Source organism: Oncorhynchus kisutch, linkage group LG30, assembly GCF_002021735.2.
Source record: "Oncorhynchus kisutch isolate 150728-3 linkage group LG30, Okis_V2, whole genome shotgun sequence".
Classification (NCBI taxonomy): Eukaryota; Metazoa; Chordata; class Actinopteri; order Salmoniformes; family Salmonidae; genus Oncorhynchus; species Oncorhynchus kisutch.
In genome coordinates, this window is record NC_034203.2 from 22,656,354 (window position 1) to 22,777,574 (window position 121,221).

The 121,221-nt window shown below is 40.6% G+C and overlaps 6 protein-coding genes across 7 annotated transcripts; 5 read left to right on the forward strand and 1 right to left on the reverse strand.

Annotated features, from left to right (window-relative positions):
* Positions 1–7,105: 7,105 nt before the first annotated feature.
* On the forward strand, positions 7,106–33,173 carry LOC109874703 (potassium voltage-gated channel subfamily B member 2-like). Of its 2 annotated transcripts, none has more exons than XM_020466728.2 (3): positions 7,106–7,664; positions 8,698–9,407; positions 29,025–33,173. In XM_020466728.2, the coding sequence occupies exons 2-3, from the start codon at positions 8,829–8,831 to the stop codon at positions 30,906–30,908; spliced, it is 2,463 nt and encodes an 820-aa protein (XP_020322317.1). In that variant the 5' UTR covers positions 7,106–7,664; positions 8,698–8,828; the 3' UTR covers positions 30,909–33,173. The 2 variants fall into 2 exon arrangements, with proteins under 2 accessions (XP_020322317.1, XP_031665532.1); XM_031809672.1 differs by having other exon boundaries at positions 7,106–7,646.
* Positions 33,174–45,105: 11,932 nt separating this feature from the next.
* On the forward strand, positions 45,106–47,919 carry LOC109874965 (transmembrane protein 70, mitochondrial). Its single transcript, XM_020467046.2, has 3 exons — positions 45,106–45,405; positions 47,049–47,160; positions 47,275–47,919. Exons 1-3 carry the CDS (start codon positions 45,223–45,225, stop codon positions 47,721–47,723), a joined length of 744 nt encoding a protein of 247 aa, XP_020322635.1. The 5' UTR covers positions 45,106–45,222; the 3' UTR covers positions 47,724–47,919.
* Positions 47,920–55,542: 7,623 nt separating this feature from the next.
* Positions 55,543–81,916, reverse strand: LOC109874539 (junctophilin-1). The gene is made up of 6 exons (XM_020466491.2): positions 81,302–81,916; positions 73,224–73,986; positions 62,143–62,261; positions 60,138–60,826; positions 59,861–59,957; positions 55,543–59,663 (listed from the first exon to the last, which is right to left on the reverse strand). Exons 1-5 carry the CDS (start codon positions 81,678–81,680, stop codon positions 59,877–59,879), a joined length of 2,031 nt encoding a protein of 676 aa, XP_020322080.1. The 5' UTR covers positions 81,681–81,916; the 3' UTR covers positions 55,543–59,663; positions 59,861–59,876.
* Positions 81,917–96,100: 14,184 nt separating this feature from the next.
* On the forward strand, positions 96,101–99,347 carry pi15b (peptidase inhibitor 15b). Its single transcript, XM_020467561.2, has 6 exons — positions 96,101–96,527; positions 96,766–97,054; positions 97,523–97,641; positions 97,812–97,944; positions 98,155–98,270; positions 98,588–99,347. The coding sequence occupies exons 2-6, from the start codon at positions 96,788–96,790 to the stop codon at positions 98,721–98,723; spliced, it is 771 nt and encodes a 256-aa protein (XP_020323150.1). The 5' UTR covers positions 96,101–96,527; positions 96,766–96,787; the 3' UTR covers positions 98,724–99,347.
* A 1,459-nt stretch (positions 99,348–100,806) lies between these two features.
* On the forward strand, positions 100,807–110,904 carry LOC109875350 (cysteine-rich secretory protein LCCL domain-containing 1-like). Its single transcript, XM_031809676.1, has 15 exons — positions 100,807–101,038; positions 101,457–101,773; positions 103,732–103,850; positions 104,111–104,243; positions 104,343–104,458; positions 104,615–104,715; positions 104,812–104,982; positions 105,129–105,189; positions 105,981–106,047; positions 106,648–106,778; positions 107,583–107,626; positions 107,717–107,789; positions 107,880–107,949; positions 108,190–108,323; positions 108,773–110,904. The coding sequence occupies exons 2-15, from the start codon at positions 101,516–101,518 to the stop codon at positions 108,822–108,824; spliced, it is 1,530 nt and encodes a 509-aa protein (XP_031665536.1). The 5' UTR covers positions 100,807–101,038; positions 101,457–101,515; the 3' UTR covers positions 108,825–110,904.
* A 6,798-nt stretch (positions 110,905–117,702) lies between these two features.
* Positions 117,703–120,997, forward strand: LOC109875138 (suppressor of cytokine signaling 6). Its single transcript, XM_020467357.2, has 2 exons — positions 117,703–118,100; positions 118,408–120,997. Exon 2 carries the CDS (start codon positions 118,487–118,489, stop codon positions 120,026–120,028), a length of 1,542 nt encoding a protein of 513 aa, XP_020322946.1. The 5' UTR covers positions 117,703–118,100; positions 118,408–118,486; the 3' UTR covers positions 120,029–120,997.
* The last annotated feature ends 224 nt before the right edge of the window (positions 120,998–121,221 follow it).

Below are 121,221 nucleotides of genomic sequence, written 5' to 3' on the forward strand. Positions count from 1 at the left end.
GGAAACCTGGCACCATCCCTACGGTGGAGCATGGTGGTGGCAGTATCTTGCTGTGGGGATGTTTTTCAGCTGCAGGGACTGGGAGACTAGTCAGGATTGAGGGAAAGATTAACAGAGCAAAGTACAGAGAAATCCTTGATGAAAACAGCTCAGGACCTCAAATTGTGGCAAAGGTTCACCTTCCAACAGGACAACGACCCTAAACACACAGCCAAGACAACGTAGGAGTGGCTTCAGGACAAGTCTCTGAATGTCCTTGAGTGGCTCAGCCAGAGCCCCGGACTTGAACCCAATCGAACATCTCTGGAGAGACCTGAAAATAGTTGTGCAGCGACACTCCATCAAAGCTGACAGAGCTTGAGAAGATCTGCAGAGAAGAATGGGAGAAACTCCGCAAATACAGGTGTCCCAAGCTGGTAGAGTTATACCCAAGAAGACTCAAGGCTGTAATCGGTGCCAAAGGTGCTTCAGCAAAGTACTGAATAAAGGGTCTGAATACTTCTGTAAATGTAATGTCCATATACATTTTTTTGTAATACATTTGCAAAAATTTATGAAAATCAGTTTTTGCTCTGTCATTATGACGTATTGTGTGTAAATTGATGAGGAAGAAAACAATTTAATAAATATTAGAAAAGGCTGTTACATATCAAAATGTGGAAAAAGTCAAGTGGTCTGAATACTTTCCAAATGTACTGCAGTTAAGCTATAAAATGTCCCAACACATATAGAGATATTAGTAATAACTGTCATGAAATATTGCTTTTAAATTGATGAAATAATAACATACAGTATAAATAATAATGTAATGGCCTTTTTAATTGAGAGGAATTTTCCTCTCTCATTTAATATTTTACTGGTGCAATGCAAGAGTCAATGCTGTTTCAATGGATAACTGACTGATTTCTTTAGTCGTAATGTAAGTAGTCCACTGGATTCAATGTCAAACTTTGTCATTGCAAAATAATGTTCTTACAGAAAGCAGTATTATTTTATACTGTATGCTTTTGTGGAACACCTTTTATACTATGAATGAGCAACCTACCCCCTCTTGTGGTCACTTTTGATACAGAAATGTATTTTACCCATGATGAAGTCATATACTGTATGTCCCCATCTCGGGCAAACAAGATCTTTAAAAAGAACACATACAGTGCATTCGGAAAGCATGGGATCATGGCATCTGTGCTTTAAATGGTAGAACCTCAACAAAAGTATTTGGCAAATTAAAAAAAATCCAATGTCCCCAGAGTGTACGGCAAGTGACCGAAAGGTAGCTAGTTCAAATCCCTGAGCCAACTAAGTGAAAAATCTACTGATGTATCCTTGAGCAAGGCACCTAACCTTAATTGCTCCTGTAAGTTGCTCTGGATAAGAGTGTCTGCTAAATGACTAAAATGTACAAGTGTAAATCCCAGTGTGTTCCCAAAAACAGGCTTTCCCTTTGTAGCTTGGAATGTGTAGTGAATAATAATACAGCATAAATAACTACTTTCTCTGCCAGAGATGACCATTATCAGCAGTGGCAGCTAAATATCTCATGCTAGAGGTTTATTCTGTAGGCTATTTCTTGGTGAGCAGCCAGATGCTATCTGCTTCTGCCAACTCCAGCCAAGGGGAGAGGGTCCTTGCTGTGCTTATTCCTACAGTTCAGGAGCCCCCATGATGTACTCTTTGCCACCTGGCAGGGCTCTTGTCTTCAGGGAGGGGTCGAGGTGTGGATTTTTTCTTTGTTTTGTTTTAATTTTTTAAATGTTTTCTTAAGTTACCAAATTGGATATAGGGATCCAGTGTTATCTTGACTCTGTAGCAGGTTGCTGGCAAGTTAATCTAACAATTCCACAACTACCTAATACACACAAATCTAAAGGGATGGAATAAGAATATGCATATATAAATATATTGATGAGCGATGACCCAGCGGCACAGGCAAGATGCAATAGATGGTATAAAATACAGTGTATATATACAGTATGAGATGAGTAATGTAAGATATGTAAACATTATTAAAGTGGCATTATTTAAAGTGACTAGTGATCCATTTTTTAAAGTGGCCAATGATTAGAGTCTGTATGTAGGCAGCAGCCTCTCTGTTTTATTGATGGCTGTGTCATGACGTTTGCCTGGGGGTAGGTTTATGACCTGTCATAAATACCTCTTCCCCCCTTTTTCCTCTCTCTACCCTACTGATGTTACATTTGCAAACCCATTTGGTTAACATAGAGATTCTGGGAACATCAGGAGGTGGGGGGAAATGGACTATATTCTGGTAATCCGACCAATTGAACATATCCGGTGGTACTTAATGAATATGATGTCAGTTCGGTTGTCATCTGAGACATTCTCATCAATTATAAGATGACATAAACTCTACAGTGGAAAGTCTACACATCAGAGTCGGATTCACATGGAATTGTTGTTCAATTTAAATGTTTGAATATGAAATTATTCGTGATGGGAGTTATGATATCATTTAGGACCTTGAGCCCGGCTGATTTGTAGGGGTCCAGATGTCGCAGCTCTTTCAGAACATCGGCTATCTGGATTTGGGTGACGGAGAAATGGGGAGGCTTGGGCGAGTTGCTGTGGGAGGTGCAGGGCAGTTGACCAGGGTTGGGATAGCCAGGTGGAAAGCATGACCAGCCGTAGAAAAATGCTTTTTGAAATTCTCAGTTATCGTGGATTTATCGGTGGTGACAGTGTTTCCTAGCCTAAAGTGCAGTGGGCAGCTGGGAGGTGGGGCTCATTTTCTCCATGGACTTTACAGTGTCTGTCACGCCCTGACCTTAGATTGCTTTGTATGTTTCTATTTTTTTTTTAGGTTGGTCAGGGTGTGATGTGGGTGGGTATTCTATGTTTTGTTCTATGTTTGTATTTCTATGTGTTTGGCCTGGTATGCTTCCCAATCAGAGGCAGCTGTCAATCGTTGTCTCTGATTGAGAACCATACTTAGGTAGCCTGTTCTCACCTGGTGTTTGTGGGTAGTTACTTTTATCTCCCTCACCAACTTCAAACATCTGCTATCTGAGCAGCTAACCGATCGCTGCAGCTGTACATAGTCTATCGGTAATAGCCCACCCAATTTTACCTACCTCATCCCCATACTGTTTATATTTATTTACTTTTCTGCTTTTTTGCACACCAATATCTCTACCTGTACATGACCATCTGATCATTTATCACTCCAGTGTTAATCTGCAAAATTGTAATTATTTGCCTACCTCATGCCTTTTGCACACAATGTATATAGACTCTTTTTTTTCTACTGTGTTATTGACTTGTTAATTGTTTACTCCATGTGTAACTCTGTGTTGTCTGTTCACACTGCTATGCTTTATCTTGGCCAGGTCGGAGTTGCAAATGAGAACTTGTTCTCAACTAGCCTACCTGGTTAAATAAAGGTGAAATAAAAAATAAATACTGTGTCCCAGAACATTTTTTTTGTTTGTGCTACAGGATGCAAATTTCTGTATGGAAAAAGCTAGCCTTAGCTTTCCTAACTGCCTGTGTATATTGGTTCCTAACTTCCCTGAACAGTTATATCACGGGGGCTATATGATGCTAATGCAGTATGCCACAGGATGTTTTGGTGCTGGTCAAGGGCAGTCAGGTCTGGAGTGAACCAAAGGCTATATCTGTTCCTGGTTCTAAATTTGTTGAATGGGGCATCCTTATTTAAGATGGTGGGGAAGGCACTTTTAAAGAATAACCAGGTATCCTCTACTGACAGGATGAGGTCAATATCCTTCCAGGATACCCGGGCAAGGTCGATTGGAAAGGCCTGCTCGTTGAAGTGTTTTAGCGTTTGAGAGTGATGAGGGGTGGTCATTTGACCGCAGACCCATTACGGATGCAGGCAATGAGGCAGTGTTCAGAATGAAGACAGTGTATTTGGAGGGCAAGTTGGTTCAGATATCTGAGGGTGCCCGTGTTTACGGATTTGGGGTTGTACCTGGTAGGTTCATTGATAATTTGTGTGAGATTGAGGGCATCAAGCTTAGATTGATGGCCGGGGTGTTACGCATGTCCCCGTTTAGGTCACCTAGCAGCATGAGCTCTGAAGATAGATGGGGGCAATCAATTCACATATGGTGTCCATGGCACAGCTGGGGGCAGAGGGTGGTCCATAGCAAGCGGCAACGGTGAGAGACTTGTTTCTGGAAAGCAGGATTTTTAGAAGTAGAAGCTCAAATTGTTTGCAGGCTATCTCTGTGGTAGATTGCCACTCCGCCCCCTTTGGCAGTTCTATCTTGTCGAAAATGTTCATAGTTAGGGATGGAAATTTCAGGGGTTTTGGTGGTCTTCCTAAGCCAGGATTCAGACACAGCTAGGACATCCGGGTTGGCAGAGTGTGCTAAAGCAGTGAATAAAACAAACTTGGGGAGGAGGCTTCTAATGTTAATATGCATGAAACCAAGGCTTTTTAGGTTACAGAAGTCAACAAATGAAAGCGCCTGGGGAATGGGAGTGGAGCTAGGCACTGCAAGGCCTGGATTAACCTCTACATCACCAGAGGAGTAGGATAAGGGTATGGCTAAAGGCTATAAGAACTGGTCGTCTAGTACGTTCAGAACAGAGAGTAAAAGGAGCAGGTTTCTGGGCACGAAAGAATAGATTCAAGGCATAATGTACAGACAAAGTTATGGTAGGATGTGACTACAGTGGAGGTAAACCTAGGCATAGAGTGACGATGAGAGAGATAATTGTCCCACTAAGCACAAACTAGATGGGCTGGTGTATCGCTGCAGAATGCTGTGGTATCCATGCTGGTTAAGTGTGCCTTGAATACGAAATAGACAGTGTAACCAGCAAAGCACCCCCACACATTACACCTCCTTCTCCATGCTTCACGGTGGGAATTACACAGGCGGAGATCATCCGTTCACCTACTCTGCATCTCACAAAGACACTGTGGTTGGAACAAAAAATCTCTAATTTGGACTCATCAGACCAAAGGACAGATGTCCACCTATCTAATGTCCATTGCTCATGTTTCTTGGCCCAAACAAGAATCTTCTTCTTGTTGCTGTCCTTTAGTAGTGATTTATTTGCAGCAATTTGTGCATGAATGCCTGATTAACGCAGTCTCCTCTGAACAGTTGATGTTGAGATGTGTCTGTTATTTGAACTCTGTAAAACATTTATTTGGGCTGAATTCTGAGGTTAACTCTAATGCACTTATCCTCTGCTGCAGAGGTAACTCTGGGTCTTCCTTTCCTGTGGTGGTCCTCATGAGAGCCAGTTTCATCATAGCGCTTGATGGTTTTTGCGACTGCACTTGAAGAAACTTTCAAAGTTCTGGACATTTTCCGGATTGACTGATCTTCATGTCTTAAAGTAATGATGGACTGTTGTTTCTCTTTGCTTATTTGAGCTGTTCTTGCCATAATATGGACTTGGTCTTTTACCAAATAGCGCTATCTCTTGTATACCACCCCTACCTTGTCACAGCCTAACTGATTGGCTCAAACACATTAAGGAAAGATATTCCACATATTAACTTTTAACATGGCACACCTGTTAATTGAAATGCATTCCAGGTGACTACCTCATGAAGCTGGTTGAGAGAATGCCAAGAGTGTGCAAAGCTGTCAAGGCAAAGGGTGTGTACCACTTTTTTTGCTTACTACATGATTCCATTGTGTTATTTCATAGTTTTGATGTCTTCACTATTATCCTACAATGTAAAAAATAGTAAAAATAAAGAAACACCCTGGAATGAGTAGGTGTGTCCAAACTTTTGACTGGTACTGTATATTATTTCTGATTTATCAATAGCCTAATACTTGATACTTTATTTGTGTCTTGACCCCTGGTGGAGTCAGCGTGTACACTGCTAGATAAATAGTTTAAAACAATGGCGTAATGTACTTAAGTAGAAATACTTTAAAGTACTACTTAAGTAGTTTTTTGGGGTATCTGTACTTTACTATACTATTTATATTTCGGACAACTTTTACTTCACTACATTTTCAAAAAAAAGAATGTACTTTTTACTCCCTACATTTTCCTTGACACCCAAAAGTACTCGCTCGTTACATTTCGAAGGCTTTGCAGGACAGGAAAATGGTTCCGATTCACGCACTTATCAAGAGAATACGTGGTCATCTCTACTGCCTCTGATCTGGCGGACTCGCTAAACACGAATGCATCGTTTGTAAAATTAGATCTAAGTGTTGGAGTGTGCCCCATTGTCACGTTCTGACCTTAGTTCTTTTATTTATGTCTTTGTTTTAGTATGGTCAGGGCGTGAGTTGGGTGGGTTGTCTATGTTCGTTTTTCTATGTTGTGTTTTGAGTTTGGCCTGGTATGGTTCTCAATTAGAGGCAGGTGTCGTTAGTTATCTGATTGAGAATCATACTTAGGTAGCCTTTTTCCACCTGTGTTTCGTTGGTGTTTTTTTGGGTCATTCACCATACGGGACTGTTCGTTGGTCGTTTATTGTTTTGTTCAAGTGTTCTATTACTTAATTAAAAGATATGAACATTTACCGCGCTGCGCATTTGTCCTCCGATCCTTCTTACTACTCCTCCTCCTCCTCAGAAGAGGAGGACGAGAATCGTTACACCCATGCTATCCATACATTTTAAAAACAAGAAAATCGTGCCGTCTGCTTTGCTTAATATAAGAACTTTGAAATGATTTATACTTTTACTTTTGATACTTAAGTATATTTATAAGCAACTACTTTTACTCAAGTATTTTACTGGGTAACTTTTACTTTTGTAACTTTCTATTAAAGTATCTATACTTTTACTGAAGTATGGCAATTGGGTACGTTTTCCACCACTGGTTTAAAATAGCAATAAGGCACCTCGGGGGTTTGTGGTATATTGCCAATATACCAAGGCTAAGGGCTGTATCTAGGCACGAAACACCAGGCACTCCCAAGTTGCGTCGTCGTAGTGCATAAGAACAGCCGTTAGCCTTGGTGTTGTATTATTGGCCCTATACCAGACCTCGACCCTTATTGCTTAATTAACTACATGGGGAACGGAAAGATATTAGTTTCTGTTGAATTATATTCAAAAAGTCGACATTTCTAACACAGACACATATTTTCATTCAATCACAAGTGTTTATTCTTTCTTATCGAAGTCTTTCCAGAAAAACGTTGCATGCTTGACTAGCAGATGTGACTTGACACTAGACTAGAGCATTACAACATGCAGTCTACCTCGTTGACAAATGTCTCGCACTGAGTAGAGTTCGTAGAGGGCTTGTTCTCGTTGATCTGGAGCTGTCCTTGGTGATGTACAACTCAATCCAATTAGCTTTCACCTCTGGGCTGTGTTGCAGCCAGCGGGTGGAAAGAACGCTCAGCCCTTTTAGTCGATCATGTGTGTCTTGCTATGCAGATAGCCCATGGTGCGCTCATCCGTTTATTTCTACATGTTCGATATCCGAGGATAGGTTGCCTCTTTTACCATATCCCCATGGAGTGTGTGATCTGTAATTTTCCTACTGGTAGTAGTATTTCCTCTCCTCGAGGACGATATTTCTCTGTTTATTTCAAAAATTGATCAAGATATGTGGAAGACTCCAGTTACAGACGGCTTGCGGTACTAGTCTGATGGGAGGGTAGCCTAATCACGAATAACCTGCCTCTTCAATTATTTTCGGGGGAGAGGAGTTTGGTTTGAAAGGTAAAGTGATACAAAAAGGTAGGAGACGGATTGTTATTAGCCTATATTATACTGTTTGAAAAAAATCTGAAATGTTCACCTTTCACGTTTTTCTGAAATGTTTAAAAATAATATATCATATTTTAGCCTATCTACAGATCTATTATTTAATGATAGGTTGTGTAAAATCAAAAGAAAGCATGTTAATAATAGCCTAAATGTGAAATAGATTGCTTGATTACAGTGAAATACAGGATCAGTCAGGATGTGATTATTAATAAGATGCTTGAAAAGTTAAGCTTACTGAATTAATATGGTAAATTGTGTAATATAACCAATCATATATTGGTTCCATTTGATCTTCAAAGCAGTGTATTACATAAGTAACCTTGGGGTGATAAAGTACAATTATGTGACCTCTATCAGGATTTACCCTAGGCTATGATCATCAATCACAACCACAGCCTTATCAAGACCTACAGTATCACGATGAGGTTGGGTACCATTTGCCCTCCATGTGATACATCTACTGTAAGTTTGTGCAACTGAGTGCCCTAGAGCTTCCTGTATAAATAGCCTGGAGGCTATTATCAAGTCATGTACAGTAGCCTAGCTAAGTGTAATAGGCTAGCATACTTGCAGGATTTGTGGTTGACTTTAGCTTACACAATCACGTTAAAGTGTAGGCCTATTGCCTTCAATGCTGTAGTGCAACCGAATCGTTCTTTATTTTATAAAGAATAACTTTTTAGGGTAGTTCTGCAATACCTTGAGCTCACATCCCATTTATTTAATTGGATTGGCTATACTGTTCTTCAATCCTGGTCTTGGACCACAGGGTGTGTAGGATTCTTTCCCAGTAGCCCGATAAGGAGTTGAATTCAGTCTGGATTGTCTTGCTATACTAAGAGACCTGATAGAAATAGTCAAGGGTGTGATGATTAGTTGAGGCCAACTGGGCTGAAACAAGCCTGCACACCCTGTGGGTCCCCACGATCAGGATAATGCATCCAGGTGCACATTTGTCATCAACTAATGGGTAAATTAGTGTTCCTGTTTTTTTTTTTCTCAGTTGAAGCCATGGGGCAACCGGTTTGAAGTTGATCTCACATTCAAAGTTGGTGTGCCCATTCCTAACTGAGGGGTCAGTGGATTTGACCTGACCTCCTCCTGACCTATCAGAACACCTGAACTGTGACCATCATGGCGGAGAGAGCTGGCTTTGGGATCCCCAAAAGCAACTTACGTCCTGTAGGCTCACTCCCACCAGAGCCTATCGATATCATCCGTACCAAGGCCCGATCCAGAAGAGTCCGCATCAATGTTGGGGGTCTTGTCCACGAGGTCCTATGGAGGACACTGGACCGTCTCCCCAGGACCAGGCTGGGTAAACTCAGAGACTGCAATACCCACGAAACCTTAATGGAGATCTGCGATGATTACAGCTTGACTGATAACGAGTACTTCTTCGATAGGCACCCAGGAGCGTTCTCCTCCATTCTGAACTTTTACAGAACAGGGAAGCTGCACATGATGGAGGAGATGTGCGCCCTGTCCTTCGGCCAGGAGCTTGACTACTGGGGTATAGATGAGATCTACCTGGAGTCCTGCTGCCAGGCCAGGTACCACCAGAAGAAGGAGCAAATGAACGAGGAGTTGAGGAGGGAGGCTGAGTCGCTCAGAGAAAAGGATGGGGAGGAGCCGGAAGAAGGCTGCTGTCCAGACAAGAGACAGAAGCTGTGGGACCTCCTTGAGAAGCCTAGCTCTTCTCTTGCTGCTAAGGTAAGACCAAAGCATTGACCTGGGTTAAGTTTAGGCCTACTGACTGTGGGTCAGTCCAAATCCATCCCATCCCATGGTGTCATAGCTGATGCAGGAATTTCTCTAATTTATCGATTTAAACATAATTTATGATCTTGGATTTGCTTCATGGCAAACATCCTAAAGTGGCTACTGTGAAGTAGTTGAGTACTATAGAGCCTATGCTCTTAACCCCTTTTCAACTCCAGCTCAGCTGCTGGAAAAACTCTGAATGAAGTAGATCTCAATATATCAGGGATTTGATATATGGAATTTGATCAGTTAGTTTTATTCACAGATCTTGTGTTCCACATTGAGTTTTTCTTTAGATACCTCCTTCCTTCCAACTCAGGAGGAGAGTATTGGGCCCCCAGCAGCTTAATCCTCCTTTAACCTATGAAGTAATCAGATAAGAAAGAACCCAGAAGATTATGGTGCATGTGTGATTAGTGCATATTGCTCTGTGTATTGTACAGATGATATGATACACTTAAAAATATATATTAATAATATCACACATATTGATACACAGTATTTTTCATCCTTAAATACATTTAGTTCATTTCAGTATAGGGTGATCAGTTGCTTAATAAGGGGTGAATATGAACTAGGGCACTAAATGCCTAGTGTTAGGTTAGGTATTATGAATTGGTATTCATGTTCAAGTTAAATCAAATAACTATGTCTCCAGGACTAGGCTCTCATATGAATCTGTCTATAATGTGAAACATTATTTTGCAGACAGCAACTTAATTCCTTGTCTTGCGTACACACTCCCAATGGTATACCATGTGTACTGGGCTTCCCAGAATTCAGGCCAAGGAAAGTAGTCAACCCATTAGTAACAGCTTTAATGTGCATGCTTTTATCTATTTTTTTCTAGAGTGGGGAAGTGTAATGCATTGTATTCCCACAATTGCACATTTGTCCTCTCTATGGGCAGAATCTAAAACATCTAATGGTTCACACAGATGCTAACCTCAAATGGTATATACAGTACAGGAGGTTTTCTGAAGGACCATGCTGGAGTTTTATGGAGAGTAGTTGGGAGGGATAAGCAGAACATTTAGTTTTGCTAAAAAACACAAGTGATACCGTCAAGCGCAGTGTGCAAGTTTTTAATTTATTCAATAACATTTAGTCACCTAATTCTGGAGGAGGTACAGAGAGTGTCTTATAGGAGTAGGCCTGCTAGGAAAGCGTTTTAGGAGGAGGTAGTGAAGGTAAGAGGACAGATGGTCAAGGGAACCCACTGTTGGCTCACACACGTACTGGTCAGTCCCCATTATCCTGCCTCACTAAACAGGCAGGACACTCAACAGACTGCCAATTGGGCAATCCTTTTGATTTCACTCTGTCCCTGTGCAATATTTGAGCCACTATGAACATCATGTAATTCAAGCTGATGTGGGCTCCAAACCCTGAAACATGTCCTCCTTCACATACCTGTACTATATTTACATTGAAACCTGACTATCCAGAGATGGGTATAGTAGCACCAAACCAAATGTGTTTGTTAATTAGCTTGGTGATTTCTAATGATAGAGTGAACAGTGAAGTAAGAAAGGGCATCCCTTACCCCCCCCCCCTTGATGGGCACTTGGCTTGCAGAAGGAAGCATGGGGGTAGCATTAGCTAGCACATGGGGATTAGGGAGTGCTTAAAAGCACAGAGGTGATCCCAGGGTGTGCTGACCCCTTTGACCTGAGAAAGACATGGAAAAGCAAAAGGCACAGTGGCTGTGTGCACCGCCAACTCCTTCTAGGTGTGATATACTGGAGGAGCAGCAATGGGTTGTACCTGGCCTGTCACAACAGTGCAGTATGTTATGTTTGGCTCCCAGTCAATCATATTTTGTGAGTCAGCACAATGACACAGTATCCACTCAAGCGCTTGTCATTACATCACCCACAACTGCTGACAGGAATGGAAAGGGGGCTTGCATTGACCATATCAAATTACCTCACGGACTACTCTAGAAGTCATCATTTTGTGAGGCTTCAATGGATGTTCATTAGTGTAAAATGTTATTCCAGTTTATTACTTATAGTACAGTATTTGATTTGGTATATTTATCAAATCTACATTTGTATTATGAAATTATTGGAAACAACTTTACCACGGGTGTCAAAAATGTATTGTGTGATTTTCAATGATACAACCAAACATTCAAAACTTTTGTGAATATGAGTAACTTCTTGACACAGAACATGTGAAACTTCCATGTGAGTGCTTACAGCTTGCTGTGTCCTGGGCATACTGGTCATCAACTCCTTCATTCTACACACCGTTCTTAAATATCAGTTTTAACATACTTTTATATGCTATAAAAGCCATCAGGAAATCATACAGGTAGGCCTACTACATAATGGTATGTGTCCCTAGTTTTGCTGAGGCCTGGTTGTACGGCTCAGTACTGTAGGGAGTGATGGAAGTGAGACTTAATCTTCTTTGGGGGTTTTACCCTGGCTGCTTCTGCAAATAGACTGTTGCGAAGGCTGCACACCGTCTGGCTCACAGTGAGCTAGGTTTGCAATATGCCGGTCGGCCCAGGCAGAGGTCACGTGTGCGTGCGGTAGAGCTGTTAATCAATTACTGGAGTTGGGTTTGCTGCTGCTATAAGATTAACAAATGAAGTACAGGTAGTCTCCTTCTCGCTTCATGATGAGTTCCTTCAGTTGAGTAGATACAGGTTGAGGGTCCCCTGGTGAATTTGAGTTAATGACTGTGAGATTGTGCAGATGGCAGAAGCCTGTTTCCTTATCACACTCAATTTACTCTTGAAGAATGCTTAAAAAGCTTGAGTTAGTTAAATTTGTCCATTTGGCAGGTTAGACAGAATGCTTGAATAGCAGAATAGTTTTTCCCAATTGTGTTGTTGAATGCGTATCCTTTTTAAAATTATTTCACCCATTTACATCGATTGACCTTCAATTGGAGCTGATAATGTCATATGGGTCATAGGGCATTGTTCTCAAAGAAAATTACAGGTTTTTCACTAGCCCATGTGGCTCAATTGCTGTGGTCTGGAACATGCACTATAGTAGTACAGGGTTATCTTAGCCTTGGCTAGATTGGAATTTTGTGCATGGTAAAACTGTATTCCAACATTTTAGCTTTTTTGAGAGATGTCTTTCAATCCACCTCAATTTACCCACTGGATAGAAAGGTCACAATTTTGACATGGGGACCTGATCAACTCAGAGCATTTAATTAAGCGCTCTTTATATATTCAGCAGCCATGGGAGTATATTCACACAGGCAAAGTTTAATCATTATTATACCAAGGATGTTATCCTATTATTGATATATGGGATGAGGGATTTTGAGTCTTGGCAAGTAAACTGCACCTCTCAGCATAATCCATTTTGCCTTCAGTTCATATAAGCATGGCAGTTCAGTTCGTATAAGCATGGCAGTTTAGTTCATATAAGCATGGCAGTTCAGTTCGTATAAGCATGGCAGTTCAGTTTGTATAAGCATGGCAGTGCGAGGCGCAGGAAAATGTCAATTGCATCTGCGTGGTAATGTGCCACCCTTTATATAACTACTTGTCTCATCCCTCCTCCCCTCTCCTCTATCTGCAACTACCTCAATATTAAAAGCTATAAACAGGAAAAAATAAGCCCATCAATTCTCATCCTGTGTCACTTTATACAGGCACATGCACAGATCGGGCTCTACCTGTGCAGAGCACAGCACCTTTTCCCTTCCTGTCTCTGAAGTGTCCTTTTGTTGCTGTTGTTCTGATCCCACTAACTGCAAGTTGTCGTAAATATGTGTGTTAAATATGACATTTAATTAGCCATTAAGATATGGCCATCTATTGCTTTTATGTAACTTAATGATGAAAGTCATAACTGCTCAACAAGCCTTAAACATTATTAAACAAATGTTGCACCTGCCCCCCAAAAGATCTTTCCCCGGCCCTGACTACATATATGCATTGTGTTGCTAAGTCATTTAATTTAAAATGGCCTTCACATTCCACTATAGTAGCCAGTTGTTAAAATTCAAAGCATGAGCCGTCCTTTAACTTTTTAGAAACTGCTGGTTAAACCTTTCAAATAATTACTCCCATTTTTATCTTAGATTTATATCAACTTTGAGAGAATTTCATTCCATTATGGCAGAGGGTCCATCTGGACCTTTTTAGAGCTAGACTTAATCATCAGTGACACTGAGGTTGTTCAATATTACTCGGTTGCCAAACAGTGTCTTCTCTCTCAGGTTAGTCTGAAAGGTGAAATGTTTGTAGTTTTGTTTTTCCTCATTTTTGGAGGTGTACAGATTGAATGAGTCTGTTGATCCTCTTCAATAAACACTTGAAAGTCAAGATCATGTGATCGATAGACGTACTTTAAATGTAATCTTTTTTGCTTATTTGTCATTCTTATTTGAGAAATCATACAATTGATTGCGTGGCTTGAGGGTGGTGAGTGTGATATGATTTATTTGACTGCAGTTGGCAGGCTGTAGGCCTACAGCACAAAGGCACATGAAAGGAACTGGGCACTCTACTATAGTTGGAAATCATTGCCCTGAGTTGAGTAGTCTATTTATGGAGTGGGTGGCAATCGAATACGTAGTAATATGCAAATGAGTTCTGCATTAGCAGATGACATACGCATGTTGTTTTTTTGTTGTGATGTATAAGTATGCTGTGGCAGTCTGCTCTTCTCCAGTCAATGCAATACTGTGCGGTGAGCACGTGGCCATTGCAACATCCAATGTTTGTCCCTAAAACAGAATACCTTGGACATAAATATCAGTTCAGTTTACATGCTGTGTTGAAGTACAGGTTGCCACTCATCACGTCGTCTGAATCTATGTCACATGTTCATGTCACCTAAATAACCAAGCTTTTGGTTGGCCTGTATATCGTGAAGACCAATCAGGCACACGTATTTGACTAATTACTATAATCGTGGCCTTCTCCCTTCTCCCCTTACACAAAGAGACACCATCACACCCTCACCAACAAACTGAACTCAATCCAGTGGGTTTTGGTCTACATAGATCACAGCCAGGGACCATCGCCTGAGCCAACATGGTCTAAATAAAACCTATTTTGTGGGGTAATAGCATGGTGTCTTTGACCATAGTAATGAACTGTGAAATCTATGCAAATTCCCTTCATACTGCAATGTTATATTGTTACATTTTTGAGAGTCTATATGCATTTTCACTGTATATTGATAATTGAGTCATTGCATTGCTAAGAAACACTGATATATTTGGTTTCCAATCCAGTGGTACATCCCTCATCAATAGTGAATATGTACACACACATATATACAAAAACACACAAGGCTTGATATTGGTTAAGTTATGGTCTTATGTAGGCTATATAACCATTTTCCAGTTGCTATTGTTGTACTATGTCCTGAAATGCCACTCCTCCGCTGTGCCCCTTACTCAGCAGAATCTCCGTGACAAATGTGGTGGGTTGGCTCCAGCTACATCTCACCTATAAAAACACTGCTAATCCAATATATCCTACATCACTTTCCCATAAATACCCCCTGACATTGATCAATATGTTCTTGAGTTTCCGTGCTCAGTTTGTTTCCCCTCCGAGACATTTGTCAGAGGAAATCTAACCTTCAGTCCTTACATCCTATGCATTGAGATGGTATAGGAGGGGGGGGGGGGGGTGTCTTGTTTGTCTTGCTGCTTTTTGTCTTGTTGTCCATCAGATTTATAAACTGTGAGCTCTTTGCTGTATGACAAGTATACCCCAGAGGAAGAAGGCTCTGTATGTCAGCCATTTTGTTATTGGCTCAGAATATATATTTTATATACTGTAGGATTCATTTTTGCTGGCTGTATACTGGCATACATTTTACAGGCATACTTTCATATCAATTAATTATTTGAGTAAATTACATTTTGCCTTTGGCAGTTATGATCACAATATTGCTACTGGACTTGAGGTGAAGTCGGTTTGAGGTGAATGTGGAACTGTAATACCGTTTGACTGATGGATTTACTGTTATTTGCACATCATTTTTACATGAAATTTTACAAGTGGTGTTTCTCTTTTATGTCATAACCATAACACTTGTGATACAGTCATTATTTTGATGAAGATTCCCCTCTAACAGCTGTGTTAAGCCACAGTTCTCTGCCTTCCACACGTCTTAATTTCCTCTCCGATGTCGCTGTAAATCCAAACTCCTGTCGCAGATTATAGCTGGAACAAATCCCTGTGTTCTGCCAGATTGAACCTCTACAAACAATCTTCCTGGGACAATGTTTTGTGCATTTCCTGGGAGCCTTTGTTTTAAGTTTAGCAGCAACCCAAGAGCTAAACGTAACTGAGTGGGAGGAAGGCACTGGCCAGGGCTTAATGAGGGAAATCCAGATCTTTCAATTAATCTGCTTACCTCTCAGTAGCCAGATGTTCTCAAGGACTGCACCATGCCGGTCCAGGTCACACATGCATGCAGCCTGGTGGGGACAGAGAGAAACACAGCTGAGGCAGCTCAGCCAGCGTACTAGCCCCATTGTCCAGCAGTCCCACCTCTCACGTACTGTATTGGATATCTCCGCCACTCATAACCATAGAGCATCATGCTCAGGGTTATGTTTTGAGGGATTTCTGTGTATGAATAAAGGGCTTTATTGTCAAAGCATATTATAATGAAAATGTGGATTAGCAGGGTATAATACTCAAAGCTCTTAGACTGGGTCTCCCGAATGGATTCCCTTGTTGGATTTTAAAATCGCCAAAGGGCATTTTCTAAATACAGAACATACCTATATCTACAATACCAGTCAAAAGTTTGTACACCCCTACTCATTCAAGGGTTTTTCTTTATTTTTACTATTTTCGACATTGTAGAATAATAGTGAAGACATCAAAACTATGAAATAACACATATGGAATCATTTAGTAACCAAAAAAGTGTTATACAAATCAAAAAAATATGTTTGATTCTTCAAAGTAGCCACCCTTTGCCTTGATGACAACTTTGCACACTCTTGGCATTCTCTCAACCAGCTTCACCTGGAATGCTTTTCCAACAGTCTTGAAGGAGTTCCCACATATGCTGAGCACTTTTTGACTGCTTTTCCTTCACTCCACAGTCCAACTCATCCCAAACTAGCTCAGTTGGGTTGAGGTCGGGTGATTGTGGAGGCCAGGTCATCTGATGCAGCCCTCCATCACTCTCCTTCTTGGTCAAATAGCCCTTACACAGCCTGGAGGAGTGTTGGGTCATTTTCCTGTTGAAAAATAAATTATAGTCCCACTAAGCGCAAACCAGATGGGATGGTGTATCGCTGCAAAATGCTGTGGAGCCATGCTGGTTAAGTGTGCCTTGAATTCTAAATAAATCACAGTGTCACCAGCAAAGCACCCCCACGCCATCACACCTCCTCCATGCTTCACGGTGGGAACCACATATACAGAGATAATCCGTTCACTCTGTGTCTCACAAAGACACAGTGGTTGGAACCAAAAATCTCAAATTTGGACTCATCAGACTGCACAGGAAGAAACGGTCAAAGTTCTTGACATTTTCCGCATTGACTGACCATCATGTCTTAAAGTAAGGATGGACTATCCTTTCTCTTTGCTTATTTGAGCTGTTCTTGCCATAATATGGACTTTGTCTTTTACCAAATAGGTCTAGAGAGAACTTATTTTTTCAAATCTGTAGTTTATAGAAAAATATGTGATCTATATGGAAAATAGTCAATTGTTATTGCTGTGAAAAATATTTCCTGTAGACTACAGATGAATCCTGAAATACTCTACAGTAACTCTTGTAGATACCCATAGCGATATCCGTCTTGAGAAAGTAATGAAGGTGACATACTGTACATTGTCTATTGATTCACCTTATTATTTCCTTTTTACATATTCAATAAAAATACAACATATGTGCCTCAATGGTAATTGCTCCACTCCACTGAGAGCTCCATGGCCAAAGAGAAAGCTCTGTCATTTGCATTTATTTAATTAATGAGAGCTTTGTCAGACTGTGCTCTTTTAGTGGGTAAAGATTGTCTGTCAGGACTGTTGGGGGATAAAACCACCAAAAATGTTTTGCAGGAGAAGAACAATACTGGTGTTTTATGACTATTACACAGCGTATCAAAGAAGACTCTTACACCTTAGCCATGAAGGTGCATTCTTGTGGCTGAGTATCTGATGATCCGTTGGCTTTCCCTCCCTGTGTGTACACGCATGCCCTGCCCTGGAATGATCTCAAGACGTAGGCTAGCTATTTCTCTGTATCCAGATCACTGTTCATGTAATTAAGTTGGTGCAGATCTAAAGATAAGGTCAGGAGGAAGCTAATCCTGCTCATTCCACCCCCACACCCTCACCAGTGATGTCTGTCTACCTGGACTATATCTATATGCACCACACGCGCACAAGGCCCATGAGTGAATTACTCTGTATTAAGTGCTTGGGTAGTATATCACACAGCAATGTGAGGGTAGAATCTATAGAGCGTTTGCTGAACAAGGCACAGTGGTCTCAATGAATAGTGTAAATGCCATGTGGTGTCATAGACAAGATAAAGACACATGGTAGTGGCCCACTAGTGTGGTTTTCACAGAAAAGTTGTGTAAGTGTATAATGTTGAATACTGACTTCAGTGTACTGCCTGTGAACTTTTCAGCGTAGTCTTTGCCATTGTGTTGTTTCTTCATGTACAGAGCAACTCAAGTCACTCAAGGCTATCACTAATTTCCCTGTGAATTTTCTACGTGAAGCAGCATGAATTTAGATTAGACCAAAGTGGAAAGATGCTAAGGTCAACCATTTGGCAACTATTACGCCACTTTAGTGGATGTTGCACTTGCACTTTGATCCACCTGGTGGGTGATAATTCACCTCATAGTTGACCAATGAGACCTCAAGAAGCTCTGCCATCACACCCAATAGGCATAATGCTGGATGACCATTGACTTGACCTCAGCAACCATGACTGTAGCCTGATGGGTTGTTCATCCTGACATGCCTGAGACAATCCCTGCGTCACGCAATTCCTACAGCCAAGGCTTTTCAGAGGCTTTGTCTTATCCCTCCCTACACTCTTAGAATAAAAGGTGCTATATAGAACCGTGCCCTTTCCTGCAGTCAAATGACCAAATCTCCCTCTAGTGGCCTCATGGGTGGAATGTTATGAACCCTTGGATGCGTATGGTCACATATTTGTGTCTTCACAACTCTATTCCTCAATTTCACCATTTATTGTAAAAGATAAATGCAAACATCATCCAAGCATCATACGGAACACATCCACAGCCAAACTCATTCCATAAACCAATCTAAATAACAGGTTACGTTGACAAAAATACAAAACTTAAGTTAGCGACCTAACAGTTAGACTTGTTAACAATGTACCACATATCTGGTGAGCACAAGGGAGAAATTTAATATTGTTTAGAAAAGAGACACGTATCAGCGAAGCTAACAGCAGCTAAATTCTTTATGATGGCAGCCATGTTTGACAAGAGAAAACTCCCTAATCCCAGAATGTCATTCACTATAAGATGCAAATAAACTAAGTCAAAGTCAAAGATGGCTTCACCCATTGCCCGAAATATATGAACTTAGTTTGGCCACTTTTTGAACGGTCATCCAACTCAGAATTCCAACTCGGGAACTCTGGCCTCTTTCTAGACATTCCGACCTGAAGATCAGTGACGTCATGATTTGACCTCATATTCTTCAGAGTTCCCAGTTGTCTTGAAAGCACCATAAGTCAGTCAATTGAACCATCTCTTCCCCTTGTTGTGTTATAACATCTTTGGTCTGACAGACACGTTGTATGATGTCAAAAACATGGTTCTACACATAGCTATGTTTCGGGTAGCCTCTGACAATAACATTGACATACAGAATACGCTGACTCGGTGAGCGAGTTTATAAGGAAGTATATAGGAGATGTTGTATCCACTGTGACTATTAAAACCTTCCTTAACTAGAAACTGTGGATTGATGGCCGCATTCGCGCAAAACTGAAAGCACTTACCACCGATTTAATCATGCCAAGGCGACTGGAAACGCGCCCAAATACAAACAGTGTAGTTATTCCCTCCGTATGGCAATCAAACAAGCAAAGCGTCAGTATAAAGTGGAGTTGCAATTCAATGGCTCAAACACGAGACATATGTGGCAAGGTCTACAGACAAACATGGATTACAAAAAGAAAACCAGCCCCGTTGCGGACACTGACATCTTGCTCCTAGACAAATTAAACAACAGCTCTCCTTCTCCGTGGCCAACGTGAATAAAACATTAACGTGTTAACCCTCGCAAGGCTGATGGCCCAGACGGCATCCCTTGCCACGTCCTCAGAGCATGCGCAGACCAGCTGGCTAGTGTGTTTACGGACATATTCAATCAATCCCTTTCCCAGTCTGCTGTCCCCACATGCTTCAAGATGGCCACCATTGTTTCTGTTCCCAAGAAAGCTAAGGTAACTGACATAAATGACTATCGCCCTGTAGCACTCACTTCTGTCATCATGAAGTGCTTTGAGAGACTAGTCAAGGATCATATCACCTCCACCCTACCTGTCACCCTAGACCCACTACCAATTTGCTTACCGCCCCAATAGGTCCACAGACGATGCACCCTGTGCAAATGGTTCCTGGACTTCCTGACGGTCCGCCCCCAGGTGGTAGGCAACATCATCTCCACTCTGCTGATCCTCAACACTGGGGCCCTACAAGGGTGCGTTCTCAGCCCTCTCCTGTACTCCCTGTTCACACACGACTACGTGTTCATGCATGCCTCCAACTCAATCATCAAGTTTGCAAACGACACTACAGTGGTAGGCTTGATTACCAACAACGACGAGACAGCCTACAGGGAGGAGGTGAGGGCTCTCGGAGTGTGGTGTCAGGAAAATAACCACTCACTCAATGTCAACAAAACAAAAGAGATGATTGTAGACTTCAGGAAACAGCAAAGGAAGCTGTTGCACCCTATCGACATCGACGGGATAGCAGTGTAAAATGTGGAAAGTTTTAAGTTCCTCTATGTACATATCACCGACAAACTGAAATGGTCCATGCATACAAATAGTGTGTTGAAGAAGGTGCAACAGCGCCTCTTTTTTGTTTTGAGGGCGTTACCCGGAAGACGGTCAATGTTATTTCATCAGCCGACACAGTATGTAGCACCAACACTTTATATGAATACCTTTTTTAAGTGAATAAGGTGCAACAGCGCCTCTTCAATCTCAGGAGGCTAAAAAACGTTGGCTTGTCACCGAAAACCCTGCCCACAACCGCAGGGCTCTCCAGAGGGTGGTGCGGTCTGTACAACGCATCATCGGGGGCAAACTACCTGGCCTCCGGGACACCTACAACACCTGATGTCACAGGAAGGCAAAAAAGATCATCAAGGACATTAACCACCCAAGCCACTACCGGTTCACCCCGCTTCCATCCAGAAGGCGAGGTCAGTACACGTGCATCAAAGCTGGGACAGAGAGATTGAAAAACAGCTTCTATCTCAAGGCCTCAGATTGTTAAACAGCCATCACTAACACAGAGAGGCTGCTGCCTACATACATACTCAAATCATTGGCCACTTAAAAAAATTGATCACTAGTCACTTTAAATAATGCCACTATAATAATGTTTACATAGCTCGCATTACTCATCTTATATGTATATACTGTATACTGTAAACTTCACTATCTATTCTTTACCATCTATTGCATCTTAGCCACTCTGTCACTGCTCATCCATATATTTTATACTTATATATTCTCATTCCATACCTTTACTATATTGTGTGTATTAGGTTAGGTTGTGGAATTGTTAGATATTACCTGTTAGATACTGCTGCACTTTTAGATCTAGAAGCATAAGCATTTCGCAACACTCGCAATAACATCTGCTGTCCATGTGTATGTGACCAATAAAATTTTGATTTGAGCTGGCAAATAGCTTAGCAGTAGCTCATCATAATCAGTACAACTTTCATAAAAATATTTTACCCACACCATTACAATCTATGCAAGAATTGGAATACATGATCTGTCACCATTACTTGAAAACATGAGTAAACAGTAAATACATTATGCTCCATTCATACATGTGGTATGCTGCAGTAGAAACAACAAAACAATTTACAGAAAATAAGGCACTTACTTTGATAGGAACGCAAAGTCCAAAGTTATTATTTGTAAGGAAAACAAGAATGAAGGCAATGCGGGCACCAGACAGAAAATGTGACAGGGGGGAAAAGTTTGTGTAAGGCCTGTTCTGACTATAGATGCGCAAATGTCTGCATACTTGATCTCGGGAAACACGAGAGAAGTACTTGGGCACTCTTTGAAGAGAGAAGTTTGTCCGGCTCAGTAAAGCCTCAAACATAAATTGTCCGCAACAGTGACATGGGTGACTCCTCATTAATTCTTATGTGAATTAATGAGGAGGCTGAACACACCTCAATTCAAACTGTTGTTGCAAAATAAAACCTGTTAGAAAATCATTTGAAATTGACTAATTGAAACAGCCTATAGATAATTAGCAAGCAGCGTGCCTTGGTTAGAGGGCAGCGCGGGTTAACTGTCCTGTTGCTTAACGATCACATTTTGAAACAATGAGTGGATTCTGACATCACCTGCATTAAAAAAAATCTCATGCTAGGGCGACCATTACATGTTGACAACATCGGGCACGCGCGTATCCGAGTGGGCTTCTTGATTTTGTCCATCCACACCAGATGCGATCAGGACACGCAGGTTGAAATATCAAAAAGAACTCTGAGCCAACTGATTAATTTGGGGACAGGTCGAAACACATATGAAACATTCATGGACATTTAGCTCTACTCCGACAATTAATCCACAATTAAATCTAATAATCTTTCCTAGTTCAATCTTCTTCTGTGAATTTTATATGGCATTGGCAACCAACTTTAAGATGCATTACTGCAACCAACTGGAATGGAGTGTGGACCTCCATCTTTCAATCACCCACATGGGTATGTGCTCCTAAAAACCAATGAGCAGATGGGAGAGGCAGGACTTCCAGCGCGTCAAACATCTAGAATAGAACCAAGTTCTATTTTAATGCATGTCTATGCAGATGCTCGTGAGCAGTTTGGTTGAAATGATTGAATAACATGGATGTGTACATTCTATTTTTCAATGCTCGCGCACACAACACTGCCGGTGTGGTCAGCATGTTAGAGATATTTGGAATTCACACGTGAAAAGGTTAATATAGTATTTGTCATAAATTCGTAATTAATACACTTTTTTTTTATAAACGCTGAAAATTCAATGTTTCTATGTCAAACAGTTGTTATTTTTCAGTCTTCTGTGATACTTATATGTATATAAAGTGTAATATTGGGATGCAAACTCACAATTTAATACATTTAAACTCTATATCTGACATGTTACAGGTGCCTTCTTTTTCTTAAACCCAAAACCATGTGTGTGAGGTGTGTACTTTAGTTTCAAAGTAGATTTGTTTAAGACTACCAAGAAACACTCTGTGTGACCCTGATTTAGCCGACTGCAGTAAAATTGAAAGGTTATTTGCCTGTCCCCATAGGGCAACCCCTTGAAGAAGCCTTTTTGGTTACAGGTTTTGATTGCAGGGATCCATTTAGAACCGTCTCTACAGAGGGTTCTACCTGAAACCAAAAAGGGTTCTCCTATGGGGACAGCCGAAGAACCCTTATGGAACCTTTTTTTCTAAGAGTGTACCACTGCATCACATAATGACAGACTCTCTCTACGTCTCTCTCTGTAAAGCTCTATAGAAAGCCACCATTCTTTAATGTGTTCTCAGTTGAACATTTGTATATTTTTAAAAGGTTTTGAAATGTTCTTACATCTGATATCTTTCCAATGATTTGGGATTTACTTATGTAGTAACATAGTTGTTACATTGTTCTAGCATATTGACTTTTTCCACCTTATTAATATTAAAACCAAGTACAAATATCATTGATACTAATTGTAGGTAGCTACTGATTGTGTTGAATTATACATTATTTTCATTAAGTAAATAACAGGTAAACACCTGGAAGTACAGTAGGCCAACCCATTTCTACTTACCACATAATTTCGTAGTAATAATCTGTCAAATACCATCTAAAACAGCACTGTAAAATAAAAATAAACATTACCAATACTTGTATGGATCATGGAACTTTATAAGTGGAACCAACATATATATTATGTTTTACCACCAGTTGTGGCTCATTTATGTTTTGCCTCGTCTTGGCAGGAGGCTTTCTCAGAAGTAGCTGGCAGCAGATGCAGGCGGTTGTCAGCAACTCACGTGGCATCGACAGGCTGTCACAGCTATGGCCACTCTCCACTGTAAATCACCTTATGTGCTCTCCTGGACATTTTTTATTTTTATAATATATTTTTTATCACTTTATATGTAGATGCAGGTATAATAAGTCAATATAACACCCCCTGTCCTCCAGAGGGCCATAAGTATAGGAGCTTCTGCATGTGCTTGCGTTGTCTTGTCTCTGTGAGGAGGACATTTCAGGATAATTATAATAGGATTTGGTGGCTATCTATAGTAAGGATAGAGAGAGGTTAGAAATGGTTACTCATTCTTTCCTCAACAGGAAGAATCAACCAATAATCTGATACTACTTCTTCAGTCATCGTTGTAATTCTAAACACCCCCATGGAAACTGTCATTGAAAAATGCCAGCCAGACAGTATATTGTGTATAGAAAGGTGATTGTGTATAATAATTGATTAATGAAACTCATTGTGATCCATACAGTATGGTTGTATGGCTATGGGCTATGAGTAGAGACTCAAAGTTAGCATGTATTAGTCTATACATATAATATTTATGTTTCAAATGAGAAAGAATACATGACAGTTAATAAAGTCTATAATTGCATGTGCTTCATGGGATGAGGGAAACCCCTCCAGAAAGGGATTTTTCTGTGTAACCATCTCTCACAAGGCCAAGAGTCCCATCGTTAAGTCTCCAAGCCAGTCAATAGCTCTCCCCCCAAAATCTTTCAGTGCTAAATACTACAGTATGGCCTGGCCTGTTTGGGATATACCAATATACACTGACCATACAAAACATTAAGAACATTAATCTCTTTCCATGACATAGACTGACCAGGTGAATCCAGGTGAAAGCTATGATCCCTTATTGATGGCACTTGTTAAATCCACTTCAATCAGTGTAGATGAAGGGGAGGGGTCAGGTTAGAAATACATCTTTAAGCCTTGAGACAATTGAGACATGGATTGTGTATGTGTGCCATTCAGAGGGTGAATGGGCAAGACAGAAGATTGCCTTTGAACAGGGTATGGTAGTAGGTGTCAGGCTGGGTTTTTCACGCTCAACAGTTTCCCGTGTTCATCAACAATGGTCCACCACCCAAAGGACATTCAGCCAACTTGACACAACTGTGGGAAGCATTCGAGTCAACATGGGCCAGTATCCCTATAGAAATTATTTTGACACCTTGAGGGAAAAGGGGGTGTGTGTGTGTTCTGCTAGGAAATGTTACTGCTAATTCCTAACTGCATTATCTGCAATGTGGGATCTGTCTTTTTACGTCATTAGTTCTCCCATTCAAACACCTGTGCATCTTTTAGATGAGTTGAAATTAAATTGGCAACTGTCTGTGTGACTGAATCTCCAACAGACAATACTGTATTTAGGGTTGCAAAGCTCCTGTAATTTACCAAAGTTACTGGAATCTTCAGTATTTTTGGTAATTAACAGAAAATCTATGGCAATCTATCGTAATATTGGTAATTTATACTTGACTAACTTGTAAAAAGATGTAATCATATATAGTATATAAAAATATGTCTGTGTCCATGAGTTTCTAGTAGATAGACCATATGGTTTAAGAGAAAATAGCATCTAATCAATAATGGTATTATTTTCTATTAACTCTGCAACTATTGACTTTTCTTCTCAACTGCCACCAGTTTGACACCATAAATTGAGAACAAATACATATTGACATTGTGAAATATATACAGTGCCATTGTGAAAGTAGTCACACTCTTGAATTTTTCCACATTTTGTTGAGTTACAGCCTGAATTTAAAATGGATTAAATTAAGATTTTGTGTCACTGATCTACACACAATACTCCATAATGTCAAAGTAGAATTTTGTTTGTAGAACAAGGAATTAATAAAAAATTTAAAGCTGAAATGTCTTGAGTCAATAAGTATTCAACCCCTTTGTTATGTCATGCCTAAATACATTCAGGAGTAAAAATGTGCTTAATAAATCGTATAAATTGCATGGACTCATTCCATGTTATATAATAGTGGTTAAAATAATTTTGGAATGACTACCCCATATCTTTACCCCACACATACAATTATCTGTAAGGTCCTTCAATCGAGTAGTGAATTTCAAGCAGAGATTGAACCACAAAGACCAGGAAGGTTTTTCAATGCCTTGCAAAGAAGGGCAGCGATTGGTAGATGTGTTAAAAAAAAAAAAAAAAAAAGCAGACACAGAATATCCCTTTGAACATGGTGAAGTTATTCATTTGGCTTTGGATGGTGTATCAAAACACCCAGTCACTCCACAATGCTAACCTAAATTAAAAGAAGGAAGCCTCTACAGAATAAAAATACTCCAAAACATGCATACTGTTTGCATGAAGGCACTTAAGTATTACTGCACAAAATGTGTCCTGAATACAAAGCGTTATGTTTGGGCCAAATCCAACACAAAATATCAGTACCACTCTTCATATTTCAAGCATGCTGGTGGCTGCATCATGTTATGGGTATGCTTGTCATCGGCAAGGACTATGGAGTTTTTGGGGGGGATAAAAATAAACTGAATACAGCTATAAGCACAGGCAAAATCCTAGAGGAGAACCTGCTTCCGTCGGCTTTAAAACAGACACTGGAAGACGAATTCACCTTTCAGCAGGACAATAACCTAAAACACAGGGCCAAATCTACACTGGAGTTGCTTAACAAGAAAACATTGAATGCTCCTGAATGGCCTAGTTACATTTTTGACTTAAATCGGCCTGAAAATCTATGGCAAGACTTGAAAATGGATGAATAGTAATGGTCAATAACCAATGAGCTTGAAAAAAGTTTTACCACAAGAATAATGGGCAAATATTGTGCAATCCAGGTGTGCAAACTCTTAGAGACTTACCCAAAAAGACTCACAGCTGAAATCGCCGCCAAAGGTGTTTTTACAAAGTATTGACTCAGGGATGTGAATACATATGCAAATTAGGTATTTCTGTGTTTCATTTTCAGTAAATAAAAAATTCTACAAATAATTAAAAAGTATTGTGTGTAGATGGGTGAGAAAAAAATATATTTAATCCATTTTGAATTCAGGCTGTAAATGTGTAATAAATCAAGGGTTATAAATACTTTCTGAAGGCACTGTAAGTGTGTTAAAAGGATATTTCATGCAGAAACCCTGGTATTCACTAATTTGATGGCTTATATTTAGCATAATGTTTTAGAGCTTTGACATTCCGTTTTTCATTTAATTTAATATCATCTTATTTCATTATTTTATATATTTTACATTTGATAAATCCCCAGAGGGCTATAATCTGAAATACCCAAAAGGGCCACTAGATGTCTTGTCATAGATTACATAAAATCCTTGAAAGATACCAACATTCTGGTAGTTTACTGGTACACTTTGAAAGTTTCAAGTAATATCCGCTCCCTTTGCAGCCCTAACTATACTTTTATGCCATAGTTTTTTTTTGTCTCTGTCTGCTAATCACAATTAACTTTTTTCTACAGAGGCGTTGGAGATACAGATCTATTTCGGTGTCGGAGTCCTTTGTAACCTGGGGTTAATTCTCCTCTAAAGCCATGATTAAGAGAGTGTTTCAGGGAGGTAAAGCCCATGTGATGACAGTGTCACAGGCCTTGGGAACCCAAGCCAAGGGGGAGGGAGGGAGGCTGGACCGACCAGGTATAGCTAAGAGGGATATAATAAGCGTCTATTTCCACAGGGCACTAAACCTGTGCCCTTGTCTTGATGACAAAGTGAACATACACACACCTCACAGGTTTGACCTTTGTCAACCTTTGGTATGTGCTTATGTTAGTGCTTATTTAATCTGAGAAAGATAGCCATTGACAAAGACTTCTTAGAACCGTGACACAAAGTGCAGACAAAAATCTATATACTGTTAATTAGCGTTAACTGATGTGGTGATTTGTTTGTTTCCTCCATCAGTCAGATATCCCTGATTTAAGTGTTTCTTGGGGTAAGGAAAGAGTGGCCTATGGGCTGCAGAAAGTTGACAGGATATCTGCTTTAAGCATAGATTATCAATCCATAAGCGAGCCTCTGCTACCGGCCACTTTTAGCTGGATGGGAGGAAATATTGCCTTCTGCTCTGTCATCTGTGCCTTACACAACCATTTCTGGTATTGCTCACATCATCATACCCATTGGGTTATACAGTATATACAAGTTTAAGTGGCAGCTCCATCTAACCAAAGGATGTTGTGTAATAAATAAATAAAAATAGGTCGCTATACTGTCACTAAGTAACGTACCAGTAATATCATAGTAAAACTAAAAATTACTTTATAGTTAGATGGATGCACTAACAAATCTCTCCCTTAAGGTCAGGGCACCTTACGAGGCTGCTCTGCCTCTACCAGACCAATAGGAGTACCCCACTGTAGGGTTAAGGGTTTGCATTGGGAGAACAATTCTAGACCCTGTAAAGACAGTGATAGCTGAGGTGTGGTAGTTGATTTACTTATAGAAAATCATTAGACCTTAAGCAAAGTCAGCAGTCAACTTACTGGTTGATTTTTTAAAATGCTTATACCTGCTCTTATTGATCCTCCTGTCAAAGCTAAATGTAAACAAATATTGAAGTCACTCACTATCTGCTCACTATCTGCTGAAGGTCTTCCAGGTACCTCAGTAAGGAAGACTTAGTTCTGAGAAACAAGTTAACTAGAATTAGTAACCAGTATGGTCTTTTAGGCTTGCAAGACGATGTCAGGTGGAAATTATGCATTTGTATACATGTTGATACCAAATCAAGTCTTCAGAGATTTAGAGACAGGAAATCTCTAATCAGTTTGATTCACGGTCCTTGACATTTCGCAATGATTTGTTTTCAATGAATGGAGGATATTTTCTTTCATCAAGAGAGCACATTGAAACATGAAAGAGCCACTTGCAAAATGCTGAAGTTATTTGTTTACTTAATCAAAACTGTTAACCTCCAACAAATATGATATCACTTTGTGGATTGTCTATGTATGTAGAAGACATAATGTTATTGTTATTGTAGCTTTACCTCCCAAAGTTGGTCATCCTTTATATCAAGCAATGCTAACGTGACATGCTGATATGAACCTTGTTTATTTCAAATTCTTATTCCATATGTTAACATTCATCTCTTCTATGTTCAGTGGACCTTTTGTGTAGCCCCTTGTTTAGTGGATGAAACACAAGAGATGATGAAATCAATCCAACCACATACTATGGCATTTTCTAGTCGCATGACACATACATGTGCACCACACACACACACACACACACGCACACACACGTAAAAGGAGTTGTTTCAACTCTCTCATCATGACTAATATTAAATTGTTTCTTTGTCTTTCAGTTCCTGGCCTTTGTCTCCGTATTCTTCATCGTTCTATCAACAATCTCATTATCACTCAATACCTTGCCGGAGCTACAAGTCGTTGATGAGTTTGGACAGTTCAATGACAATCCCAGCCTAGCGCATGTTGAAGCTGTGTGCATTGCCTGGTTCACGATGGAGTACCTCCTCCGCTTCCTCTCTTCTCCTGACAAGTGGCAGTTCAGCAAAGGCCCACTGAACGTCATTGATTTACTCGCTATCCTGCCCTACTATGTAACTCTCTTCCTGACCGAATCCAACAAGAGTGTTCTGCAGTTCCAGAATGTCAGACGAGTGGTCCAGATATTTCGTATCATGAGAATCTTGAGAATTCTAAAACTGGCCAGACATTCCACTGGACTGCAGTCCCTTGGGTTCACCCTTCGGCGCAGTTACAATGAATTGGGTCTGTTAATATTGTTTCTGGCTATGGGTATCATGATCTTCTCCAGCCTGGTATTCTTTGCCGAAAAAGATGAAGATGCCACAAAATTCACTAGTATTCCAGCTTCATTCTGGTGGGCTACCATTACCATGACAACTGTAGGTTATGGGGACATATATCCACAAACTCTTCTTGGTAAAATAGTCGGCGGGCTCTGCTGTATTGCAGGTGTATTGGTCATTGCATTGCCCATCCCCATCATTGTGAACAACTTCTCAGAGTTTTACAGAGAGCAGAAGAGACAGGAGAAAGCCATCAAGAGGAGAGAGGCCTTGGAGCGGGCCAAAAGGAATGGCAGTATTGTTTCTATGAATCTGAAGGATGCGTTCGCTCGCAGTATGGAGCTGACGGATGTTATGGTGGAGAAAGGTGACGAGAAACGGCCGATGGATAACCATCTCTCGCCTAGTAGGTGGAGTAGTAGGCACGGCAACTCTGAGGTTAGTCCAAAATCCCAGGCGAGGTATAAAGAGGTTGCTCAACTGGGATCTCCAGATAGGGTCAATCCACCAAGAACCAGCCCACAGCACCTGAACGCCCAGATATTGGAGGAGATGTACAACAAGATGACGACCACTGCCAACATTGGCTCTGGAGCTCCACATGAACAAGGACAGAAGCTTGAGGAAGTAATGGAAATGAAGGTAGTGTCTTCTGGACTAAAGCCCCCCCCAATCAAGGAACGAGCCATGGGTGACCTCAGGAGCCCATCCAGTGTGGACAGCTTTGCCAGCTGCACTACGGAGTTCACTGTGGCAGAGAGCAGTTCCCTCCTCCCCAACGTAGCAGGACGGAGAGCTCCTCATCCCCTCGACCTCAGCCAGATCACCTCTGTGGAACCAAAAACCACAGGCAAAGTTCAGCCGGCCACCATCATCAAGGAGGGTCTTTATGAGTTTGTCTCAAGCAATCCAGAGGGGGCCTCACAGGGGGAGGATAATCAAAGCTTTGACATGAGCGTCGAAAGCATCCGCAGTTCTCTCAGAGGCAACAACCCACAGAAGACAAAATCTCTCAAAGTCAATTTCAATGAATCTCAGGGAGAGGTGCCATTAACACCTCCCAGCACTAAGTCCCCTCAGTCTCTCAGTGCAACTCTGTCTCCACCAGGATACCAGCCCTCCCCACCCCCAGGCCAGGGCCCGGTGACCAGCCCATGGTCTCCAGGACAGTCAGGCCAAAGAGAGGATGGAGCCCAGGGCTTAGAGGGAGAAGGTCCGCCTTCCATTTTAAGCCATAGCGGGAATCACATGGACAGGGCCGCCGTCTTCAGCCCTTTGTCACCTAAATCCCTCAACTGCACTACTCAGGAAGTGGTCGTCGCCGGCAACGGGGAAAGAGAGACAGGCAACAGCCAAAAGGAAAACCACATAGTTCTGGATGGAAGTCTATCTCCACCTTGTGAAACAAGCATGTGACTAGTATAGGTGGAAGGTCAAGGAAAGAGGAAACAGACTCTCTGTTTGTGTATGAAGAAGAAAAAGAAGCACACTAATGTAGTGAATAATAAGTTGTCTGCATGACTTGACAAGTATTATTTCTGATAACATCACTGTTTCTGAAGACCTATGAGAACTGCTTTTTGCTGCAGACGTGGAACTTATAACAGTGGATTTTACTATAAGGCTCCAATGTGAGCAAAGAAACAACCTAAATGAGGACATTTATGAACAAATTGTACATTATGGTCCAGGACTTTTTACGAAGTTATTCATTGCAAGTTTCTTTGTTTTAGCTTGCTAGTGTGTTGGGACAAGGACATCATCTGAAGAGAGAAATGAGGAAAGGCTTTGGGATTTTTATATAAGGGCTCATCATTTGTGAAACAGTAGCAATGTCATATCATATTCTGTTACTTGATATGACTTGCATTCCTTTGCTAAGTTTAATTTACTTTTCATGTTATTGTGTCTGTTTAGATTTTGCATTGTTCTCAATCAAGTCAACCAAGAGATATATGGAACAAGCAACAGTCTCTTAGTTCAGGGAAGCAAAAAGAAAGTGCAGCATATTATATAGCAAATCTATATGGAAATAGACCAATAAGACAATTTGAATAATAGCCTATACATGATTCCTCTATACTATGATTGCTTTCTAACACTTTATATTCTACTATTTTATATTCTGTTCGTGAATGAGCTTACATCCCTAATTTCTGTGTTTAGCTCTGCTGTTGTGCAACCCTTCATCCATGCAATGGGAAATGGACAAGCCATATATAAGTATTGCATGGCAACCTCAAGGATTTACACTATGGCAAAAGTGATTAGATAATGACAACCATTATACTTAAGGGGAAAAAAGTATCATACAGCAGCACTTCATTCACTTAGATACAGATCATATCAACTGAATGGTTATTCAAGTTCTTCACTAAAATGGACATGCATTATTGTTGAGTACCAGTTCCATTCTGATCAAAGGAAATCTGTTGTTACATTCCTTACTGTATTCATGTTGTTATAATGCTGCCTTCGAGAAGTGCAGAACATGTGTTGGGTATGTATGTGTGCTAGTTGGAACAAATACTGTGTATGTGATGTTTGATGTGTCAAGTTGAATTTATATTGTATGGGGCTGATTGCTAGGTCCAATACAGTACAGTACTCAGGTAGAAAGTATAACACTGCCCTCTACAGACGGAGGATTTTAAGGCACTAATCCAAGAATTCATGCATATCTCTAGTTGGAATTCCTCTTAATATTGAACAAAGTAACATCTTTATTGATTCATTGTGCATTTTAAGTTTTGCATGGCTGATCTACTCAGTAAATGGTAGACAACTGTTGCAGCTTTTTTTTAAATGATGCCGACAAGTCTGAACTGAATCACGAGGGTTACTGCGGACAATAGTAATACTACAGTGTATTAACTATATAAACTGTGCTTATATTCTATTTAAAGTAGATTATGCTACCATATTATGTTTTGTTGGTTCACTCGTATGATTGATTCTATTTTTCTAAGATAAAATAGATCAGGATTGTAATATTTCCTGGTACATTTTTGAATTGTGTGCCTTTTCATAAATATACATTTATGAGAAGGCGAAAACCTACATAATTTGGCTGGTACATAGAGATCTATAAATAAGGTATTTCTAGTAGGGATACATATGAGGTGATGATAAGCAAATAGCTATTGTACCAAGTTCTCGGGTTTTGTATAACTTGAAAGCTTTATCATATCATGGCTTACTTCCTCCTTTCGAAGTACCATTTGCTGTCAGTAATGTACAGTACAATACAGTGCAGTAGGCTTATGTTAGATCATAATTGAGATGTCAGGGAAAACAGGAAAAGTTACTGCACTGACACACCCTGGTATGACACCACCTCTTATCCACCAAGTCATCTGTAAAACGATTTGTATTTTTGTTGTAATTATCTTACATTCTTTTGTACAGTTAGCTTGATCATACTCACATCCTCAAATCAATACTTACAACCACAATATACTGTAGGTAACTCTAGGGTCAATTCCGCAGATACTTTTCTTCTGCCTGCTTTTTTTGATGTTCCCTCCATCCCAATATACTTTGGTTGTTTTAACGGTATGTGACCATAGTCATCTTAATTGTTAGTCAACATAACTTGATAGTGAATGAATAGTAACTTATTGTTTTACAATAGGTTTATTACCATATGCAAGACAAATAAAATTTGTTCATGTGACCCTTTGTAATGTGTCTGCTTGCAGAGTGGTCCTCAAGATTCTCTCTTTACATGTCATGGACATTTTCAATAATAAGGTGAATAGACTAGACATATACAGTATGAGGACAAATAACATTTTTTTTGGGGGGGGGGATGTGTAAGTAGGCTCTATCTAGGAACTGTGTAACCAAGTTCATCATGGCGAGCGCTCAATTCAGTGATAATCAATCAATCACTGGCTGTTATCAAATTCACAAATTCATAAAACAGCAATGAACCAAGGATATGGTTAAGGGGAGATCCTTTGGTGATGATTGAACAGTGAACAGAAAATATAGTTTACCAAGGTACCAATTACTTCACATTGGGAGAAGTTAAGCTAAACTGAACTACCCTTAAGAAAAATATAGTTTCCTTGACTAAAGTTACTTTGAAAAAGTAGTTCACTACATCCAAACTACTTTGTGAAAAAATATCATATGAAATGTCCTAGACTACAAATTGCAAGAACAGATCACTTTGGGGTCATATGTTAACAGAATGTCTAATTTAGCTTATTAGAGGAGCTACATTTAGAAATTGTGCACTGTATTTGCAGAACATGTTCATAGCATATCTGCAGTAATAATGGAATGATACTGGTTCACAATATTTTTTCACAAAAAATGTATTTTGGGCCAATACAAAACCGCAGTTTAAAATGCAGACTTTCTATTTGACAACAAAAGCCAGACCGGTGAATAGTGTAAGGTATCATTGTACTATCTAAATTACTATGAAAAAAACATCATTTTTACAGCTGTTTGAAGTTGGTGGATGAAACTGAAAGTAAAATAGTCTCCACCATGATTTCCGAGATCCTTGGGACATAACCACCATTGGTCCATGCTATCTGGAAACCTTATGAAGTCGAATAGCACTAACCTCTCCACCCGTGTTTCCAGAAATGAGGTCCAGCGGCTCCGTACCGAGGGTTTAATGCAATAGCGGAGCCTTCAGAGGCTAAATTGAACTCTGTACCGCATCGCCGTGTACCTCATAAATGTTGTAACAATGCGGAGGGGCTCTTTATAGCTCCATATAGCTCCGCATTTACATGATTGGTTGATGGTAGGTGGGGGCTGTATGTTCTGTGTAAACACAAACTCACTTCCTTGACAACTTCATTCACAACAGCTCTGCGAAGCGCAAGTACGAATGCCCTAACTTCTGCAGAGGCCACATCTAAAAGCTGTACGGCCAATGCAGACGCCAGAATGACCATAAATCGGCTTTAAGTGTTGATGCAATTCACCTAGCTTCCACATGGGTGAGACATTCTACATGTAGCACCTTTAAACACAAAAACGATGTTTCAAATGAGAATTGGGCAGATCTGAAAATGCCTGCTTCACCCATATTTTATTTCCGCAAAGAAAAGTAGTGTGTAGTTCTAGTAGTTAGTTACACCACTACATGGTAAAACGTTTTTAACTACTGAAAACACTACAAGGTTAAACTACCAACTACCTGGTATGATGTTGCATTGATCAGTTTAAAGCCATTATTTTAGCATTTTGACCAAAGTCAGCCTTTAAAGTAACTGTCCAGTATTTCCACATTTCTATATAATATGACCTATAAATAATTACAATGTGAGTGAAATAATTTTCCTTCCCAAAAGTGGTAATTATGTTTCTATGAAACTCTGATCGGTTGTTTTGGGCCCAGGCCCGCAGAGCTTTCCTAGTACTCACTCCGTCAATTTCAGTCAGAAAATAGAAAGTGACTTATCATATCGAGCTAAAATCTTACTGCTGGTAATGTCATAAGAATGAACAAAAAACATGACAAAATGACCCTAGAGCTCGAGTTAAGATTTCAGTAATTAAAACTAATTTTAGCCATTTTCGCACAGTGAGGTACTACCTAGTGGACAAGCTGGGAATCAGACATCTGATTATATCAGTGAAAAAGTTACTTCAGCTTTCTCCTCATATGTATATCAAGAAATAAATAAAAGGCACAAGCCCTGCTCTTTTAGGGCTGGGTTCCTATGGGAATTTGCGCATGTTTTGAGCACCACCATTAGGTGAAAGATATGATTTTTTTTTTTTTTTAATGAATAAATCATTTTTGAATAGTAATTGGTGACAAATACATAATAAAGTATTTGTCCACTTTCAGATTTTCTCTATTTTTGTATATTTTTGATACTGAATGTTACCATTCTTGCATGCAGAACTGTTTTATCTGTTCAAGTCCTGTCACAACATTTCAATTGGGATTAGGTCTGGACTTTGACTAGGCTATTCCAAAACTTAAAATGTGTTGCTTTTTAACCATTTTCATGTACAGTAGACTTGATTGTGTGTTTTGGATCATTGTCTTGCTGCATAAATGGTACCAAGCTAACATATGGATTTTCATACCATGGATAATTTAGCTATTTCATGATGAATATTACAACCCTTTAGGTATAAAAAAAATAAATACATATTTTTGGGGATAAAATATTTAATTTGGCCTTTACTACTAGACAATACCAGTTGTCGTGTCTTTGGCATCATTAAAGTGAAGACTTATTTTATCAAATCAATTTTCTGTAATTATTATTACGTGATTAAACGAATCATGTAAATGTAATTAACTATGAAGTCGGGCACCAAGGAAAATATTCAGATTACAAAGTTATAATTTTCCTAATATAACTTTTCAGATGTTTTTATATCTAATGAATCATTCTTTACCTCTTGTTAGTCTCATTCTTAATAATTTATTTACTAACTAATCACAGAAATGCATAACAAACAAACAAAGTAGATATGGTTACAAGGTAGGGGATGATAGGGGATGTGCCCTAGTGGGTTAAACTGGTATGACGGCTTGGTAGACAAAGGGACTGAAGGGCGCGATAGACAAAAGACACTATACAGTTGATAATTATATTAATTGAAATGCCAATCCTTTGCACATGAACGCTCACTCATTCGGGAATAATTGCAATATATATATATATTTACGCTCAGTGTGTCGTCGTGATCTCTGTTGGAATCATCAGTCTTTCTGTTGAAAAGTTCATCTGAACTTCTCTTTGCGTCCCTGGAGTCTTTCGTGGTTAGAATGGATACTTCAGAGTCCCATTCAGAAATGTTCTTGTAGATAGATGTTTCGGCAGGTTGTCGGTCTTCGCATTCCAGGTCAACATAAATTCTAGCTGCAGACTAGTAATTAGTATCGAAGATTTGCTCTTATTCTGTCGGTATCGATAGTCTCAGAGTTGAACCATTTCCACCAGTGTAGCCAATGCTCCACGTGGTTCAACAATCGTTACAACATTAGCTCCCTCAGATGACCGAGGATTGCATGGTCTCTACTCAAACCTTAGACCTCTTGGTAATCGAGGTATGCATGGTCTGAAGTGGGCTTCTCTAGGTGGGGGTTTGATTCGGAACAGCAGAAAAGGCTGTTCCATGACGCCAGATTGATGTCTGTGCTCATGGGGGTGGCCCAATGACAGCAGAAAAAGTGAAACTTTAAACAGAAATACAATTCTCTCACAACGGTTTAAAATCACATTGCACAATTTCACAAATAGTTTCATCTTTACTAAATCATTTTATACAATAATTAGATGCAAGCCTCAGAACGGAGGCTCCTGTATAAGCAGAGTTATGGTAATGTGGCTGTATTGTCTTTCCTGAGTTCACAATCATAAAACAAAATGGACTGGTCGTAGCTGGATTCTCCACCGACCGTTTACGCCTTTTAACAAAACATGGACAATGTTCAGTTCTCAAGTTCTGTGATGTAGAAGAAGTTCCTTTGTTCTACTGTGAACCCTCTCTCTCTATACTGCATGAGGTAGAGAGTCTCCTCCAGGAGTTTACAACCTGAGATAACAGAGCCTGGGTGTAGGGGGAAGAGAGAGGTGGTGAGAGAGAGTTGGTGCTTGCTATATCCAAAGAGGGCCACGTCATGACACAGTCAAAAGTTACACCTATTCATTCCAGTGTTTTTCTTTATTTTTACTATTTTCTACATTGTAAAATAATAGTAAAGACATCAAAACTATACAATAACATATATGGAATCATGTAGTAACCAAAAAGTGTTCAACAAATCAAAATATATTTTATATTTGAGATTCTTCAGTGGCCACCCTTTGCCTTGATGACAACTTTGCACACTCTTGGTATTCTCTCAACCAGATTCATGAGGTAGTCACATGGAATGCATTTCAATTAACAGGTGTTGTTAAAAGTACATTTGTGGAATTTCTTTCCTTCTTAATGCGTTTTGAGCCAATCAGTTGTGTTGTGACAAGGTACTGTAGGGGTGGTATACAGAAGAAAGCCCTATTTGGTAAAAGAGCAAGTCCATATTATGGAAAGAGCAGCTCAAATAAGCAAAAAGAAACAACAGTCCATCATTACTTTAAGACATGAAGGCCAGTCAATGCGGAAAATTTCAAGAACTTTAAAAGTTTCTTCAAGTGCAGTCGCAAAAACCATCAAGCGCTATGATGAGGATCGCCACAGGAAAGGAAGACCCAGATTTACCTCTGCTATATACCAACATGCGTCGTCAGGTGAGTTGAAGGCTTCCAAACCTCACCCCAATGATCAGGAAAATGCCTGAGATGACTCTGGTCGGTTCCGTCTGTGGTATCAGGCTGGGTGAAGAAGGATTTGAATTCTGTCAATTCTGTCAAAGTACCCATAAGTGGACTTGTCAAGATTTTTTGTATGTCTGCTGCCCTGAGGGAGAAAGCACTATGCAATTCGCGACTTGGACCGAGAGCGGTGTCTTGCTTTGCTCTCCGGAACAAAGCGCCACTGAAAGGAGTAATAACTGGGGTGGCGTTGAGTTGAGGTGGATCGACTGAAGTTTAGGATCCCCGGGTGTCTGTGATGCATGGGAGACTAAGGAGACCCTGTCTGTCCTTCTGAGTTTTGCAGGATAAAGTCATGCTAGGGTATATAAGTTATCCCATGAGAGCTTTTGTTCCGAACCCACTACCGTGTTTCAGATGCCAAGTTTATGGTCATGCATAAATATTTGCAGAAATATGTAGGTGGGAGATTCTGTTGTGTTAGAAGTGTGCAGGAGGGCATGGGACAAAGAAGTGTATAGTTTCGGTGGAAGAAGTGTAGTGTTTCAATTGTGGGGGTGGCCTTGTTGCTGGGGATCAGAAATGTCCTGTGTGAGTGAGACAGGTTGAAGTTTTCTGGGTGAAAGCAGTGAGCAAAGTGTCATATGCTGAGGCAGTGAGGAAAGTTGAGGATGGTGTGAAAAGGGTGAGGGAGCCTGAGAGGATCCCCGTGAGTAGTAGGCCAGTACAGAGTCACCCGAACAGTTTGCTCTTCGCAACAAATCATCTAGTCTGTCGGAAAAGCACACAATGAAGAAGAATATTGTTAGGGCGGAGTCATAAGCATCTCGTCATTATATCCAGTATCTCTGATATTGCTGCTTCATACAGGAAATCCTGTGAGTAAAAAATGATGTTTTTTTGGGTGCCTTGTTTGCGGTCTCGAAGAAGATGGAGAAGGAGGAATTGGGTAAAGTGGAATTGGTTAGAGTGACCAGGAGCAGTATGAGGTTTCTTTTGTGTGTGTCAAAAGTGCAAAAGGAGAAAGCTCTGTGGCTCAACAAGATGTTGACGTAAGATGTGGAAAGCTATGATTTTCAAAGTTGGGCACCAGTTAAAAGTGTAACCTCCGGTGTCTCGCTGGACATGAAGGCTGTGAGGTTTAGGGATAAAGCCAAGCCCCCCCCCCCTCCATATTACAACCTATTTATTGTGATAATTGAGTTGTCTTGCTCTCTTCATATGTCTAGAGACTGTGATATAGAGGCCTAAAGGCCGAGACAATAAGAAGACACAGTGGCAGAATAAAATCAACCACACCTTTATTTTATCACAAAACCGGATAGCTGCCATTGTCCAGTGAAATTCACAAAGCATATTGCATGTACAGTAAGAGACAGTTACATGACCTACCGCATGGTCAAGAAAGTTCATGTTTATGACATTTTTGGACCACTAAACAACTATTAATTTAGAAGAGAGAGAGAAGAGAGTTACCGAAAGTCGCAAAGAAAACAGGAGCTGCCTCCACTATTCCAAAACCCTTTCAACTTCAACATTTCAACATCATCAAGTCACCTCTGCTTAGTCTAATACAGTAACAAAAGATCACCAAAACAATTTAGTCCAATCAACGTGAGATAAATATGATGTGGCTGTCCATGGTTCTGATTTGTGTGTGTGTGTGTGTGTGTGTGCGTGCATGCGTGCAGGTTGAAAAACTTGTTGACTCACCCTACTTGTAGAGAAACGCCAATGCCATACTCATCTCTTTCATGTTGATGAAACGGTCTATCACTCTGTCATACAGTACAAGCTTTTATTTTATGTGGTCCTAGGCTACCTGGCTAAATGCTTTCTCACTAGCCTAACCTCCATTCATGAGCAACGTTAGCTAGTTAACAATAGCCTTCTACATCTAGCTACATATTGAACTTACATCCACTCAGACCAGGGGCACAACAATGTATGAATTAATGGTTGGATCAGCATCACCGTTATAATCATTTGCCAGTGCGGAGAATTAAGTAAAACCACAAGTGACAATCCCTATCTACTTCCATGGCTAATTTAGGAAAGGGCCAATTTTAGCAAGCTGGCTAGCTAGCCACCGGAGGACAACGGCACAATGAGATGCAACAATTAAAGTTTTTCTGTCAATGACTTATGCACTCAATGGGATTTGATAGGAGTGATGCCAAATCCAAGCTGGCTTCCCTTGACACATTTTTTGGTACGCCAGGATCATTCACAGTTGATCTCGCTCAGTTTAGGTCAACGCTGATTGGCAAATTTGTATTATTATTTTTTTGTCAAGGGAGGCCAGATGCTCGCTGGCTTCTCTTGCCTTCAATGCTACATGCGGCAACAATGTCATACTCGTTTGGACCAGACAGCATCAGACAGATGGCCTACACATAGAGACAGATGGGCGCTGTTTCGCTCGCTCGGATGCTTATTGCTGACGGCCTCTAGCGAATTGAAGGAAATTTATGAAACACAGAGAGACGAAAGATAATGGATGTGCTGACCAACTGGCAAGTGTCTTCACTGACATTTTCAACCTCTCCCTGTATGAGTCTGTAATACCAACATGTTTCAAGCAGACCACCATAGTCCCTGAGCCAAAGGAAGCCTGCCTAAATGACTACAGCACCGTAGCACTCACGTCTGAGGCCATGAAATGCTTTGAAAGGCTAGTCATGGCTCACATCAACACCATTATCCCAGAAACCCTAGACCCACTCCAAATCGCATACCGCCCCAACAGATCCACAGATTATGCTATCTCTATTGCACTCCACACTGCCCTTTCACACCTGGACAAAAGGAACACCTACGTGAGAATGCTATTCATTGACTACAGCTCAGCGCTCAACACCATAGTGCCCTCAAAGCTCATCACTAAGCTAAGGACCCTGGGACTAAACACCTCCCTCTGCAACTGGATCCTGGACTTCCTGACATGCCGCCCCCAGGTGGTAAGGGTAGGTAACAACACATTCGCCATGCTGATCCTCAACACGGGGGCCCCTCAGGGGTGCATGCTCAGTCCCTTCCTGTACTCCCTGTTCGCTCATGACTGAATGGCCAGGCACGATTCCAACACCATCATTAAGTTTGCCGATGACACAACAGTCATCAGTCATTGCCTGATCACTGACAACAATGAGACAGCCTATAGGGAGGAGGTCAGAGACCTGACCATGTGGTGCAAGAACAACAACCTCTCCCTCAACGTGATCAAGACAAAGGAGATAATTGTGGACTACAGGAAAAGGAGGACCGAGCACGCCCCCATTCTCTTCGACGGGGCTGTAGTGGAGCAGGTTGAGAGCTTCAAGTTCCTTGGCGTCCACATCACCAACAAACTAACATGGTCCAAGCACACCATGACAGTCGTCAATAGGGCGGGCACAACAAAACCTATTCCCCCTCAGGAGACTGAAAAGATTTGGCATGGGTTCTCAGATCCTCAAACGTTTCTACAGCTGCAACATCGAGAGCATCCTGATGGGTTACATCAGTTGGTCTGCCTCCGACCACAAGGCACTACAGAGGGTAGTGCATACGGCCCAGTACATCACTGGGGCCAAGCTTCCTTCCATCCAGGACCTCTATACCAGGCGGTGTCAGAGGAAGGCCTTAATAATTGTCAAAGACTCCAGCCACCCCAGTCATAGACTGTTCTCTCTGCTACCACATGGCAAGCAGCAGCGGAGCGCCAAGTCTAGGTCCAAGAGGCTTCTAAACAGCTTATACCCCCAAGCCTTAAGGCTCCTGAACATCTAATAAAATAGCTACCCAGATTATTTGCATTGCCCCCCCCCCCCCCTTTTACGCTGCTGCTACTCTCTGTTATTATCTATGAATAGTCACTTTAACAACTCTACTTACATGTACATATTACCTCAATTACCTCGACTAACCGGTGCCCCCACACATTGACTCTGGACCAGTACCCCCTGTATTTAGTCTCGATGTTGATATTTTACTGCTGCTCTTCAATTATTTGTTACTTTTATTTCATTTTTTTAAGGTATTTTTCTTAAAGCTGCATTGTTGGTTAAGGGCTTGTAAGTAAGCATTTCACTGTAAGGTCTACTACACCTGTTGAATTCGGCGCATGTGACAAATACAATTTGATTTGATTTGATTTATGCGTAGCCGGGATACCCTGGCCCGGGTATCCTGGAAGGACATTGACCTCATCCCGTCAGTTGAGGATGCCTGGTCATTCTTTAAAAGTAACTTCCTCACCATTTTAGATAAGCATGCTCCGTTCAAAAAATGCAGAACTAAGAACAGATACAGCCCTTGGTTCACCCCAGACCTGACTGCCCTCGACCAGCACAAAAACATCCTGTGGCGGACTGCAATAGCATCGAATAGTCCCCGTGATATGCAACTGTTCAGGGAAGTCCGGAACCAATACACGCAGTCAGTCAGGAAAGCTAAGGCCAGCTTCTTCAGGCAGAAGTTTGCATCCTGTAGCTCCAACTCCAAAAAGTTCTGGGACACTGTGAAGTCCATGGAGAACAAGAGCACCTCCTCCCAGCTGCCCACTGCACTGAGGCTAGGTAACACGGTCACCACTGATAAATCCATGATTATCGAAAACTTCAATAAGCATTTCTCAACGGCTGGCCATGCCTTCCGCCTGGCTACTTCAACCTCGGCCAACAGCTCCGCCCCCCCCGCAGCTCCTCGCCCAAGCCTCTCCAGGTTCTCCTTTACCCAAATCCAGATAGCAGATGTTCTGAAAGAGCTGCAAAACCTGGACCCGTACAAATCAGCTGGGCTTGACAATCTGGACCCTCTATTTCTGAAACTATCTGCCACCATTGTCGCAACCCCTATTACCAGCCTGTTCAACCTCTCTTTCATATCGTCTGAGATCCCCAAGGATTGGAAAGCTGCCGCAGTCATCCCCCTGTTCAAAGGGGGAGACACCCTGGACCCAAACTGTTACAGACCTATATCCATCCTGCCCTGCCTATCTAAGGTCTTCGAAAGCCAAGTCAACAAACAGGTCACTGACCATCTCGAATCCCACCGTACCTTCTCCGCTGTGCAATCTGGTTTCCGAGCCGGTCATGGGTGCACCTCAGCCACACTCAAGGTACTAAACGACATCATAACCGCCATCGATAAAAGACAGTACTGTGCAGCCGTCTTCATCGACCTCGCCAAGGCTTTCGACTCTGTCAATCACCATATTCTTATCGGCAGACTCAGTAGCCTCGGTTTTTCGGATGACTGCCTTGCCTGGTTCACCAATTACTTTGCAGACAGAGTTCAGTGTGTCAAATCGGAGGGCATGCTGTCCGGTCCTCTGGCAGTCTCTATGGGGGTGCCACAGGGTTCAATTCTCGGGCCGACTCTTTTCTCTGTGTATATCAATGATGTTGCTCTTGCTGCGGGCGATTCCCTGATCCACCTCTACGCAGATGACACCATTCTATATACTTTCGGCCCGTCTTTGGACACTGTGCTATCTAACCTCCAAACAAGCTTCATTGCCATACAACACTCCTTCCGTGGCCTCCAACTGCTCTTAAACGCTAGTAAAACCAAATGCATGCTTTTCAACCGGTCGCTGCCTGCACCTGCATGCCCGACTAGCATCACCACCCTGGATGGTTCCGACCTAGAATATGTGGACGTCTATAAGTACCTAGGTGTCTGGCTAGACTGCAAACTCTCCTTCCAGACTCATATCAAACATCTCCAATCGAAAATCAAATCAAGAGTCGGCTTTCTATTCCGCAACAAAGCCTCCTTCACTCAAGCCGCCAAGCTTACCCTAGTAAAACTGACTATCCTACCGATCCTCGACTTCGGCGATGTCATCTACAAAATGGCTTCCAACACTCTACTCAGCAAACTGGATGCAGTCTATCACAGTGCCATCCGTTTTGTCACTAAAGCACCTTATACTACCCACCACTGCGACTTGTATGCTCTAGTCGGCTGGCCCTCGCTACATATTCGTCGCCAGACCCACTGGCTCCAGGTCATCTACAAGTCTATGCTAGGTAAAGCTCCGCCTTATCTCAGCTCACTGGTCACGATGGCAACACCCATCCGTAGCACGCGCTCCAGCAGGTGTATCTCACTGATCATCCCTAAAGCCAACACCTCATTTGGCCGCCTTTCGTTCCAGTACTCTGCTGCCTGTGACTGGAACGAATTGCAAAAATCGCTGAAGTTGGAGACTTTTATCTCCCTCACCAACTTCAAACATCAGCTATCTGAGCAGCTAACCGATCGCTGCAGCTGTACATAGTCTATTGGTAAATAGCCCACCCTTTTCACCTACCTCATCCCCGTACTGTTTCTATTTATTTACTTTTCTGCTCTTCTGCACACCAATATCTCTACCTGTACATGACCATCTGATCTTTTATCACTCCAGTGTTAATCTGCAAAATTGTAATTATTTGCCTACCTCCTCATGCCTTTTGCACACATTGTATATAGACCCCCCCTTCGTTTTCTACTGTGTTATTGACTTGTTAATTGTTTACTCCATGTGTAACTCTTTGTTGTATGCTCACACTGCTATGCTTTATCTTGGCCAGGTCGCAGTTGTAAATGAGAACTTGTTCTCAACTAGCCTACCTGGTTAAATAAAGGTGAAATAAAATAAATAAACAGAAGCCGCTGCAGTGTTAAAATTGTAAAAAGTTTGGACATGTGGAAAGTGTTTGTCGAAGGAAAAAAAGATGTAGTAGTTGAAGAGTCAGATGAAGCATGTTGTTGTAATTGTCATGTGAATCACATTCCCGAGTTCCCGGTGTTCCCTGTACGGATGAAGGAGGTCGCAGTAGCTAGGATCAGGCCAACCAGCAGGTCTTCTATGTGGAGGCAGTGAAAATAGCTGAAGGAGTGAGTAGAGAGGAGATGGTAGTGGATGTCCCACAGTCTGCAGTGAATGCCATGCAGGAGATTGATCCCAACACACTAATAGTGAAGAAGGTGGACCTTGTTGTGTTTATAGCGCTCGTGATAAATTGCACTAGTTAAACTTAGAAAACATCAAAGAAGCTAGACATCATTGTGAAGGCAACAAATCAATTTCTGGATCTCCAGGACTTTACAGGCGAAATGTAACAGGGAGTACTGAATGAAGAGGTCCCCCCCCTCCCAGGTTGTTGAGACTGTGTAGGGATCTGAATAGTACCGTTTTTTTTTAAATTCAGGGTAGTATTGTGAATTTGTTTAGTTTTTTTTTTTTGGGGGGGGGGGGGGGGGCGGGGTGTAATTAGCATGAATTTGTTCATCCAAAACATATTTTGCTTTGTAGTATTTTTTCTAACCCGTACAGTAGGTGGCAGCAATACACCGTATTAGTGCAGTCTGCCAATAAACCTCAAAGGAGAATCCTGTGCGTGCCACTGCCACAGAAGAAGAAAGGGGCGGGGGTTAATAACAGTGCTGTTGTGCATGCTGTTAGCAAAGAAGCTACTAAAGTGGCTTAAATTTATGATTGTATAATGTTTCAGCATTACTTTGCACGTGGATTACGTACTGCTATTTCTCAAACGTTTAGTATACAATTTGTTGCCCTCCGAAATGGGAGGCCTGCTACTCACGCGTGTAGAAGGCTGCCAATGAAGACCGAAGGGTATTTGTATCACGCTGCCAAAAGGTCGTTTCTCAATGATGCGGCTAAAAAGGTATTTGACTTTATTTTGTCTGGTAGATAGTCTGGTAGATAGTTATACTTCCAATCCTGGGATATATGCCCTATTATGCTAGTTACGTAGGTTTCTTTTTGCTGAAAGAAGCTATGTTAGCTAACTAGCTAGCCTAGTGGCTCTGCGTTCAATAGTTCTACACTCGATAGTTCGACACTGCGTTCGATAGTTCTATGTATGATTTACATGCTCCTGACCAAACCGGACGCGCGCATGTTGATTTTGTACAGCCACACCAGACACGATCAGCACATGCATGTTGAAATATCAAACCAAACTCTGAACCAATTATAATAATTTGAGGACAGGTCGAAAAGCATTCAACTTTGATGGCAATTTAGCTTGCTAGCAAATTTGTCCTGGGATATAAACATTGGGTTGTTATTTTACCTGAAATGCACAAGGTCCTCTACTCTGACAATTATTCCAGAGATTAAACGGTAAACTGAATTCCTTTATCGTCATCTCTCCTCCTTCCTCAGGCTTCTATTTTTACTTTGGACTTTATTTGGCGGTTGGCAACCAACTTTAAGGTGCATTACAACTAGAGGTCGACCGATTTATGATTTTTCAACACCGATACCGATTATTGGAGGACCAAAAAAGCAGATACCGATTTATCGGCCAATTTAGAAAATAAATTTTTTTATTTGTAATAATGACAATTACAACAATACTGAATTAACACTTATTTCATAAAAGCCAATGAGGAGATTGGAGAGGCCGGACTTGCAGTTCAGCATCACAAATGGGACCTTTTTTTATTTTAGCACCTGGCCATGCCATGCTTGCTGTCGTGTGCACGCAATGACTGAATAGCATGTATGTGTACATTTATTTTTGCAACGTGCATCTGACGCTAGCGGTGTGGTCAGCATGTTATTCAGTCATTGGTTCTATTTGTGATGCACAGCAAGTCTGGCCTCTCCCATCTCCTCATTGGTTTTTAGGAGCATATACCCACGCGGGTGATTGAAAGGCGAACTGAAGTCCACATCCAGGCCAGTTGGTGGTGGTAATGCACCTTAAAGTTGGTTGCCAACCGCCATATAAAGTCAGAAGAATCCTGAAGGAGTTGAGATTCCTAGAAATGAACTAGGTTTACCCTTTTAGTTGTGGATTAATTGTCGGAGTAGACGACCTTGTGCATTTCAAGTAAAATAACAACCCAATGTTTCTATCCCAGGACAAATTAGCTAGCAACAGCAAGCTAGCTAGTTAAATTGTCTTAAATGTTTAATGCTTTTCAACCTGTCCCCAAATTAATATAGTTGGTTCAGAGTTCATTTTGATATTTCAACCAGCATGTCCTGACCGCGTCTGGTGTGGGTGGACAAAATCAATATGCGAGCGGTGTGGTCAGGCATGATCTGCGCTTGCCTGGTTGTGCAAGTGCATTCACTTTTGAAAGTGCGTTAGATTCAATTAATCTCTACAACCCCCATGGCAAATTGCGTTATGACATATTTGATCACACTCTAAGATCTCATCTGAAAGGTAATTAAGAATTGGACCAAGTTCTTTTAAAAATTATAGATTATTTGTTCTGGTCTAATTGTAGCAGTTAAAGGCATTGTATGGAAAGAAATGGCCTAGTTTCTCATTTGTCTGTCTCTGCCCAGGTACAGCCAGCCTCTGTACTACGGATGGTCTGCTGCTTCTCTACATCTTCCACAAACCACTCTGAGGAGGGGACGCTCATCTATTCAGGGAACCTCGGCAATTCTGTCCGAGGTATTACTTTAATCACCATAAACAATCTCTCATGATCGTCTCCTCATCATCGACATTGTTATCATCATTGAATAACTAGGCCTAAACACTAATTCAATTTTTTGTCTGTTGCAGGTGTGAAGATGTTCTCTTACACCAGTAGCGGGGCCAGCCTGTGTATGATGCCCTACATTCTTTTGAAGACTGGCATCAGCGTTCAGAGTCTTGTCCTGAAGGGGGCCTTCTGTGGTGTCATTGGTTTTTTCACATTCCTGACTCCCATCCTCCTCCACATCATCACCAAAGGCTATGTGGTTCGCCTGTACCACAACCATGACACTGACACGTACACAGCTGTCACCTACAACGTCCTTCTGATGGAGAAAAAGACTGTGTTCCGTCAGAGTGAGGTCAAGATACCGGGTGTCAGCAAAATGTTCACCACGTTCTATGCCGACAAGAAGTCGATGCTTGTGAATCCGATGCTGTTCCCAATTCCTCATGACTATAACCACCTCATGGGTTACGACCAGCCCTTTTCATTTGATACGGAAGACTTGGATGGTAAACCTAATAAGAGTTAACGGATTATTCTACAGATAATGCCAATTGCAGTCTGAACTGTTGAATGGAACGTGTGTGAATGTACGTCTTAGTTGTTAATGTAGGCTATAAATTATATGATATCAAAGAACTTTTGAGAGATGTTGGTTTCTTCCTTTCACTAGTAAGAGGTAATGTATAGACATGGAGTATATGAATAAAATTTGTTTAAACAAAGCTTATGGATTAATTTCATCACTAAATATAAACTAAATTCACCTTGTGACATGACTGTGATTGCAATTGTTCAGAGTTCATTTTGATATTTCAACCAGCATGTCCTGACCGCGTCTGGTGTGGGTGGACAAAATCAATATGCGAGCGGTGTGGTCAGGCAAACAGTGTTGATTGCTTGAAAACAGGAGACCGGCAGTAAGTCAAACCATTGCAGAGTATCAACTTTAGCATGATGTTTCAAATTCTGGGTACTATTTTGTTGTGTTTTGGCTGCTTCTGGACAGAAAAGATAACTTTGCTCTTCAGAGAGTGTCAACCTGGTATACTTGGCATGGTAAGACCTTTTTATTTACTTGTCTAGTGATCATATAGAGAAGAATGTAAAATGTATATACTGAATTTAATCAGAACATTTTAGATAACTGTCTAGTATATCGCTGTGACTACGTATTAAGTACCAGAACTACTAGATGTCTGGAAATGTCATTACTTATATTTCCTCTGATACTCTAATTTAATGTTTCTTGCTAAACACCTCTTTAGTCGTGTTGCATTCTTGACAGTTAAAACGGTTTAGGACCAAACCCATAGCTAACTACCTTATTTTTTTCCTTTATTTTAACTCTGTGTTTCAATAGAGCCACAATGGTTTCGGGGGAATGTGTCTGGTATAAAAATTGGAAGTAAATAGAACAAGTTATCCCGGAAATATTGCTTTTGCCCGGATCTGAAAATATGTAATCTCAAAGGAGGAATGTACCAGAAATATTCATATTCACCCACCATTCCAACTGTCAGAAATTATATGCTGTTAAATTTCACTTCTGGTGGGTGGTGTGACTAACAGATGGTCATCCTCTTTGCAGAATCTCTACATGATACTGTTCTCTTTTATCTCAGGGCCTATGATGTGTTGCCAAAAGTGAGTACAAGTCTTACTGTTGAAAACTAGATTCTTTGTCTTCTAAAAATATACATATTTTAAAGACACAGCTTTGCCTCCATGGTTACTTTACCCTCACATTGTACACCTCCGTGTGAAGGGCTTTAAGATATGTTATTATTAAGAATGTGAGTTTTAATAACGTGTTGTACATTTTATTTGCCTCATTACAGGGGAATTACGAGGTCTTCGTCGAAACTGTGGAATTCAGACGACAGCCAAACTGGAAAAATTGAAAGTCAACGTTACAAATGAAGTGAAATAGGGGGAAACGCATGTGAGTGGAGCGTGACATTCTCATGATTTGGTGTTACTGTTAAACTGTAGTGTAATGTAAAATGGGTATACACTGCTCAAAAAAATAAAGGGAACACTAAAATAACACATCCTAGATCTGAATGAATGAAATATTTTTATTAAATACTTTTTTCTTTACATAGTTGAATGTGCTGACAACAAAATCACACAAATATCAATGGAAATCAAATTTATCAACCCATGGAGGTCTGGATTTGGAGTCTCACTCAAAATTAAAGTGGAAAACCACACTACAGGCTGATCCAACTTTGATGTAATGTCCTTAGTCCAAATGAGGCTCAGTGGTATGTGTGGCGTCCACGTGCCTGTATGACCTCCCTACAACGCCTGGGCATGCTCCTGATGAGGTGGCGGATGGTCTCCTGAGGGATCTCCTCCCAGACCTGGGCTAAAGCATCCACCAACTCCTGGACAGTCTGTGGTGCAACGTGGCGTTGGTGGTTGGAGCGAGACATGATGTCCCAGATGTGCTCAATTGGATTCAGGTCTGGGGAACGGGTGGGCCAGTCCATAGCATCAATGCCTTCCTCTTAAAGGAACTGCTGACACACTCCAGCCACATGAGGTCTAGCATTGTCTTGCGTTAGGAGGAACCCAGGGCCAACCGCACCAGCATATGGTCTCACAAGGGGTCTGAGGATCTCATCTTGGTACCTAATGGCAGTCAGGCTACCTCTGGCGAGCACATGGAGGGCTGTGCGGCCCCCCAAAGAAATGCCACCCCACACCATGACTGACCCACCGTCAAACCGGTCATGCTGGAGGATGTTGCAGGCAGCAGAACGTTCTCCACAGCGTCTCCAGACTCTGTCACGTCTGTCACATGTGCTCAGTGTGAACCTGCTTTCATCTGAAGAGCACAGGGCGCCAGTGGCGAATTTGCCAATCTTGGTGTTCTCTGGCAAATGCCAAACGTCCTGCACGGTGTTGGGCTGTAAGCACAATCCCCACCTGTGGACGTCGGGCCCTCATACCACCCTCATGGAGTCTGTTTCTGACTGTTTGAGCAGACACATGCATATTTGTGGCCTGCTGGAGGTAATTTTGCAGGGCTCTGGCAGTGCTCCTCCTTGCACAAAGGCTGCGGGTGGGTTGTAGACTCCATCTCATGCTACCACTAGAGTGAAAGAACCGCCAGCATTCAAAAGTGACCAAAACATCAGCCAGGAAGCATAGGAACTGAGAAGTGGTCTGTGGTCACCACCTGCAGAACCACTCCTTTATTGGGGGTGTCTTGCTAATTGCCTATAATTTCCACCTGTTGTCTATTCCATTTGCACAACAGCATGTGAAATTTATTGTCAATCAGTGTTGCTTCCTAAGTGGACAGTTTGATTTCACAGAAGTGTGATTGACTTGGAATTACATTGTGTTGTTTAAGTGTTCCCTTTTATTTTTTTTGAGCAGTGTTTGTTTCCAGCAAAGTTGTTAAAGTACTAGTCTATTGCAATGCTAATCCTGATGTGCCAGAGACCACAATAAGACACACATGTGCACATGGATGTTGTATTGTAAATATGTGGTGGTGGAGTAGTGGCCTGAGGGAACACACTGAATGTGTCAGGTAAGTTGTTATGAGATGTAATGTCTTGTAGTATTTTAAACTGTATGTAATTGTTTTATGTTGCTGGACAGCAGGAAAAGTAGCTGCTACCTTGGCTAATGGGGATCCATAATAAATACAAATGCAAGACAACTAAGTAACTCAAGCTCTGAAAGCTCCTTCATGCCAACGAACACTATATTCAAGTCAGGATATTGAGTCACTAATGTACTATAAAGGGTGTTTTGACTACATCCACTAGGGTGCACTGTAAGTCAAGTGAAAAGAGGAACAAGCCAGTGTGGTATTCCACAATCATGAAACAAATAACATATCTTGTATGTAGCTAAGAAGTAAGTCATTCAGAAAATGTCTTGTTTCTTAAAAATAAAAAATACTTTGCTACAAATCAATAAATACCACAAAAGGGACTTTTCATGACACCAGTTGAAGGCACTGGCAGGAACACGTGGAAGTATTTTCAGCCTGTGAGGATCAGCCAGAAAGGAAAGCCACTATCCCCTCCCTGACTCCCAGCCCATCAGCCGGCCATTTTGGTCCTCCACTGTGACTCATGGGGATGCACATTATCAGCTGCTGAGTAGTGTCATTCATTGAGGAACTGATCTGATACAGATTTGATTTCTGTATGCTCTGCTCTAACCAAACAAAGGAGGAGCAATACTTAGATATTAAACTCCAGCACACACTGTTTGTGACCTTTTTGATAAACTAATCAATTGTAATCAGTTAAATTTGATGTTCATATGTTGCTGCAATGATTGGTATGTTATACTGTGTGTAATTGCTAGGGAGCCTTGCCACAAATGGGAGTCATTTATTTAATTCAACAATGTTTTTGAGATCTGTTTAAAGAGCTAACATATCCCTGCTCTTGTTATGACATGATTTACTAAGCAGTAGCTACAGCTTCTTTGTTAGTACAAATGATAATGATATTCAGCATGTGTTTAGTTTCCTTTGGAGGGCTAGAGCCTTGGCCTGGCAGGTGAATACATATGTAACTGAATGTTAAACTTGGTTGGGGCAATCCAACAATGTGATATATATATATATATATATATATATGCAGTACCAGTCAAAAGTTTGGACACCTACTCATTCAAGGGTTTTTCTTTATTTGACTATTTTCAACATTGTAGAATAACAGTGAAGACATCAACTATGAAATAACACATATGTAATCATGTAGTAACCAAAAAAGTGTTAAAGATATATTTACATTTTCCGATTTTTCAAAGTAGCCACCCTTTGCCTTGACAACGATGCACACTCTTGGTGTTCTCTCAACCAGCTTCATGAGGTAGTCACCTGGGATGCATTTCAGTTAATTTGTGGAATTGCTTTCCTCCTTAATGCGTTTGAGACCAAATCCATATTATGGCAAGAACAGCTCAAATATGGAAAGAGAAACAACAGTCCATCATTACTTTAAGACATGAAGGTCACTCAATTACGGAAAATGTCAAGAACTTTGAAAGTATCTTCAAGTGCAGTCGCTAAAACCATCAAGCACTATGATGAAACTGGCTCTCATGAGGACCGCCACAGCAAAGGAAGACTTAGTTACCTCTGCTGCAGAGGATAAGTTCATTAGAGTTACCAGCCTCAGAAATAGCATCCCAAATAAATGCTTCAGAGTTCAAAAAACACACATCTCAACATCAACTGTTCAGAGGAGACTGTGTGAATCAGGCCTTTGTGGTCGAAGTGCTGCAAAGAAACCGCTAATAAGAGACATGCTTGGGCCAAGAAACACATGCAATGGACATTAGACCGGTGTAAATCTGTCCTTTGGTCTGATTAGTCCAAATCTGACATTTTTGGTTCCAACCGCCATGTCTTTGTGAGATGCAGAGTAAGTGAATGGAGGATCTCCACATGTGTAGTTCCCACCTTGAAGTGTGGAGGTGTGATTGTGTGGGTGTGCTTTGCTGGTGACACTGTTGGTAATTAATTTAGAATTCAAGGCACACTTAACCAGCATGGCTACCACAGCATTCTGCAGCGATACACCATCCCATCTGTTTTGTTTTGCTTTGTAGGACTATAATTTATTTTTCAGCAGGACAATGACCCAACACCACACCACCTAGCTGTGTAAGGGCTAGTTGACCAATAAGGAGAGTGATGGAGTGCTGCGTCAGATGACCTGGCCTCCACAATCACCCGAACACAACCCAATTGAGGTGGTTTGGGATGAGTTGGACCGCAGAGTAAAGGAAAAGCAGCCAACAAGTGCTCAGCATATGTGGGAACTCCTTCAAGACTGTTGGAAAAGCATTCCAGGTGAAGCTGGTTGAGAGAATGCCAAGAGTGTGCAAAGCTGTCATCAAGGCAAAGGGTGGCTACTTTGAAGAATCTCATCGTTTTAACACTTTTGATTACTACATGATTCCATATGTGTTATTTCATAGTTTTTCATGTCTTCACTATTATTCTACAATGTAAAAAATAAAAACTCTTGAATGAGTAAGTGTGTCCAATCTTTTGACTGGTACTATATATGAAGCCTGCCTTGGCTGTGAGGAACTTGACAGTGGATTTGAAGTGGTAGCTAGCAGCCCCGCCGGCAGCCAGTGGGTGGGTGCAATGTTGCGCTCCTGACAGGGAAGAGCAGGTGCCACCGTGCAGACGGGACGACCTCAGAGTTTTGACCCCCAGGGCCTATCAATCTCGCTCTATTGGAGAAAAGGGGGGGTTGAAGTTTAATGGAGCAGAACAAGCATGCAAGTTGGGGGGTGAATGGGCTGGAGTGGGCAGGGTTAATTAAGGAGCCTCCTCAGGCCCCCAGAATGTATTACCAGCTGTAACGGCTGCCTTTTTGACCAGGGCGGAGAAGCAACTTTTTCCAAGGATGTTTTTTATGAAGTTGAGTTTTAAATGTGATGCTACTTTCAACACCTTCAACTAATGAATACATGTGAAATGTGTGTTATTTTCTATACTTTTAATATGATTTAAATGTATCTATTACCTTGAATAAATAAACAAATGCTTTCAACTTTGAGCACAATGAGAATTGACACCGTTGACTTGGTGAAAAGTAAATGTGTCTGGTATCCCACACAAGAAGTGATGAAGTGTGTGTGTGTGTGTGTGTGTATAGTTGGAGATGTTTGGGGTTTGTCACTGTCTCCCATTCACATGCCAGCAATACGCCTGTAACTTACGCTGTTTGACCTTGGCTATTCCCACAAAAAGATCTCTGAAATTGCTCACAGACTATGCTTACGAACCCTTTTTGTTCGAGACTTCAGCCGAGACCAAAGATCAGATGAGAACAGTACTTGGAGTAGATTAGTTAAGAGATTGTTGGATGGGAGGGCATTTGGAAATAAAATAACACCTGCGTAGGATTGTCTGAAAGAGGTCTCCCAACTGTGTAAGAGCAATGATCTTTCTGGCATAAGTTAATAAATGCAATGCCAGAATCATCAAGAGTCCTGCTGCTTCTTTCCAGTTTCCATGTCTACTTTTCACATCACATGTTCCTTGTGTAGCAAGGGGATGGAGTGTACATGCATGCAGGATTTGTTAAAGGCATGTCAATCGTACTCCTGTTGTGATTTCAGTATGGTCAGTCAGGCTTCTGCGTGGAGTAATGACTGTTGATAAAATTGAGGACAGTGGGGACAGAAAAATAGAATACTCAGTGTGAAACGTTATAATGCTTCAAAGCTTATGGACTCAGGAGGCTTTCTCCCCTAGAGGAGCAGTATAAGGAGTTGCCATGGCTGCAATACATTCATTATATAGGTCTGTTTCCACTGAACCGCTGTCATTTACAGTGGTTGTCTGGAAACACAAAGAGAATGGAACAAAAACAGTTTGTCAGTGACCTTCCTTCCATTCACTGATACACACTACGATGTGAGCAGAGTACATACAGAAGGAAATCCGCAACCTCTTCCAATGCCTTCAAATGTGACACTCTCCCAGCAGCAGCTGTTGTACACTATTTTAGACTTAGGATAACCGCAGCAATCCCTGAGCCCAGGGCCAATTTTCACTCTGGGGGGTGGGGGGGGGGGGGGTTAGACTGCTCCTAATAAAATAGTACCCCTTCTGTACCAGCTTAAGCAAATGGGAATTCCCCCTATCCTCTCGCCACCAACGTTAATAAGAAGTTAAATCATTTGAAGTAGTACATCAGTATGCTTGAGTAAAAACAATGGACCGCAAATCAAAACGCTACATCCAGGGTTTTGGAGTGAGAACAATAAAACATACAACGTTAACATGAAACTGAGTGGGATATCACTAACACCTGTATATATATGGTCAAATGATGTCTCTTTTCAGAAAGCCTCCTTGCCTTCACTGGTCCAACTTCTGATGGAATAAAGAAATCTGCCCCCACACAAAATTGGACAGACAGAAAAAAATTATGTAAACTTTCTTTTAATTCTTAATGGGGGGGAACAACTGCCCCAAAATCCATTAAAATCATTGTAGTCAGAAGATCATAAATATCAAAGCTTGTTGTCCAATATAGCTTCATGCTGTTTTTGTATTCAGTGATGTTCTTTGTAAGCCTGGCAAAAGTTCATTATTATTGAATTGATTTTAAAATCACGAATTAAAAATATATCTATCAAATGGTAAGTTACATTTTCCAAAAGTTTACAGACTAGTTTTCCAAAACACAATTTTGAAAAATACAATCACACCTAAAAATTCTTACTTTGCCTTTAAAAAGTAACAACAGCTCGTCATTTTGGGCAAAACATTTTTTATGGAGCTTCGGGTACAATTAGTAGAAAATAGCCTTATACATAGCTGTGTGCAAATACAGTTTAGACAAGAAAAATACTTTATTGATCATTCATCGTGGTACTTTCAACTTTGAACGTTGCCTGTTCTCTTTAACGATGTGCTCTAAATGTCCATTATGACTTTACATTCCGAGAAGTAGTAATAAACACATCTGGAGCCATTTTCCCTTCGGATGCTTTCTTCTTCCCATCTCACATACTCTCTGTGGCAGTCTATGACCAAACCTCTGTAAAACATCGCAATGTTACTGCCCTGAAATCCAACTAACACATCCTTCAACTCCTCATACCATACTCTTAGCATTGCTGCAATGAAAATGTTACCATAACCAGTGAAAATGCATCTCCTACACCTGCCAACAGTTAACCAAAATGTACGCGTTTATAAATATGAAACATTTCATTCTATTTATTCAACTTTAGCTGGGAAAACAGAACATATATTTATTATTCAAAAATAAAAATAAATATTCATGCTTAGCTAACTAGGCACCATGTAATAATAATATATTGACGACAAAATACAGTAATTAGACTTTCATATTTAAGACCCTCTCCTCTGTCTTCCCCAAAGTAAACTGGAACATTCTAATGTTCTAACAGTCCTCACAGATACTCATCTCAACATTTAGCCAACCATTTACTCTATCTGAATGTATTCAACACACATAACAAGGTGTAATTGCAGAGAGGGGCTTTGAGCATTGGACTGCTTTCACAACGGTGCAAGTTAGTTAGTATGAGGTCCAGTGTTGTTGCGGTGTTGGCTCAGCCAAATTAAAGACACCAAATATTAAGCAACAAATGTGACATTCATCAACCAACCCATGCACAAATAGTTTACTCATATATGACTAAATCAAATAGCTCCTCAACGATTTTCTACAAGACACAATTGCATATTTTCAAATTAAAATCAAACCAAACTAATCACGTTATTCTAATGTATTCTCTTCATGCGCCAATCTACTGTATATGTTATATTCACGTGGCAATAAATCAATGTCGGATGCCATATTTGCTACAAATTTGAACAAAATAAAAAATCAAGTTGGCAAGTCATGCCTCCATTTGACAATATACAGTTGCAAAATGTAAGCCTTTATCTCAAAACAATTTAGACTACAATTATAAAACATACAACGTTAACATGAAACTGAGTTGGACATCGTTGCTGATTGAACACTAACATCTGTATATCTATGGTCAAATGATGTCTCTTTTCAGATAGCCTCCTTGCCTTCACTGATCCAACTTCTAATGATGGACAAAAGAAAGGTGCCCCCACACAAAATTGGACAGACACAAAAAAATGATGTAAACGTTATTTTAATTCTTAATGTGGGGGAACAAGTGCCCCAAAATCCATTAAAATCATTGTAGTCAGAAGATCATAAATATCAAAACTCGTCGTCCAATATAGCTTCTTGTTGTTTATTTTATATTCAGTGATGTTCTTTGTAAGCCTGGCAAAAGTTCATAAATATTGAATTGATATTAAAATCACGAATTAAAAATATCTATCAAATGGTAAGTTACATTTTTCCAAAAGTTTACAGACTAGTTTTCCAAAACACATTTTAGAAAAATACAATCACACCTAAAAAATACTTACTTTGCCTTTAAAAAGTAACAACAGCTCGTCATTTTGGGCAAAAAAAATGTATGGAGCTTCAGGTACAATTAGTAGAAAATAGCCTTATACATAGCTGTGTGCAAATACAGTTTAGACAAGAAAAATACATTATTGATCATTCATCGTGGTACTTTCAACTTTGAACGTTGCCTGTTCTCTTTAACGATGTGCTCTAAATGTCCATTATGACTTTACATTCCGAGAAGTAGTAATAAACACATCTGGAGCCATTTTCCCTTCGGATGCTTTCTTCTTCCCATCTCACATACTCTCTGTGGCAGTCTATGACCAAACCTCTGTAAAACATCGCAATGTTACTGCCCTGAAATCCAACTAACACATCCTTCAACTCCTCATACCATACTCTTAGCATTGCTGCAATGAAAATGTTACCATAACCAGTGAAAATGCATCTCCTACACCTGTCAACATGTTATCCAAAATGTACGCTTTTATAAATATAATACATTTCATTCTATTTATTCAACTTTAATTGAGAAAAAATTACATTTATTATTCCAAAAATATAAATAAATATTCATGCTTCGCTAACTAGGCACAAAATAATATTAATAATATATTGACGACAAAATACAGTAATTAGACTTTCATATTTAAGACCCTCTCCTCTGTCTTCCCCAAAGTAAACTGGAACATTCTAATGTTCTAACAGTCCTCACAGATACTCATCTAAACATTTAGCCAACCATTTACTCTATCTGAATGTATTCAACACACATAACAAGGTGTAATTGCAGAGAGGGGCTTTGAGCATTGGACTGCTTTCACAACGGTGCAAGTTAGTTAGTATGAGGTCCAGAGTGTTGGTGGGGTGTTGGCTCGGCCAAATTTAAAGACTCAACTATTAAGCAAAAAATGTGACATTCATCAACTAACCAACCCATGCACAAATAGTATACTCATATATGACTAAATCAAACAACTCCTCAACAATTTTCTACAAGACACAATTGCATATTTTCAAACCAAACTAATCACGTTATTCTAATGTATTCTCTTCCTGCGCCAACCTACTGTATATGTCATATTCATGTGGCAATAAATCAATGTCGGACGCCATATTTGCTACACATTTGAACAAAAGAAGAAGAAGTCAAGTTGTCAAGTCATTATGCCTCCATTTGACAATGTACAATTGCAAAATTAACCATTAAGTCTTTATCTCACAAAACAATTTAGACCACAATTTTTTGGGGACATTGATCCTTGATTGCACAATGAAAAAATAAAAATATCTAACGAAGTGCAACCCACTTCCAAAACTACAGCCCTTTTGCTTTTTATGTTAAAATCAATAAAATTACAAACAACTAATTTGATGCAATATAGGGTCAGTGTGCAGAAAGAACAATGACTAGCTATGTTAACAAACCGTATCAGTGGCTGGTTAAAGATAGATACAAGTTGAATCAGGAGGAAAGTTATTCCATATCACCAGTTAGCCCTCACAAATCAGTGTTGATTAACAATGTAACCTCATACATTTGTGTTACATGCAGCCAACCAATAAATAGCTGGTTAGTAAAAAACAAGCTGTTTAGTCAAAAGTTAATGCACAATCTGTGTTTGTATACTGCTAAGATGCTTCAATTTCATATACATTACTCTCAAATTTGACAATGTAGAAATAACTGGAATTAAACATTTCAATGTCTTTCAAATGAGAACTGCTTTGTGTAGCATAGGCGTTAGGGAAATTCTTTTTGGATTTGAAGGATCTTAAAAAAGTTTGAGAAATGCATGGACTAGACTTAAATAAATAAAACGCTCTCTTAATAATTTGTAATACCTAAGGTTAAACAAAGGAAAAAACACATGAAAAAACGAACAGTTACTAACAAATACACAAAACAAATGGACTTGAAACGGCCCACGCACAAGCATGTCCCAAAAGGAGAAGTTAGATAAGGCTGGGGAATGGAATAAGACTGGTGAGTGCGACTTAAAAAATAAATAAAAAATCTTATGTACCAAGTGTATATTATAGCAAATACAGAGACACACTCCCACGGCAGCAAAGCCTGCCGAAACACATTCCTCTGGCAGCCTTGTGCACTGCCTCTACCCACTAAAACGTCAGATGGTAAAATAGTAAGGCAGCTGTTATCTTCCGTCAACTAAAAGTGCATCTCCGAACATATCCTGTCAAGCCCTCCCTCTCCCACCCCCCTCCACATTCCTCCTGACAGGGCAGATGGAGAGGCAACGCACTTGACTGGTAACAGCTTGGATCAGCAGATATTTCTTTTTGCTTTCGCAATGACTGCTTGCTTCAGATTTCACAGAACCTAAGCGTGTCACAAATCATCGCCAGCAAAACGGGGCAGCGTCGGGGCCGAATGGTCCTGTTCTCATCTTTCTCCGGTGTTTCACTCTATTTCCAGTCCTTCTTTGCCTGTGTCTGTGCCTGACCGGCGCCATTTTTAAAGGCCATTGACGCAACTGCAGAGATAGGGGCCTGCGCCACTAGTTTTGATGAGTTCCCTGAAGATTGAAAACAGTAGGAGGGTCAATAGTTACGTTGAATCACATTTAGGCTTACTGTATCTTAATATTTCATGTAAAACTTGCAATTTACTCTTTAGGTAAACTTTTCTTTTACTTTATGTTACATTTAAAAATGTTATGGTACATAAATTACTGTATCACATCTGAATAGATGTTATTGAGCTGATCCTTACCTCAGTTCAGATTCCGTCAGGTTAAAAAATGGACAAAAATAATTGCTAGACCAATATTCAACAGCATTACAAGGGCAACCAGTATTGAGTTTGGACCCTGCGAAGTAGAAAAGAGATACAGGAGAACATTTCAAAAATTGCATTTTTAAAGTTAGCTAGGCATTATCACTGAAAATATTAGACTACCTTTGATGTTTCACAGTTCTGAAATTACACATTTATTTCTCTTTGCTTCAGTTTTCCCATTTTCATCATCATACAGTATTTGGTTACTTACTGACTCTTCCTCTACGAAATCCGTTGTGATCTCCAAGCTGGCTTGTTTCCTAGTTTCTGCTAGACTTCTTGGCTTATACGAATCTTGTTTCTTAAGTCTTGATTCAGGTTTGCTTTCTTTGGATACCGACTTTGGTGCTATAGGTTTTGGGGTGGGTGCCCTGTACTGCGCCATAGGTTTTGCTGGCGGTGGCATCCGGGTGAGGGCGGACGGGGTAACATGCTCATCTATGTCCTCAGGTTCGTCTTGAGGGAGCTTCACGTCTGCCTTCACGTAGTAGCCGTGGTACTCCGTGTCAGTGTGCAGCTGTCCATTGCCAGGGCTGGCGGGGACCGACTCCTCCATTTTGAACGGTTTCGGTTGAGGCAATTCCTGTCTTACTTCCTGTTTCAACGATGTCTTAGACACTGCCTTTGTGATGACCGGGAGCTGGCTCTCTGCTGCAGGGGTCTTGTTCTCTTTCCCAGGCTTGGGGGCGAGCTTGCTGAAGAAGCTCTTCTTGGGCTCCGGGGTATGTGTTGACGGGGGTGTTGGTGGGGGAGAGGACTGTGGAGTCGCGGTGGGAGAGTTGTCTGGGGTTGTGCCTTTACGGTAGAAATGTGGGCTACTTGAAGGGGTCTTTTCTTTCTTCTCCTCTTGAACAATAGGTTCAATCGGTTCGTTGAACCTCTGCTTTATATAATCAGGGCCTAGAAAATGGAAGGACGTTATTATCATGATATACAGTCCTTTTATCTATACTTAGTCAATTTGTAGCATGTACACAGTGATCTAATATCACAACGTTTGAATGAATGCTGTGTGTTTATATCACTATCAACAAACACTCAAGTATTTAGTGCTGAATCCTAATTTGAGATACAGAGATACACACACCTACATATTATTTTGTGTTGCTTTTGGTGAATGATAAATTCACATTTATTTATGGTCAGTTAGCTCATGGTTAGGATGCCTTTTCTGCGTCCATGATTTCACATATTGAGTATTTGTTCCTTAATGGAGTTTCAAAGCTGTCCCAGTTGGTTTATGATACCGATTAAAGGTTCCAAGCATTCTCGACATTCTCCTGACCACTGATGAGGCCAACGCTATAACACAGCTGACACGAGCTCTCAAGTCAACAAAGTTAACACCTTTCTGACGCAAGTAGTGTTATCAAATGGAATCATCGTTCATAATATTACATTTGTTCTACTATTAATAGCAAGTGCTAAGATCACTTACTACATCTCTACAAGCTCAGCAGTTGTTCATAAAAAGCACAACGGTAAATAATTAAGACATTTATGGGGCATTAAGAAAAAGTTATAAGGCATCATTCAAATTAAATAGATTACAGATTGCAGGCAGGCTGGCTATTGAACCTGGTTGTTAGGAGTCGGTGATCTACACTATCCTGATGTCAGGTCAAGTGTCACAGATTTAGCAAGGCTATATGGGCCAGACCTGAGCAAGACCATGTGGTAAAAAGAGAAATGCTCAAAAAGCATAATGATATAAGACCACTGACCTTCATGCATACAGGAGCTGAACATGCATTAAAATGTAACACGAACACTGAAGAACCACCCTCTCATAAAACTAAGCAGGCTGACAATAGTACCGATCTATATATTTAAATACTTATCTTGCAGAAAAAATATATATTCATTTGTAAAAGAATATGCTGTACAGTATGTACGTATACATACATCGATGCCAAAGAAACATGTTCACTCTAATACAAAATATTGTACTCATAAATCTGTGACACTTGCTGTCCCCCCCCAAAAATGACATTTTTTTCTGAGGATAAAAAAGACCCCAAGGTAAATTATACTAATTATATGTTCCTCCCTAAATAGATTAGCATTTTAAAATGTGCATATACATCTGCCCCAGACAGAAAATAAAGAGAAACCCACAACCCAGACACAAAGGAAATTGGACAAAGGGGATTATAACAAGGGGCTGTGAGATAGATAGATGCTGGGGCCTAGTTGGGTACAGTATGTTGGGTTACCTGGCTGATGGAAGTTGGGGGACAGTTCCCTGGCCACTGCCCTGGCGATGTCGGAGTCCTGACTGGCTGACTGACCGGCCTGGTCAGCAGCGTCGCCTTTAGTCCTGGCATGAGCTGTTCTGGATGAATGCAAAGCAGAATAAGAGCTGGTTAGACTGGGAAGGGTACATACCAAGGTTCAAATAGTATTTGTTTACTTTTACATGCTTTGAGTGTTTGTTTGAGCATGTTGTTTGAGAGTGCAAGATCTGCAGGGTTTGCACTTCTGGGACTATTCTATTGGGTTCATTGCTCCAGACAAGCCCAATCAGACACAGCTAAAGTATAACAAATATTTCAAATACTACATGAAGGCAGGTCTAAGAGGGTGAAGAAGTACTGCATGCCTCTGGCCCGTCCAGACAGACACTGTCTTAAGTAGCTTATAGGGTGGAGAGCTCAGTGATCCTACAGTGTTCCCAATAAATACTGTTGGAGCAACAGCTTTTTCCAACATTAAATAATATTAGAAGTAGTTAGATAACCATTCACTTGAATTATTTCATTATCATACAGTCTCACACTCTTAGCAGTAAAACGAATATTGAAAACACAATAGTTTGACATGCCATATCTGTTGTGTGAAATTCTATAGAAAGCATTCTCATTCATCAAAACCATTATTTTTGTCATTTCTGATTAAACTTTTTTTTTCAACTTCGATACAGTGCATTCGGAAAGTATTAATACCCAGTGACTTCCACATCTTGATACATTACAGCCATGTTCTAAAATTGACAACACCCCATTATGACAAAGCGAAAACAGGTTTTTAGATTTTTTTTTGCAAATCTATTAAAAATTAAAAACAGATACCTTATTTATAAAGTATTCAGACCCTTTGCTATGAGACTCAAAAATGAGCTCAGGTGCATCTTGTTTCCATTGATCATCCTTGATGTTTCTACAACTTTATTGGAGTCCACCTGTGGCAAATTCAATTGATTGGACATGATTTGGAAAGGCACACACCTGTCTATATAAGGTCCCACAGTTGACGATGCATGTCAGAGCAAAAACCAAGCCATGAGATTGAAGGTCCGTAGAGCTCAGAGACAGGATTGTGTCAAGGCACAGACCTGCGGAAGGGTTCCCCAAAAAATCTGCAGCATTGAAGGTCCCCAAGAAAACAGTGGCCTCCATCATTCTTAAATGGAAGAAGTTTAGAACCACTTCTTCCTATAGCTGGCCGTCCAGCCAAACTGACAAATTGAGGGAGAAGGGCCTTGGTCAGGGAGGTGACTCAGAACCCAATGGTCACTGACAGAGCTCCAGAGTTTCTCTGTGGAGATGGGAGAACCTTGCAGAAGGAAACCGTCTCTGCAGCACTCCACCAATCAGGCCTTTATGGTAGAGTGGCCAGACAGAAGCCACTTCTCAGTAAAAGGCACATGACAGCCCACTTGGGGTTTGCCAAAAGGCACCTAAAGGACTCTCAAAGCATGAGAAACAAGATTATCTTTGGCGTGAATGCAAAGCGTCACGTCTGGTGAAAACTGGGAACCATCCCTACGGTGAAGCATGGTGGTGGCAGCATCATACTGTGGGATGTTTTTCAGCGGCAGGGACTGGGAGACTAGTCAGGATCGAGGGAAAGATGAAAGGAGCAAAGTACAGAGAGATCCTTGATGAAAACCTGCTCCAGAGCGCTCACGACCTCAAACTAGGGCGAAGGTACACCTTCCAACAAGACAATGACCCTAAGCACACAGCCAATACAAAGCAAGGAGTGACTTCGGGACAAGACTCTGAATGTCCTTCAGTGGCCCAGACAGAGCCGGGACTTGAACCCGATCGAGCATCTCTGGAGAGATCTGAAAATATCTGTGCAGCAACACTCCCCATCCAATATGACAGAGCTTGAGAGGGCCTGCAGAGACGAAAAGGAGAAACCCCCCAAATACAGGTGTGCCAAGCTTGTAGCGTCATACCCAAAAGGCTCTAGGCTGTAATCGCTGCCAAAGGTGGCTCAACAAAGTACAGTCGTGGCCAAAGGTTTTGAGAATGACACAAATATTAATTTTCACAAAGTCTGCTGCCTCAGTGTAGATATTTTGTCAGATGTTACTATGGAATACTGAAGTATAATTACAAGCATTTCATAAGTGTCAAAGGCTTTTATTGACAATTACATGAAGTTGATGCAAAGAGTCAATATTTGCAGTGTTGACCCTTCTTTTTCAAGACCTCTGCAAACCACCCTGGCATGCTGTCAATTAACTTCTGGGCCACATGATGGCAGCCCATTCTTGCATAATCAATGCTTGGAGTTTGTCAGAATTTGTGGGGTTTTGTTTTTCTACCTGCCTCTTGAGGATTGACCACAAGTTCTCAATGGGATTAAGGTCTGGAGAGTTTCCTGGCCATGGACCCAAAATATTGATGTTTTGTTGCCCGAGCCACTTAGTTCATCACTTTTTCCTTATGGCAAGGTGCTCCATCATGCTGGAAAAGGCATTGTTTGTCACCAAACTGTTCCTGGATGGTTGGGATAAGTTGCTCTAGGGGGATGTGTTGGTACCATTTTTTATTCATGGCTGTGTTCTTAGGCAAAATTGTGATTGAGCCCACTCCCTTGGCTGAGAAGCAACCCCACACATGAATGGTCTCAGGATGCTTTAGTGTTGGCATGACACAGGACTGATGGTAGCGCTCACCTTGTCGTCTCCAGACAAGCTTTTTTCCGGATACCCCAAACAATCGGAAAGGGGATTCATCAGAGAAAATGACTTTACCCCAGTCCTCAGCAGTCCAATCCTTGTACCAGAATATCAGTCTGTCCCTGGTGTTTTTCCTGGAGAGAAGTGGCTTCTTTGCTGCCCTTCTTGACACCAGGCCATCCTCCAAAAGTCTTTAACCTCATTGTGCGTGCAGATGCACTCACACCTGCCTGCTGCCATTCATGAGCAAGCTCTTTACTGGTGGTGCCCCGATCCCGCAGCTGAATCAACTTTAGGAGACGGTCCTGGCACTTGCTGGACTTTCTTGGGCGCCCTGAAGCCTTCTTCACAACAATTGAACCGCTCTCTTTGAAGTTCTTGATGATCCAATAAATTATTTAGGTGCAATCATACTGGTAGCAATGCCTGTGAAGCCCTTTTTGTGTAAAGCAATAATGACTGCACATGTTTCCTTGCAGGTAACCATGGTTGACAGAGGAAAAACAATGATTCCAAGCACCACCCTCCTTTTGAAGCTTCCAGTCTGTTATTCGAACTCAATCGGCATGACAGAGTGATCTCCAGCCTTGTCCTCGTCAACACTCACACCTGTGTTAATGAGAGAATCACTGACATGATGTCAGCTGGTCCTTTTGTGGCAGGGCTGAAATGCAGATGAAATCTTTTTGGGGGATTCAGTTAATTTGTATGGCAATGTATATTGATGAGGGAATACAAAGAATTTAGTCCATTTTAGAATAAGGCTGTAACATAACAAAATGTGGAAAAAGTCAAGGGGGTTGAATACTTTCCGAAGGCACTGTATACACTATATATACAAAAGTATGTGACCACCCCTTCAAATTAGGGGATTCGGCTATTTCAGCCACAACCGTTGCTGACGTGTTTTTGCAGCAAGGGGGGTACTAACTCCATATTAATGCCCATGATTTTGGAATAAGATGTTCGAGAGCACACAGCCATGCATTCTCCTTATGAGCTACTCTACATTGGCAGTAGAGTAGCTTGTACTGAAAAGCTAAGTGACTGTCAATGTGGCACAGTCATAGGATGCCAAGTCAGTTTGTCAAATTTCTGCCCTCTAGAGCTTCTCCGGTCAACTGCAAGTGCTGTTTTTGTTAAGTGGAAACGTCTAGGAGCAACAACGGTTCAGCCGCGAAGTGGTAGGCCTCACAAGCTCACAGAATGGGACCGCAGAGTGCTGAAGTGCATAGTGCTTATAAATTGTCCGCCCTCGGTTGCAACACTCAATACCGAGTTCCAAACTGCCTCTGGAAGCAACGTCAGCACAAGAACTGTTCGTCGGGAGATTTCATGAAATGGGTTTCCATGGCTGAGCAGCCGCACACAAGCCTAAGGTCACCATGCACAATGCCAAGTGCCGGCTGGAGTGGTGTAAAGCTCACCGCCATTGGACTCTGGAGCAGTGGAAACGTGTTCTCTGGAGTGATGAATCACGCTTCACCATCTGGCAGTCTGATGGACAAATCTGGGTTTGGCGGATGCCAGGAGAATGCTACCTGCCTGAATGCATAGTGCCAACTGTAAAGTTTGGTGGAGGAGGAATAATGGTCTGGGGCTGTTTTTCATGGTTCAGGACCCTTAGTTCCAGTGAAAGGAAATCTTAATGCTGCAGCATACAATAACATTCTAGACGATTATATACTTCCATTTTATTGCAACAGTTTGCGAAAGGCCCTTTCCTGTTTCAGCATGACAGGCCTAATTGCCCAACATCAGTGTCCGACCTCACTAATGCTCTTGTGGCTGAATGAAAACAAGTCCCCACAGCAATGTTCCAACAACTAGTGGAAAGCCTTCCCAGAAGAGTGGAGGCTGTTTTTGCAGCAAGGGGGGGACTAACTCCATATTAATGCCCATGATTTTGGAATAAGATGTTCGAGAGCAGGTGTCTACATACTTTTGGTCATGTAGTGTATGTGTTGCATTCACTTTCTCTCAAGTAAATGTTTTTTCAAAACAAACCATTTACATACGATGACATACGGAACACCATAATACACTTCTTTATATTTATCATGATTTATTTCAATGGTACAGTGATACAAGACCTTCAAGGTTAGTTAAATGGTGTTTCTTTATAAACAGCTCAATAAGAGGTAGTTGGTTTTACATCTGTTTGCATAAGTGTCCTTCAGGGCCTCTGAATACAGAGCGCAGGAGGATTCACACTATGTCTCTTGAACTGAATGTATCCTTTCAACATCTTTGAGGTGTTCACTTTCTGAATTAAGGTGGATATAATTTAAAGTTTTACTTCAGACATGTTTGACACCGATGAAGCTCACAAAGACTTCAAGATTGTGGATCTTCTATTTTTCAACTATTGACTATGAAAGTGCATTTCACCAAATTTAGGGGGCACATGAACCTTAGTGTGCATTGAGGAGTCTTTATTACTGTATGTGCAATTGGCTTTGCTGCCTGTAAACAGCTGACAGTCTCGCAGACAGTGAATCATTGTGAATAATGAGAACTTCATATGCATATAGAGTCGTTGTGCTGTTGAATGAATCATGGTAGAACTATTTATATTGTACCAATACTTACATAGTTACAATGAGGAGTACAACAGTTGTAAGGGAGAGTGTGGTAAATTGAGCAAACCCTTGTTTCTAGGAAATCATACACAAAATTGATCATTTGACCAAATATTTAGGAAGCTGTCATCATTTCATAGTCTGTGAAGGAAGAAACCACATGGGAAAAGTCCTAAGTAATTTAGCCCCCCCCACCAAAAAAAATCACCAAGTCAAATGAATTTGTGTTAGAGGTTTCATGATGCTTGTATCTAAACCAAAGTAAATCATTTGAAGATTGTTCTATACGTTAGTTGGGATCTCTATACACTTCAATGTGAGGTCCTAAACCTAGCATCAAAGTGCATCCTTGTAGCTGTGTGGGCTAATATAGTCAAAATGTTTGCCTTGGGGTAAGTTGAGACAATGTAAGTATTTTCTTCCCAGGTGTAATGCAAGTGATTATCTCTGGGACATGAGATAGGCCAGGCCCTGGTGTTAAGTTAAAGAAATGTGTAGGCGGCTTAACTTACCCTGTCTCGCAGCACAACTAACCCCATACCCAGGGTAAGTTGTGCCAAGAGATCACTTTTTTTGAACAAACTATGTTTTCAAAACTGTAACGTTTACATGAATTCTGATGTTTTTTTCCAGGTATACACAACATTCTGAAATATATGTAGATATCTTTTTCAGAAAGAATGCTATATTTCCTTTGTGATGCTGAATGTAAAAATAGGCTTAACTTACCCCACTATCCCATACTCATATCATTATCATCATGGAGTCATGATACGATTTAATGTGGGCTTCTTTAAAGCTTTGAAGCCTGTGAGCATAGGCTATACTACATCACGTGGCTTGGGGAGAAAATATAGCGAGCGAGGGCACATTGAAAAAAGGTGATTTAAACCAAGTTTAAGAAACTTTACTGGAAGCTTGTTAACAAGTATAAGGAGAGTTCTGAGGAAAGGTGAGTGATAAACTCTCCAACACCTAGTCCCAACCAGATAGACTGATTAGTCCAACAGATGATAGTCGATGGTAGGACAGAGATGGGCTAATGTATCAGCTCAGCTGCTGCTGTATTCCTGTAAACTGTTGATAAGCCAAGTCCTGCCTTGCCTTATTTAGTCAGAGCTCAGTGCTGACTGACACACTAGTGGCTGCTGGCCTCACATGTGAGCAGGGCACAGTTAGTACACACCGTCCGGTCTGGTCTAGGAACTGCTTGTCCTCCTTCACCCCCCCTCTCTCCATCACTCTCTCTACTCCCTCCTTCTTGGCTCCCCTGGGCTTCCACCCAGATGATGGGAAAAGTGACGCAAACCGAACCCAGTCTGCACTTTCCAAAGCTCTTACCACACGTATCAACTCAGACACAGTCTTCAAAGACCGAAACCTTAATTTTAGACATTCTGCCTCTGACACATTTATATTTCATGATGGGAGGAGTTGTTGTGGTAGTGACATATGAGAGCCCTCATTACAATTCATACAGATGCCAGAAAATCAGGATAAAGAACATGCTAATGAGTGGTTCTCATCAGAGAAGAAGATTATGAGGAAAGGGGGATGGGTGGGCATGATATGGCAATAAAGTCTCTATTTTGATACTTTAAACAGATATGGATGGGTGTTTTACATGGTAGTATATAATTTAATCTCTGTGCATTGCATTCAGTGAGACGAGGGGCTATGTATTTTCAGGAAAATAATGCACAATGTGGAAGGTGTGTTCCACCTTGCCATGGAGTTGTATTATTTTCCAGAGAATGCATGGAGCCCTGAGTTGATTATCCCTTTTATACCATGGCTATGAATTAACATATTTGCCTCTAGAAATGTATTAATTTGCCAGTATAAATTTGACAACATCCACTGAAGTAGCAATTAAGCTTACTATCTAGCTAGATAGCTACAGTAGTTGCCTTGGTAACCAACCAGACTTGCCAGCTTAGCTAACCAAACCATCATCCTAGCTTGCTATTATGAAAATCGAATTCAACAATGCCAATACTGTTTTTAATTCGACCTTTACTTTCAAAAGCAGCTCAAAAATAGAACATGTAAGAATGAACTTCTTAGCCATTGAATTATACCGTGCTGATATACCGTGCGTTATAGGAAAATAATGCAACCCCCATGCTATAAAAGGACAATAAAACAGTAAATCAATGTTGTTGTTTAATGTAGCGTTGAAAGAAAACATAATTTACTGTTGTCCAAGTGATAGACAAGATAGGCTACTAACAATATGATTGTTTTCTCTCTAAGTGAGTCTTTATGTCTAATTCAACTTTAATTTAATTTGGAATAATTCCAAGTCCACGGCATGTCATGACGACTTTTTAGACATGGGCTCTATTTTAACAAACCTAATGCAATGGTAAATCTAAGCGCTGGCAGTAGTGGCATAGGTCCGGAGGGGTGACAGAAATATTTGTGCTATGTTCACAGCCATTATAATGAGAGCAATAGTTAGCGGTAGCTCTAAAGGCCTGGGATTTGATGAATAAACAAGTTGTAGGTGTAGGGCTGGCCACTCAAGGTGTTCCATGGCTAAATACGGCATGTGGTTTTCCTCAAGTTATGTAGGTTATCGAAGACTTTTGCGTTGTTATCAACTCCAATTCGGCTGGGGGCCTTTCCCTCTGATAGAATATTAGCTCAAAAGTATTGTGGAGCTCCTGCACCTAAATAAATAAATATATAAACAGTACCTTCACCCAAAATGAGTACCGGAACCTATTTTAGTCTAAGTCAAGCACTGATAACAAGCCTATTCTATGACGTTTCCACTGGATCAGAGCAAGACATTTTCCCCTTTCATGCTGAGTGGTTATCGAAAGGGATAGCGCTGGAAAGATTTTTAAATACATACAAAACGGACTTTGTTTGCTTGCTATTTGAGGTGAAGAAAACATTACATTACTTTGGCTCCACAGGTCACTAGTTGTGGTGCGTTAAGCCAATCGGAAATAATATCAGATATCCAAATGGGCAAATGTATATGCTTATATTTGCGCGCAGACCAGGTAGCCTATAGGCCTACTTCGATGCTTGCGCTTCCTTACTCAACATTGACAGGAGCGCTCCAAACAAAAGACAATGACTAAATTGACAGAACTCGTAAATGGAATTAAATAAACAAAAACTTGTTTCTCACAAGTGTAGCATAGTTTGTGCGCACTGCAAACAATGTGTCCACTTCGACAATGAGAACAGGAAGATTTGAATAATAATATTGAATGTATTAAAAGAAATGACCGTAACCAAAGTAACAAACATTGTAGATTATAAATGATAGGAATTAACGGTAAATGTACTACTGGTGATATATGTAATGGAAAATTGATATACACTAACAATCAAACGCAAGCAATTCACAAAATGAAGTTATGAAATAATGAATGTGCACAAAATGGCAAGAGAGAGCGCATTCTGGAGAGAGAAGTGCATTTTGCGTCTGGGCTAATGGTCAACCCGACGTCTGCATTGGCCATGCAGCATTTACGGTGATATGGCCTCAGCAGAAGTCAGGGCAAGAATGGAGTCAGCAAAAGTCAGGGCATTCATACTTCTTGCGCTTCGCAAAACGTGCAGAGCTGTTGTCAAGAAAGTGAGTTTGTGTTTATATAGGATGTAGCGCCCCCACCTACCCTCAACCAATCATATCAATACGGAGCTATACAGAGCCCTCTGCATTGTTACAACATTTGTGAGGCGCATGGCGGTGCAGTACAGGGCTCGATGTGGCCTCTACATGCCTCCATGCAAAGCCTTCGACCACATTTTCGAATCAAGGATAAATTTGCTTTTAGTCTAGGCCTCCGAAATTATTAGTTCACTGAGATGGGAGCATATATATATATGTATGTAAGTGACCTGATTAGTGTATATATATTTGTTAGTGCTCAACTAAAACACTCTCGGTCAACCAACAGCCTAACAACCAAACAATCGACTAGTCAACTAATTGGGGTCAGCCCTAGTTAACAGTCAACAAACATTGTTGTAATTGGCTTCAACCAGTATGGGCCTTTACACATCGCACTTCTCAAATAAAAATATACTAGGCTCCCGTAAATTCAATTGTATGTGTGAGGCACATTCTCAATAATCAAGATCTAGCCTAGGCCTACCGTTTATATGGCGTTATAGGACTGACAAAATGTATTTGCTTATGTTTGGAGGAGCGCGTCTTTAGAAATGGGGATGGCTACAAGCAGAATGGAGTATGCACTGCAGGCAGGTCTATGTGAAATGTGAATAATGCAAAAGCATATCGGCAAAAGCCACAAGAGTAGACCATTTAGTAACCTTTTATAAATAGGCTACTTGGCTAACGCATGACCATGATAAGAAAGATACCAAAAGATACCATAATAGGCATATAGCCTACATGGATTTTTTTTTAACGTACATCCCAAAAAATGTAATAGTCTACATGGATAAAAAGAGGTTCATTGCTCACTGTTTTGTTGCTGCCAAACGTTTTATAAAACTTTTGTGATTAAAATTCATTTCAGTGGTCTCATAAACCAAACCATTTGTCGATAGTCTTGACAACTTGGCAAATGCATTGGGGATGACAAAAAACAGCTAGGATAGGCTATGCTTGGTTTTTAATCAAATAAAACGAAATGGGGAATACGAGGTTCTAAATACGAGGTTTACAATCACAAACAGCACATATCTCTTGTTCTATGTGCATATGGGCACTGTGCCTCACGGCTGGATAGGCTGCGCTTCCTTTGTCATAATCTATGCTGCGTTAACTGCGTTATCGCAAAAACCAGCTGTCGGGTTGTCTTAAATATCCTCACCAGCGCGTAATTGGGCAAACAATGGCGCTGGAGGGATTGGCGGCCGTTTTACGGGCTCCTGACCAATGTTATTATTTTGTGTATTATTTGGCTGATCGGGTTAAATTGAACCCAATCAGCAGATCTGATCTGGAAGTTTGTTGGTCAAGCCAAACATAACTCCATCTGTCTTGCTATGTGAAATTAATCAGTCTAAACACAATTAGGTTCTAGTGTGTGTGCTTGAGAGAGAGGCAGAGAGAGAGTTAGTGAGAGAAAGAGTTGGAAAATGTTGGAGAGAGATGGGAGAGGTAGGATGAGGTGACACCAATAAAAACCTGACCCCTCATTGAGAATTCCAACCTGTCAGCCATTCAACTTAACCCAATCAGCAGACCTAACCTGGAAACCCATGCAGCAGTAGGATTATTTACCACCAACAACACCACAACATTGGTGTCCAAAATGGCACCCAATTCCCCATATGGAAAAGTCTGAAAGGGATTCTTGGGATGTCCCAACTCTGCCTTCATCCCATTGAAGTTGACATTTAAAACGGTTAAGGTAAGGTTTAAGGTTAGGGAAGGGTTACGGTTAGGGTTTAGGGTAAGTATGTCCCAAGAATCCCAGATAGCACTAACCTTCCCGATATAGTGCACTACTTTTGACCAGGGCCAACAAGGCTCTAGTCAAAAGTTGTCAACTATATACTGCCCTACCAAGCAAAAAGGCAGTAACTGCTCATAGCGTGGAACTGAGAAAAATGGCTTCTATTTACCTTGGTTTTACAGTAACTTCATGTAGTTACTGCTAACATTACCCCCATTTTCTCCAAAACACAAAACAATAGAGGCAGGATACTTTTCCACATGATTAAGCATGTAGTTAATGTAGCAAAAATGACTAACTAATTTTCGACCAAATGAGCAGTTACTGCCTTTTTGCTTGGTAGAGCAGTATAGGAAATATGGTGTCAATTTGGATGCAACCATACACATTGAGAAACTGATTACCTTGATGTGGCTATTTCTACTTTTGTTCTGGCAATAGCTGCTGCCCGTATGGCTCCTTCCACAGCCCGATCCACTTTCTGTTTAGTTTTGGTGTTTTTGAGAGGAATGAGCTGCTTCTTGATGCCTCGCGCCAACACATTGTTTTTATACTTCCCCTCTTCTTTGATGCCGTCTGGGAACATTGTGCATCCATAGCCATGGCGTTTGTTGTTCATCCACTCACCCTCATACTTCATCCCGTTGGTACGCTCGCTGACACCAAAGCCGTTCCGCTTGTCATTCTTCCACTCCCCCATGTAGGACTCTGTGGTGGTGGCATCTACATTGTCCTCCAGGGGCATGTACTCATCAACTCCATCTCCAAAGCTGATGGTGGAGTTGGCATCACTGGAGCTGATTCGGCTGATGGAGCTGGCGGCATCACTGGGGGCAGAGCTGCGTTTGCTCGATATGGACGACCTGGAGTCTGACTTTCGGAGGTTTCTGAGGCTTCCGAACAGGGACCCTCTACGAAACAGGCCCTTTTTCTTCTCACCTTCGCCTTCACTGTGGAAGTTGAGAACAAAGCCTCCTCTAATGCCGGCTGGGCTGTCTGACAGGTCAAGGTTGGCATGGAGGACGGTGCCATTGCTCTGTTCGCTGCGAAGCGAGGCCATCGAGGTTCGGAGAGGGGAACGAATAACCGTAGCCATCCCGTAAGGCACACTTTGTCTCACACCGTATCCGTGTCGCATTCCTCCTGTCCATTGCCCCTGGTATGTACCTGTTAGGATAACAAAAAATGTCAAGAATGAATACAAACGTTAAGAAAATCATGAACAACATTTTTGTCATGATCACAGAATAATCACTTGGCGTACAACATTTTAATATTAGAGTTGATTAGAAAATCAATTTACACTGGCCCCATGTCAATTCAAGGAATTGAAGTGGAAAACATATCTACAAGTCCATAATATCCCTGTTACATTTGGAACTTTCCATTGAACAGATTAAAATCACATCCAATACCTAATTTTACTCAGGTACTGTGATTCTCCTGTCAATCGGACAGAGCTGTGTTTCCAAACCACATACAAGATACCATGTCCATGATGAGATTCATATTTCAGTATTTGTTTGTATCATGATTTACTATCACTTCATCATTTGCTATTAATATACTCTTGGCGTTATGCCAAACCAGGCAGTCTTTAGTCGTTTCTACACTTGACATTTACATGTGATTTCTGCTATCAAAATACGAAGATCGCATTGAAAAGATGGGTCCAGACCAATGTTCCCTCAATTTTTTTGGGGCACTGACCAAATTTAAGGTCTGCTGAGTGCAAACTTGAATGTTGTGAAGAGTCTGTCCAACTTCCGGTGTGGGCATTTACTGTGAACACTGAGGCTGTACCTGCTCTAAGTTGCAGCTTTAACCGTGGCAAAGTAGGCTACTGTGGTTATTTGATCATAATGTAGGCCTACCAGAGTGGTCTACCATCTAGCCAGCTAACTAATATTTAGAAGAAAAAAAAATGTTTGGCTGGAGTTATGCTAATCCATTTGCAATCACTTTAGTATTGCTTGCTAGCTTGCTGGCTAGCTACAGAGGTTGTTGATGTGTTATTATCATATTTAGCCTATTCCACCGTTTGTAGAATGCATACTGGCATTTGAATATAGAGCAGGAAAAGGGAATCCAGACACACTGTGGTGTAGATGCATGACATATTTGGAATTCCATGATCAGAATACTAAAGCTGCATGAACTGTCAAGTCTAGACATGGCCTTTATGGCAGTAGACATACTAGACAAGCATAGGGTACCACTGGTATATCATTTAAGTTATGTACCAGTGGTGTGTTGCACTGTTTGTTTAGGTTAGGGAAAGCTGTCAAGAATGAAGCCATTACTATGTAGTGCCCTTATCCATGATTAGATAGGGCCTATTGAGGTTACAACAAGTGCAGTTGTCCAAATATGTTAGCCTTAAAATATTTCGTAAGATGAGCTCCCATCCACGGTAACAACCTGTCCTGCAACAGGTCGTGGCATGGAGGTCAGGAGGGACTGGGAAGTGTAGGCTACTTATTCTACACCCAATCCCAAATCAACCACTAGGCCCTATGCCCTATGTATTTGTGGAGATCTAATACCATTTTATTGGTATTGAAGCAATGTAGTGAAACTTCCACCTAGCCTATCTATCAGAGGGCAAGTTTGAGCTATTAGCATATAGCTTACACCTGTCAAATCCTCTGCGATGTCCACAAATGCATAGGGATCTAGGGGTTAATTTGGCACTCCTTATGCCTCCTGCATACAGGATCCATTGGAAGAACTGCAGTTCGGCAGAAGTCACTCATTTCAAACATCGCTCAGGTGGAAGTAAAACAACTCTGTCACACTAACAGTAACGTTGAACCCACCACCATAACACTAACTGACTTGACATCCTCACAGTCTCAGTTGACACTCCAACTGTATTTTTGGCATCCAGATATTTGTTTGAAGGTGGAAGTGCAAAATAGACTTTCCACCATAATTGTGATATCTCAAGCCTTCCCGCCGTTTCAGCGACTAAAGGGGGGTCTACATTTCTAAATGCATACTGCATTCTGGTGTGCACTCAAGGCGATATGCCACTCTGTCCATCATAGCTTCCACAGAGAATAATGTACTATTTTAAAATATGGAAGTAACTTGAGACATTGGGAAGTTTGTTGGTCATGCCAAACTTAACTCCATCTGTCTTGCTATGTGAAATTAATCAGTCTAAACACAATTAGGTTACAGAACAAAATCACTCTGAACACATTAGGAGGATAGATTATGCCACTTTTTGTCAGTGACTAGTATTTATATTTCGTTGAGTGACACTCCCACTGTCCCACAGATTCCTAAGCTGACTGATCCTATGCTGACTCAGGTACCCAGGGGCGTCAATTGGGTATGGCAGTCATACTCTAGCTCAACACCAACCCTTTAAAATAGGCTAATAAAATCATTCCAATCCCGATTAAAAGGCTAATGCAGTTTAGCAGTATTAGCGAGCTGACTTTAGGACCATGCATATACCTGGGAGCTGGAGGGAAAGCTGGCTATCTTTATGGAAAGCACATCAATGCAGCTGCAGTGAACACCTTTTTCTTAAAACAGTGCAGAGCAGTGGAGATGGGGAGGCCCAACCTCAATGAATTTCATAAAAAATTGTAAAACATTTAAAAAGTTATCGTTTTTAGATAAAACTATACTAAAGTTCTTCACGTCACCAAATCATTGATTAAAACGCACTGTTTTACAATGGTCTTTGGTAGCCTCAACAGCACTCCGTAGGCTAGCACCATGGTGTAGCTGGAGGACAGCTAGCTTCCATCCTCCTCTGGGTACATTGACTAAAAATACAAAACCTAGGAGTCTCATGGTTCTCACCCCCTTCCATAGACTTACACAGTAATTATGACAAATTCCGGAGGACGTCCAACAATCTATCAGAGCTCTGGCAGCATGAACTGACATGTTGTCCACCCAATCAAAGGATCAGAGAATGAATATAGTACTGAAAACATAAGCTACAGCTAGACTGCAGTGCATAAAATGTGGTGAGTAGTCCCTACACCCGCAATAACATCTGCTAAACACGTGTATGTGACAAATAAAATTTTATTTGACTCAGAGAGAAAGAAAATAGTTGGAAGAGTGTTTAACAAATAAATTTCTTCCAAGGTGAAGTAGAGGCAAGAGAGAGAGAGAGAGAGAGTTCGTCATTTCACTTTCAGTATCACTTACTAGTTTAGCTTACTCAAACACCCTGTTCAAACAGAGGGATGCTATGTTAGCTAGCTGGATATGACTATACAACACAACACTGGAACTCCTCCAAGTCAAGGTAAGCTTTTGGTTTGATTTATTGCCACTGGGGCCCGCCAGTGTAAGTGCTAAAGTGCTTACTGACTGTACACTGTAATGTTACTGCATGATGGTAGCGGGTTTACTAATGTGTTAAATAAAATAAATTCAAACCTTATTTGTCACATGCCCCCGAATACAACAAGTGTCGACCTTACCGTGAAATGTTTACTTACAAGCCCTGAACCAACAGTGCAGTTCAAGAAGAGTTAAGAAAATATTTACCAAATAAACTAAAGTAAAACATAATAAAGAGTAACACAATAAAATAACAATAACGAGGCTATATACAGGGCGTACCGGTACCGAGTCAATGTGCGGGGGGGTACAAGTTAGTCGAGGTAATTTGTACATGTAGGTATGGATGAAGTGACTATGCATAGATAATAAACAGCGAGTAGCAGCAGTGTACAAAACAAATGGAAGGGGGGGTGTCAATGTAAATAATCCGGTGGCCATTTTATGAATTGTTCAGCAGTTTTATGGCTTGGGGATAGAAGTTGGTAAGGAGCCTTTTGGTCCTAGACTCCGGTACCGTTTGCCGTGCGGTAGCAGAGAGAACAGTTTATGACTTGGGTGACTGGAGTCTCTGACAAATTTTTGGGCTTTCCTCTGCTACCGCCTATTATATTGGTCCTGGATGGCAGGAAGCTTGGCCTCAGTGATGTACTGGGCCATACACACTCTGTAGCGCCTTACAGTCAGATGCCGAGAAGTTGCCATACCAGGCAGTGATGCAACCATGCTCTCAATAGTGCAGCTGTATAACTTTTTGAGGATCTGGGGACCCATGCCATGTCTCCTGAAGGGGACAAGTTGCTGTCGTGCCCTCTTCATGATTGTCTTGGTGTGTTTGGAACATGATAGTTGGTGATGTGGACACCAAGGAACTTGAAACTCTCGACCCGCTCCACTACAACCCCATCAACGTTAATGGGGGCCTGTACAGGCCGCCTTTTCCTGTAGTCCACGGTCAGCTCCTTTGTCTTGCTCACATTGAGGGAGAGGTTGTTGTCCTGGCACTACACTGCCAGGTCTCTGACCTCCTCCCTATAGGCTGTCTCATCGTTGTCGGTGATCAGGCCTATCACTGTTGTGTCGTCAGCAAACTTAATGCTGGTGTTGGAGTCGTGTTTGGCCACGCAGTCATGGGTTAACAGGGAGTATAGGAGGAGACTAAGTACACACCCCTGAGGGGCTCCCGTTTTGAGGATCAGCGTGGCAGATGCGTTGTTGCGTGCCCTTACTACCTGGGGATGGCCCATCAGGAAGTCCAGGGTCCAGTTGCAGAGGGAGGTGTTTAGTCCCAGGGTCCTTAGCTTAGTGATGAGCTTCGTTGGCACTATGGTGTTTAACACTGAGCTGTAGTCAATGAACAGTATTCTGACATAGGTGTTCCTTTTGTCCAGGTGGGAAAGGTTAGTGTGGAGTGCGATTGAGATTGCATCATCTGTGGATCTGTTGGGGCAGTATGTGAATTGGAGTGGGTCTAGGGTATCCGGGAAGATGCTGTTGATGTTGATGACCAGCCTTTCAAAGCTCTTCATGGCGACCGACGTGAGTGCTACGGGGTGGTAATCATTTAAGCAGGTTACCTTTGCTTCCTTGGGCACAGGGACTATGTTGGTCTGCTTGAAACATGTAAGTATTACAGACTTGGTCAGAGAGAAGTTGAACATGTCAGTGAAGACACTTGCTAGTTGGTCTGAATGCTTTGTGTACACGTCCTGGACCTGCAAATCCATCTGGCTCCGCGGCTTTGTGAATGTTGACCTGTTTAAAGGTCTTGCTCACATAGGCTACCGAGAGCGTTATCACACAGTTGTCCAGAACAACTTGGGCTCTCATGCATGCTTCAGTGGTGCTTGCCTCTAAGCGAGCTTAAAAGGCATTTAGCTCATCTGATAGGCTCGCGTCACTGGGCAGCTCGCATCTGGGTTTCCCTTTGTAGTCTGTAATAGATTTTAAGCCCTGCCACATCCGACGAGAATCAACCGGTGTAGTAGGATTCAATCTTAATCCTGTATTGACGCTTTGCTTGTTTGATGGTTCGTCTGAGGGCATAGCAGGATTTCTTATAAGCGTCTGGATTAGAGTCCCACTCCTTGAAAGTGGCAGCGCTAACTTTTAACTGGATGCGGATGTTGCCTGTAATCCATGGCTTCTGGTTGGGATATGTACGTACGGTCAATGTGGGGACGATGTCGTTGATGCACTTATTGATGAAGCCAATGACTGAGGTGGTATACTCCTCAATGCCATTGGATGACTCCCGGAACATATTCCAGTCTGTGCTAGCAAAACAGTCCTGTAGCGTAGCATCCCCTTCTTCTGACAACTTCCGTATTGAGCGAGTCACGGGTACTTCCTGCTTTAAAATGCTAATTAATTACTTAAAAATCATACAATGTGATTTTCTGGATTTTTGTTTTAGATTCCCGTCTCTCACAGTTGAAATGTACCTATGATAAAAATAACAGACCTCTACATGCTTAGGAAAAACCTGCCAAATCGGCAGTGTATCAAATAGTTGTTCTCCCCACTGTATGTGTATATGTATGCATATGTGTATGTATATGGATATATATATTTATCAAAAATATATATAGGGGATTGGAAATGATGCAGACAATTACATTGATGGAAGCAACAATCTTTCCGCAATATTAAGCTGATTCACCCCTTAGAAGAAAAAAATAATAATTCATAGGCTAGGTTGTAGCAACCTCATAATGGGAATAGGGACAATTCTAGTATCGTAGTAGCCTAAATCTGTCGCTGTTACAATGAACTGGGTGAATGGAATTCTCTAATAGAAATAAGGCCATGTTCATGAAAAGAAAGTGTCCTCCCTCATCTTAAAAGGCACCGACCGCCACTGGTGCAGAGGTAAAGATAGCTGTAGTAGATGGCTTTGGCTGGGCAACTGTTGTTTGACTTGACATGAAACTAAACTAGAGTTTTAATCCTGGTGCTGAGCTAGTGCGTAGCAGCTAATTCTTGTATGAGTTGTATTTGTAGAATGTTAAGTCGCCCATTGACTGAGATGAATGAAGCTACAACAACAAGGTGATAATGGCTGGAGACAATTTAGCTTGTTTTTGCTGTTCTCCAAATTGAATTTGAACGTTTTTAAATTGTGTCGAAATGCAGTAAGGTTTAGCTGAAATGATGCCCCTGCAGGTACCTCTTGCTTCAGACTGTTAGGAACTGTGAATTTTTCTCTTTACAAATTGAACCAGTGAGTGACACATAGAGTACTAGACACAAGCACAAAAGAAAGCACTAGAAGCCAAGCTTGCCCAGGGGGAACTGGCTGATGAAGTTTGCTCAGATTTTGTTGGCTCTGGCCCTCAGACTGAAATAATGTTCACTTTATCTTCTGCAAATCCAGCCCTCAGACTGCAATCAATGTCCACATTATCTTCTGCAAATCCAGCCCTCAGACTGCAATCAATGTCCACATTATCTTTGGCAAATTAAATGATTTTGATATGTGTTTATTATGCCACAGTATCTATTTATGTCACACTTCATGTGAAATAAGATATTGTGGTGTGTTTATTACTGATCTATTAACATCTATTGAATTTCCTACAATCCATTCTTGCTTTCCCCTGTATTAATCAATATATAAAAGCCTATCAATTAATGCTGAGTCACCAAAACGTGGATTCTTCTCTCTGGAATAGATATAACCTACAAGTTATATGCAACTGTGCGTGTATGACTATGGTTGTGTGCCCTGACATTACAACCTCATCACCACTTCTGTCTCAAACACAATCATTGAATCTTTTTTTTATATACTCTAAAACGACTTTCTATAGAAACTACTGTACAGTCAATTACCATATTTCAACAAATGAACAAAGATCAATACAATAGGTATGTGCTGGTTAAAAAGCACTTTGATTTTCAAGTGTGGCTGAGTGATGTTTCTATTTTTAGCCATGACCTCTATGGGAGAGCTCAGTGCTGACTGACCAGTCCAGTTTATATCAATAGAGCACAGTGGTGTGGCACTGGCACATAGTTCAGGCAGGCTTCTCTACTCTTATCAAACTTTGATACAACTGAATTGCTCAACAACATTTGTGCCCCTGCTACACTGTAAAAAGCGAGACTGCTCTTTCAAACGGCATTACATCTACTAACCACAAACTGTTACTGGCACTCTTACCTCCATCACCATACGTTTCAACTCCATATCCATCTTGCAGACCATTACTCCACGTCCCGTCGTATCTGGCAGGCGTGTGGAGACTTTGCCGGACCCCGTATCTACCTTTCAATCCATGAGTCCATTCGCCACGATAAATCCATCTTCCCTTCGATTCCACACCGAGTCCGTGTCGTTTCCCCTGTGCCCAGTAGCCCTGATACACGTTTCCACTGGGCCAGGTGTAAACCCCCACTACCTCGAAACCATTGTTCCAGGACCCGGAGTATTCGCCTTGGCCCTTGGGCCCGGTACAGACGCCATGTCCATGGGCTTTCCCATCCTCCCAGCCACCGCAATATGTGCCACCATCGTCAAAGTCGAACCGTCCGCCCGTCATTCAGATGATGAGGGGAGAAGAACGAGTCGCGGTAGCTGCCCAATATTGTGCTGTCGCTTGCGAGTCCAGAGCGGATTTTCTAAGAAAAGTAGGAGCGCTGAAGTGAGAGTCCGGTGGATTCTGTGGTCGCACTGAGGTGTTGTTGTTCCAAGCAGAGATGAATGATTGTCACTGTGTGGATTTGTGGTTGTCGGCTAAAGCGGTACGTGGGAGGGAGAGAGAGCACCACTACCGCTGCCAGAATAGCTCCTGTTTTATTTTATGATTCTCTCTCTCTCTCTCTCTCTCTCTCTCTCTCTCTCTCTCTCTCTCTCGCTCTCTCGCTCTCTCTCTCTCACAGAGAGAGAGAGTTGATCTGTAGTTCTATATCAACCATTCGAGATGAACCTGTTCATCCATTAATTGATTGATTAATTATAATTCATTGTCAAAATCCGCAAAATCACCCCTGATTTTAATTGAGCCTTTCTGAAAATGTTGCTGTTAGATTTAGACGTAGAATCCTTCATTATAGTTCTGTGGTTATAGACCCCCTAAGAATTCAGTTTACGTGTGAAATCAGTGCTGATTTACTGTTGATAAATGACAAGATGATTATATGAATCTCAACAGTCAGATAAAAGACATTGAACTGGCCAGTGGTGGTGGTAGCAAACATAAATTATTAGCTAAATCTTAATTTGACCCTGCTTCTCACAGCAGGAAACAGTAACTGTGAATTATGTGGATTATAATTCATTAACATTTTTGTAGTAGTTAATACATTTTTTGTTAGGGCAAGTCAAGTCTGACATTTAGAAGCTGTTTTGAATAAACTACAATTTGCATTTCTCTACAAATTCTCTGTGACAACAGTGATCAAATTAAGATAAAACTAATTTACTAACTGATTATAAGGCAACAGTGACATCTACTGAGCACTGCTAATCCTGCAGCGTTGTACATGGATCGGGACATTGATGGGTGTTGGACTAATGTTTTTTGGTCAGAAGAAGTCATTATTTTTGAAAATCTCAAATACATAATGAATAGGTTACAAAACTTGCTATAGTTTTTGATCATGTTGGCTCTAAAAGTTTTGGGAGTTTGGAGTTTGTAGCCTATATAGGAAGGATGTGGCAACAGGCAGGTCTCACCACTGTGTGTCAGTGTGCACATTGTTAATCTGCATTGCAAACACAGTAGATCTTCAATATAATGCCTCATCCCCTATTGCCTTTTTGGATCTTAATTATGCCACTGGAGAGAAACTAAGGGGACTTTTCTTACCAGCATCCCATTGACAGGTTAACCATTACATTTAATATCGCTTTGCATGTCAACCATGTTCCATTTTTTTTCCATGCCACTGTCTACAGTAAATGTGACCAAGCTTAATCTATACCATCAGTGTGGCTCAGTTGGAAGAGCATGGCACTTGTAATGCCAGAGTTGTGGGTTTGATACCCACAGGGGACAAGTATGAAAAATGTAAGTCACTCTGGATAAGAGCATCTGCTAAATGACTAAAGTGTACAAAAAAAAAATGTGTGTACATGTTACAACAATAGTATGTTGATTGAATATTAATCCGTGGAAGAAATCACAATGTAGACTCTTTGGCATGATGTACAGTACCATGTCAAATAATATACATACAAATGTATTTCATTATCAAAGCATTTACTGTGGTGTCCATTTTGGCAAAACAGTCCCTCTTCACCTTTTTCAGTGAAGGTTTTGGCTTTAGTTATATCACTAGAACTGAATCCATGCTTCTTTGTAGGGTCTACAGATCCCTACAGACTGTAATACTACAGAGTACAGCTCTCTACATCAGGAGGTGAAGACATGCTGGCCAACAATAACACCAGCTAAGCAATTATGAGAAAATTACAAACTAAGTGTAACTGATATGAGCTTGGCAAGCAATTTGTTTCAGAACCATGTTATTATTATTACCTCTATCGTGGTGGGATTAATGGTCAGAGAAACTATACAAATGAACTCCTTATATCAGCATAAAGTGTGACCTATACAATATGTTATCTGACACTCATCATATAGATTAGTTTCAGCTGATACCAGGTCAACATTTGACACTGTTATTATTACCATAAATTACATAGGTTTGTATGTGGTTTGAATGTAAAAACAGACTTAGCAGGTAATACGTCTCACTCTGTTTCTCTTTGGTGATTCATTGTTATTACATATAACCCCTCCTATAAAAGTCTGCCACTGACTTTATAGCCCTATATTGCATGAGTTACCTAACAGTCCACAACGGGGGCCTGAATTCCCACCAGCAACAGGATTTGGTTTCTAGATAACAGGCAAAACATGGTGCGAAGGAACACATCATATCCTTACAGGGAAAATTGGTTTATTATTCTTTGCAATTTATATGTACTGTGTGTGTAGTAGCTTATGTGATAATAGCTTGTATATAGGGCAGTATATGGCAGCTTTAATGTTGTGAGGAAACTAATACCATTTTCAGTCACTCTGTGGTCTTTTGTGGACCTGTACTGAATTTGATAGGAAAATACTATATAATAATAAGTTAACATGGCAAAGAAGTCAATAATAATGAGTCACTGTATTCATATTTATGTACAGTCGAGAGTTGCAGGGGTAACTCTGACATTTATGTTTCTTATCGCCCCTGGTGTATCAGCTTGTGTAAACATGGGTGAATTACATCATTAACATTTATAGAAACAATGATTTCAGCAGGGGGAACGTAAGTTCTTGCTATTATGTCAGATGTTATTGTTCAGGCTGTTATTGTTGAAGCTGAACTCAGTGTACTTCTTCTCTACTCATGCCTTCTCCAGCATACAGAACAACAGCAATCGCTTATTATTTGCTGTAACTTACAGTAGGTTAAGTATATTTGGATTGTATTCAGAAGTAAGACTTTGCTAACTCATTTAACTGTTGTTATTAACCCTTGTCAGCTGAAGCAATGGCATAAGTACTATTTTCTATAAAGATGTATTGGCCTAACAAGATAGCATACTACATTTTTGCCCAATGCAGGCCTTACATCATTACCCACAGGGCATAATGTCAATTCAACATTTATTCCACATTGGTTCAACATAATTTAATTGAAATGATGTGCAAACAACATTGAGTCAACCAGTGTGTGCCCAATGGGTAAGAACTACTGAAATTACTTTTACTAACATAACACAACTGAACAAATATACTGTGTAACTATCTGAAACACCTGCAGTGCAGAGGACTACTATTTTTACATATCTCTATATATGGTGATAAAATCATTTCTCTCCTCTGAGACACAGTACTACTCATGTTCTTCCAAGATCTTGAGCAATGATATATGGCATGAGATTTAAACATTTGAGCACAATGACAGATTTATAGTCTCAACTCCCTGATGAATGTTATGAACATATTTATAAACACTATGATTTAAAGGTTTTGAACAACTGATTTTGTTAGATTTTTCAATGGTTCGGTTACAAAAAGTCTGAAGATAGTACTTCCTGGAGAATGCTAATGGGTATTATTCAATCCATGATGTCATTCACCAAATGCAAAATGCCCTGTATGAACATGACTCAAAGTTACATGGGTGGATACAGCTAGGCGGGGTTGGGGAGTACATGTAAGGGATTACAAAAACAGTAACTGTAATCTGTTATGTTACCAGCAAAAATATTGAAATCAGATTACAGATACTTTTTGCCATGGATACTCCCTCTCCGGCCTCTAGGTCATCAGGCTGCTGATTATCCCGCACACCTGTCACCATCGTCTCACGCACCTGCGCCTCATCACACTCACCTGGACTCCATCACCTCCTTGATTATCTTCCCTATATCTGTCACTCCCCTTGGTTATTGACTCTGTTTTCATGTCGGTGCGTTGTTTGTGTTCATTGTTTCTTATATTTATTAAAACACTCGCTCCCTGAACTTGCTTCCCAAATCAAGGCGCACACTTTTGAAAAACTAGATGATTACTTCGAGGATTACTTTGAAATTCAGAAAGGATGTTTGCGAAAAATCTTCGACACTCCTGTTTTCTCAATGACATTCAAATCAGTGTTGAGAAAAGCCGCAACTTTAAGTTTGTTCCACCTGAGCGAGTCTGACCCCAAGTCAGAGACCACTATGATGACACACCAAAATGTGTGTGATGGATTGCGGGAAAAGAGCAGGAATAGGCTTTTGTAGACTACAGTCCAAGCTATGTCTTCCAATGATGCAACTTCTGTCGGCATCCATAGATTATCCAATTTGTATAAACACTTGGAGGTAAGGATGACAGAAGTGGTGTAGTCTACTATGATACGAATATCACTTATTATTGATATCTACATAGCACATTGATGTGAATCACACTGCTGCTCTCTCATTTAGCAATTTGAGTCTTACAGATGGTGGCTGTTGTGGATGGATGTTCACAAATCTAACTGTGTGTTTGAACCAAATAATGGTTGAATTCAAGAAGTTTAAGCTGCCTATCAATCCGTTTTGGAAACCAATGGACAGCCTGTGAAAATTGCAATCTTGCAGCATCTGCATAGTGTGGATCCCAGCCTATGGAATAAAAGTGGGGATTTTATTACTCAATCTAATTCATGCTGATTTTTAAAAGAATCCATAGGCATAATGGACACATGCTCAAACTTGTACACTTTTGATAGACTTAAAGGGGCAACCAGTAGTTGCTACATTAATTTTTGGATTGATACATTTTATATATACAGTACCAGTCAAAAGTTAGGACACACCTACTCATTCAAGGGTTTTTATTTATTTGTACTATTTTCAACATTGTAGAAAAATAGTGAAGACATCAAAACAATGAAATAACACATATGGACTCATGTAGTAACCAAAAATGTGTTAAACAAATCAAAATATATTTTATATTTTAGTTTCTTCACCCTTTGCCTTGATAACAGCTTTGCACACTTTTGGCATTCTCTCAATCAGCTTCACCTGGAATGCTTTTCCAACAGTTCCGACATATGCTGAGCACTTGTTGACTGCTTTTCCTCCACTCTGTTGTCCAACTGATCCCAAACCATCACAATTATGTTGAGGTCAGGTGATTGTGGAAGTCAGGTCATCTGATGCATCACTCTCCTTGGTCAAATAGCCCTTACACAGCCTGAAGGTGTATTAAGTCATTGTCTTGTTGAAAAATAAATGATAGTCCCACTAAGCGCAAACCAGATGGGATGGCGATTTGCTGCAGAATGCTGTGATAGCCATGCTGTTTAACTGTGCCTTGAATTCTAAATAAATAACCGACAGTGTCACCAGCAAAGCACCCCCACACCATCACACCTCCTCCTCCATGCTTCATGGTGGGAACCACACAGGCGGAGATAATCCTTTCACCTACTCTGCGTCTCACAAAGACACATCGGTTGGAACCAACAATCTCAAATTTGGACTCTACAGACCAAAGAACAGATTTCCACTGGTCTAATGTCGATTGCTTGTGTTTCTTGGCCCAAGCAAGTCTCTTCTTATTATTGGTTTCCTTTAGTAGTGGTTTATTTGCAGCAATTCTACAATGAAGGCCTGATTCATACAGTCTCCTCTGAACAGTTGATGTTGAGATGTGTCTTTTACTTGAACTCTGTGAAGCATTTATTTGGGCTGCAATTTCTGAGGCTGGTAACTCTAAATAACTTATCCTCTGCAGCAGTGGTAACTCTGGGCCTTCCTTTCCTGTGGCGGTCCTCATGAGAGCCACTTTCATCATAGCACTTGATGGTTTTTGCGACTGCATTTGAAGAAACTTGAAAAGTTCTTGAAATGTTCTGTATTGACTGACTTCCTGTCTTAAGGTAATGATGGACTGTTGTTTCTCATTGCTTCTTTGAGCTGTTCTTGCCATAATATGGACTTGGTCTTTTACCAAATAGGGCTATCTTCTGTATACCAACCTTACCTTGTCACAACACAACTGATTGTCTCAAACACATTAAGAAGTAAAGAAATTCCACAAATGGACTTTTAACAAGGCACATCTGTTAATTGAAATGTGTTCCAGGTGACTACCTCATGAAGCTGGTTGAGAGAATGCCAAGAGTGTGCAAAGCTGTCATCAAGGCAAAAAGGGTGGAGACTTTGAAGAATCTCAAATATAAAATATATTTTGATTTGTTCAATACTTTTTTGCTTACTACATGATTCCATATGTGTTATATCATAGTTTTGATTTCTTCACTATTATTCTACAATGTAGAAAATAGTCCAAATTCAATAAAACCCTGGAATGAGTAGGTGTCAACTTTTGACTGGTACTGTGTGTGTGTGTGTCTGTACAGTATATATATTTTTTGAATTGATTCTTGAATAATTAAACTTAGAAATGCCTCATGAGCTTAGTTCAACTGTCACACTCCATGAGATCCCAAAATATAGGCTTGTTTTTCTCTAATGTTTGTAAACATTGTAAATGTAAACAAATACTGTGTAGCCTCATAACATGGTAAAACAATAATATTGATATCATGGATGTTCAGTCTGAGAGTGGTTACATTTCTCCAGGAACATCCCTCCAGCTTTTTACCAAAACAGAGGCAGGGTGTCATTTTGTTATTGTTTCAATGAGCTGTATAGGGCCATAAGCAAATGCTCATCCAGAGGCAGCGCTCCTAGTGGCCAGGGACTTAAATCTGTTTGACCTACTTTCTACCAGCATGTTAAATGTGTAACAAGAGGGGGAAAAAACTCCAGACCACCTTTACTCCACACAGACACGCGCACAAGCAGTAACTAAAGCAATAAGTACCAGTGACTCGCTCACTAAGGAAGTGGTCAGAGGGCGCAGATGCTAAGCTACAGGACTGTTTTGCTTGCACAGACTGGAATGGATTCTTCCGATGGCATTGAGGAGTACACCACATTAGTCACTGGCTTCATCAATAAGTGCATTGATGACGTCATCCCAACAGTGACCACACGTACATACCCCAACCAGAAGTCATGGATTACAGACAGCACTGAGCTAAAGGGTAGAGCTGCCGCTTTCCAGGAGTGGGACTCTAACATGGACACTTATAAGAAATTCCACTATGCTCTCCGACGAACCATCAAACAGCCAAAGCGTCAATACAGGACTAAGATTGAACCGTACTACACCGGCGCCGATGCTTGTCGGATGTGGCAGGGCTTGAAAACTATTACGGACTACAAACGGAAGCACAGCTACGAGCTGCCCGGTGACACAAGCCTACCAGATGAGCTAAATAACTTTTATGCTCTCTTTGAGACAAGCAACACTGAAGTATGCATGAGAGCATCAGCTGAGAGTATCAATTGTGTGATCACGCTCTCTGTAGCCGATGTAAGTAAGACTTTTAAACAGGTCAACATTCACAAGGCCAGGACGTGTACTCCGAGCATGTGCTGACCAACTGTCAAGTGTCGTCACTGACATTTTCAACCTGTCCCTGACCGATTCTGTAATATCTACATGTTTCAAGCAGACCACCACAGTCCCTGTGCCCAAGAACACCAAGGTAACCTGCATAAATGACTACTGACCCGTAGCACTCATGTCTGTAGCCATGAAGTGCTTTGAAAGGCTGGTCATGGCTCACATCAACACCATTATCAAATCAAATCAAAGTTTATTTGTCACGTGCGCCGAATACAACAGGTGTAGTAGACCTTACAGTGAAATGCTTACTTACAGGCTCTAACCAATAGTGCAAAAAAGGTATTAGGTGAACAATAGATAAGTAAAGAAATAAAACAACAGTAAAAAGACAGGCTATATACATTAGCGAGGCTATAAAAGTAGTGAGGCTACATACAGACACCGGTTAGTCAGGCTGATTGAGGTAGTATGTACATGTAGATATGGTTAAAGTGACTATGCATATATGACGAACAGAGAGTAGCAGTAGTGTAAAAGAGGGGTTGGCGGGTGGCGGGACACAATGCAGATAGCCCGGTTAGCCAATGTGCGGGAGCACTGGTTGTTTGGCCCAATTGAGGTAGTATGTACATGAATGTATAGTTAACGTGACTATGCATATATGATAAACAGAGAGTAGCAGCAGTGAAAAAAGAGTGTTTGGGGGGGGACGGGACACTGCCCTTTCCCACCTGGACAAAAGGAACACCTACGTGAGAATGCTATTCATTGACTACAGCTCAGTGTCCAACACCATAGTGCCCTCAAAGCTCATCACTAAGCTAAGGACCTTGGGACTAAACACCTGCCTCTGCAACCGGATCCTGGACTTCCTGACAGGCTGCCCTCAGGTAACAACACATCTGCCATGCTTATCCTTAGTACAGGGGCCCCTCAGGGGTGCATGCTCAGTCCCCTCCTGTACTCCCTGTTCACCCATGACTGCATGGCCAAGTACGACTCCAAGACCATCATTAAGTTTGCAGACGACACAACAGTGGTTGTTCTGATCACTGACAACAATGAGACAGCCTATAGGGAGGAGATCAGAGACATGGCCCTGTGGTAACAGGATAACAACCTCTCCCTCAATGTGATCAAGACAAAGGAGATGATTGTGGACTACAGAAAAAGGAGGACCGAGCTCGTCCCCATTCTCATCGACAGGGTTGTAGTGGAGCAGGTTGAGAGCTTCAAGTTCCTTGGTGTCCACATCACCAACAAACGAACATGGTCCAAGCACACCAAGACAGTCATGAAGAGGGCATGACAACGCCTATTCCCTCTCAGGAGACTGAAAAGATTTGACACGGTCCTCAGATCCTCAAAAAGTTCTACAACTGCACCATCGAGAGCATCACCGCCTGGTATGGCAACTGCTCTGCCTCGGACCGCAACGCACTACAGAGGGTAGTGTGTATGGCCCAGTACATCACCTCTATATACCATGTGGTGCCAGAGGAAGGCCCTAAAAATTGCCAAGGACTCCAGCCACCGTAGTCATAGACTGTTCTCTCTGCTACCGCATGGCAAGAGGTACCGGAAAGCCAAGTCTAGGTCAAAAAGGCTTAACAGCTTCTACGCCCAAACCATAAGACTCCTGAACAGTTAATCAAATGGCTACCCGGACTATTTGCATTGTCCTCCACCCCACCCCCCATTTTAATGCCGCTGCTACTTTCTGTTTATTATCCATGCATAGTCACTTCAACCTCTACCTAAATGTACATATTACCTCAATTACCTTGACTAACCGGTGCCCCCGCACGAAGACTCTACCGGTACCCCCTGTATATTAGCCTCGCTACTGTTATTTTATTGTTGCTCCTTAATTATTTGTTATATTTCCCAAAAAATTTTTTTTTTCTTAACTGCATTGTTGGTTAAGTACTTGTAAGTAAGCATTTCTCTGTAAGGTCTACACCTGTTGTATTCTCATGTGACAAATACAATTTGATTTGATCTGTGGATTTGCCATTTAAACAGCTGCATATTATCAAGATATCAAAGTGTCACCAACAAAAAGGGAAACAATAGGCAAATATCAAATGCAGCATATGGCATTTATTTTTTACATGTAAATAGCCCTTTTCAGTAGTGGTCAATGCATACCATTCTATGAGCGCAGCATTTATTTTTCAATTCGATTCATTGAGCCCAATCAGTCCTCCGTGACAACAAAATCATAAACAACAGAGTTGGGCTGGCTAATAAATCCTTAGTTTTGAGATTATGCTCAGATAAAACAATTTGGCAAATCTATACTTCCATATTTCCATATCCTATTCTTGAAGATCAAGGGGTATAACGTGCATTGGAATGATTGGAATTCTGATAGACTTTTTTTAAATTGATTTTTTATTTATTTAACCTTTATTTAACTTTGGGTAATCTAAAAGTTACGTTACTGATTACAAATTTGGACAGGTAACTAGTAACTGTAACGGACTACATTTAGAAAGTAACCTACCCAACCCTGCAGCTAGAATAGGGGATTTGGTATTACTGATACACTTACCCAACTCACCTTTGTCCTATTATATGAGCTAAACGAGCAAAGGCTAAGCTACTTCTAGCTCTCTGTGAGGCACATGGAGTTGTTTTACATTGAAATGTTGGAATTGTTTTTATGCCAACTCCTACCAAAGACTTATAGACTTTTTAGGCTGGTTTGGAAAGCGAAAGATTGCCAGATTCTCATGCCTCTGAATGATGCTTTATAGCCACCGAAACAGTGATAGCTCTTGTTAAACAGTAGTATGTCATCGAAGGAAATAAGTTGTACAATTCCCACACATAGTTGTCTGTGTGTTAAGGAGTTGATGGGATCTTTATGCAACTATTTGGTAGACCAAATGGAAAAGAGAGTATTTATCCATAATTAGATCAAATCAACCATGTTTGACAAATTATCCAAAAAAGTCTAAAGATTCAGTAAAACTTCAGGAATTATATGTGTGGAATCATGATGTTAGTGTAAAGTTTCTAACCCCCATATTGCAATGCAATTCATACAGTAGGTGTATGACCTTCAAACTGCCCACTTGATAGAAGGTGTAGGGGTACCTCCTCAGCCAGTAACCCTTACTGACAAAGCAATGCAGAGGTTATGCTGGGACAGCACTGCATTCCCAGTCCAGCTTCAGGCCAAACCAAAGTAACTACTGTGCTATAAAACAAGCAATAAATCTATTCTTATGTGTGCAGAGGATGTAGTGCTTAAACTTTCACTATTCTGACTTGTTACTGTATAACAAAACCATGAGAACTAGAGCGAAACATTTGTCAATGTCACGCCCTAGCCATAGAGAGGTTTTTATTCTCTATTTTGGTTAGGTCAGGGTGTGACTCGGGTGGGCAGTCAAGTTTCTTTATTTCTATGTTTTCTATTTCTGTGTGTTTGGCCGGGTGTGGTTCTCAATCAGAGGCAGCTGTCTATTGTTGTCTCTGATTGAGAATCATACTTAGGCAGCTTTTTCCCACCTGTGTTTTGTGGGTAGTTGTTTTCTGTTTCGTGTTTCTGCACCAGACAACTGTTTCGTTTTGTTCCACGTTGTTAGTTTGTTTCAGTGTTCAGTTTGAAAAAATAATCATAAACACGTACCACGCTGCGGTTTGGTCCTCTTCTTGAGACGAACGTTACAGTCAAACTCTCGAAAACACTCCCAAGATTACAATATATAGAGAAAAAATATTTTTCCAATATCACCTACTGTATTTCAAAACAAAAAAAAGAACAAGATATAAAATGTTTGATAAATGTTCTGTTCATCCGAAAGGTTTTTATTAGGAGCAATCGGTTGATAAACAACCAGCATTCACAGCTGATTCCCATTATAGAAGTTGAGAGGCTCTGGCACAAAATGGGACAATGGTGTGTATCTCATTCTCATGGAAGTGATTTCAGAACCACTAAAGAAGTTTAGACTTACAGTACTTTCATGTACTGTAACTGTAACAGACTTTGGAGAAAGGCTTTGGAACTGTACTTGAGGGAGGGGGCTGTGGGTATCGGGTGTTTTTCCAGTTGTCAGCTAGCTTACAATCAATGGGAATGAGATCCATTATTTCTTTCTCTTCTTGGTTCTTCCATCATATAATCATTGTTGCATCCTTGTGCTTGAGGTTAATGAAAACAGAAATGACAGAAAGGTTTGTCAGTCAGTAAATGCAAACATCTGCTCTTCTAGGAAACAACCAGGGCCACTATGATGTCAGGGGCATTTTGATATTCTACGGCAACACAGCAAAAGTGGACCCTGTTTGTACTGCTCGCTTCAACACAGTCGAGATATATGCGACCCAGCAGATGTGTTTCACCAGCTGGTCAGATTTGCTTTGGCTGAGAGGTTTGGTTCTGTGTGAGTGGCAGCCAACCATCGATGCCTTCCTTTTAAATATTCTCACAGTCCTCCTCCCACAGCATCCACACCTGTTTACTCACATTATGCAAAGCATGTTAAATCAACCAGAACATTGCCCAGAGATGATAAGACCTTACATTTTTGCTTAGAATAAGTTTAATAAAATTATATAATAATCTGTTTGTACTGTCTGGCATGCAGCTTATTTCATTGGCATTAACATTTGGGTTGGATCTGCTAATTTGCCGAGCAGGTTTGAGGGTACGTGCCAATAGAGCTGAGCTGCCCTGCCCGTCTGAGTAACATACTGGCCACAGCAGTGTGGGGTCTGAGGTAAGACAGGCCTAGGATCTGAAAAAACAATCTCACGGTCATCATCTTTGGTTGATGGCCAGTTTGCTGTCACGGGCCTGCCAAGTCTCGATAATCTGTGAGAAGGCCAAACCTGAATTTAGAATACTAAGCCATAGAAAGCCCATTATCTCAATTAGAACAAGCCAACAAAGGGGAAATATACAGTACGTAAAGGAGTGTGTTGATTGCTTGATTTCACTACAAAATATGACTAATTCTGTATAGAATAATATTGAGAATTTGAACATGTGCAATATACCATTTTATTACCGTGAAAGTCAAGCTATAACATAATGGATATGAGTCATTCAAAAACATCGTTTTTGCTCCGATTGTTTTATTTCAGTATGAAATTGGGATAGTGTCATCACAGAAACTACATTTGTAAGTTCAGTCACAAATTACAGTAAGTCTTGAAACCAGCCTTTTGGGAGAATGCATTTTGCCCATGCTGTCTGGTTCTTCTGAAACAGCTTGAAACCTGTTTCTAATATTTAAAAAAATGAATGCTTAAGTCCACAGAGAAATATTGTGGGTTTAACTGGACTGTTTCTCTTGGACAGAAAAGGGGATCAATCAAGCTCGCCTTCGCTCGGAGGTGGGAGATGGGCCTATGCCACCGGTTCAGATCTATTGGGACTGCATGGGACTCTGAATGCACTGCAGAAGTAGTCTTAGTATTTATGTCCCTGGAGGAATCTCATTCTGCCCCAGTTGCTGATCTTTTTTTTTATTATTGTGAAAATAGAACACATGAGAGGTTTGGAAAGGAATAGAATATTTGAGAATAGACAATGGAATATTTGAGAATAGGCATTGTATCCCTGAAGAACCCCATTCCTCAATTACATGGTTTACTAAGCTATATAGGTCACCCTTCAATTCTAACTTTGAAATTTGTTTGGCAGCTGGAGATCTCATTTAGGGTTGCTTACAGCCTTACTATGCCTCAAGCTTGTATATTTACACATCTAACTGGTCTATACTAATTGTACATTTATATTAATGTTTTAAGGGTAATACCAAAACACAAGCCAGATGGGGAAAAAAATACCATAACTAGTTTAGTTTTTTATATAATGTAATTGATGTGAATGCAGTTGTGATTTCTAATGAAATAATGCCCAAAATGGGTCAAAAATACCAAAACTGATGTGAGCTTGTATAGTTTTAACATCTCATTCTTTCAAAATGGTCAAGTCTACGGTTCTAGACTAACCCCTGCCAATGGGTAAGAATATAATTGGGTGGAGTGCACAAGTGGCAAATTGAAGAGTATAGTATACTTTTAAACCACCACATAGTTTCATGTGTGTCTCCAATTTGGAGTTATTTAAAATAAATATTTTTTCATCTTAAATTAAACTATCCAAAATAATATATTTGGTTTGGACAAAACTAAGTCAATGGTAACAGTCAAAATCCTGTGTCCCTTGAACAGCTGCAATGGGAGAGAGTCAAAATCTTAACAGGCATGAATAGATTTTTATAATCCATAGTATAACAAACATTAAACCAGTACAGGAAGTTATTCCAAGCGGCTAATTACACTCTTCTTGTGTAAAGAGTGATGATGTCACACCAAAAGCTACTGCCTAGTGATCTAGCTCCACTGTACAATCAATCACACAGGGAACTAAGTCCTTGTGGCTCAGAAGGGAAAACACTGCCTTGAATGGTAGGCTACCACTAAATGACCATGAATGAACACCACTTGAACTGTACTTTTAGTTTCTTCTAAGCTGTAGCCTAACATATTATTTATGTCATTCTTTGCAGGCAACAAAATAGGACACAACTCCCTTGATGTATATGAATTGTCATTCTTGATGTTGCAATATTAAAACTTGAGTTAACTGAATCAATGGAACTCAAAGACGGCTGTGAGTTTACAGCCAAGTTTTTATATCACTGCACTATTTGGAAGAAAACAAGTATGTCATTCTTCCAATAAAACTTTCAAAAGCACTAAGCAAAATAAGCAAAATAACAGAAACGATGGGGTAAATCACTGAAGCACTTTGCTTCAGTTCATTTCCAAATGGCAAAGAAATTTATGACCCTCTTGAGGTTTTTTCAACTTGGCACTTATTTTATTCTAGGGGGAGGGGGGAGAGTGCCCAGGCAGTAGATTTGGCCACTGAACAAGTGTAATCCTTCCATTACAATGCACATGACAAGAAACCCTAGGCACAGGAAACCTCAGACCAGGAAAATGACTTGCAATACTGTAGTTGGAAAACCTGAGACTATCTAAATCAGTGTTTGTTCTCTTCCTGGCAAGGTTTTGTTGCTCAAGGGCATGAGCCTGATCCAATTTGAAATAAGAGCAGAAAGTGAACTGCACCATGGACTGATAACTAATACAATATCATCGGGAACAACAAGCGTGGCATTGTGATGCTAACAACCAACTGAGAGAAGTCATGACCTTACTATTACAGTAATATAAAGGATATAATCCTAACTTGACCTAAATGTAATGCAATTTGATTTTCAATAAATAAGCATGCAATAAACAATGTTACAAGTAGCATACAAATGATATAATGTTGACAGTAACGCCGCAGACACTGTTAACCATATGCTCCTTGAGCAATGACAGATTATAAAAACCGTGGCCAAGGCAGAGGCATGTCGCAGTAGAGTGAGAGGGACTGAACAGAGTACGCAGAGAAGGGAATTGTACAACTTTGAACAGGCTCATCTGAGACTTTCTGAATTGCGGGTAAGACATTAGCTATTCAACAATGTATTTTGGATCAAACGTTAGTGTTATATTTTAAATCTAATCAGGGAAGTGATAGTTTGAATAGTATAGTTATTTGCCAAAACATTTTTTAAAGAATTGATGTGCTCTTTCTACCTTTGCGTTTTTATTCAAGAGCATGACATAATTATCCAGAGTAATGTAGGCTACCTGTTTTATTTCAACGAGACTGTTATTTCTTTGTTTTTCTTTACAGTACGTGACTAACCTGGAGAAGAATGAAAGGCATGTGCTATTTTACCAATGTGGTCCTGTTCTGCATAGCCAGTGGAGCAAGTGGATGGCTCATCCATAACTCGACAGATTCCACTTCAATAGCCAATTTCACCGACATGAACTCAACGTTAAACGCGCAGGTGTCTGCGCTCATCCCCAAGTCTAGACGGAAACGCTGGATTTCACAAAGTGACATGCTTGCCATCCTTGACTATCACAATAAAGTCCGAGCAAACGTCTTTCCACCTGCTGCAAATATGGAGTATATGGTGAGAGCAAGTTTTTAATTGAGATTCAATTGAAAATGTTTTACATGCTAAACTAGTAGGCTACTTTTTATTTGAGATTTGTTGGCGTAGTGTTGTCTTTGTGATTTGATCCGATAACTTACTGTATAACTTTTTTTGGCAATTAAAATGTAGGTATGCATCATGAGTCATGTGCCTACTATGGCTTGGTCTATGGCTCACCCTGCTGGAAACATAAGTTACTACATAAAATCAGTGTGCTCATGGTCATGGGGGGGGAGGGGTTCTGGCATCTATTCGATATCATTGCAAGAAGCTTTACTCTTTCTATTCGGTATCTACATATAACTGATGAGAAGTTTTGTGCATTTTGTATTCATGCAAGGTAATTCAGGTAGATATTTATGAGAGCAGCTCACAATACATGGTTTTTGTGCACTTTTAGGTTCAATCCCAATGAATGCATTATCATGTCTGCAACACATACAGGTGTGGGATGAAGGCCTTGCCAGATCTGCTGAAGCCTGGGCAGCCACATGTCTCTGGGAACATGGACCACCATTTCTACTGAGATACCTGGGACAGAACCTGTCGGTCAGAACAGGGGGGTATGTAAAGCCTGGCATGTGTCAATCTTATATCAACTGACCACGTGTTGATACAATATTTTATTTGTTTTTATTGATTGAGGGGGATCCGAGCAATGCCATCTTTGAGTCCAACCTCATGCAATGTTGACTATGGCACAAAATGAATGTACTTGATGTGTTTCTTCCAGATATCGCTCCATTCTGCAGCTGGTCAAACCTTGGTATGACGAAGTCAATGATTACATGTTTCCATACCCTCGTGACTGCAACCCCAGGTGTCCAATGAGGTGCTCTGCACCGATGTGTACACATTACACTCAGGTACAGTAGCCATCTAGGCACCAGATTTGGGAATGTTTGGGGTAGTATTCTCCTGACGAAGACCCTGATGAAGGTCTATTGACCTAAACATTGCTTCTACGAGATCAATTCAATCATTTGTGCAGTATTCAGGATAACCAGGGTGCTGGAGTTTCTTCTTTTTCAGGAAAGTATTTTTATCCTCAAAAGACTTGTCTGACTGATATTCAGATGGTGTGGGCTACAACGAACAGAGTTGGCTGTGCAGTTCAAACGTGCTATAACATGGTTGTCTGGGGAGCCATGTGGAGACAAGCAACATACCTGGTCTGTAATTATTCTCCAAAGTGAGTCCAGCTTAATACCTTAACAAGCTCCACTTATCACAGCTGAATGATTGATATCCTCTCTCTTACATTTCAGAAACTCATTGTCAGACCGAATGAGAACAGATGTATAGGTGTCTGCGTAAACTGATGTCATTATGAAAGCATCAAGGCTATTTTATGCAAAATAAAAAAGTATAGCTGCTATTATGCTTTAGATTTGTGAAATGGGAAATGACTACTACATTAATTCAAATTGGAAAATGATATGTTTAATGCCCAAGGGAGCATCTTTCAACTTCAACAAGAATGACACATTATTACTCTTTCTTTTCCAGGGGGAACTGGGTAGGAGAACCTCCCTACAGAGTTGGCATCCCATGTTCAGCATGCCCACCAAGCTACGGAGGCTCATGTAGTAACAACCTATGTTTCCCTGCAATAACGTCCAACTACATGTACTGGTTCAAGTAAACCATTTAGACATCTGTTTTAATAATGAACTGTCAGATATCATAATTTCACATTGCTTCAAATGTCAGATGTATTTCCCCCAAGTACTTTATATGTACAATGTACCTTTTTATACAATTACACATTTTGAATTAGAAGCTACATTTGATTTGGTTTTGAGATGTAAATGAGTATCATACATTGTTATGTTGTAGCATACAACTTATTGTTGTCTTACCATCATATTGATGGTCAAATGTATTGATCAGCAATCATGTTGTTTTTGTTGGTGACTTTTGATTGACTATTTGGTACAGAGGTCAAACCTACAAATACCTCCACTAAGGCAGTGGTCAATAAGCTTCCTCATAATTATAAAGACAAGAGTATATTGGATCGATCGACTCCAGCTCACTGTACCATATGTCAGTAGCATTTTCAACATTGATAAATATTGTTTTATTAAAGATTTACTGTATTTTTGTAAGTACTTCTGAAGTGTTTTCCAGAACATGAATTACATGTTGTTTTTTTTATTTGCATGAAGCTTCATATTTTTACACCATTGAATGTCACTTATATTTGTGTTCATGTAATTGCTATGGCCTGTTACCATTGTTATAGAATAAAGACTGCTAAACTGTATGTCTTGCTTGAGAAAGTGTGTTTGGAATGTCCGACTGCATCAGAAGAGGTTTTAGCAGCTGTAGTGAGGAAAGGAGAACACCAGAGGGCAAGCCTGACAAAGTAAACCTTTTTTTTTCTCAAATCAAATTGTATTTGTCACATGGGCTACACAGTTTACAGCAGGTATAAAAGGTGCAGCAAAAAAACTCTGCCTGCAGTGGAATATTCCCTTGTGAATATTCAACAATGTCCCTGTGACTGAAGACAGAAGACTGATAATTATGGAAATGTTGCACATAAGTCACACAAAGACAAGTCATGAAATGAATAATAGGGAAAACAACACAGGAAAAGGTTATTTAGACACAATGTCAACTATCTGCTGAAACGTTCTGTACACTGCTAAATCAAATCAAAAGAATGTCCCTGGTCAACATCATTACAGAGAATTTGTTTAGGCCCGGCCCATAAGCCAATTATCTCTCAGATCTGTTCAGTTCCCCACTGACTTGGAGTCTTGCAGTGCTAGAACCCAAATGACCCCTAGCATGGACTGTCTGCATCTCTACTGTAAAGCACTGAAGAGGACTATCAATGGGATTAAAATTCCCTTAGTAGGCAACTTTGAATTGGCAGTGGTATTTATTCACCCAAAATGTATTTGCTTGTACAAGTTACCCCATCAATGCAGTCACCTGGAAGCAACCATGGCACTGTACAGCAACCTTTTACAGATCTTAGCTGGGCACTGACTTCATTTCCACCTGAGTGGACTTTTCTTGGTCATGTGGGTTGATTCCTCTAGACATCTTACTAGGAAGGCAGGATTGAAGTCAGCATGACCTAAGGTGCTGAGAGTCTGATGCCCAGGAAGGCACTCATAAAACAGGGAGCACAGCATGCCCTCTACCCATAGGATACCAGCTATCTCCATGATACCCACCTGAGGAACAGAGTCTGTTTCTCAAACTTGGCTTGATGCTCACTGAAGTGGAAAATGCCTAATCAGTTTTGATGGGTTTGGCCATCCTTAAGCTGCAGAGCTCAGTTGGGTTGTGTTGCTTAACAGGGAGTTTAGGAGGACAGCAAGTTCAGAGTGAAGCTTTTCTTTGTGTCATGGATGCAGGCACGAAGCTAGAGAGGCTTGTAATAACATAGACAGTGATGTTTGGGGTGTACATTACAGTAATAGTTCATTCATCCATTCAACTCAAATCCCATTACAGTAAATATGATAATTGAACATCTCAAAATCTTACCAACAAACATAAACAGAAATACTATTCTAAAGAAATACTAAATTTACATGTGAGTGGGCTCTTATTACCCAAAGTTGACCTTGCTGTAACTTGAGTGGGATGGCTGGGATCAGAACCAGAGTCTTCCAATAGTTCAATCTGGGAACACAGGAGGAGGCCAAGGGCGGGGTCTGCGGCGTTACGCATCGCTAAATCTAAATTTGGCATATAAACGCAGGGAGCGCTCATACTTGAATGATTATACAGGTACGCTCGAGAATCCTTGGTGGATGTACGATATCCGAACTTACTTACTTATTACGTATATTTAGGCTCCTATAGATGTCCTAAATCTTAGGATGTATAAAGAGTAGCTTTCATGTTCACCATTCTGCTTCAATACAACTTTTGGAGCTGGACATTGTTTCCCGGGGATAGTTGACCAGATTGAACAAAACGTTTTGGTAAAAGGTACATAAAAAAAATATATATATAAATTTGACACTGGGATAACGAAAAATACTGTTTTGAATGATAACTTTGTATTACAACAGGATCGGAGGTGATTGCCTTGCATTGCCTAGGCTGTGAGAGAATTTCGCACGCAATACGCATGCTCATGAAATATTGCATGTGCTTGGCAAAAACGTATTTTTTGTGTGAACAGTGCAATTGACCTACTGTCAAGAGCTTAAAATACACCAAAGCCATGTACAGTATTATCGTTCTAATTCTAATGTATGATATCCTTGTGCCAGAGATGTGATAATTCATCAGTTCTCACATTCAAGGGAATGCATAAATCAATAACCATTAATATTAAATTGAATAAAGATCTCTGAATGCTTGACCAACCATCATATTCTATTTCATTTTTAATTTTGTTTAGCCAGAATACAGATTTTGTATTGGAGTGAATCACAGAGGCTGGAGAGGCTGATCATCATCATGAAGGGTGTACCTCGGGACTGGCTGAGAGGGTTCGGGTTGCTATTCTTTGCCCAAACAGTACTTTCTATGGTGATCCCTAACTCTACTCACCTGGAGGCTATACTGGAGAAGTATATGAACAAAGATGATGAGTGGTGGGTGTCCAAACAGAGAGGGAAGAGAGCCATCACTGACGGTGATATGCACCTCATCCTCGATTTGCACAACAAGCTCAGAGGTCAAGTTTATCCTCAAGCTTCAAATATGGAGTATATGGTAAGAAAGCTAAACCAGGACCATCTGTGTCTGCTATATTTATGTTAGGTTTAGGTTTTCCTAAGCTGGACTGTAGGCAATTGGAATATGACACTTGCTCATACTGAAGAAGGAGATTGTACAGTACTACAGATTGAAGCAAGTGTTAGTTACGTATTATGCACTCATACTTCATCTAAGCTAACGTGTGATACTTGTTCATAGACTCAAGACATCTAGGCTTGAGAATCTGGAACATTCTCAAACCCATTCAACCAGAATGGTTTTAGCAGATCACATTTGGAAAGTCAGGGCCAATGCAGAGGTTTCACACCAAGCTCTGAGAGCCAGTGGTGTATAGTAACTAAGTCAAAATTCTTTGACGTACTACTTAAGTAGTTTTTTAGAAATATCTGTACTTTACTTGAGAATTGATATTTTTTTACTCCACTACATTCCTAAAGAAAATATGTAGATCTTTACTCCCATACATTTTCCCTGACACCCAAAAGTACTTTTGAATGCTCAGGCAGGACAGCAGTATGGTCCAATTCACAACACACCTACCAATATAATGCGTTGTCATCCCAATCGCCTCTGATTGGGCAGATTAACTTAACAAATACTGCATTTGTACATTTTTGTCTAAGTGTTGGAGTGTTGCCCCTGGCTGTCCGTAAATGTAAAAATATGATAAAATTGTGCCGTTTGGTTTGCTTAATTAATATAAGGTATTTGACATCTAGCATTTACTTTTTACTTTTAAGTATGACAATTGAGTGAATTTTCCACAACTATACTTATGTAAAAACAAATATTTTTACTCAAGTAGTATTTTACTGGGTGACTTTCACTTTTACCTGAGCCATTTTCTATCAAGGTATCTTTACTTTTACTCAAGTATGAAAATTGAGTACTTTTTCAAAACCTAAAAACAAGCCTGACCAACAGCCAAGCAATAAAGCCAGTATGTTACTGCCCCTGTCAAACCTCGAGCTCTGGCCCCTGCCTTGGCTACCGACCAGCTCTCTCTTCCACTGTTATTGTGCACTCTGCCTCAACCATTTAAACTCACATTTTCAAATATTAGTCTTTATTTAATTGCCTTTGGCAACAGAGCTGGGTCTGTGTTGACTCAAACTTTTAACAGTTGAGCATCCTCCTTTGAAGTATGGTTGATCGAATATAGGTTTCTGCAAAGGATTCCTGGAAGCAATGTAAAGTACTGTTCCCAGATGGAAGGGTTAACTGTAAATGTTGAGAAGAACACAAAGGATTTGCCATTTAGAGGACATCATTTTGATGTCTTAATGTAAATATCCAACACTATTTGGACAATTTGGACGATTTCCATGTATAAACAGAGATTAGTATCCAGGCTTACAGTATGTCCATTTCCTTCAAGCCCACTGCACTAACCCTAAGCAGTGCATAAATGCATATATCACTAATGTAATGTACTACACATGGAAGACATTAGGACTGTACAGGGAAGCCGACTGGCACCTTTTTCAATTAACCTTGATGGGTGTTAGTGCAGTTAAACAGCAGAACAGCAGCACACTACACCTATTCTTCTAATGGACAATTTTACTACAGCTTGGCAGAAACATTAGAATTCCTCACATCATATCTACTTAGCTCTTTGTCAGAAACAAGTGGCGCACAAATAGTTTATAGTGTCAATTGACCCAATACAAGATCTGTATCATGTGCAGATTGGTGCACTTTAGTGCAGAGTTGTTGCAAAGAGGCCAGTAGTACTAAAAATGCCATCAGGTCCCCCAATACTTTCTGGGAAGAATGTTAAGATTTGCATTTCCAATGTTTGTTTATCAAGAATGCTGTATTTCTAGAGTCTAAGTAACACTAATACAAGCATTTTGAAGTTTTAGTCTCAGTAGCTCTAGCACCAATCTGATGAGCCTGCAGATATGCGTTTAGCTTATCAGAGTAACTCTGACTTTCACATTTGAAAGGTTTGGGATATGGAGCTGGAGAGGAGTGCTGAACACTGGGCACACACCTGCCTGTGGGAGCATGGACCACAACACATGCTAACCCAGATTGGACAGAACCTGGGTGCCCACTGGGGAAGGTCTGTATAATAACAGAAGAGATGACCAGTTTGATTATATGCATTATGTCATTATAGAGTAGTACTGTATATCCATTTCCTAACATGATTACTCCTAGATACTTTGTTTTAGGTGGCTTCAACAGGATGAATGACAGTTGTGTGGTCATATAAACTCATGAGGCAACAAATGTGTGATTAAACAGTGCAGTACAGAGTACTGACATATTGCCATGGGTTGTGTCCAGTTAGCTCAATTGTTTTGTTTCCACTTTCCTCAGAGACCGACCACCAACATTTCACGTCCAAGCCTGGTATGATGAAGTGAGAGACTACAGCTATCCCTATCCACAGGAATGTAACCCACACTGCCCTTTCAGATGCTCTGGTCCCGTCTGCACTCACTATACACAGGTAAGAGTTTCCTATGACAATATCATAAGACTTTATTTAAGGACAGAGAAATCTGAGAGGACCATTATCTGAAGGGAGCTACTTTGTCTGTCTTTGCAGATGGTTTGGGCAACAAGCAGCCATATTGGATGCGCTATCAATGTGTGCTACAATATGAATGTGTGGGGCATGATTTGGACTAAAGCTGTGTACTTGGTTTGCAACTACTCACCGCCGTAAGTTTTCCAGTTAAAAAAAATATATTCTTATGTTTGTCCCACCCACAAAAATGTTTTATTAAGTTCAAATTGCTGTATATTATGTAGTGTATTGGAACTGGGAGGGATTGAGTCAAAAGGTTCAGTGTGTTTTATGATGTCATTTGTGTGCAGGGGAAACTGGTGGGGGCATGCCCCATACAAACATGGCACCCCGTGCTCTGCCTGTCCGCCCAGCTACGGTGGAGGCTGTAGGGACAATCTCTGCTACAAAGGTAGGCTGCTTTTTTGGTGCAAAACAAATTGGTTGCTTTTCACATTTTTGTTTTGCAGGGCATATAACATGTGAGGTGGCTCTTGTTCTTCTTCAGAGAACGGAGTACAGAGACGTCCTGCCCCTGAACTAGAAGAGACAAATTACATCGAGCCAGAGACGCAGCCAGAACCGAGGGCCCAAGAGCCTCGGGCGAGACCACTGCCCCCAACACCATCATCCAATGACAACGTGGAGAGGAATGAGGTGGTCAGCACAGTGCAAATGTGTAAGAATTTATCTCTCATTTGATTGCACTGTATTTCATATACAATGTCATTGTACAGTAGGACATGTCTGTCACCAGACAGATAAGTTTATATTTGGAATGACTGCCAGAAGATCTAAGTGAGATTGGTTTTCTTGTTTTTAAAGGTCAACAGATGGACTGTGAGACCAAGCTGCGTGATCGTTGTAAAGGAACCACTTGTAATAGGTAGGCCTAAGTTGTAAAGGAAACACTAATAATACTGTAGGTAGGCCTACGTTGTAAAGGAAACACTAGTAATACTGTAGGTAGGCCTACGTTGTAAAGGAAACACTAGTAATACTGTAGGTAGGCCTGCGTTGTAAAGGAAACACTAGTAATACTGTAGGTAGGCCTGCGTTGTAAAGGAAACACTAGTAATACTGTAGGTAGGCTTACGTTGTAAAGGAAACACTAGTAATACTGTAGGTAGGCCTAAGTTGTAAAGGAAACACTAGTAATACTGTAGGTAGGCCTAAGTTGTAAAGGAAACACTAGTAATACTGTATGTAGGCCTAAATTGAAAAGGAAACACTAGTAATACTGTAGGTAGGCCTAAGTTGTAAAGGAAACACTAGTAATACTGTAGGTAGGCCTAAGTTGTAAAGGAAACACTAGTAATACTGTATGTAGGCCTAAATTGAAAAGGAAACACTAGTAATACTGTAGGTAGGCCTGTTTGTTTTACTTATTCCATTATGTTTGGGGCGGCAGGGAAGCCTAGTGGTTAGAGTGTTGGACTCGTAACTGGAAGGTTGTTGCAAGTTCAAACCCCGGAGCTGACAAGGTACAAATCTGTCGTTCTGCCCCTGAACAGGCAGTTAACCCACTGTTCCTAGGCTGTCATTGAAAATAAGAAACACTAGTAATACCGTAGGTAGGCCTAAGTTGTTCCTAAAGTCGATGCTGTCACTTACCAGATCTTACTCATTCCTGTGAATTGGTCAAAGCTGAGTTATAACTATTGTTTCTTCTTGCAGGTACGAGTGTCTTCCTGGATGCTTGTCTAGCCCAGGAAAAGTAATAGGGACTGGGTATTATGATATGGTATGAAAAGAAAACACAATTTTGTATATGTCAATTTGTTTTGTCTATTCTCAGTGCACAAGTTGTAGGATATAAAATAATGATATAAAACAACTTTAGTCATTTTGCTCACATATTCTAATTCTTGAACAGTATTGGATAACACCCCTCAGAGCGGGAGTTGAACAGTTGGGGATGGCCATAGTATACTGTCATAATACATAAAGCAGGGGTCCCCAACTAAATTCAACTGCAAGCCGAGGATGGTCAGGGGGCCGGAACATAATTACAAATAATTTGTACACTGCAAATTGACCACAATAAGAAGAAGCGCAAACCGATATAGTACCTGACAAAAACATAGTGATTACATTGGGATACGATCACATATGTCTCTCTATTTATTTGTGGGAAAACTTGGGAACATATTTCCTCAAATAAAATCACTTGGAGCTGATTTCCTGGTGTTTTTACAGTGTTTTATGTCCAACATTGAAAATTCACACAAAAAAATGAATATGCTCATTAAACTTGGGGGGCCAAATAAAATGATTTGGCCCACGGGCCGCCAGTTCGGGAACCCTGGTATAAAGAGTAGTGAAACATATTTAAATTTTTCAGCAATCAAGTGTTTGCGGAGCTGGTTTGCACGCTGGAATCATAGACGATGGTGGAGGCTGGCTGGACGTTACAAGACAAGGAAGAAAATCACATTTCACAAAGTCGTACAAAAATGGTGTTCAGTCTGTTGCGTGAGTTAAAATTTGACTCACTCCATTATATTTGTTTTACTCATTCCATTATGTTTGTTTTACTCATTCCACTATGTTTGTTTTACTCATTCCACTATGTGTGTTTTACTCACTCCACTATGTTTGTTTTACTCATTCCACTATGTGTGTTTTACTCATTCCACTATGTTTGTTTTACTCATTCCACTATGTTTGTTTTACTCATTCCACTATGTGTGTTTTACTCACTCTATTATATTTGTTTTACTCATTCCACTATGTTTGTTTTACTCATTCCACTATGTGTGTTTTACTCACTCTATTATATTTGTTTTACTCATTCCATTATGTTTGTTTTACTCATTCCACTATGTGTGTTTTACTCACTCTATTATATTTGTTTTACTCATTCCACTATATTTGTTTTACTCATTCCACTATGTGTGTTTTACTCATTCCACTATGTGTGTTTTACTCATTCCACTATGTGTGTTTTACTCATTCCACTATGTGTGTTTTACTCACTCTATTATATTTGTTTTACTCATTCCACTATATTTGTTTTACTCATTCCACTATGTGTGTTTTACTCATTCCACTATGTGTGTTTTACTCATTCCACTATGTGTGTTTTACTCATTCCACTATGTGTGTTTTACTCATTCCACTATATTTGTTTTACTCATTCCACTATGTTTGTTTTACTCATTCCACTATGTTTGTTTAACTCATTCCACTATGTGTGTTTTACTCATTCCATTATGTTTGTCATAAAGCCAAACCAACAAATGACACGTTTTCACATCAAATGATTCAAATTTACAGGATGAACAGGAGTGCAAATGCCTTCAACGTATTTACTGTACCAGGTATGTCTGGTCTACTATCATGTTGTGCACCTTTATGTCTCAGTAATGCATGTATTGTTTGAATGACATTATGGCATCTTTGCTCCTCAGTAAAAGCAGTCACATGTGAGACCACCGTTGCACGGTTTTGTCCCTACAAAAAACCTGCACGGCACTGTCCAAGGTAAAGAAAGAGGTCACTTTCTAATAAACCGAATTAGACCTTCTACTGTAAAGTTGATACCGTGTTTAATAGATATTTTTCCCCCACCAGGATGTATTGCCCCCGCAATTGTCTGCATGAGACCCGTGCCAGAGTCATTGGAACACAATGGTATTCAGATGTGAGTCCTTGTATGTATGTATGTATGTCTGTCTGTCTGTCTGTCTGTCTGTATGTATGTATGTATGTATGTATGTATGTATGTATGTATGTATGTATGTATGTATGTATGTATGTATGTATGTATGTATGTATGTATGTATGTATGTATGTATGTATGTCTGACAATGGCCTCCAAATATTTTATTTCTCTCATAGAACCGGCATGTGTTTTACGCTAACCTACCTTGTTCTTTTCTAGAAATCCAGTATATGTCGAGCAGCCATCCATGCTGGTGTCATTCAGAATGACTCAGGAGGCTACCTGGATGTGCAGCCCGTGGACAAGAGGAGACAGTACAGCGGTAGCTATCAGAACGGAATCTCTTCAGAAAGGTAAGGGACATGAATAAGGGAAACGTGTGCCAATTGTGGGGTTTTGACTCTGTTGCAAATGCTTTTGGATGCGTAATGGCTAGGGACCAGGATTTTTTCTTGGTCGGCTCATGTGTTCAGAAAAACTCTTTGCCTTGTCAGATTTGGGGCGGCAGGTAGCCTAGTGGTTAGAGTGTTGGACTAGTAACTGAAAGTTTGTAAGATCAAATCCCTGAGATCACAAGGTAAAAATCTGTTGTTCTGCCCCTGAACAAGGCAGTTAACCCACTGTTCCTAGGCCCTCATTGAAAATAAGAATTTGTTCTTAACTGACTTGCCTAGTTAAATAAAGCTCAAATAAAAGATACATTATAGGCTAGTATCAGTGTCATATACTGTACCTTGGCTTGACTATGTGAACTGTTCTAAGCTGAATGCAAACTTACACAAGTGTCCATTCTTCCTCCCAGCCTACAGAATCCCTCAGGTGGCAAAGCGTTCAGAGTATTTGCAGTCATTTGAATCCACATTGCAAGGACACTGGCAATGAAAATGAGCACTTGTCATTTCACGGCCAGTAATTACACTGCTTGGTTTCCTTCTCTTGCTAAGCTGCACCTCAGCTTCTCAAGGCTGTTCAATTCACTTTGATCACAACATATACAAAGATACACTGTTCAAATGTAGATCTTTTAAGACTGTATATTGGATGTATATAACATGTTGTAAATAAGTTGAATGTCTAACAAATTGCAATCTCTCATAGATATTTGTATCAGAACAGAAAAATATGTCATGTGCATGCATGGTAAAGGTTTTAATTCTATGATATTTCAAATCTTGTATTGTTTAAAAAAAAATTGTAAGTATTTTATACATTTTGATGACTGATGTTGATGTTATATTTCATGATACAAAATTGTATAGCCCTTATTCATAGATTTTTAAAGTTCAAGCCTGGCTGGCCAGGAGTGCGTCAGAGAATTTCATAGCACGAACCACATGGTGAGACACCCAAAATATGCATTATTTATTTACATTTGTGAAGAAATCATTGTTATCAATGGTCAATTCTGGAAGGACAGTTGGGATTTTCATAGCATGTCTTTTAGCTGAACATACAGTATAGCAATTATTATATGGTTCATGAAAACATTATCAGTTCTCCATTGATTGCTACTGTTCATAATACAGTAGCTGTATGGTATGTAGTTTATAAAGCACTACCTCACGTTGTTAGAAAGGCACCATTAATGTACTGGAAACTACTGGTACCCTGTCTGGATGGCAGAGAGAGTACTGTCTTACTGTCCTAGATCTAACATGTGTTTGTCAGGTTCACAGGGCGTTACTGTGTGATAAAGGGCTAAATCCTGGTGTATTCAGTAGTAGCTTTTCATATTTCTACAGCCCCCCCCCCCCCCCCCCCGAACCCAATTATCTGGTTGAAACATTAATAATATTTTTTATATACATTATACAGCTATTACACATGTTCATCTATACACAGAACTCAGGCACTCATATTCAACATTTCAAAAACAGAATTTGTAGAAAGCCCATATCCTTTCCAGGCAGGAGCAGTAAAGAATGAAAGCTGAGCAAGCCCTTATGTTAAACTACTCGGGCCCACTGGCTGTGCGCTAGGTAGAGCAGACAAAGAGTGACTTTGTGTGTGTTGATCTCGATCTCACTTCCCTGGATGCATTTCCCCCACGCCTGCCACAGATGTGGTCAACCCCAGCTGAAAGGTCTCTGTCAGTCACCCGTACACACACATCCCCTCTGTGGGATGCTTTATGTAAGGGTTGAGATTCAAGTTCAGTATATTTTACTCAATAGTTTCGTCTGAAAGGAGTTTGCTTCGGATAACGCATTTTAACTAATGCTGTAACTTTTTTAAAGGGGCAAGATCATATCTAAGATAATGTACTGTATTCTCTAATTTTGTCAAAAGCTCTTGTTAGACTACGTATATAGTCAGTCAACATAAGAGATGGTTAAATATTAAAGCTGTAAGTGGGTCAGACTTACTTCAATATGGAATATAAACAAGGGAATCCAACAGGACAGACATATTGACCTTTATCCATAAACTTTTATACATTCTTTAGAAATAGATATTACATACTAGCTTCCATTGCTAGTGCAAAGCTATGGTTAATACATTGTATACACTGTACTGTAGTGGTGACCCATTATAACACACAACCCCCACTATCACCACCATTCTGCTGAGTGACCGGGGGGCTGGACTGAGAGGAACTTTTCCAGGAAGAGGACCAGGGCTGATAGAGAGCTGCTGATGGCCTCATTGAGTTCCGCACCACTCTCCAGAGAGAAGAGGCATGCATCAGAACACTGTCAAAATTCACAGGGCAGTGTTGCAGAGGAGTCCACTGGCAAAGACGCCAACTGTTCACTGCTGCAGGAGTGTTATACAACATGAAAAGACCCCACCGTCACAGACCCGCACAAGGATCAATACATCACCATCTCAGAGGTGCTGTTTGGTGAAATTAGATTAGTTTCCTTTCATTTGAACTGTAGCGACTGCTAATAGTATACCTGATACTAAATAAAATAATAATCAATCAAAAAAGTTGGAGAATATTATGTGTTTATCATGTATTTGATGAATGTCTTCCAGTACTTGTTAATGCTTGTCCAATGTCTGTGGTTGCTGTGAGTAGAAATCAGCTCCATCAAATGAATGTTGTTATAGTATAACCCTCCTAAATTTGACACACTGTAGTACAGTGCAGTACAGTACAGTGAACAGTGTTCCCACTGGGCACAGACATCAGTTAAACGTCTAGTTTTGATTTACATTTGGTTGAGTTGTCAACTAACGTGAATTCAACGTGAAATCAACAACAACAAAAATTGACCATGCCATTGGATTTAGGTAAAACATTTGGTGGGAAAAAAATGTATGACTTTTAGCAAATCCAATCATTTTTGCACTTTGATTCAACATCATCACATTGAGTTTTTTTGTTGAAATGTTGTGGAAACTACATTGATTCAACCAGTTTTTGCCCATTGGGTTCTGTGCAATCATGATACTTTATATCTTTATAGAATTATCTCACTTGATCCAATTTACTCCTGAGCCTCTAATGACATCATTTATGTTACTAGTTAGAGTGTGAGTACTTTTGAAATATTTTTGATTGTGGATGTTGGTTTATTGTACAGTACAACTACTGTATGTAAAATATAGTCAGTAATTATATGAGTTTTGAAGTATGTTTGAAATGTCAAGGCAGCTAACCGCTAGAGAAACATTAGCTGGTGTGTAGAGGTGAGTGGTTTCTAAATATGACTTGTACAATCATTCTCATGCTTTATAGCTTGCTCCTGAGGTTGACTTCTGGGTGGACATATATAATGTACTGTATATGGGGCAACAATCACTAACTCCAGAAAAATAAGTGTTGTGGTGGTTAGTGCCTCATTCCTGTACTCCCTGAGAGAGTTAACCATTATTATGGTAACATAGTTGCCAGCTGTGTTTAGTTGGAAGTGAGTAATTATATTTGCATTGCTGGTTTTATAATGATAATGTGTTATTTATAACAGCAATAATTTAAATCCACTCTCACATGCAATAGATAGGATACATGTCACGGAATTCCCCCCCCCCCCAATTTATTTTTAAGAATTACAGTAGTCTGGAAATGATTTCAAATTCTGTGTCCTATGAGATGTGTTCAATTCAAATGCAAGAATTGAATTGGAATCAAAGAGCAATTTCCCACTCAATTAAATTCTGACCCCAACACTGCACTTCAGAACATGTAGCCTATAGAGTTTACAACCCATAGGGTACATATTCTGAAGTAGGAAATGCAACAACAAACTATTCTCAATTTCCATTTAAAACTCAAGTTTTTATTCACAACATGAGCATTTCAGAGTTAGAATAAGGTTCTCCTGCATCTCTACATAGTGGATCAAACATGTGCAGCCTCCTGCTCTGACCTCATCACCCTTCCTCCTCCACACACACCCACCCAGTTGTGATGATGGCAAGCCTCTCTCTTTCTCTCCCTATTTGTTGGTATCCCACACACAGACTTCCACTGCCAGTGTGGCAACCATGCAATATTCCACACAGCCTCGCACTGCAATAGTAGAACCAGTCAACTCTTTATGGACTCTCTTCATGCCCCTACTGTTTGTCCCTAAAGAACCCTATGAAACTTTTTCCGTAAATCCCAGAATAGTTGTCTAACGTCTTGGCACACTTTATTGGTGCCCTCCTGTCGCTGCCTTGAGCAGAGTACACATAAATGATGAGACTATTTTCATCTTAATATTTATGAAATTCATTAAATCTGTTTTTGTAACATCTGTTATTAGGCTACCCCCCATGCAGCACACTGCAGGATAAGTGTTCACCAGTGGCGGTCGTGACGTTTAAGATGAGGGAGAACTTTTTTTTTTTATGAGCATGGCTTTATTTCTATTACAGCATATTGAATGACTCTCATTCATATTGCATTCACCCAGTTCAATGTAACAGTGATAGGTTTAGGCTACTACATGATACTCTAATTGTCCCTATACCCATCATGAGGTTGCTACAACCCAGCCTATGAATGAAAGGTGGACAGGTTGAGATATAAATTTGAGTAATCAAGGTGACAGACAGTGACACATTCAATACCACCTTGCATACTCCTGCCTGCATCTGGCTGTTCTAATTGGTAATCATTAGTCTAACAGTTGCAAATGAGAGTTTCTATTGGACAAATTCTGGTATGTTCATCTCCGTTTGCTGTTGTCTAAGAAACATTTGTCAACAGAATCTGTGGAATTAATACACCCCTGACCACACTCAAACACAGTTCACTTTCACATCATCACATACAAACAGCATGATAATTTTGCTTGTTGTATAAATTCCTTCTTGCATCTATGCGCTCTCCTCCTCTCACCTTTCCCTTCACTTGTGAACAACACATCAGCTGTCTTTTCGAAGGCAAACTATATCATAACCGCTAACTGCTACACACAGCCTACATCGTTTTCACCATATTAGCTAATGTCTTAGACAACATAGCTACCAAAACTAACATGTTAGAAAACCTGCTACAATCATACAGTACAGTCTACAGTCAGCAAGCAGTTTAGCGGTTACACCGGCAGCCTCGTGGCATTACATCTATAAAACCAAAAGCTTACATTGACTTGGAAGAGTTCCAGTGTTGGATAGCCAGCGAGCTAACATAGCAACCCTCTCTGTTTGAGCCTGGTGTTTGAGTAGGCTAAGCTAGCTAGCGGCATAAGCTAGCTAAGTGAAAGTGAAATACAATGAAATATAGCTAGCTCTCTCTCTTTCTCTTGCTTCTTCTACATTTTTAAAGAAATGTATTTGTTCAAAACTGTTCAACTATTGTCTTTCTCTCTCTTTAAGTCAACAACTCATCACATGTTATGCACTGCAGTGCTAGCTAGCTGTAGTACATGCTTTCAGTACTAGATTCATTCTCTGATTCTTTGATTGGGTGAACATGTTTATTCATGCTGCAAGAGCTCTGATAGGTTGGAGGATGTCCTCCGGAAGTTGTCATAATTACTGTGTAAATCTATGGAAGGGGGTGAGAACCATGAGCCTTCTAGGTTTTGTATTGAAGTCTATGTACCCAGAGGAGGACGGAAACTAGCTATTTTCCGGCAACACCATGGTGCTACCGTACAGAGTGCTATTGAGGCTACTGTAGAACTTCATTGCAAAACAGTGTATTTCAATCAATTATTTGGTGACGTGAATATATTTAGTATAGTTTTATCTAAAAAAGAATAACTTTTTTAATCTTTCACTATTTTTGTTTTTATGAAATTCACTGAGAAGGATGGTCCTCCCTTTCCTCCTCTGTGGAGCCTCCACTTTCATTATACTAATACTCATTAATTAGTCACTTGTGTACAGTACAGTACAGTATACAGTACGTTTTACAAACATTCAGCTTTGCATCAGTTAGCCCCTCTGTGGGGCAACTGGTTTACTCTTTACTTCTTTTGACAAACACAATATGCTTTCTGACTGGAGACCTGCATTGTGAATGCAATTGAAAGTAATTGTAGATACTGTGCCCTACAGTATGAAATACACAACCATTCAAAAGTTTGGGGTCCAGCATCCTGGAGTCGCCTCTTCGCTGTTGACGTGATACTGGTGTTTTGCGGGTACTATTTAATGAAGCTGCCAGTCGAGGACTTGTGAGGAGTCTGTTTCTCAAACTAGACACTATTGTACTTGTCCTCTTGCACAGTTGAGCAAGGGGCCTCCCACTCCTCTTTCTAGTCTGGTTAGAGACAGGGGCACCGGTACCGAGTCAGTGTGTGGGAGCGAAGTGACTTTTACAACATTAACAATGTCGACACTGTATTTCTGATCAATTTGATGTTATTTTAATGGACAGAAAATGTGCTTTTCTTTCAAAAGCAAGGACGTTTCTAAGTGACCCCAAACTTTTGAACGGTAGTGTATATAAAAGTTAATCTACACAATATATCACCCACTTGCATTTTCACTGCACAGTAGAGACTCAAAATAACCTCTGTAGTGACATAAGAATTCGTCCAAGCCTCCATATTTATTTAGTTTCTTGGGTTTGGAGTGCAGACTGTAAACAACAAGCAAGGCTACAAATAGAATTTACACACTTAAGAATATAGTCACCAAGGGGCTGGGCCTCACTCCCCACGTCATCTCTGACCTTTTTCTGTTTACAGGAGGGTTTTGATTTCTCCTTTTTTTCACCATTCACACATAAACCATTCTAGAATCGTGGAGTATAAGGAGTATAAAATAGTAGCTTTTTGTCTTGATGAAATGGGGGTGCAGGATCAACATGCAGCTGCCAAGCCATAAAAGAATGGTGCCAACAACCAGCACCAATTGCCAGCTCCAGCCCTCACCTGTTTTTTTATTACGATTTCCACCTACATAAGGAACCAGGCTAGAAAATAGACCTGAGTTTATGTACTTTACTTCCGTTACTTAGAGTCACCTAACTGGGCACAGACGTCAGTTCAACATCTAGTTGTTATTTATTTGGTTGAGTTGTCAACTTTAATGTGAAATCAACAAAGAATTTTATCATATCATTGGATTTAGGTTAAAAGTTTGAAGAAATTCCCTTATGTTGATGACTTTTTTCAAATCCAATCAGTTTTCACATAGATTTTATTTTTTTTATGACGTGGAAACAACATTGATTCAACCAGTTTTGCCCAGTGGGACTGTACACTTATTATGTCTAGAGGTATGTGCAAACGAACAATGACAATGATGCCCTCTGCAGGATAAAAGTTATGTCAAAGCACTGAAGATAATGTAATCTATGTATACTCATGTACCATTAGGGGAACATACAGGGCACAGAGAAAGGTCCCTATGGAATATCTCAAGTGTCGTCTCGTTCTGATCAAACCACAATTTATAATAATCATTGCTAATCAAAGAAAGTAAAGAAATAGCTAAATGTAATCAGCTACATTCTGGGGGTTCTACACAGTTAAATTTCTTGAATTACTTTAATATTTTATATTTTCGCAGAGATGCCATTGCACCTCTTGGTGGCAGCATCCCACTTTCCCAGGATGCCTTTCTCCAGCAGTGGGTGGCACGCTAGGCCTGGGGGGCAGAAAAATATTGGAGAGGAAGCAGATACAGAAACGTGAGGGGTCAAAAGGAGAGGAAGAGATGAGAAGAGATCAAACTCATTCTGCTGACATGAGTTACTTTTAACACCTACCCTCAAGCTCAAAGTGCACAAAATGATCAAGGTGGAGAAATGGAAATAATGAGAGAGAGAGAGAGAGAGAGAGAGAGAGAGAGAGAGAGTGAGAGAGAGAGAGAGAGAGAGAGAGAGAGAGAGAGAGAGAGAGAGAGAGAGAGAGAGAGAGAGAAAGAGAGAGGGGGGGGGGACCTGGCCAATTCTTGTTAATTTACAGCTCATTATATCCAACAACTTTTTGTCTATTATTCTTACAAGTTCAAGAAGTTAACCATGTTCCTCAGTGATCAAGATCTTAGTTAAACTGCCCCCAAAGTGAACAGAATGAGGGTTCACATGAACAATCAGTGTTAATTTATGATCTGTCATTCACCTCACTCAGAGATGCTGGGATATACTTAATTTGGAGAGATTGGAACAGCTTGTGATTTGAGTCATTGGGATCTCTCTCATACTGAGCTTCATTGCAGTCTAATTAACCTTATTGCCGCATATGCTGTCTGCTCCCATTATACAGCCGCCATGGTGCATGTCTGTGTTAAAGAATGAGTTTTGACCCAGTGACCACACAAATTACTCATGCTCGTTTCCCATCTGGCTGCACCACCACTTGCCTCGTGACTCAGTATAAAGTCAGATGATATTGAAAAAAACTCATTCTCCTCAAAAGCATGAAAGCAATGTCTGCCTCAATCTGTTCTGTAATTTTAAGGGTAAAGATAATTTCTAGAGCATAACATAGTTTCTCAATGAAATACGCATTGGGCATCTTTTACATCCTTTCCAATTAAAACAAACATGTTTTACTTTCGGGACCATACAGTGCACAAAGCAGTGCCTGAAGCCCTTTTTATGGACAGTGCTGTCATTGTCTGAGAAGTTCATTTGGGAGCTCTTGTGGATATGGGAGTGGAATTGCTGTGTTTTCTTTTTTATTTCATGCTGTCCAAAAGCAACAGTTCTGTAGAACATTAATAATCTATGTATCCTCCATTACTAAGCAAACATTCAAACCTAGGCCTATGAGACATGAAGCAGTGGACTTCCACGGCATGGAAGGACATAAAGTAGGAAACTAACATGCAGGATCAATATTAAAATTAAATACCATGCCTGTTTAGGTATTTTGCCCAAATATCCTATATAGGCTAAGTACTGTTACAATAATTTTACAATAAAACCGTTTACTCCAAACGAAAAACATTTTCAATGAAAACGAGAGTTTCAGGTAGGTCCCTCATCGTTTCGTTCCATTTTCTCTGTTTGCTTCCATTAGGGACCTAGAGTAAACGGGAAACGGTTTCCTTTACAAAACGTTTTGCAAATCCTACTAATGAATAAACCTCGGGGGCGTATTCATTACGGAAACCGGTTACCATCAATAAGTAAATGGAAGCAAACAGAGTAAAACGAGAGGTTATATTGACAAATTCAGGTTTTGCAACAGAATTGGCAGAATGAATACACCCTTGGAATCTAATTCTAAAACAAAGGTTAAGGTTTTATTTTGGAAAGGTTTTGTGCTGATTTAAATCAAATATGTGACACCAAATTTATTGTGTAGGCTAAATATGAAAATTAACATGTAAATTTAAGTGATTATCAATGCGTTCAGATCTGGGGAATTCCTTACCTATTTTCCCACAATGCAATAGGCATGTAAACAAAGGACAACGACAGGAAGGGAGACTGAAAAGTTCTAGCTAGATAGCTAGCATTAGCTAAGTATAGCTACAAATGTGCAACTTATTAGCTACAGCAGTTCTGCAAGGAATATTCAAAAAAATATATAACGTTATTTAGCTAGCTTCCTAACCAGTTAGACATAGTTTGTATTGCTTTTTCTACATTGTATCGTGTGGGATCTCTAAAGCCAGTTAGCTAGCTAGATGCCTGGCTAGCAGCCTGTCAGAAGCTAGCTAACGTAGTTAGGCAGTAACGTTAGCTGTCAAAACCAAGCCAAGTGCTTTGATTTCCCAGCGAACTCAAAATGCATCGATCTTGACAGTTTACTGGGAAAACCGTTTTTAACAGAGGATGACAGGTAATATCAAAAGTTAATCGAAGTATGAAAGAAGCTAGCCAGCTAGCCCTCTTTGTTTCTTGGGTGGCCACCTTAGCTGGCTAGCTAGCTAGCATCCAAACACTTGTACTAGCAGCAGGATGTACCTGTAGTGTTGGGCTTCTTCATAGATATCGCCAGCAGTTGGAAAAACAGGCTACTGTAGAAAGGTAGCTAGCCATGATTGATAAGACTGCGGTATTCGAAATGTTATGACAACTACTGAGGATATGTATTCTTTGTCTTGTCTTGATGTGGAATAAATTTATGGGATTTTTTTCTTCTTCAGGGATGACTGCTTTTGAAGGACAACCTTTGTGGCCATCCACACATCTATGAGATCCCCACATGTCTGAGGGACTTCCAAAATGAAGAAAATTAGTCTGAAAACAATACGAAAGTCATTCAACCTAAAAGGCAAAGAGGAGGGAGAAGATGTTGTACCACAGCCAAATTCAGATACCAACTTTTCAACAGATTCAATGTTTGGAAAATGTTACAGCAAAGAACTTGTTTGTGGCGATTTTGATCACGAGGAGAAGAAAGGCCGTAAGAACGGCTCAAAAAGTGAGAGTCTTATGGGATCACTGAAAAGGAGGCTTTCGGCAAAACAGAAAAGTAAAATAAAAGAAAGTTCCACATCCGTAACCTGTGAAGATGACACATTCTCGTGCTCCTCAGCACCCATTTTCTTTAACGACGTAAAATCACAGCACCATCTAAGATCTAGTAGTCACCATTATAGCCCCACGCCATGGGCCCTCAGGGCAGCGAATTCTGAGGATACATGCCTTAGAATGGATGGGAAAGTGAAAGCTATGATACACTCATCAGACCCCAGCCCATCTCTTTATGGCATTCAGAAAGTATTCCCTGACCCCCAGATGGATAGGCCTTTTCAGGATTCATCTGAGAGCACTGAGCCTCAGAATTGTGATTTGCATCTAGATATTGATGTTGAAAATGTGCCTGCGATTATTGGACTATCACCTCAGAACTATATTCACTATGCAATGCCTTTAGATGATGACCTTGAAAAAGGCTTGGATAATTCCTCTCCAATAGATGAGGTGCCTCAGCCCGAGGGCTTCCCTCCTCATGCAGTGGAAGACCCCATTGACCAGGAGGAGCTGATGTCACCAGACATATTCATGGACCCATCAGTGAATAGACTGCTCTATGAATCTGCAGGTGTCTTTATTCCAGACTCTAGAATAGATTATCCTCTCTCCCCTTTGCTACCTCAGCTACCTGGCAGTCACATCCGAAGGAGTTTCCAAGTATATGGTGGTTCTTCTCATTCGCATGGTGCAGAGAGAGTAATGCACCATCTCAACTTTGACCCCAATTCAGCCCCTGGCGTTGGCAGGGTTTATGATGCTGTTCAGCACAGCGGGCCCATGATTGTAACCAGCCTTACCGTAGAGCTAAAGAAACTGGCCAAGCAGGGTTGGTACTGGGGTCCTATAACACGTTGGGAAGCTGAGGAAAAACTTGCTAGCCTACCAGATGGGTCATTCTTGGTGCGAGACAGCTCAGATGATCGTTATCTTTTGAGCTTGAGCTTTCGTTCACAGGGTAAGACCCTCCACACCAGGATCGAACACTCCAATGGCAGTTTCAGTTTCTACGAACAGCCAGATGTGGAGGGTCACATATCAATAGTGGAACTCATTGAACATTCCATCAGAGATTCTGAGAGTGGAGCCTTCTGCTATTCACGATCTCGTACACCAGGGACTGCCACGTATCCTGTCAGACTGACAAACCCTATCTCAAGGTTTATGCAGGTGCGTTCCATGCAGTACCTCTGTCGGTTTGTCATCCGTCAGTACACACGGATTGACCTTATCCAGAAATTGCCTTTGCCAAACAAGATGAAAGATTACTTGCAGGAAAAGCACTACTGAAGAAGATCAATGAAACCCAGTTGGACTTTCTTGCACATTTTAGATCAGCAACATAATGAAATAGGCCTAGTTTTTAATCTTTTGGACATGACCCTAACCCAGTGATGTGTCCACCAGCCAATGCCAGTAACTGACATGTCTTGTGAGCCATACAGTTATACTCCCCACCTCAAAGCCAAGGATTGAAGCTGAATCTTGATCAGCTTTTTGTTACATTTAATTATTTCTGTAAATTCTGTTTTGATAGACCAAGTGTTTTGTTATATAAAGCATGTAAAAAGAAAGAATTTCGTACACTCTATGCTCCCAACAATTTGGGTACAACCAACATTTCAGCACCCTGCTTTCTTCAGGGTGTCAGTCAGTCAGCACCTCTGCAAACATTTTTGGGTGTGCGCCATCTCATGTTTTTTACTAGACTGTTATATAAAGCACATACATTATCTAATCATTACTACACTCAACTTTTCCTCATTATCCTATGTGGTTTGTTGTCCTACATTAAAACAGTTTTTGTTAGGGGTCTGTAGCTAGTATGATTTTGATACCTGAAAGTCGCCTCTGCTGAGTCTTTAGTTAGAATTTTTTTCATTTGCCTCATTGATGGTTACTCATTGCATGTGAATTACATTGCGTATATGGAGAACTAATATTTGATCACCACACACCTGAAGCTGATTTGGGAGAACTAATCGGCATTGACTGTGTATAACCATATAGGGATAATGGCTTGTTTTTGTAGCCTTAACTTGACTGTTTGCCTGTCACTAAGTATAAGGAAAATTGCTTCACCTTGTTACTTTCCAGATCATGAGTTGCTACCTATGGTAAAATACTTGGTATCACCTAAACATACTTTTATGAACGGCTGTAAACCGTTTTTATTGCACATCTTGAATGCAGTTAAAGGAGGGGTGTTTATTACTGTTAATAAAAGACTTATTCACAGATAAGTCTGTATATTGTTAATCATCATACAGAAAGTTTTCGTTTGAAAATGTGACTCTGAACTTAAAATGACGCAATACATATTTAAAATGTCCGGGCTTCTCAGTCTACAGAGATCACGAATCCTCCAGTTAAAGTGTTAAAACTTAATCCCACCCCGTCTTTGCCAGCTACTCCCTCTTCTCAACATGCCACTGGATCCTGTATCTCTCAGGCGACTGAAAAGTAGCCTCAGCCTTGCCAGC

What these genes read in the sequence shown, in the direction of transcription:
- LOC109874703 (XM_020466728.2), top strand. Translation starts at nt 8,829, where the DNA reads ATGGCGGAGAGAGCTGGCTTTGGGATCCCCAAAAGCAACTTACGTCCT. An exon ending in GCTCTTCTCTTGCTGCTAAG is followed by an intron (nt 9,408 to 29,024) that starts GTAAGACCAAAG and finishes TTTGTCTTTCAG; the next exon opens with TTCCTGGCCTTTGTCTCCGT.
- LOC109874965 (XM_020467046.2), top strand. Translation starts at nt 45,223, where the DNA reads ATGTTTCAGCATTACTTTGCACGTGGATTACGTACTGCTATTTCTCAA. An exon ending in TCAATGATGCGGCTAAAAAG is followed by an intron (nt 45,406 to 47,048) that starts GTATTTGACTTT and finishes GTCTCTGCCCAG; the next exon opens with GTACAGCCAGCCTCTGTACT. An exon ending in CCTCGGCAATTCTGTCCGAG is followed by an intron (nt 47,161 to 47,274) that starts GTATTACTTTAA and finishes TGTCTGTTGCAG; the next exon opens with GTGTGAAGATGTTCTCTTAC.
- LOC109874539 (XM_020466491.2), bottom strand. Translation starts at nt 81,680, where the DNA reads ATGACGGGCGGACGGTTCGACTTTGACGATGGTGGCACATATTGCGGT. An exon ending in TGAAACGTATGGTGATGGAG is followed by an intron (nt 73,987 to 81,301) that starts GTAAGAGTGCCA and finishes TTATCCTAACAG; the next exon opens with GTACATACCAGGGGCAATGG. An exon ending in ATTTCGTAGAGGAAGAGTCA is followed by an intron (nt 59,958 to 60,137) that starts GTAAGTAACCAA and finishes TCTACTTCGCAG; the next exon opens with GGTCCAAACTCAATACTGGT.
- pi15b (XM_020467561.2), top strand. Translation starts at nt 96,788, where the DNA reads ATGAAAGGCATGTGCTATTTTACCAATGTGGTCCTGTTCTGCATAGCC. An exon ending in CTGCAAATATGGAGTATATG is followed by an intron (nt 97,055 to 97,522) that starts GTGAGAGCAAGT and finishes CAACACATACAG; the next exon opens with GTGTGGGATGAAGGCCTTGC. An exon ending in CTGTCGGTCAGAACAGGGGG is followed by an intron (nt 97,642 to 97,811) that starts GTATGTAAAGCC and finishes TGTTTCTTCCAG; the next exon opens with ATATCGCTCCATTCTGCAGC.
- LOC109875350 (XM_031809676.1), top strand. Translation starts at nt 101,516, where the DNA reads ATGAAGGGTGTACCTCGGGACTGGCTGAGAGGGTTCGGGTTGCTATTC. An exon ending in CTGGGTGCCCACTGGGGAAG is followed by an intron (nt 103,851 to 104,110) that starts GTCTGTATAATA and finishes CACTTTCCTCAG; the next exon opens with AGACCGACCACCAACATTTC. An exon ending in CAACGTATTTACTGTACCAG is followed by an intron (nt 107,627 to 107,716) that starts GTATGTCTGGTC and finishes TTTGCTCCTCAG; the next exon opens with TAAAAGCAGTCACATGTGAG.
- LOC109875138 (XM_020467357.2), top strand. Translation starts at nt 118,487, where the DNA reads ATGAAGAAAATTAGTCTGAAAACAATACGAAAGTCATTCAACCTAAAA.